Here is a 109,725-nt window from a genome sequence, read left to right as displayed (position 1 = left end):
CAGGACCACAGTACAATAGTCGAAGGAATATGCGGCTACTTGAGTGTTGGACAAGTTATACCAGAAGGTAACCATATTCTTCCGACTAAGGATTCTAGTTGCCACCCTCCTCTCTCACTAGCCCTAACCAGAGTAATGTCCTCGGCATGACTAAAACTGGTCTCCCGGATCTGAGGCTTTCTTACAGTATGAAGCGTGGATCCATGTAGGTCTTTCGGCTAGTTTCACAGCTGTGGCAGTAGTCAGAAGCACCTGGTAGGGACCATCAAATCAGGGCTCAAAAGGGTGCTTCCTGAGGAACTTCTTGACACACACCCAATTCCCAGGCTGCAAGACATGTGCAAGACATGTGTCCCAGTGTCTACCTCTGGGTCTGGAAGAGAATACCTGTGCATAGGCTTTGGTTAGTGCTTTAACAATGGAAATCACATACTTAATCAATACATCAGATTGTAATTGTAACTACTGAGGATAGTAGCAACCTAGCATTGGGGCTAGCCCAAACAATCTCGTAGGGAGGTAATGCATGATCCCCCCTGGGTTCATATCTAACACTGAATAGGGCTATTGGATGACAGTCTTTCCAAAGTAGCCCCATTTTCTATGTCATTTTAAGTATCTTGCTTTTTAGCGTGCCACTAAGTCTCTCCACCTTTCCACTACTCTAAGGGTGGTAGAGTGTGCAAAAAGCTTGGGATACACCCAGAGCAGACATGACATGTTGCATTCACTTGCGAAGTCTGTACCTCTGTCTGACTCTGAATCACTTCTGGTACCCCATATTCACAGTTTACCTCGTTCATGAGCTTCTTTGCGGTTACCTACTCGTTTGCCTTGGTAACAGGGTAGGCCTCCAACCTGCAAAGACATCAACAACAACAACAAGCAAATATTCATACTTCCCAACAAGTGAGACCTGAATGTAGTCAATTTGCAATCCCTGAAATGGGTAGAGTGGTCTAGGCAAGTGTGATAGGGCAGAAGTAAATTTGCCACGTCTCACCTATGGCATAGATCATGCTAAACTGGACAAATGATGCAGCAGGAGTCGCCCGTCCTCTTTCAAGCGTCGACGTCATTGCCGCTTTACTAGGTGGGCCTTTCCGTGCGTCAGCTGGGCCATCATGGGATACAGGAAATGTGGTAGGCAAGTGCTGTTGACTGTTCACCATACATGGTCCTGTTTCTGCTGCTCCCATTTTAGTCCATTTATCCTTTCCTTCCTTGCTGGCTTGTAACTGTAAAGTCTTTAGCATATCAAAGTCCAAATTTTGTCAATGTCCAAAGTTTTTGCCACTGACTAATGCTGTCAGTATCTTTTCTTCTTTCTTCCACGGCTTGAGGGCCACTGCCTTTGCTGTGCTGTCGGCGAGGGTGTCATCTCTCGCTTCTCCATTGTCGGGTAGTAGTAGGGCCTCCATGAGACTCTGCACCATTCTCAATTGGTTGTCCTGCTAAGGTAAAAAACTGCCTGGCCCTCCATGTTGGGCCGTAATCATGAGCTATGCCAAATGCATACCAGGAGTCAGTGTAAATGGTTGCCGTCTTACCTTTCGCCACTCTACACGCCTCAGTGAGGGCCTTCAGTTCCGCTTCTTGTGCTGAGACATGCAGTTCTAGTAACTGTTTGCATACCTACAGTTTCTTACTGTATCAGTACTAAATAATCATGTTGATGTTCTATTTCACATGGATCAGAATCTTGTAGCACAAAATCATTTATTTCCTTTTTATTTTTATTTATTAAAAAAAAACAAAAAAAAAAAACAATAGCTGATCTACAACACCTAGATCACCTATGCCTGCCCCCTTTTGAACCGGAATACTCAATTCAAAAAGAAGTAGTCGCGTTCAAACTAGTACAACGTTGAAAAAGGAAACCAAGAGGCACAAAAACAAGCACTTTGTAGGTCAAGGTGACATTGTATGCAGCAAAATCTGAGCGAAAATATCCTTTAGATCTTTTTTTTCAAGTCACAGTTAGCATTTCTAACACAAGGGGGCGCAACACAAGCAAAATTTACAGTCACCCAGTGAAATAGCATTCAGGGAATTTCACCATTTAACCCCTTGAGTGGCACACCCGGAAATTTTCCGGGACGAGCTTCACTGCTCATAGCAACATAGCCCGGAAGATTTCCGGGCTATGTATCACTATGGGAGCTGCAGAGCACAATGCCACAAGCTGTGGCACTGTGTTCTGCCTGCACAGACCCACATAGAGCAGTGCAGGACTTTGAAAAACCAGCAGAAGATATTGCCGATGTGCCGGCAATATCCTACTTTGTTTACAGGTTGCCATAGAGACCATCGGCTTGTCAGAAGCAAGCCGATGGTCTCTGTGGCAGGGAGAGCTTGCTGCTTGGCTGTCAGAGGACAGCTAGGTACTAGCTCTTACAGCAGAGATCGGAGAAAACCTCCGATCTCTGCTGTGTTAACCCTTTACATGCTGCAGTCTATGTGACTGCAGCATGTAAAGGGCTGTCACTGCAGCATGTAAAGGGCTGTCACCATCGGACCCCCGGAATGTGATCAGGGGGTCCTGATGGGTCCCTGTGGAAGTCCCCTAAAGGGACAAAAAAATTAAAATTAAAAAAAAAAAAAGTTAAAAAATTATAAAAAAAATAATAAAAACACTTGTCTCCCTTTACTTTGTAAAAGATCAAAAATACAATCACACATGTGGTATCCATGCGTCGTAATGACCCAGAGAAGGAAGTTAATACATTATTTAACCCCTTAATGACATGGCCCCTTTTTTTCTTTTTTTCCTCCCCCGTTTAAAAAAATCACAACTTGTCCGCAAAAAACAAGCCCTTATATGGCCATGTCAATGGAAAAATGAAAAAGTTATGGCTCTTGAGACGCAACTGCAAAATTAGTTGAAATTCAATGATTAGACCATTTTAAAAAACCTGCCCTGGTGGGCACGACAGGGTGGTAGGAAACCCGCCACTCAAGGGGTTAACTTTCACTATCCTATCTGAATAAAATTATAGCTTCAGTGTAGACTGACACTAGAATATACAAAGACATAAGGAAAAAAAACTAAAGAATGCGGATGAATTGACATCCTACTCTGAGCAATTAAGTCCCTCTTTCTCACATAAAAACCAAGACTACTTCAGCAAATTGCGTGAAAAAGTTTGCTGGGTGAATGTAGGGAAATTATTCCGTCTGTAAGAGCCTTCCTTAAAGGGGTTGTCCCGCGAAACAAAGTTGGGGTATACACTTCTGTATGGCCATATTAATGCCCTTTGTAATGTACATCGTGCATTAATTATGAGTCATACAGAAGTTATTCACTTACCTGTTCCGTTGCTGGCGTCCCCGTCTCCATGGTGCCGTCTAATTTTCAGCGTCTAATCGCCCGATTAGACGCGCTTGCGCAGTCCGGTCTTCTTTCTTCTGAATGGGGCCGCTCGTGCCGGAGAGCGGCTCCTCGTAGCTCCGCCCCGTCAGGTGTGCCGATTACAGCCAATCAGGAGGCTGGAATCGGCACTGGACCGCACAGAAGACCTGCGGTCCACCGAGGGTGAAGATCCCGGCGGCCATCTTCGCAAGGTAAGTAAGAAGTCACTGGAGCGCGGGGATTCAGGTAAGCACTATCCGTTTTTTTTTTTTTAAACCCCTGCATCGGGTTTGTCTCGCGCCGAACGGAGGGGGGGGGGGGGGGGGGCTATTGAAAAAAAAACAAAAAACGTTTCGGCGCGGGACAACCCCTTTAACACCATCTGTCTGAACATCCATTGGAGAAGCAGGCAGCGGAAAACAGAGCCCCTGGGAACACACCATGAGAGAGCGTCCCCTCCTCATGGGTCCCTGGCCTCTGTCCTCCATGCATCAACTCCAATCTTCCATACACTATAAACCAGCTTAGTCATCTACTATGTCCTAAGCTGCATCTTCACGGAGAACAAAGTTTGCTTCCCTGAACTTATCACACACCCAAGGTGGCCACATTTGGAGTGTAACAAAGTCTGGTCAAACAAGACCTTACTTCAGAAAATCATGATGTTAGTACTGGATACAGTGGCATTGGGGAATGTAGGCCTCCCAAGTGCAGCAAGATGGCCGCTAGAGGCAAAAGGGGCGGGGTTATAAATCTCCCAGGTGAGGCAAGATGGATACTGGAGGAGGAAGAGGCGGGGCTTAGTCCTGTTCCGGATTGGAATGGCCGGAAGTAACGTCACACACCCTGAAAGTGAGCACATGGGGGAAGTAATTTCAGGATGGGGGCAGGGCTCACCACACTTGCTGCCGAGTCACACTATGTAGGGGTTTTAAAACATTGCAAGTGCGGTCGCCATTATAGGGATGGGCTATAGTCAACACAAAGGCATTACATTGTTCATGATACAGGCAATACATATTCCCCACCACACTCTCTCCTCCTCCCCCCACCTAATTCTGCTCATGAATCCCTTTCCTACATTATACCACTGTGAGGGATTATAAAAGCCAAAGTACCTCCATCTTGTCTTTTCATATACACAGTTAATGCCAATACTAACCTGACTTTAACTAACATTCACATGATGATTCAGCGTAGAAGCTAAGACTGTTTAGACTGTGATTATCAGCAGTGTACATCTGGTATCTTGTGCTAGACACTGTTCCCATCAGACTCAAGGACAGACAGTTTCACCTACTGTATTGTAAGAATATGTGGGAAAGTCCAGATTATCAGGAGCTCACGTACACTGTTTTGCTTAGACGCCTTCATTTCTTTGAAATGCTATATAAGATTGAAGCCTTTGCAATAAATCAGAAAAAACTTCCAGCAGACAGGCTGTATGCTGTGGGTGATTTTTTTTTTTTTCCAGGCCGGCTTGATACTCTAATTTGGCAATCGGTAATATATTGGAAGAAAACTCTTAGCTTTTCGCCCACACCACCTCCTAGCAATCTAAAGCACCTTTCTGTCTGCTGGGGCCTCCTGCTTATCTTCTTAGTGAGCACTTCCAACAGTTTTTAATGGTAAAAATCGCACTCATGCAAATTGCATGACATGCCAGTGCAATGCATTTTTTTTAAAAACATCCCATTGGAAACAATGGGTGATTCCTTTCCTTTCCTGAAGTGATGCTAGGCGGTTGGCGAGCGTGAAATCGAGTTTCGCAGCCTGATATTGCATTTGCCCGTGTAAAAATTGGCCTAAGGGTTTGTTCACATGAATGATTTTTCTGTCGAATTTAGGCCACTTTCCCACAGCCTAGAACAGTGGTGGCGATCCTATGGCACGCGTGCCAGAGGCGGCACGCAGAGCCCTCCCTGCTGGCAAGCGTCGCCGTCAGCCACCCATCACGATAGTGAATACCGGCAGGGGCAGCGGCTATCTGCGCTGATCCTGGTGCACACTGTGACGTCAGTGTGTAGCCGGGATCCTCCTCCCACCTCTCCCAACATCTCCTACTTGGTTCTGCAAAAGAAGGGGGAGGAGGTCAGCACTGCTGGAGGGCGCGTCGGGCAGAGGACGAGCGGCGCTTCCACGAGGAGGAGGAGGTAGGTAAGTATGTGCGTCTTGGATGTGAATGGGGGGCTGCTGTGGGCTGTCACTATTACTACTGGGGGCAGCTGTGGGGTGTCACTATTATTACTGGGGGCCGCTGTGGGGTGTCACTATTATTACTGGGGGCCGCTGTGGGGTGTCACTATTATTACTGGGGGCTGCTGTGGGGTGTCACTGTGATACCGGAGGCCGCCGTGGGGTGTCACTGTGATACTGGGGGCCGCTGTGGGGGGTCACTGTGATACTGAGGACTGCTGTGGGGGTCACTGTGATACTGGGGGCCTCTGTGGGGGGGGCACTGTGATACTGCGGGCCACTGTGGTGAGGTCACTGTGATACTAGGGGCCACTGTGGGGGGGTCACTGTCATACTGGGGGCCGCTGTGGGGGGTCACTGTGATACTGGGGGCTGCTGTGGGGGGGGTCACAATTATCGCTGGGGGGGGGTCACTATTATCGCTGGGGCCTCTGGGGGGGGGGTCACTATTATCGCTGGGGCCGCTGGAGGGGGTCACTATTATCGCTGGGGCCGCTGGAGGGGGGGCCCTATTATCGCTGGGGTATGTTTACATGTGGCAGAAATGGGCAGGGCTGTTTCAAAATAGACAGCGTGCAGATTTTGACTGCTTTTTCGATGCGGAAATGCTGCAGAATTTTCCACAGAAATTCCAGCTTCAGACATTCTGCAGTATTTCTGCGTCCAAAAAGCAGTCAAAATCTGCACACTGTATTTTGAAGCGGCCCGGTCCTTTTTAGAACGACGGGGGTAAAATAGTATGTCGTGATAAGCCCCGCCCCCTGATGTGTTGGCACTTTGCAGTAAATAAGTGGGTTTTAAGTTGCAGTTTGGGCACTCGGTCTCTAAAAGGTTTGCCATTACTGGCCTAGAATGTCTGGGGCACAACTTGCATCGCACAGCAGATGGACACTCCATCCGTGTGCTGTGTGAGACACCACACATCACATGTCCCATTCTGGTCCAAGTGAAAAATTTGCTCACATGAACAAACCCATTTAAATGAAGGGGTTCATTTTCCGTATGCGTTCTGTCTATCAGATGTGGACAGAACTCAAGCGAGATTATCAGTCATGCGAATACAGCCTTACGGTCACACGCATCTTCATGTATTGGGTGCATCCTCGGCCTACACAGAAATATACACCATGTCCAACCTGCCATACTTTTCTGGTATAATTTACGACGGCTCCTGGTGTTTATACTGTACATAAATCTGTCAGTCCGGGGCGGCCATGGGCTCTCCGACAACCACGCGCAGCTGTTGGGGCAGGCGCAGAAAGAAGAAAAGGTGTAAATTTTTGTGCAAATACACACTAGTGCGGAAATAGGCTACCTTTAGGGCTAATGCCCATGGACGGATTATCGCTGCGGAATTTACGGCCAGACGCCCGCTGCGAATTCCGCAGCAATGTCTGTCCATAGAGATGCTATGATAAAAGACTCTCCCCTGCCCATGAGTGGTAACCGGCTGCGATTTTCCGCTCGCGGGGGTAAAATTGCAGCATGTTCTAATTTGTGCGGAAAATTGCATGGTCGGCTTCCATTGCAGTCAATGGAAGCCGTCTGTCCCGTGATACTTCCGCTGTCAGCACTGCAGAAGTATCGGACGAAATCGCGTCACCAAGCGCGTCATGCACTGAGCATACGCGCAAGCCGAGATGCTCGCGGTGGATCCGGAGGGGTGAATATGGGGTCTCTGGGTCTGATTCCGCTGCGAGATTTTGCAGTCGGAATCCGACCCGGCCGTGGGCATGAGGCCTTAATTACTCCACAAACTGGCTAAAGAGTTTCTTAATGGTGATATATACCTGCGATTCATTTTTAAAAAAAAATCAGACTGTCTGATTTTCGGACAAAAATGGTGCATGTAAATCTGACAGCATAGGAATGGGGTGTCCGTGTGAGGTCTGATGCGAATTGCACCCGAGAATCTCAGGCCAACTTTTAAATCGACTGTGTGTATATAGCCCAGGGGTGTCAAATGCATTGTCACCGAGGGGCAAATCAGCCACCAAAGGACTGACTGTAATTGCAGGACAGCATAGTAATAGGGACCCCCATAGTAGCCCCAGGAGTAACGAAGACCCCCATAGTAGCCCCAGTAGTAATGGAGACCCCCATAGTACGCTGCCTGCATATTAACTTTTTCCACCACACTTCTATCCTGTTCAGCAATTCCATCAACCTGATTGGTTGTTTTCTTTGGTTGGCTGATTCACCGCCCCTTTACTGCCCCCTTTTGAGATGTGCACGAGAAGCACGTGCTGAGTCGTCAGTGGCAGTCACGGAGCGCGATCATTGCATAAACATGACTGCATGCTAGCACACCACCACGCACACTCTACCTCTGCTCTGCTCCTCTCCAGCTTACCGAGCTTTCGATCGCGCTTCAGTGACTCCCCGAGTGAAGGGGCGGTGAATCGGCCAACCCAAACAACCAATCAGGTTGCTGGAATTGCTGAATAGGGCAGAAGTGTGGTGTAAAAAGTTAAAATGCTTGCAACCGGCCTGCGAGCCACATAACATGAGGTGGCCTGTCATATTCTGTCCGCGTGCCTTGTATATGACATTGCTGGTCAAGGGTCCGTGTGCGACACGTTTCAAACATGGGCAAAATCTAGGTGTGTGAAGTACTTATGGCCGTGCTCCCCAACTCCAGGGCGCATATTTGTACTTTACGCTTAGGTTAAGCAGCGCTGCTGATTAGAGCCACCTGATTGGCTCTGCGGCACCACGTGACTACACAGCGTGCACGCGGATTGCCTTCAGCAGCCGTGCACCATGAGAGCTGTGCCCGCGCCTCACGTGACCTGTGACGTCACCGACACTTGAATTTGCCTGCGGATTCCGATCTACAGAGGAAGCTGATGGTTGGAGCCTTTTATACAACTTACAACGTGGGAGAGGAAGATTTGAGCGCTACGTGTGGTGAGTACCCACCTGAGATTTGTGCGCTGTGCGCTACGCTGTGGAGACGCGGTTACCTGAGATTTGTGCTCTATGCGCTACGTGTAGAGACGCGGCCACCTGAGATCTGTGCGCTACGTGTGGAGACGCGGTTACCTGAGATTTGTGCGCTGTGCGCTGCTACGTGTGGAGACGTGGTCACCTGAGATTTGTGCGCTGTGCCTGCTACGTGTGGAGACGCGGTCACCTGAGATTTGTGCTCTATGCGCTGCTACGTGTGGAGACGTGGTCACCTGAGATTTGTGCTCTATGCGCTACGTGTGGAGACGCGGCTACCTGAGATCTGTGCGCTGTGCGCTGCTACGTGTGGAGACGCGGCCACCTGAGATTTGTGCGCTGTGCGCTACGTGTGGAGACGTGGCCACTTGAGATTTGTGCGCTGTGCGCTACGTGTGGAGACGTGGCCACCTGAGATTTGTGCGCTGTGCGCTGCTACGTGTGGAGACGGGGTCACCTGAGATTTGTGCGCTGTGCGTTACGCTGTGCGCTACGTGTGGAGACGCAGTTACCTGAGATTTGTGCGCTACGTGTGGAGACGCGGTCACCTGAGATTTGTGCACTGTGCGCTGCTACGTGTGGAGACGGGGTCACCTGAGATTTGTGCGCTGTGCGCTGCTACGTGTGGAGACGCGGTTACCTGAGATTTGTGCGCTGTGCGCTGCTATGTGTGGAGACGGGGGTCACCTGAGATTTGTGCGCTGTGCGCTACGCTGTGCGCTACGTGTGGTGACGCGGTCACCTGAGATTTGTGCGCTGTGCGCTACGTGTGGAGACGCGGTCACCTGAGATTTGTGCGCTGTGCGCTACGTGTGGGGACGGGGTCACCTGAGATTTGTGCGCTGTGCGCTACGTGTGGAGACGGGGTCACCTGAGATTTGTGCGCTGTGCGCTACGTGTGGAGACGGGGTCACCTGAGATTTGTGCGCTGTGCGCTACGCTGTGGAGACGGGGTCACCTAAGATTTGTGCGCTGTGTGCTACGTGTGGAGACGCGGTCACCTGAGATTTGTGCGCTGTGCGCTACGTGTGGAGACGCGGTCACCTGAGATTTGTGCGCTGTGCGCTACGTGTGGAGACGGGGTTACCTGAGATTTGTGCGCTGTGCGCTACGTGTGGAGACGGGGTTACCTGAGATTTGTGCGCTGTGCGCTACGCTGTGGAGACGGGGTCACCTGAGATTTGTGCGCTGTGCGCTACGTGTGGAGACGCGGTCACCTGAGATTTGTGCGCTGTGCGCTACGTGTGGAGACGCGGTCACCTGAGATTTGTGCGCTGTGCGCTGCTACGTGTGGAGACGCGGTCACCTGAGATTTGTGTGCTGTGCGCTGCTACGTGTGGAGACGCGGTCACCTGAGATTTGTGCGCTGTGCGCTGCTACGTGTGGAGACGCGGTCACCTGAGATTTGTGCGCTGTGCGCTACGTGTGGAGACGGGGTTACCTGAGATTTGTGCGCTGTGCGCTACGTGTGGAGACGGGGTTACCTGAGATTTGTGCGCTGTGCGCTACGCTGTGGAGACGGGGTCACCTGAGATTTGTGCGCTGTGCGCTACGTGTGGAGACGCGGTCACCTGAGATTTGTGCGCTGTGCGCTACGTGTGGAGACGCGGTCACCTGAGATTTGTGCGCTGTGCGCTGCTACGTGTGGAGACGCGGTCACCTGAGATTTGTGTGCTGTGCGCTGCTACGTGTGGAGACGCGGTCACCTGAGATTTGTGCGCTGTGCGCTGCTACGTGTGGAGACGCGGTCACCTGAGATTTGTGCGCTGTGCGCTGCTACGTGTGGAGACGCGGTCACCTGAGATTTGTGCGCTGTGCGCTGCTACGTGTGGAGACGCGGTCACCTGAGATTTGTGCGCTGTGCGCTACGCTGTGCGCTACGTGTGGAGACGCGGTTACCTGAGATTTGTGCGCTGTGCGCTGCTACGTGTGGAGACGCGGTTACCTGAGATTTGTGCGCTGTGCGCTACGTGTGGAGACGCGGCCACCTGAGATTTGTGCGCTGTGCGCTACGTGTGGAGACGCGGTTACCTGAGATTTGTGCGCTGTGCGCTGCTACGTGTGGAGACGCGGTTACCTGAGATTTGTGCGCTGTGCGCTACGTGTGGAGACGGGGTCACCTGAGATTTGTGCGCTACGTGTGGAGACGCGGTCACCTGAGATTTGTGCGCTGTGTGCTACGTGTGGAGACGGGGTCACCTGAGATTTGTGCGCTGTGCGCTACGTGTGGAGACGCGGTCACCTGAGATTTGTGCGCTGTGCGCTACGTGTGGAGACGCGGTCACCTGAGATTTGTGCGCTGTGCGCTGCTACGTGTGGAGACGCGGTCACCTGAGATTTGTGCACTGTGCGCTGCTATGTGTGGAGACGCGGTCACCTGAGATTTGTGCGCTGTGCGCTGCTACGTGTGGAGACACGGTCACCTGAGATTTGTGCGGTGCTACGTGTGGAGGCGCGGTCACCTGAGATTTGTGCGCTGTGCGCTACGCTGTGCGCTACGTGTGGAGACGCGGTTACCTGAGATTTGTGCGCTGCTACGTGTGGAGACGCGGTTACCTGAGATTTGTGCGCTGTGCGCTACGTGTGGAGACGTGGCCACCTGAGATTTGTGCGCTGTGCGCTGCTACGTGTGGAGACGCGGTTACCTGAGATTTGTGCGCTGTGCGCTACGTGTGGAGACGGGGTCACCTGAGATTTGTGCGCTACGTGTGGAGAAGCGGTCACCTGAGATTTGTGCGCTGTGCGCTACGTTTGGAGACGCGGTTACCTGAGATTTGTGCGCTGTGCGCTGCTACGTGTGGAGACGCGGTTACCTGAGATTTGTGCGCTGTGCGCTGCTACGTGTGGAGACGCGGTCACCTGAGATTTGTGCGCTGTGCGCTGCTACGTGTGGAGACGCGGTCACCTGAGATTTGTGCGCTGTGCGCTGCTATGTGTGGAGACGCGGTCACCTGAGATTTGTGTGCTGTGCGCTACGCTGTGGAGACGGGGTCACCTGAGATTTGTGCACTGTGCGCTACGCTGTGCGCTACGTGTGGAGACGCGGTTACCTGAGATTTGTGCGCTGTGCGCTATGTGTGGAGACGCGGCCACCTGAGATTTGTGCGCTGTGCGCTACGCTGTGCGCTACGTGTGGAGACGCGGTTACCTGAGATTTGTGCGCTGTGCGCTGCTACGTGTGGAGACGCGGTTACCTGAGATTTGTGCGCTGTGCGCTGCTACGTGTGGAGACGCGGTTACCTGAGATTTGTGCGCTACGTGTGGAGACGGGGTCACCTGAGATTTGTGCGCTGTGCGCTACATGTGGAGACGCGGTTACCTGAGATTTGTGCGCTGTGCGCTACGTGTGGAGACGCGGTCACCTGAGATTTGTGCGCTGTGCGCTACGTGTGGAGACGCGGTCACCTGAGATTTGTGCGCTGTGCGCTACGTGTGGAGACGCGGCCACCTGAGATTTGTGCAATGTGCGCTACGTGTGGAGACGCGGTTACCTGAGATTTGTGCGCTGTGCGCTACGTGTGGAGACGCGGTTACCTGAGATTTGTGCGCTGTGTGCTACGTGTGGAGATGCGGTTACCTGAGATTTGTGCGCTGTGCGCTACGTGTGGAGACGCGGTTACCTGAGATTTGTGCGCTGTGCGCTACGTGTGGAGACGGGGTCACCTGAGATTTGTGCGCTGTGCGCTACGTGTGGAGACGTGGCCTCCCGAGATTCGTGCGCTACGTGTGGTGAGTACGTCACTTGAGATTTGCGCGACGCCACCTGACGCAACCTGACTTTTTTTTGCAGATTTGTGCGCTACGTGTGGAGACGCGGCCACCCGAGATATGTGCGCTTTTTTGCAAACTTATGTGTGGAGAGGATCCTGACGTTTGGACGCGTTTTGAGAAGAATTTCGCTTCGCTCGGACACAAGCTGACATAACTCGTCGAGGTAAGCTTCGTCTCCACATGTAGCGCACAGCGCACAAATCTCAGGTAACCGCGTCTCCACACGTAGCGCACAAATCTCAGGTGACCGCGTCTCCGCACGTAGCGCACAAATCTCAGGTGACCCCGTCTCCACACGTAGCGCACAAATCTCAGGTGACCCCGTCTCCACACGTAGCGCACAGCGCACAAATCTTAGGTGACCACGTCTCCACACGTAGCGCACAGCGCACAAATCTCAGGTAACCGCGTCTCCACACGTAGCGCACAGCGCACAAATCTCAGGTGGGTACTCACCACACGTAGCGCTCAAATCTTCCTCTCCCACGTTGTAAGTTGTATAAAAGGCTACAACCATCAGCTTCCTCTGTAGATCGGAGTCCGCGGGCAAATTTAAGTGTTGGTGACGTCACAGGTCACGTGAGGCGCGGGCACAACTCTCATGGTGCACGGCTGCTGAAGGCAATCCGCGTGCACGCTGTGTAGTCACGTGGTGCCGAAGAGCCAATCAGGTGGCTCTAATCAGCAGCGCTGCCTAACCTAAGCGTAAAGTACAAATATGCCTCCAGGGCGCCCTCACAGGTCAGGATTTCCTCAGAATTTCACAGGTGATGTAATTACTGACAGTCCTCAGGTGTTCTTACTATGGGATATCCTGCAGAACGGCCTGCTGCGGGTCCCGGGGGCATATTAACACTTTCTGCCGCAGTTATCCGGCGCGGCCGATTCAGCCAATCAGCTGGCTGGAAGCGGCACCACGTGACACAGCGGCGTGCCCGCGCATTGCCGTGCACGATGAGCTGTGCCCGCGCGTCACCGAGCCTTGCATTTGCGCGCGGATTTTGACCACTATTGATCTACGGAGGAAGCAAGCTGATGGTTGGACGCCTTTTCCCCAATTTACAAGATGGGAGAGTAAGATTTGTGCGCTACGTGTGGTGAGTACCCACCTGAGATTTGTGCGCTGTGTGCTACATGTGGAGACGCGGTCACCTTAGATTAATGCGCCGTGCGCTACGTGTGGAGACGCGGTCACCTGAGATTATTGCGCCGTGCGCTACGTGTGGAGACGCGATCACCTGAGATTAATGCGCTGTGCGCTGCTACATGTGGAGACGCGCTCACCTGAGATTAATGCGCCGTGCGCTACGCCGTGGAGACGCGGTCACCTGAGATTATTGCGCCGTGCGCTACGTGTGGAGACGCGGTCACCTGAGATTATTGCGCCGTGCGCTACGTGTGGAGACGCGGTCACCTGAGATTAATGCGCCGTGCGCTACATGTGGAGACGCAGGCACCTGAGATTAATGCGCCGTGCGCTACGTGTGGAGACGCGGTCACCTGAGATTAATGCGCCGTGCGCTACATGTGGAGACGCAGGCACCTGAGATTAATGCGCCGTGCGCTACGTGTGGAGACGCGGTCATCTGAGATTAATGCGCCGTGCGCTACGTGTGGAGACGCGATCACCTGAGATTAATGCGCCGTGCGCTACGTGTGGAGACGCGATCACCTGAGATTAATGCGCCGTGCGCTACGTGTGGAGACGCGATCACCTGAGATTAATGCACCGTGCGCTACGTGTGGAGACGCGGTTACCTGAGATTTGTGCGCCGTGCGCTACGTGTAGAGACGCGATCACCTGAGATTAATGCGCCGTGCGCTACGTGTGGAGACGCGATCACCTGAGATTAATGCGCTGTGCGCTGCTACATGTGGAGACGCGCTCACCTGAGATTAATGCGCCGTGCGCTACGCCGTGGAGACGCGGTCACCTGAGATTATTGCGCCGTGCGCTACGTGTGGAGACGCGGTCACCTGAGATTATTGCGCCGTGCGCTACGTGTGGAGACGCGGTCACCTGAGATTAATGCGCCGTGCGCTACGTGTGGAGACGCGGTCACCTGAGATTAATGCGCCGTGCGCTACGTGTGGAGACGCGGTCACCTGAGATTAATGCGCCGTGCGCTACGTGTGGAGACGTGGTCACCTGAGAATTGTGCGCCGTGCGCTACGTGTGGAGACGCGATCACCTGAGATTAATGCGCCGTGCGCTACGTGTGGAGACGCGATCACCAGAGATTTGTGCGCCGTGCGCTACATGTGGAGACGCGGTCACCTGAGATTAATGCGCCGTGCGCTACATGTGGAGACGCGGTCACCTGAGATTAATGCGCCGTGCGCTACGTGTTGAGACGCGATCACCTGAGATTAATGTGCCGTGCGCTACGTGTGGAGACGCGATCACCTGACATTAATGCGCCGTGCGCTACGTGTGGTGAGTACCCACCTGAGATTTGCGCGTCGCCACCTGACGCAACCTGTCTTTTTTTGCAGATTTGTGTGCTCGGGTGGAGACGCGCCACCCGAGATTTGTGCGCCTTATTGCAAAATTACGTGTGGAGAGGATCCTGACGTTTGGATGCGTTTCGAGAAGAATTTCGCTTCGCTCGGACACCATCTGACATCACTCAGCGAGGTAAGCTGCTACATCTGCCCAAATTTTCATCGCGTGCATCTGCTCATATGCGCATATTTGCTGGTTTTCGCTTGCCTCTGCTGATATGCACATACTTGGCGCATATTTGCAGGTTTTCGCTTGCATCTGCTGATATGTGCATACTTGGCGCATATTTGCAGGTGTTCGCTTGCATCTGCTGATATGCACATAATTGCAGGTTTTCGCTTGCATCTGCTGATATGCGCATACTTGCCGCATATTTGCAGGTTTTCGCTTGCATTTGCTGATATGCGAATATTTGGCGCATATTTGCAGGTTTTCGCTTGCATCTGCTGATATGCGCATACTTGGCGCATATTTGCAGGTTTTCGCTTGCATCTGCTGATATGCGCATACTTGGCGGTTTTCTCCTGCATCACCTGATATGTGCATATTTGCTGGTTTTTGCTTGCATGTGGTGATATGCTCTCCGTTTTCCACAGGACGACTCGTGTGGAGAGGAACCTGACATTTGGCTGCGTTTTGTACAACGTACGGAACTGGAGATTGGCGTTTTAGGTGCTGATCTCACATTTGCCCCCCACCTTTTGGAGAGGACGACTCTTCTGGAGAGGAATTTCGCTTCGCTAGGACATCACCTGACGTCACTCGGCGAGGTAAGCTGCTGCATCTGCCAAATTTTTCATTGCTTGCATCTGCTTATATGTACATGCATGCCTATATGCGTACATGCATGCATGCGTGCCTGTACGCGTACGTGCGTGCCTGTACGCGTACATGCATGCGTGCCTACGTGCGTGCATGCCCTATGCTTGCATGCCTTATGCGTACATGCATGTATGCTCACCCACTTACTCAGCCACCCCCTCTCTCTCACACACACACACACTTGCTGTGTTAAGTTCGTCTTATTGGCCGAAAAAGACATTACATTAGATTAGATTTGAGTATTTAATTCCTTTTTTTTAGCAAACGTACAGGTTCCATCACAATACTGCACCTAATTTGCACTAACTGAACAAACCTTCGGAGAAACATACCAATTGTCCAAATAAGATATCTTTATCTATTAAAGTAGGAGTGAAGAAAAGCAGGGACAGTGCAATAACTATGAAAACCCACGGAATTAAGCCAATTGCAGGCAGGGTTAATTTTTTTTTTCTTCCTCGTTATAGGTCAGCTGATACGTTTTGGTCAGAATACTGCACTGTGGTAACCGTTTCCGGTGCTCGCAACCACAGAGTTGAATCACCAGAGAGCCAGAAGTTCCCAGATGTTGGCTCCGGAGGATGCTTAAAAGCTGGAAATGGCCCATCACCTGCTATGGAAATACATCATCAGGATCTGATGGAGCAGTACGATGAAGATTGTCAGGTTGCATGTGATGCTGCTCACTGTCCCTCGTTAGTCGGTTCAAAGTTTATACACTAAGCTATTTATCAGGTCAGGATTTCCTCAGAATTTCACAGGTGATGTAATTACTGACAGTCCTCAGGTGTTCTTACTATGGGATATCCTGCAGAACGGCCTGCTGCGGGTCCCGGGGGCATATTAACACTTTCTGCCGCAGTTATCCGGCGCGGCCGATTCAGCCAATCAGCTGGCTGGAAGCGGCACCACGTGACACAGCGGCGTGCCCGCGCATTGCCGTGCACGATGAGCTGTGCCCGCGCGTCACCGAGCCTTGCATTTGCGCGCGGATTTTGACCACTATTGATCTACGGAGGAAGCAAGCTGATGGTTGGACGCCTTTTCCCCAATTTACAAGATGGGAGAGTAAGATTTGTGCGCTACGTGTGGTGAGTACCCACCTGAGATTTGTGCGCTGTGTGCTACATGTGGAGACGCGGTCACCTTAGATTAATGCGCCGTGCGCTACGTGTGGAGACGCGGTCACCTGAGATTATTGCGCCGTGCGCTACGTGTGGAGACGCGATCACCTGAGATTAATGCGCTGTGCGCTGCTACATGTGGAGACGCGCTCACCTGAGATTAATGCGCCGTGCGCTACGCCGTGGAGACGCGGTCACCTGAGATTATTGCGCCGTGCGCTACGTGTGGAGACGCGGTCACCTGAGATTATTGCGCCGTGCGCTACGTGTGGAGACGCGGTCACCTGAGATTAATGCGCCGTGCGCTACATGTGGAGACGCAGGCACCTGAGATTAATGCGCCGTGCGCTACGTGTGGAGACGCGGTCACCTGAGATTAATGCGCCGTGCGCTACATGTGGAGACGCAGGCACCTGAGATTAATGCGCCGTGCGCTACGTGTGGAGACGCGGTCATCTGAGATTAATGCGCCGTGCGCTACGTGTGGAGACGCGATCACCTGAGATTAATGCGCCGTGCGCTACGTGTGGAGACGCGATCACCTGAGATTAATGCGCCGTGCGCTACGTGTGGAGACGCGATCACCTGAGATTAATGCACCGTGCGCTACGTGTGGAGACGCGGTTACCTGAGATTTGTGCGCCGTGCGCTACGTGTAGAGACGCGATCACCTGAGATTAATGCGCCGTGCGCTACGTGTGGAGACGCGATCACCTGAGATTAATGCGCTGTGCGCTGCTACATGTGGAGACGCGCTCACCTGAGATTAATGCGCCGTGCGCTACGCCGTGGAGACGCGGTCACCTGAGATTATTGCGCCGTGCGCTACGTGTGGAGACGCGGTCACCTGAGATTATTGCGCCGTGCGCTACGTGTGGAGACGCGGTCACCTGAGATTAATGCGCCGTGCGCTACGTGTGGAGACGCGGTCACCTGAGATTAATGCGCCGTGCGCTACGTGTGGAGACGCGGTCACCTGAGATTAATGCGCCGTGCGCTACGTGTGGAGACGTGGTCACCTGAGAATTGTGCGCCGTGCGCTACGTGTGGAGACGCGATCACCTGAGATTAATGCGCCGTGCGCTACGTGTGGAGACGCGATCACCAGAGATTTGTGCGCCGTGCGCTACATGTGGAGACGCGGTCACCTGAGATTAATGCGCCGTGCGCTACATGTGGAGACGCGGTCACCTGAGATTAATGCGCCGTGCGCTACGTGTTGAGACGCGATCACCTGAGATTAATGTGCCGTGCGCTACGTGTGGAGACGCGATCACCTGACATTAATGCGCCGTGCGCTACGTGTGGTGAGTACCCACCTGAGATTTGCGCGTCGCCACCTGACGCAACCTGTCTTTTTTTGCAGATTTGTGTGCTCGGGTGGAGACGCGCCACCCGAGATTTGTGCGCCTTATTGCAAAATTACGTGTGGAGAGGATCCTGACGTTTGGATGCGTTTCGAGAAGAATTTCGCTTCGCTCGGACACCATCTGACATCACTCAGCGAGGTAAGCTGCTACATCTGCCCAAATTTTCATCGCGTGCATCTGCTCATATGCGCATATTTGCTGGTTTTCGCTTGCCTCTGCTGATATGCACATACTTGGCGCATATTTGCAGGTTTTCGCTTGCATCTGCTGATATGTGCATACTTGGCGCATATTTGCAGGTGTTCGCTTGCATCTGCTGATATGCACATAATTGCAGGTTTTCGCTTGCATCTGCTGATATGCGCATACTTGCCGCATATTTGCAGGTTTTCGCTTGCATTTGCTGATATGCGAATATTTGGCGCATATTTGCAGGTTTTCGCTTGCATCTGCTGATATGCGCATACTTGGCGCATATTTGCAGGTTTTCGCTTGCATCTGCTGATATGCGCATACTTGGCGGTTTTCTCCTGCATCACCTGATATGTGCATATTTGCTGGTTTTTGCTTGCATGTGGTGATATGCTCTCCGTTTTCCACAGGACGACTCGTGTGGAGAGGAACCTGACATTTGGCTGCGTTTTGTACAACGTACGGAACTGGAGATTGGCGTTTTAGGTGCTGATCTCACATTTGCCCCCCACCTTTTGGAGAGGACGACTCTTCTGGAGAGGAATTTCGCTTCGCTAGGACATCACCTGACGTCACTCGGCGAGGTAAGCTGCTGCATCTGCCAAATTTTTCATTGCTTGCATCTGCTTATATGTACATGCATGCCTATATGCGTACATGCATGCATGCGTGCCTGTACGCGTACGTGCGTGCCTGTACGCGTACATGCATGCGTGCCTACGTGCGTGCATGCCCTATGCTTGCATGCCTTATGCGTACATGCATGTATGCTCACCCACTTACTCAGCCACCCCCTCTCTCTCACACACACACACTTGCTGTGTTAAGTTCGTCTTATTGGCCGAAAAAGACATTACATTAGATTAGATTTGAGTATTTAATTCCTTTTTTTTAGCAAACGTACAGGTTCCATCACAATACTGCACCTAATTTGCACTAACTGAACAAACCTTCGGAGAAACATACCAATTGTCCAAATAAGATATCTTTATCTATTAAAGTAGGAGTGAAGAAAAGCAGGGACAGTGCAATAACTATGAAAACCCACGGAATTAAGCCAATTGCAGGCAGGGTTAATTTTTTTTTTCTTCCTCGTTATAGGTCAGCTGATACGTTTTGGTCAGAATACTGCACTGTGGTAACCGTTTCCGGTGCTCGCAACCACAGAGTTGAATCACCAGAGAGCCAGAAGTTCCCAGATGTTGGCTCCGGAGGATGCTTAAAAGCTGGAAATGGCCCATCACCTGCTATGGAAATACATCATCAGGATCTGATGGAGCAGTACGATGAAGATTGTCAGGTTGCATGTGATGCTGCTCACTGTCCCTCGTTAGTCGGTTCAAAGTTTATACACTAAGCTATTTATCCCCTTAGAGAACAAGCCTGTTTGCGCCTTATGACAGACCGAACATTTGGAACTTTACATGTGTCACTTGACATATCATAAGTCCGTAAAGGTTTTGCATATCCAAGTGACTGACATTTTTTTCTTCCCCTTGTTGTACTTCTGTTAGGTAGTAAAAAAGGACTGTTAAAAGTTGTGTATATTTATTAAAATTGCTACTTTGCACAATTTTGAATTTTCATTTTTTCACATTGTCAAATGTCATATATAAAATAAGTGCAAACATACTGTACAAATCTTTGCTAACATATATATTTCCATCTGTATACTTTATTCTGGATGCACGGTTTAAAACTTTTGTAAATTTATTTTTTCCATTTAGGAGACGTACAAATTTAACTTTACTTTTCAGAATTTTAAGGAACACTTAGTTTTCCTACACCAATCCAAGTTTGCAAAGGCTGCTAGGTGTCATAATTAAGGATGAGCGAGTATACTCGCTAAGGCACTACTCGTTCGAGTAATGTGCTTTAGACGAGTATCTCCCTGCTCGTCCATAAAGATTCGGGGACCGCTGCGGCTGACAGGCGAGTCGCGGGGGAGATAGAGAGAGATCTCCCCTCCGTTCCTCCCCGCTCTCCCCCGCGGCAGCCCCCGAATCTTTAAGGACGAGCAGGGAGATACTCGTTTAAGGCACATTACTCGAACGAGTAGTGCCTTACCGAGTATACTCGCTCATCCTTAGTCATGATGATAGATACCCTTACAAATTACCACATTTTAAAAACTGCACCCCTTAATGTATTCTCTGAGAGGGTCAGGAGTATTTTGACCCCACATTTATTTTTAGGAATTAATGCAATTTAGGAGACCAAATAATATTTAATTTTTAGAAAACATGTCCTTTTAAGACCTTTTCTTTTCTATATTGCACATCAAAAGGAGGATTGAACCTCAGAAATGGATACCCCTGTTTTGTCTCGTGTTCAGAAGTATACACATTGTGGCCCTAATGTTATGTCTGTATGCACAACTGGGCCCAAAAAGAAAGTAGTCAGTGGCTTTCTGAACAGACTGTTACAATCGTGTGAGCAGATAAAGCAGAGGGCCCACACGATCGTGACCAAAGGAGTGGTAGTCTAGTAGTATACACGCACACAGGGAACACAGGAGAGTCACACAGAATCCAGGCAACCAAGCCTGTGCTACAGGGAGGATGACAGTGGCCCTACCTAAGCGGGGACATCAGCCCAGTAAGAGGACGGCCCAGCGATCTTAAGAACTGGGCCGTAGCAGATCCGAGGAGCCACACCACAGAACAGGAGTCATACACATGCCACATAACAGACACCGCCAACTGCATCAGGAGCAGGACAGGGCACACCGCCAACTGCATCAGGAGCAGGACAGGGCACACCGCCAACTGCAACATATAGTGAAAACTAGACAGACTCCACCCAATTCAGATTTTCTAATTTATTGCTAGTGTGGATGTTACACCAAGGTTCATTCCGTGATATAGACAAAAGGCCGCTGTGTTTATGGGTCTTTTCCGTTTACTGCATTGCAGTAAAATATTGCGCAGTTTTTCAGGAACCTCAGTCATAATTATTTTTTAAAAAAAGCGTATTAAAAAAAAGAGAGTCACTGGGAAAAAACAGTTCATAAAAAGAAGGGTTTAAAGATTGCTGAACGACGAGGGTCTCTTCACTGTCTGCCAGCCTTCCCTTTCTCAAGGACGTCAGATCTGCAGGAAATGATGAGAAATCAGCAGGTTAACAGTCACATCCCACCAGTATTACTGATTCCTAGATCCGCTCAACCCACTTACAATGACCACTACTCCCCCAACCAGGTCAGAAAAATTATACATGCATGCATACATGCATGTATACATACATGCATACATGCATGCATACATACATACATGTATGCATGCATTTATACATGCATACATACATGTATACAAGCGAAAACCTGCAAATATGCGCATATCAGCAGATGCAAGCGAAAACTTGCAAATATGCGCCAAGTATGCGCATATCAGCAGATGCAAGCGAAAACCTGCAAATATGCGCCAAATATGCGCATGTCAGCAGATGCAAGCGAAAACCTGCAAATATGCGCCAAATATGCGCATATCAGCAGATGCACGCGATGAAAATTTGGGCAGATGCAGCAGCTTACCTCGCTGAGTGATGTCAGATGGTGTCCGAGCGAAGCGAAATTCTTCTCGAAACGCGTCCAAACGTCAGGATCCTCTCCACACGTAATTTTGCAATAAGGCGCACAAATCTCGGGTGGCGCGTCTCCACCCGAGCGCACAAATCTGCAAAAAAAGACAGGTTGCGTCAGGTGGCGTCGCGCAAATCTCAGGTGGGTACTCACCACACGTAGCGCACGGCGCATTAATGTCAGGTGATCGCGTCTCCACACGTAGCGCACGGCACATTAATCTCAGGTGATCGCGTCTCAACACGTAGCGCACGGCGCATTAATCTCAGGTGACCGCGTCTCCACATGTAGCGCACGGCGCATTAATCTCAGGTGACCGCGTCTCCACATGTAGCGCACGGCGCACAAATCTCTGGTGATCGCGTCTCCACACGTAGCGCACGGCGCATTAATCTCAGGTGATCGCGTCTCCACACGTAGCGCACGGCGCACAATTCTCAGGTGACCACGTCTCCACACGTAGCGCACGGCGCATTAATCTCAGGTGACCGCGTCTCCACACGTAGCGCACGGCGCATTAATCTCAGGTGACCGCGTCTCCACACGTAGCGCACGGCGCATTAATCTCAGGTGACCGCGTTTCCACACGTAGCGCACGGCGCATTAATCTCAGGTGACCGCGTTTCCACACGTAGCGCACGGCGCACTAATCTCAGGTGACCGCATCTCCACACGTAGCGCACGGCGCATTAATCTCAGGTGATCGCGTCTCCACACGTAGCGCACGGCGCATTAATCTCAGGTGACCGCGTCTCCACACGCAGCAGCGCACGGCGCATTAATCTCAGGTGACCGCGTCCCCAGACGTAGCAGCGCACGGCGCATTAATCTCAGGTGACCGCGTCTCCACACGTAGCGCACGGCGCATTAATCTCAGTTGACCGCGTCTCCACACGTAGCATTAATATCAGGTGACCGCGTCTCCACACGTAGCGCACGGCGCATTAATCTCAGGTGACCGCGTCTCCACATGTAGCGCACGGCGTATTAATCTCAGGTGACCGCGTCTCCACATGTAGCGCACGGCGCATTAATCTCAGGTGATCGCGTCTCCACACGTAGCGCACGGCGCACAATTCTCAGGTGACCGCGTCTCCACATGTAGCGCACTAATCTCAGGTGACCGCGTCTCCACACGTAGCGCACGGCGCATTAATCTCAGGTGACCGCGTCTCCACACGTAGCGCACGGCGCATTAATCTCAGGTGACCGCGTCTCCACACGTAGCGCACGGCGCATTAATCTCAGGTGACCGCGTCTCCACACGTAGCGCACGGCGCACTAATCTCAGGTGACCGCGTCTCCACGTAGCGCACGGCGCACTAATCTCACGTGACCGCGTCTCCACACGTAGCGCACGGTGCATTAATCTCAGGTGATCGCGTCTCCACACGTAGCGCACGGCGCATTAATCTCAGGTGATCGCGTCTCCACACGTAGCAGCGCACGGCGCATTAATCTCGGGTGACCGCGTCTCCACACGTAGCAGCGCACGGCGCATTAATCTCAGGTGACCGCGTCTCCACACGTAGCAGCGCACGGCGCATTAATCTCAGGTGACCGCGTCTCCACACGTAGCGCACGGCGCATTAATCTAAGGTGACCGCGTCTCCACATGTAGCACACAGCGCACAAATCTCAGGTGGGTACTCACCACACGTAGCGCACAAATCTTACTCTCCCATCTTGTAAATTGGGGAAAAGGCGTCCAACCATCAGCTTGCTTCCTCCGTAGATCAATAGTGGTCAAAATCCGCGCGCAAATGCAAGGCTCGGTGACGTCACAGCCCACGTGACGCGCAGGCACAGCTCATCGTGCACGGCAATGCGCGGGCACGCCGCTGTGTCACGTGGTGCCGATTCCCGCCAGCTGATTGGCTGAATCGGCCGCGCCGGAGAACTGCGGCAGAAAGTGTTAATATGCGTCCCGGGGGCTGCAGATGGGGGCTCTAGCTACACGTGCTCATATAGGGGGGCCGCAGTGTCCGGGCTCCCGGTACTGTGCCTCCCGCCGGCTCTCCCTGAAGCTTTCCTCACACTAGACTTGTATGTACATGTCTGTATACTGTAAACCCGCACCGCTCTCATCACATCGGCTCCACTGTCATTGCCCAAATGTACTGGCTCAGCGCGCGTGAACCGGTACCTAGTAATCTGCGCTCGCTGATTGGTCAAATCCAGAGGTTTGAAAGGTATCCGCCCACTGATGCCACGACTCAGCCCACTGAGCGTCCGACTCCGCTCAGCCCTCCCGCCAGCGCCAAAACTCAAAAGCTGAAGGAGCGGGAGACCCAGTCATCCGCCGCCATGGCCTCCTCGCCCAAAAGAAGCTGCCCCGACCTGCCGCCGTCACCCGCTACGTCATCCCTGGGCAAGAGCAGCAAGGTGAAGCGGATCTCCATAGAGGGGAATATCGGTAAGAAGAGTGACGGGCGCACCTGCTGTGTGGGCGGGGCGACCCTACTGTCCGGGCTGTGGGGAGACCTCAAGTCCGGTGGGAAGGGGGGTCATTCACACCGAGGGCCGACTGTATAGTGACCCCAGGAGTAGTGGGACCCCCGGATTGGTGGGCTGTAGGCTGCATGTAGTGTAACCTGAGGAAGCCCTTAATTGGCAAACATTATGAACCCGCTCATGCAGCACGTGGGCCCCAATGCTCTTTACTATGTGCAGTGAATGGCGCACATCGGTTTCAGTGCGTTTACATGAGTGTATTTCATTCGCGGAAGAAAAACAAAACAAAAAGATGCTCAGCATGTTTTATCGAATGCCGCACATATTAAACTTAACTGCTCATATTTATAATTTTTTTTGTGCGTGCTAATCTGCACGACGTGTATTTAAAAAAAAAAATGCTATGGCAGTGAAATTGTACTGCGCATGACAATGTATCTCGTGCATGCCGACTTGCAGTGTTTTTTTTTTTCTCCCCCAAATATCTCATGTTGCAATGGCGTGTATTAATGTGCCTGTATGTAATGTAAATGCGTATAGACTGTGGTGATTACGTGTCCATAGAGAACATTCTCTCACGCATATTGCGCGGCAAAATAGAACATGCAGTGCAAATATGAGCAAAACAACGTAAGTCAATGTATTTGCCTGCGTATCACATATGCGGTAAGCTCGTGTGAGCCCGGTCCAAGGCTGTATTCATACGGCTTGTAAGCCTGCGATTCTAGATTGCAAGCTCGATACGTTTTCCCTTAACCACATTGTCTTACGTTTTTCTATGCACTCTTCACGCGTGCAAAAAAATTCCGAGTGCCTCCAGTGGTAAAAATCGCAGCCCACTTGTTTGCGAGTGCGATGCTTTTTTTTTTCTATTGGATATCCCCTAAAAAATTGATTCCTTACAAGGAACCGCCCCAAAGTCACGCAGCGACTTTATTTTTATCTCTCAGCATCAGCGCTGAGCAAATAATAAACGCACTGAAATCAATGTGTTGTAAATACGAAAGAATTCTATCTGTATCACCATCACACGAAACTCGTGTGAAAATTGCCCGTATGAATGCAGCTCTGGGGCTTATTCACACGGGCGAGGATCTTTGCATCGTGGGATGCTGAAAATTTACACTTATGACCTCCATTCCTTTGAATAAACTTGCTCACAGCGCTGCTGCGAGGATAAAAATCACAGCACGTTCTATCTTTTGGCGTTCCCTCAGAACACCTCGCTCATTCTATTTAATGGGAACCTCATGTGGCCCCTGCATGCAATGTAACGATCATCTGGCGTGCGTGAAATGCGTACCTGAGCATCACGATTTCGCAGAAGTGATGTGTTATTGAATGAATTACGCCTCACTTTGGCGTAAAACACTCCTCTCCACAATATTGCACCTGCTCGTGGGACTACAGCCTCAGGGGTGTCACTCGTTTTGTAATTTTTTTTTTGAACTGAAGCTAGGAGTGGATTCAAAAGGAATGCGAAATACAAAGGAAGATCTTCTCCTTCCTGCTGGATCCATTTCTGTCTCGGGCACAAAAAAAACTGCGACGCGACAATTGGATGTGGCACGGCCCCCCTTGGGGTATGTTCGCAAGCAACGCGCACCCCTCCCCCCCCCCCCTCTTCCTTGGACTATGTTCGCATGCAGCGCACCCTGCTCCCTTGGGGTGGGTTCGCATGTTGCTGAAATGCGACGGAATTCCCTGCAGAATATCAGTGCATCGTAGAAGCAGCGTGGATGGGATATCAGAAGACGTCATCCGTCCGCTGCGTAGACTTACCTGCATTGTGGATTGTAAACCCACGGCCTGTCCGTTTTATGCTTCACGTTCTTACGGTGGGTTTTGCCCCTTTTTAAAATGAGGGGGTAAAATGTAGTGCAAAATTTACACCACTTGTTGCATATTTTTCCCTACGCCAAATCTATAGCAACTCTGAAACATCTGAGCAGACCTTAAAGAGGTACCAGAGAGAGGCGGAGCTAGCCAAGCAGGAAGAAAGACGCACATTACTTGCTCTCCGCATCAAGCGACAAAAAAACGGAGCGTCCTGCCCTACCGGCACCCCCGGTAAGCTGCTTACCTGTCCCGTCGTGCGGCCCAGCACAAGAGGAGTAGGAAGACACCTCTCCCGACACGCTCCGTGAGGTCCGTAGACTGAGGCCTACTGCCGCGGCTGCATCCCCGACCTAGATTTCGGGACGCCGCGGGTCAGCGCGAGCCGGAGGAGCGAACGGCGGCAGCCCAAGCACAGGGGGAGCATCCGATCCACCGCCGGAGAGCCCAAAACCACCCCCGACCCCCCCCCTACCAGCCTCAGAAACCGGAGGAGCGGGAGAATACAGCGCGGGCGCTGCGCCCATCCCCCCGGTAAATACTGAATACAACACAGCAGGGGGCCAGGTTTGGAAGGTGAGAAGTAGGAATTGGGGACTGACAGAGACACCCCTGACTGTTCCTGCCCCAGAGACCCCACAAATCTAAAGCCCTGCAGGGCAGAGAGGCCGAGCACCGGGAAGAGAGCCTGCAGCTCAGCTACAATCAGCAGCAACCTCCCAGGAGGAAGGAAACTGCATGAGAGCAAAGACAGACAGAGGCAAGGCAGGGTCTATACAGCACATAAGCAGGTGCAGCCCACCACAGCTCCCCACTGTGACCCACAACAATCCAGCAGAGGGGTCTCAGGATAAAAGGAGAGTCCTGCCAACTATAAAGTGAGGGGAATTCCCCTCTACAAGGAATTCCTCTATAAACCTCTACCGCCATCTACTGGCCACCTACCATATTACAAGCTCCTAACTTTTCTTTACTACAAAAAAAAAACATAGAATATTTAAAGCTAGTAAAGAAGGACCTTAACACCTCTCCATGCCAAATGGAGTAATCAAGACAACACCTACCCATAGGACGCATACTCGGAGACTCTTATGTTACTACACTAGCCTCCGACTGGATGGTGGAAAGTGATACTATCAAGCTGCAACAAATATAACCACAAGAAAAACTAGCTCGCTCTGCCCTGAAAACCCTCTACTATGCCAAAGTACGGGAAATATCCAAAATCAACTCCGCTCCGTCCCATAGCCAAACCAATACCAAAAATGTTCCGCCCATCACAAACCACAGAAATGGAGACCCAAGAGCAAGACCACCCAACCACGTCACAAAGTCTAGACCAGGCCCCAAAAAGCCTACCGCAAAGCAACCCCAAATTTTCAAGTGAAGAAATCAAAGATCTATACGAAAATATACAACAATTATTCAAAAAAGAATTGCTGGAAGCTGTGGTCGAATTCTCCAAACAAACTCAAGAACTCGGACAAAGAGTCGAGGAGATAGAAAATAAAACCGACGAAGTCATAGAAGCATTAGATCAAGATAGAAACCTCATCAAAGAAAACCAAGAGAAAGTAGAACCACTAGAACTTAAATTAGAAGATCAAGAGAACAGATCTAGAAGAGCGAATCTTCGCATAAGAGGCCTGTCGGAACGCTTCACAGCACTAAAAGAAACGGCAATGAATATATTCCAAGCCTTAATACCGCAGGCAAGCCCAGATCTCTTTAGAATGGATCGCATACACAGAGCACTCAACAAACCCCGTAACCCAAACCAACCCCGAGACGTGATCCTAAAATTCCATTACCCAGAAGCGCGTGACATGATCCTCACAGCAGCTAGAAACATATCTCCAATCCCGGGAGCCGAACAAGGAGTGCAATTATATGCAGACCTAGCACCATCTACCCTTGAGCGTCGACGACGATTAAGACCAATCACCTTGGCACTACAAAAGGCTCAAGTAAGATACCGATGGGGCTTCCCATTTATGCTATCCTTCCAAATTGAAGACCAAACTCATATCATTCGCACATTAGAAGAAGGACAAGAAATTCTCCAAGCCGCAAATATATCAATAGAGGACCCCACAACAACCAGACAACAACCTGGCTTCACCCAACGTCCAGAAAGACTTTGGGAAAACAGACGCCGAAGACCCAGCACCAGACCCTCACAAGATCCCGAGGTATAAACACCAGGATCCCACCGCTCTTCAGGAACTGTAATGTATATTTTCCTTCAATTCACACTGAAGAAACTAGATTACTTAGAGACATTGCAAAGTTCCTTTAAAGCGAAGTAAAATTTGCTCAGGTTACTAATGTTTTTCTTTAAGAATAGTAGAGTTTAACAAGTTATTTAGTTGCAATACAAGTGGCCTATAGGCCACAAATAATTCTCTAAAGTATCACTGTTACCACCACGGACACTATGCTGTCCAATTGGAATATGCGATCCAGGATGGTCCACCACAAGGACCCCCATCGCATTCTTACTATTTTGTTGATGTTTAGAACATGTCTAAAAGTTATTAGTCAAGTTGTTTTACCACTTAAAATCTCTCAGGGCTACACTACCGTCACCCAATTTAAATATCTCAAATCTCACAAAGATACTAAAGTCTTCCTTACCAATCCTACCCCCCCCCCCCCAAAAAAAAAAAACAGAACTGAAAAACCATCCAAATACATCAGCAGCCTCACCCAGATAAGCCACCATGTGTAGAGTTCTAAGCCACAATGTACGGGGACTTGACTCCCCAAACAAACGAAGAAAAGCGTTCCTTGATTACGAAAGACACAAACCAGATATCCTATGCATACAAGAGTCTCACTTTTCAACTACATCTAGCCCTAACTTTTTCAACCCAAGATACCAAACCCATCTCCACGCCAGATACACCACTAAAAGCAGAGGAGTTTCTACCTTTATTCGTAACTCCCTCCCCTTTAAAATAAACAACACTACGGCCGATGAACAGGGACGATACCTGATCCTCATGGGTGAACTCTACAATGATAAACTCTGTGTCGTAAATACATACGCACCGAATGAAAACCCAATAGAGTTCTTCCTAACGGTCTGTGATATTCTTCTACCACTGGAGTACACCAGATTAATTTGGTGCGGGGACTTCAATTTTACTAATCATCCCAAAATTGACTCAACGTCACAAACACCCCCTCCAAGAGAGAAAAGACTAAGGCACAAACTTAAAGAAGCCTTTAATCTACTAACTTTAGCCGACACATGGAGAGAATTCAACCAACATAAGAGAGGCTACACCTATTACTCCCCGGCCCACAAACAACACTATAGACTAGACTGGATCCTCACCAACTCTATGACCCTGCCACTACTGTCCTTTACTCGCCACCTAATAATGGCATGGTCTGATCATGACGCTGTTCTGTCCGAATCCCTATTTTCACCCCAGACACAAATCCCTTACACATGGAGACTTAACGAGGCTCTCCTCACCAACCCCACAATAAGAGACACCATACAACAAAAACTAGATTACTCACCTTACCACAATCTGCAACCTCTCCCTAACCTCTGGCACTTTTCCCTCCTCATTCAAACACTCCATTATATCCCCTCTGCTTAAAAAAACATCCCTGGACCCGACTAATGCTGCTAACTACCGACCCGTCTCAAACCTCCCCTTTATCTCCAAATTACTGGAACGCCTGGTCTACTCCCGGCTTACTCGCTTTCTCTCTGACAACTCACTCCTCGACCCCCTCCAGTCTGGCTTCTGCTCTCTACACTCGACCGAAACTGCCCTTACAAAAGTAACAAATGACCTGATGACTGCAAAGTCGAGAGGTGATTACTCCCTACTAATCCTCCTTGACCTGTCTGCTGCATTTGACACTGTCGACCATAATCTCCTTCTCACTATGCTCCACTCTATTGGTCTAAAGGATACTGCTCTCTCCTGGTTCTCCTCCTACCTCTCTGACCGCTCTTTCAGTGTTTCCTTTGCTGGTTCTATCTCTGCTCCACTTCCTCTTGCTGTCGGGGTACCCCAGGGCTCGGTCCTTGGTCCCCTTCTTTTCTCTATCTATACTGCCCCAATTGGACAAACCATCCACAGATTCGGCCTCCAATACCATCTCTATGCTGACGACACCCAACTATACACCTCCTCTCGTGAGATCTCTGGACCATTCCTCCAAAATATCACCGACTGTCTGTCCGCTGTCTCTAACACTATGTCCTCCCTTTTTCTCAAACTAAACCTCTCTAAAACTGACCTCCTTGTCTTTCCACCTTCTAACCGACCTCCCCTCAACATCTCCATTCCAGTGTCTGGCACCATCATAACCCCCCGACGGCATGCCCGATGCCTTGGGGTCACACTGGACTCTGACCTCTCCTTTGCCCCCCATATCCAATCTCTGGCCCAAACATGCCACATGCACCTCAGAAATATTGCTAAAATACGTCCGTTCCTAACCACGGACACGCTAAAGACGCTCGTGGTTGCGCTCATCCACTCCCGGCTTGACTACTGCAACTCGCTACTCATTGGCCTCCCCCGCACTAGACTCTCTCCACTCCAATCCATACTAAATGCAGCAGCTAGACTAATTTTTCTATCCAATAGTTATTCAGACGCCTCTGCATTATGCCAGTCGCTGCATTGGCTGCCCATCCACTGCAGAACTAAATTTAAACTCCTCTACCTCACTCACAAAGCTCTGCATGGCGCTGCACCACGATACATCGCCTCCCTACTGTCAGTACACCACCCAGCGCGCTCACTCCGATCGGCTAACACCCTCAGACTAAACGCCCCAGTAATACGAACCTCTCATGCTCGCCTACAGGACTTCACTAGAGCAGCACCCATCCTCTGGAATGCTCTTCCCCAAGGCATCCGGACAATTCCCGATGCACGATATTTCAGACGTGCCTTAAAAACGCACCTCTTCAGGGAAGCATACCAAATCTCCTGACCTAGTCCCTCGCCCCTCCCTATGGTGCTCCACCCTGTTTGCCTTCTGATAAATGATCTGTACATAAAATTTCCTATTGCCTGTGTTCCCCACCCCCTGCACCTCCTGGACCACCCTCAACCCATTTGTGTCTAACCCAATGTACCTCATATTGTAATTGTTGTATTGTTTTGCATTTATCCATGCCTGAAAGCGCTGCGGAATAAGTTGGCGCTATACAAATAAAGATTATTATTTATTATTAACTAGATGAGTACTTCCAACATAATGGACCAGACGACACAGAAACTGATATAAGGTGGCTAGCTCATAAACCAGTGATAAGAGGAACACTAATTTCTATAGCTTCACAAAGAAAAAAAGCAAAGCACAAGCTACATTAGAATACAAGATACGCAAACTTGAGATGGCAAACACGCAGAACCCCTCAAATTATCGTAGAAAAGCCATCTATAGGCCAATCTCACTTCTTAATATAGACTTAAAATTACTAACATCCATAATAGCAAACAGAGTAAACAGACTACTCCCCACACTAATACATCGAGATCAGGTGGGCTTTATCCCAGGCAGACAGGCACCAGACAACGTAAGAAAAATTCTCAACCTCATTAACCATGCAAACACAAATAAAACCCCCATGTCAATATTGGCACTAGATATAGAAAACGCTTTTGATTCCCTTTCCTGGCCCTACCTTCAACTATCCCTCCAGAAGATGGGTTTTAAAGGTCCTGTCGTGAAACTAATATCCGCACTCTACTCTAAACCGACAGCATACCTTAAAATTCCCTCAGCCCACCCATCCCCAGTCCATATTCTGAGAGGAACACGTCAGGGATGCCCCTTATCACCAGCCCTATTCGCCCTCGCAATAGAACCTCTAGCAATTGCCATTTGAAGTAACATTAATATCAAAGGAATACTGATTGGTGATACTAACAACAAACTCAGTCTCTTTGCTAACGACCTGCTCCTTACTATAACCAACCCATTAACCTCACTCCCAAATTTAATGATACTAGAAAAATTTAGCAGCGTTTCGGGACTCAACATAAACCAGTCTAAGTCAGAAATCCTCTACTGCAACACACCGTCAAATATACAAAAACTAATCGAAATAAATTTTCAAGTTAAAACCTCAAAAACACTACATATCATACCAAGGGATAAAACTCACTAACTCACTTGATACATTACACAAATGGAACTACGTTCCACTCTTTAGACAACTAACTCTTGACTTGGTGAGATGGGAAAACCCACTCTTATCGTGGATCGGTCGCATTCACAGCATTAAAATGACTCTACTTCCAAAGTTGCTATATCTCTTTAGAACCCTCCCCATACCAGTCCCAACCCCAGAACTACGCTCCTTCCAAAAGAAAATATCCTCATTCATCTGGGCACACAAACGCCCCAGAATATCCAAACCCATAATGCATCTCCATAAGAAACACGGGGGATTGTCAGTACCCTGTATTACAAAATACTATAAGGCCGCGAGACTGGCCCAAATACCACCCGTGTATGCAGGCTCCCAATCGCCATTATGGACCACCATAGAGGAAACCAAATTTAAACCATACACCTGGCTATCACTCCTGTGGACAAAAGTCCCCCTCCCACCCAATCTAAAAACCAACTCTCCATATACTTTCTTCTCCATACTATTATGGAGACAAACTAGATTTAAAATAAACTTACCCGCTACCCCATCACCATTGACACCTTTGTGCCATAACCCAGACTTCCCACCCGGGCTAGAAGAGACTCAATTCATATGGTGGAAAACAAACAATCTGAATACTTTGTATGACTTTCTGATCCATGGCAAACTGATATCGATGTCCACTTTTAACAGCCACTACAACCCACCACCTGGCGAGTGGTGGAGAAAAATGCAGGTCTTCCACTTTTGGACCTCAAAACTAAAGCTATCAACAAAGATAGAATTGAATCGGATGGAAGCCATATATAAATTTTGCCCCACTCACCCGGGAACCTTATCCCACTTTTATGCCATGCTAAACAACACACTATCAGATCACAAGCTACTTTGCATGCTACAGTGGGAAACTGATTTTAACACAACCTTATTAGAGATGAGCGAACGTACTCGTTTCGAGTACTTACGCACCCGAGTACCGCCATTTTCGAGTACTTCAGTACTCGGGTGAAAAGATTCGGGGGGCGGGGAGAGGCGTGGCGGTGCGGGGGGGTAGCAGCGGAGAACAGGGGGGAGCCCTCTCTCTCTCTCTCCCTCCCCCCCCCCCACTCCCCACGGCGCCCCCCGAATCTTTTCACCCGAGTACTGAAGTACTCGAAAATGGCGGTACTCGGGTGCGTAAGTACTCGAAACGAGTACGTTCGCTCATCTCTAAACCTTATCATTAGCCCGCTGGCACCATTGTTGTGAAACCCTCAGCAAGAATAGCTGGCAAATATCATTAACCGAGACCTCCCTAAAGGTACTACACAGAGCATACCTAGTACCTGAAAGACTACACAACATATACCCAGATATTTCACAATTATGCTTTAGAGGATGCAATGACACGGGCTCTCATAGACACATATGGTGGTCATGCCCAAAAGCCCAGGACTTCTGGAAAAGAGTCTCTCATCTCATAGCTTCGGTAACAGGGACAGATATTGGACTAGACCCATTCATCCTATTACTGGGAACCCACAGGAATGCGCAACCCTCCATTCAAGTTACTCCAACATATAACTATGGCAGCTCGCATACTAATAGCACAACAATGGAGAAAACCTACACTACCCTTCGAAGCCTGCATAACACGAATAAATAAGATTTTTGTAAACGAAAAGCCATCCGGAACCCCCCCCCCCCCCCAATTCGAGAAGATATGGAATCCCTGAATAACGCACATCAACATCCCCAATCTATACAACCACATGAGAACATAAGTGGAAGATCCTGCTAGTTCCATCTATTTATACTCACTAATCTAAAAACATCCACAATGAAGGTGGGAAAGACATCTAATAAAAAATATGAATCTCTCAGTCATGACCAGAGCTGGAGGACATCGAGATCTGTTTTACCCCCTCACCCCCCCCTATCATTCTAATAAAAACATGTGAGACTCATAACACCATGATGTAACCCTATCTTAGCAAACTGAATAAATATTTTAGTTCTGTTAATTGTTATCTATAGTATATAAGTTAAAAACAGGCCAATGACTCTGTACTGCATTGTCAAGACTTTACCCCCCTGCGTGGGGAAATTGCAGCAGAGTGTTGCCACCCTTAAGATTTTATTTCAATAAAAACCGTTGAAACATAAAGAGGTACCAGAATCACAAGCTATCTCCTATCCACAGGATAGGGAATACCTTGCTGATCGGTGAGGCTCTTACCATTGATCTCAAGAATGTGGGACCCCCCTCACTGGCAGCAGGAAGGATGGGATTGGTGGCGAAGTCAAAGATATCTGTGGATGGGGGATTCTGTTACAATAGTGATTGTTACAACCCCTTAAGTTGTCTGTAAACAAATTGCACCACAAAGTCGCCTGCCTTCTGAAGCGTGAGTGATGTGCAGCCAGGCAGTCCGACTGCCAGTCACCCCGGACACAGATGTCTGCCATGATTAGATTTAGCAGCTTTAACGGTTTAGTGAGGGGAGCCTGTCAGCAGGTTGATGCCCCTAACCATGGGTGCTGTACTCTGTCGTACTCTATAGCACTGCATATCTTTTTAGAGAGAACACAATTTTAGGGTGGTTTCACACGTGTCGGGGATTCTGCTTTCCTGCTCAGGAAAGGGGAATCTCCGCGGCCGAACGGTTCCATCTCTGGACGGGCTCCCTATGATTAAAATTGTGTCCACCCACTTTCCACCCGGCTTCTGGACAGCAGAAAAAATGCTGCATGCGTCCCTTCTTCCGGTATTTTTAGCCGGAACTGTGAGGGATCCAACCGGAGGTTCTGATGCTGATGTGAGACTGGCCTTAAAAGGGTTGTCCTGCGGCAAAATTGTAAATTTTTTTTATTTTTTTTTCTCTGCCCAGTTCCCCTTCCTAAAGCAAACATGATAATCTACCCATGGAAAGCGTGTGTTTTTTTTTTTTTTTAAAGAGTTTCTACTCACCGTTAGATCGTTTCATGAAGTTATAAAAATTCTTCTTCCAAGATGGCCGTCGTCATTTCCCAAGGTGCACCGCTGGTCTTCTCACATGGTGCACTGCGGGTCTTCTCCCATGGTGCACCATGGATGTTCTTCTTCATTGGCTGATCGGCACCATGTGACGGGGGCGGAGCTATGCGATGCCGCTGAGAAGGGGGAGGAACCAGGACGCAGCTCGTGAGCAAGGACCTTCCAGAAGGAGATTACTGTCTGCGCAAGCGCGACTGTTCCGGCGACCAGAGAAGCAGTTTGCTCGTCGCCATGGAGACGGGGACGCCAGCACCAGGAGGGGGTAAGTGTATAACTTCCAATATTTAATGCACGATGTATATTACAAAGTGTATTAATATGGCCATACAGAAGTGCTTAACCCCACTTGCTGTCGCGGGACAACCCCTTTAAGTGCTCTGCTCTGCTAGAAGTCTTCACTGGGCAGCTCCTGCTTGTATAGGTAGAAAACTAGCAAACGAGTACATCTATAGTCTATAGCGGTATTAGTGTATCTTGACGCCACCAGCCTGAGGGATGGAGGTGGGCTGAGGAGAAGGGAACGCCCAAAGATTCTCATTGGCAGATGCATACACACCCTCAGCAATATGCCCTAGGTTGAGGGAAGCTTCTATTATTACACAATTTGTATTGTCAATGGCAAAGGACACCTATTCCTGGCGTCCTGTTGCCATGACAACCAGCCGCATGTCGCCGATTTGCCCCTCCTGATATCCACACGCCGGCTCCCAGTGGCACCGCTAGCCACAGACCATGCTTTTATGCTTGTCTTTCTCTCCCCCCCCCCCCCCCCCGCCCCCCCCGCCGCTGATCAAGGCAGCCGGGCTCCAGCTGATAGCCGCACGCCGCCTCCCAGTGTGTCACCCCTGCTCCCACTGTAACCCCCTACTGGCACAGATAGCCGCCGGCTCCTGGTGTAACCCCCCCCCTCCCTTCCTGCAGCCTGTAACTGTGGCTGGCCGGCGGCTCCCCTGCTTCTGCCGTGCCAAGACCTCTGAAGTGTGAGAGCGGCCGGGCTTCCCTGCCCCTGCCACGTTGGGACCTCTGAAGTCTGAGGGCGGCCGGGCTCCTCTGCTCCCGCCGTGTCGGGACCTCTGAACTGTGAAGGCATGTGTATCTGTCTGTGACGCCTGAAGCTGTGTCTATGCAACCAATTAGAAGCTTCCCTCACCCTAGGGGCATATCACTGAGGGTGTGTATGCATCTGGCGACGAGAATTTTGGGGCGTTCCTTCTCCTCAGCCCATCTCCACCCCTCAGGCTGGTGGCGTCAAGATACACTAATACCGTCTATAGCATCATGTATGAGAACATCTGTGCTTCAGAAATAATGGCACCTTTCTTTTTTTTTTTATAGCGCTCATCGAGAGCAGCACAAAGCAGTCCTGTCACACTGATTACAGTGATATGTCTGCTACATGTATCTGTGCAGTAGTTTGGGAGAAACTTGTATCCTATTAATAGTCAGACAGAGAACTTGGCCTTGATATTCATGAGCTGCAACCCAATCGCACCAACCCTTCCGTCAGGCCATGATTGATGGCTGTCTCTGTGCACGGTCATAGGCAGAGAACAGTCAACCAGTGAGGGATGGGTGGGTCTAGCTGCAGCTCATGAGCGTAGAGGACTACTTCCTGTAGTACTGCTCTGTGTGACTGCTGTATGTATTTGCGCAGTAGTTTGGGAGAAACGTGTGTGTGTGTGTGTGTGAAAAATCTGTTAATGTTTTATGTCTTTATTGCCTTCTGACAGCTGCGGGCAAATCCACGTTTGTCAATATACTCAAGAAATGCAATGAGGACTGGGACGTTGTTCCTGAACCGATAGCAAGATGGTGCAATGTTCAAAGCAATCAAGATGAATTTCAGGTATTGTAAATGTAGCACTTTTAGTGTGTCTTAGGCCCAGTGTCCACGTATGGATTTTATTCATAAAATCCGTGCGTGGCCCCCCGCACGGGAGATCTGTGTGGCTTGCTGCCCATAGGGATGCATTAGCATCCGTAGGGCAGCTAAAAGCATGCAAATGGGATTTCTTCCCGGCGTGTGGGTCGCATGCACGGGAGGAAATCGCAGCACGCTTCCTTTTTTTGCGGATCTGCTGCACGGACGGCTCCCGTGGCTTCCATGGAAGCCATCTGTACCCGCGGCACAGTCACAGCTGTTTTTGTGCTGTCGTGGATACGTAGGAGATTTAAAAATTTTTAAAAAGCTGTGCGCGCGGTATGCTGCTAGAGTGCCAAGCACATCCGCCGGCCAGAAGAAAGAAAACCCAGCCTGCACAGAGGAGACTCCCGCAGTGTCCAGAGAGGTAAGAAAAACGGCTTTTCCCTCTCCATGGCCGCGGGCACGCACGGATTCCACTGCAGGATTCAGCAGTGGAATCCGTGCATGCAAGTGGACATGAGGCCATAAAGGGATTGTTCTGTTGTGAACTATTGATGGCCAGCAATGATGGATAAGCAAGGGCCGGGGGCCTCAATCTGCTGTTGCACTTATACACTGATCTGATTTCTGCAAGAATCAGACAGCTCCATTCCCACTGCAGTGGTCAGGCTTGGTATTACAGGCATTGAAGTAAATTGAAACTTGGCCTGCAATTCCAAGCCTAGCCACTTCAGGGAGAATGAAGCTGTTTGCTGCAAAAATCTGCTCATTGCGGGGGTTCAAATACCTAACTTACAGCTGATCGGTGTGGGTTCCCAGGTGGCAGACCCTTGCCAATGTACAATTACAGGCCTACCATCAATAGTTTACAACTAGACAAGCCCTATAATGTTGAAAAATTCCTCACCTATATTGCTCAGACAATACAACTCTTGTTTAGCTCCAAAAGTTTTTATTGAGGTGTCGGATAACATTTGCATTAAGCTTATTTGAGTCCCTTCGCAGGGGGTGCCACAATGTTGAAAAGCATATAACAATAACATAAATTTTTTTTTTTTCCTGTTCGGATTCCACCATGTTCTTAATGTAGGCAATGGACTGGTTTAAGTGTTCAAGTTTGTCTCCTCCTCTGTGTCCTTTAATTCCAACATTGTGTGTTGCCTTTGATATCCCTCACCCCCGCTCCCTCCTCCTTTCCACATCCTCCCCCCGCCCCTCCCTCCAGTAATCAATCTTTATTTGTTCTTCTATCGGTTTAGTACCTTATGATCTAAGGGGTCTGGTTAAGCCTGGTATATCTAATGAGACGGCCCAGGGCGTCCAGGTCTTGAGAAATAGGTCCATTTTTGTCATCCCTCATGGCCGACAGTTTTTCATAAAGCGTCATTCTTGATGTTCTAGTTATGATTGGTTCTATATGAAGGGTGGGTTTCAGCCATTGGAATGTGATGTAGATTTTGGTTGCCATACAGATCTGCTGTGCTAGTTTGTGTTGTTGGTTATTGTATCCCATGGGTTTATCAGCCAGGAGGCATACAGATGGAGTGAGGGGGAATGTCTTACCCAATACTCTAGATATGAGGTTGGTTACTCTTCTCCAGAGGGCGGCCACTATGGGGCAGGTCCACCATGTATGTAGGATTGTACCTAGGTTATTGCATATCCTGAAGCAGTTCGGGAAGGTGGTAGGGGAGTACTTATTGATCGTTGTGGGGACTAAATATGATCTATGAAGTATTTTTACTGCGGTTTCTGCTAAGGTTACTTGATGACTGCCTTTTGCTGCGAATGTGCAGCAATGATGCCATCGTGGTAGAGAGAGGGTAACACCCAGATCTGACTCCCAGCGTGTCATAAAGGGGAGTTTTGTGCCGTCTGGGGGTTTATTCATGGAAGCGTAGAGTGTAGATATTACGCCCGATTTGAAGTGGTGACCTAAGCAGGTTCTCTCAAAAAGTGTAGGGACGGTTGGCGGATTAGTAATGTTCAGTAGGGAGCTTAGGAAGCTGTATATTTGCCTTAGTTCAAACCATAGGTTTTCTGGGACTGTGTATTTATCTATCAGTTGATGCATAGATAGTAGTTTCCCACAGGGCATGAACTGGTGTAGGGTCGTGATGTGTTTGGCTCGCTACCATTGGTAATTTTGTTCTTGTAGGCTAAGGGGAAACGCCTGATTGGGGATCATCGGTAGTAGTTGTGGGATGGGTGACATCATGGCATATTTAAATCTGTTCTTTCTCCAAATCAAAAATTGGTGGTGGGTTAGGGGGGCTAGGTGTTGTATGTTTGTGGGTTTCCAGTTTTTATCCCAGAATATGATACCTAGGTCCAAAGGTGCCAGAAGGGCAGTTTCCCCCTCTGCCCACAGGGGTCTTTTCCTGCCGGCGAACATTAGGGGGATTTGTGATAGTTGCGCTGCTATGTAGTATTTTTTCAGGTTGGGTACTGATAGGCCTCCGTTTCTCTTGTGCATTACCTTCCGTTTGGTTCTGGGTCGTTTGTTCCTCCAGATAAATTGAAATATGGCCTTTTGCATTTCTTGTAAGTCTTTAGGGGGGATTCCAATGGGGAGGCATCTGAATAAGTATAGTAGACGGGGCAGAACGTTCATTTTAATAGTTGATGCGCCCTATCCATGAAATGGAGGGGTGGTTCCATTTCTTTAAGTCTGCTTTCAACTCTGCGAACAGGGGGGGGGGGGGTAGTTCTTTTTGTATAAGGTGTCTAGTTTGGGGGTGAGTTTGATACCGAGATATGTGATATGATGTTGGCATGCATTAAATCCAAAATTTAGTTCAATGAGCTTTTGTGAGTGTGAGGGGATATTGTGGAATAAGGCTTCCGTTTTGCCCATATTCACTATCAGTCCTTAGACTTCAGCAAAGGTGTGTAAGACTTTCATTAAGTTAGGTAGTGAGGTGAGGGGTTTAGTTAAAGTGAGCAGGATATCATCCATGAATAGGCTAGCTTTATATTCTTTGCTTCCTGCGGTCACCCCCGTTATGTTTGGGTTCTTTCTAATAATTTGTGCAAGGGGTTCCATCGCCAGAGCGAAGAGGGCTGGTGATAAGGGGCATCCCTGTCTGGTTCCCCTCTGAACTAATATTTTATTTACTGTTGAGGTGGGACGTTTTAATTCCGCAGAGGGGGATGAGTATAGGGCATGTAGTGCCGTAATGAAGTTCCCTTGGATACCTGCTTTTTTTTTTTTTTAAGGACAGCGAATAGGTAATCCCAGGATAGGCTTTCAAAAGCTTTTTCGATGTCTAGGGATAGGGTTAGTTGTGGTGTTTTATTAGTGTTTGATATGTGTATGAGGTTAAGGACTTTTCTAATGTTGTCTGATGCCTGACGGGAAGGAATAAAGCCTACTTGATATTTGTGGATCAGTGAGGGGAGAAATGTGTTTAGTTGTTTCGCTAATATGCTGGTCAGGATCTTATAGTCTATATTTAATAGTGAAATTGGTCTGTAGTTTTTTGGGGAGGTATGGTCTTTATTAGGTTTGGGGATGACCGTTATATGGGCTTTAAGGAATTCGTCCGGAACAGTTTTTCCTAATAGAATGTCATTATAGAAGCGCGTTAGGGGCTGTGAGAGGACGGTGCTAAATTTTTTTATAGTACAAGGCGGTAAGGCCGTCTGGGCCTGGGGCCTTACCTGGTTTCAGTAGTTTGATAGTCTCTCCCACATCTTCTACCGAGATGTGTTGGTTGAGGCGGTCATTTTGGTGATCTGAGAGCTGTGGGAGCGTTAGATTATTAAGAAACTTTTGGGGGCAGAAGGCGCTTTTTGGGGTTTATATGTATATAATTTGTTGTAAAATTCAAGGAATGTGTTAGCTTTTTTTTTTTTTTTTTATCGGGGTCCGCTGAGCATGATCCATTTTGTGTTCTAATGGAGTGGACTATGTTAATTTTTTCTTTCGCTCTAAGGCGTGATGCCAGTAATTTGTCAGGTTTATTGGCCAGTTTGAAGTAAACTGATTGAGTCCATTGGAGGGCCTTTTCTGCCTGGTTTGTATATAGAAGGTCGATTTGTAATTTGGTATCTCGGATGTTTTTCGTCAGGGCTATACTAGGGCGTTGCTGGTTTGCTATTTCTAGCAGGGCAAGGCGTCTTTCTCGTGCTTGTAGAGCTTGTGTTTTTTCCTTCTTTTTGGTAGCAGAAATTCTGGAAATTTGGCCTCTCATGAAGGCTTTATGAGCCAGCCATACCCAGACAGGTTCGGACGTATTATTGTCGTTTGTTGCTAGGAATTCCGTCAGTTGTTCTGTTTGTGCCAACGTTATGGGGTCTTTCAGTATGGACTCATTGAGTCTCCATTTCCTTGGTAGAGGCTGCTGGGTAGTATTTTTATAAATTGGGTGAGGACTATGTCATGATCTGACCAGGCGCATGGGATGTGTCTAGCCTGGGCAAGTATGGGGAGTATATGGGTCGATACCAGGGCCCAATCGATGCGCGAGTATGTTTTGTGCGGGGCTGAGAAAAAGGTGTAGCCTCTGCTCGTGCCGTGCATCTCCCTCCAACAGTCTGCTGTTGCTAGATCTTTCAGTGTGTTGTTTATCGAAATTCTTTGTGAAGGGCTTAATTTGTCTGGACTTTGGGAGGAACGGTCTGGGGCCGGGGAGAGGGCCATGTTGAAGTCTCCCATCCAATATCTAGAAGCTTTCGGTATCTCTCTTAGTTTTCTGGCGATTTGAGTAAATGGTTTGCAAGGGTTGTTCACGGGGGCGTATGAATTTACTAGGACTAATTTATGTTCCCTGAGCTTACCGTGTAGTATGACATATCTCCCTTGTGAGTCTATTTCTGTTTTGTCTATTACGAGGGGGAAGGAATTATGTAGGAGAGTTGTAACTCCTTGATGTTTTTTGGATGCAACCGATGAGAAGACTCTGGTGTATTGTGGGTGTAGGTAGCTAGGGGCAGAGGTGGTGGAAAAATGGGTTTCTTGAAGGCAAATGATGTCGGGTTTGACATTAAGGTATTGTGTAAATGCCTTCCTTCTCTTGAGTGGGGAGTTGAATCCCTTAAAGGGGTTGTCCCGCGAAAGAAAGTGGGGTTATACACTTCTATATGGCCATATTAATGCACTTTGTAATGTACATCGTGCATTAATTATGAGCCATACAGAAGTTATTCACTTACCTGTTCCGTTGCTAGCGTCCTCGTCTCCATGATGCTGTCTAATTTCAGCGTCTAATCGCCCGATTAGACGCGCTTGCGCAGTCCGGTCTTCTCCCTGGTGAATGGGGCCACTCGTGCCGGAGAGCTGGTCCTCGTAGCTCCGCCCCGTCACGTGTGCCGATTCCAGCCAATCAGGAGGCTGGCATCGGCAATGGACCGCACAGAGCCCACGGTGCACCATGGGAGAAGACCCGCGGTGCATCGTGGGTGAAGATCCCGGCGGCCATCTTGCTAAGGTAAGGAAGAAGTCGCCGCAGCGCGAGGATTCGGGTAAGTACTAAACGTTTTTTTTTTTTTTTTAACACATGCATTGGGTTTGTCTCGCGCCGAACGGGGGGCCTATTGAAAAAAAAAAAAAACCTGTTTCGGCGCGGGACAACCCCTTTAACGTTGTGTGAAATTATGGTAGCCATGTTGGGGCGGTAGGAGAAGGCTGAGTATTTCTGGAGTGTGGCCCTGTTGGGGGGGGGGGGGGGGTAGGAGGAGGCTGAGTGTTTCTGGAGTGCATCTGGAGTTTTTGGGTAGTAATGTGATGGTAGTCGTTAGGCAGGTGGTGTGTGGAATTACCTTTCGGTACATACAATAGCATTGTAGAAATAACAGTTAAAACAAATATCAAGGTTTCAAATGGGTTTGGGTTTCTTTCAGAACCCAAGAAATCCCAAACTGAGTGTTCCCTTAAGGACATCAAACATTAAACAATTCAATCTGGTTTACTAGGTCGTTTTGACTTGGGAGGAAACAGTTTTTAAGTTTCTTTGTGCCTATCCACGTGGGGCCCGCACACCACCTGTGTTGGTGTTAAGCTTGCATCTCCCCAACCTGTTACGTAGGGGGGAGGTCAATTATGTATATTTTATAGAATGCGGGGCCCCAGGCGGACAAGCCACTCATGGGTTGTAGGTGGGTTGCAAGGTCTCGCGGTGGGGGTAGTGCCTTTGTCTATTGGCATCGCTCAAGTCCACCTTGGTCTGTCCATGTGTATCACAAGGAAGGTCCCTTTTCAGTAGGTAGTGTCTAGTGGATGTTGGGGAGTAGTCATGTGGTAGCTGAGCCACCCCATGCCCCCCGTGGAGGGCCTGGGGGGGGCCAGCCCCGTCGGGGCCAACAAGCTCTACTAGTTAAATGATACATATCTGAATCAGGCGCTCTGGGTTCGGTTTTCAGTGATGTTCATTCTGCGGCGTGGGTTTCCCGCTGTTGTCCAGGAACGCGTTGGTCGTTGTTGTCTAGGGGATCTGCTCGGTTCGCTCACATAGGGGATGTGTTCCTCCTCTAAGATGCGTTTTCCTTCTTCCAAGTTTCCTATTGAGTACGACCTTTGGTTGATGCGGACCAACAAGGCAAATGGAAAGTTCCAGCGGTATCTTATTTTCGGTTGCTGCAGGGCTAGGGTTATGGGTCTCAAAGCTCTTCTTTTTGCAAGAGTGGACGGGGCAATGTCTGCAAACATTTGGACTGAGGTGGGGACCCCCGGCAGCGAATCTAGATTGCGTGCAGCTGTTAAGAGTTGATCTCTCATCTTTGAGTAATGGAGCTTCAGGATAGTATCTCTTGGTAGGTCAGTATTGGTCGGTCTTGAGAGGGCACGATGTATTCTGCGATTCTTGGGGGAAGAGAGCGGAGAACAGATTCGTAGCGGCCTCTTTCAGGTTGATGATAGATTCTGGGAGGCCTCGGATGCGTATGTTAGCTCTCCTACTCCGCTTTTCGAGGTCTTCATATTTTAGTTCAAGCGCTTCTACTCTTTCAGCGCAGTCATCCCCTCTCGCTCTTTCATGGTCCAGTGCGTCTATGATGTCGTCCGTTTTGTGTTCAAGATCGTTGGTTCGCTGGCCTAGATCGTTAATTTGTCTGGATATGTCGTGCACCGCTGCCTGTAGCTCCTCTCGGAACAGTTTCTTGATGTGTGTAAGGAGCTTTGAGTCTGAGGAGGAGAGATCAGACAGAAGTTTGGTGCGTACTTGGTGGGTCGATGTTCTGGCTGGTGCTTGGGATGTCTCCGTTTTCGGAGTTGTGGGGTGATTGCTCCATCTGCATTAATGGGGTATATTGGTTGCCCGAGAACAATTCTGGTAATGTGCTCTGGGATGTTGTAGGCTGGCCCTTGCTTTGTCTGTTGGTCCTCCTGGACATATTAGGTGTTTCAGATTGTGAGGTCTTCTAGTTTGGTGTTAAAAGTTGCTTCTGTTCTGAAGAGAGGGACGGGGTCAGAGCGCAGCTCATGGATAGGCCGTAGTCATTCCACTAACTGCGTATGACCCTTTTCCTGTGGGGGGGTTCCCCGTCAGCGGAAGTCTTTTGTGAATATTCTTAAATATATGCTTGCGTTTGTGGCTGTTTGTAGGATGCCTTTATAGCAGTTGTTGTGTGGTTAGCTTCTGCAGGTTCAGGGTGCAGATTTTGAGTGGCTGGTGCTGCAGGTCTGAGGTTGCAGGGGAGGTGTGCAGGCAGGCTTTATACTGTGCTGGCTCTGGGCCTCTTGCAGGCTGCTTCACTTCAGAGAGGGGGGTTTTTCTGGGGGTAAACTCCTGGGGTATCCCCTCTGTTTGCTTGAGCTACAGGGCTCACTTTATCTCCCTGCTCCCCAGCACAGGATTGATGCAGGCTTCCAGGGGTCTGCACTGGGCAGCACTTACTTTTATGAGTCTGCCGCCTTCTCTCCTGCCTCTTCTGCCCGTTCCCCGGCGTGTTCTGGGTCTCAGCAGCTGTTCCTCCGTTCCTGCTGCTCCCCAGCAGGGGTTTGGTACTGTCTTCCGCGGCCGGCCTTCACTTCCGGTCGGCCGCGTCTGGAAATCTAGTCCGGGGATGCGCCCGGTCCCGTAGGCCGCAAAATCGCAGTTCCGGCTAGAGACCCGCTGAAGGTCTTTTTGTTGGTCTGGGTCCGGAGGTGCCAGCGGTGGTGTTTTCAGCTCCGTGGGGGCCCTTAGATGAGCGAAAAAGCCGCCGGCATGATGATACTACCAGGAGCTCTGGATTCAGTGTGTGCTCCCGCTGCTGGCTAGCCGCGCCCCCCGGACAACTCTTGTTTAAAGAGAACCTCATCCTCTTTCCTGAAATTTATTTTATTAAATGCTTGTATTTCCAATGAAGTGACAACTCAGCATATTTTCTTAGAACTGTATTGCCTTTCCTCTGTTGTTCCTCCTGTAAACTTAGCCCATATTGGCTCATGTGTACGCACTCCTGGGATTAATTTTTCTTTTTTACAAGCATAGAATCATAGAATGGTAGAATTGGAAGGGACCTCCAAGGTCATCGGGTCCAACCCCCTGCTCAGTGCAGGATTTACTAAATCATCCCAGACAGATATTTGTCCAGCCTTTGTTTGAACACTTCCATTGAAGGAGAACTCGCCACCTCCCGTGGTAAGCAAATAAGGAAGATGGAACAATACCTCTGCAGTGCCACCTATTGGATGGCAGCATTCCTGCAAATCAATGTCAGACCCTTTTATATAAGTCTTTATAACAATAATTGGGAATTGAAAACCCCATGTCATAGACTTCTCACTTTGTACCCTTCCTGACGCATGTCATAGGCTTCTCTCTAGCCAAGCCAGAAACTTACTGCGCACTGAGAGGCAAATACCCTGAAACAGCTGTCTGTGTATGGATTCTGGCTTGATTTTTAATTCTCAATCATTGCTCTACAAACCTATATAAAGGGCCGGACATTGATTTGCAGGAATGCTGCCATCCAATAGGTGGTGCTGCAGAGGTATTCAATCTTCCTTATTTGCATATATTTCCTAGAGGAGCATGCATATATAGGTCGCCTCACTCACCTCCTAGGTGCTCTCCTTAAGGAGTGATGATACCCTTCCTGATCTTTTTCACAAGAGCACAGCTCAGATACATTTGAATAAAAATAATCTTCTGAAATTAAAATCAGTCTGGGCATTTCATTAGAAGTGGCAGACACAAATGTGTGCAGTTGGGACAATCCTCTGAGTTAGAGAGAGTCTAGGCTGTTCATCTGAACTATCTGCTGAGAACTTTTTTTTTTCTTTAGAGATTCTTATAGATTTCTTTTCTTTTTCACTGCACTTCATGTGCAAAAACAGGAGCTGACCACATCACAGAAGAGTGGCGGCAATCTTCTTCAGATGATGTACGAAAAACCTGAGCGCTGGTCCTTCACATTTCAATCCTATGCTTGCCTCAGCCGTATTCGGGCCCAGTTGAAAGCCTTTAAGGGGAAGCTGAGAGAAGCGGAGAAGCCTGTGCTGTTTTTTGAGCGTTCGGTCTACAGTGATAGGTAATGATTTGCATGTTAACCGTTTTCTACAAAGTTGTTCATATTCAACGAATACATGTTTACTAGGCTTATAAGAGGATGCTCATATGTTGCTTTTTGCACCAAAAATGCATGAGAATCTACAATGTATAAATATAAAGGAGTTCGGGAACACGGGCTTTGTGACAATACCTTTCTGCTTTATTTGAACTGTAGTGCTCTTTACATCAGGATGTCAGGAGAAAGCGGTTCGATTACATTGGACCTTGTTCACCTCAGTTTCCCTTTCTGTAGAGTTTTGTCTGTCATTTAACTCCTATGTTCCCGTGAGGTAACTTCCGATACCACTTACTCTCATCAAGTATTGGATTCTGCATTATATTCGCTACATCTCGTTAATTCTATATCTTTCTTTAATTTTCTTTGTTCACTTATCCCCTGGTAATTTCCCATAACAATATATCATATTAGTTGCAATGGCATTTGTTACAACTTATAACTTCAGAGTGATTCTCTATTACTATTCCCTATTGACAGTTCTCTACCATCATAAAAATAACAAAAAAGCATTTTCTTCTACTATAATTTAGTCATTATATGAATTTAACTTTAATACCTTGTGTAATTATTTGTGTTTATATATTTAGGCATACTTAGAATGAAATAGAAATATAAATTCATCTCCAAATATCTGTAATAAATACTAGTGAATTAAATAGCAAAAAAAAGCATGTTTGACATCAAACTGAGGTGAACAAGGTTCAATGTAATCGAAACGCTTTCTCCTGATGTAAAGAGCGCTATTGTTCAAATAAAGCAGGAAGGTATTTTCACGAAGCCCGTGTTCCAGAACTCCTTTATATTTATACATTGATAAAGCCACTGGGACTGAGCAATGAAGGGTGTGAATGCACTCCTGCGGATAACAGAAAAGTAAAAGCACGGACCATTTGCAGTAAGGTAAGGTTTCTCTATTTTATTTTCATGTACACCTGAGAATCTACAGTATAGTGTGTGGGTTTGTTTTGTATTTTGTTCCCCCACCCCCTTTATTTGCAAATATAAGAAGGAAAAAAACCTTGTGGAATTCTGCTCATGTTGCTAATTTTCAAACTTGTAGCATTTTGTTATGTTGCAGGGATTGTCACGACTGAGTTTTCACCTTTTGTAATGTGCATTGATGGCAGAAATACTTGCCTATATGTGATTGTATCCTAAGTGGAGTATATTTTATTCTGTACTTGCATTAACCACTATTTTTGCTTTTCTTTCAGATACATTTTTGCCTCCAATTTGTTTGAGGCAGAGTGTATGAATGAAACGGAATGGACAGTTTATCAAGATTGGCATGAATGGATGAACTCTCAATTTGGGCCTGATCTTGAACTGGATGGTATTGTCTATCTCCGTGCGGCTCCTGAGGTAATGATTCATTTTCAGTAGCTTTGATGCTTTGGGATATGTTCACATGGTGGAATGCGATGTAGATCTTGCTGGCCCTAAAACAACATTGCAACAAAAATTCACAGCTGAGCTGCAGATTTTTACAATAGCTATACAGTTGTGTAGCTGCGGATCAGTACATGGATTTAGTGCAACGGGCAAATTGGCATGTAAATTTCCCAACACAGATTGTGTGGAATTGACATGGTATTCGGGTCAAGAAGTAACTTTTATGTCATGTGAGCAGTCTAAACATGGAAGTTTTTAAACTAACTTGGACAAGTTAGTCGTTTTCCCCCACCCTTCCTGTACCCTTTTACTGATGATCTGACACGTTCTTGGTGTCTATGTAGATGGCACTCCCATGCTGTGCAGCCTTCTCCCTGCTTTCTCTTTGACTACCCTGTGGTAGGAATCCCATGATGCATCACATGTCCAGCTAGAGCCAATACCATGTGTGGCTTTTTTTATTTTTAATTTTTTTCCATCTTGTCCTATGTTTGGGGGAGGATGCGTCTATTGAGATTGACTTCTATTCTATTAAAAGTAAACAAAGGATGCAAAAAACTGCTGTGAACCCTCCGCAGCCTTATCTCCACCGGTGATCTCATTGCTCTGTGTGTTATGAAGGACATGATCTGGGGACTTCAAATCAAAGCCGTTTTATATTAAGCTGGGTTCACACGGGACGGAAATCTTGCGGAATGACTGCACGGAAATACCGCAAGATTTCTGTAAGAGAAATGCAGCTTCAAAACCAATGGCCTTTTCGCTGCGGATTTTGGAGCAGCTTCGCTGCCTGCATTCCGCTGCGGCCATCTCTCCACATAGAGAGGAGAGCGGCCACCACGGAAACAGGAAAAGAATTGACATGCCGCGTCTTTGAATTTCTGCGTGGCATGTCAATATCGGTGTGGCTTGGTCGCAGCGTGCGGATGGGATTTTTGTAAATCTCGTCCACTCTGCTGGCTAATCCCGGGATAAAAAGCCGCATGCGGAATGTCTGTGCAGAAAGTCTGCATGGACATTATGCGGCAATTACGGCGCCTGCAGAGACGAGCGCGTACTCACCCGCGCCCGGTGGCCCCGGCTCTTTCATGTGCGGGCAGCCGGCGCATTCGCAGACCGGAGCCGGCGGCCGGGTGAGTGACGTTTCTGTGCGAGGCTTAACGAGCCCCGCACAAAAATAGGACATGCCGCGGTTTGTTTGCCGCGCGAGATTTCACGCGGCCAAACCGCGGCCGTCTGCATAGGAGTGCATATTGTAATGCACTCCTATGCAGGCTTTTAGTGGCGGAAATCCCGCGGGAAATCCCGCCGCGGGATTTCTGCCCGTGGCGGCCTTAGAGTAAAATTTAAAGATTAGTAACTTGTATAATCTTGTGAGGTGCATTTGTGCTTTGGAATTGATAACTTCTTACCTTTTTGCATTAATGGTATTTCTTTGTTATCCAGAATTGCCTAAAAAGAATTTATTCTCGTGGAAGAGAAGAGGAGCAGGGAATTCCCATGGAATATCTGGAGAAGCTTCATTATAAGCATGAGAGCTGGCTCCATCACAGAAGCATGAGGTGTGCTGCCTTCCCCCCCCCCCCCCACCTCCCCGTCAACTTGGCTGTATGTATATTATTTTATTTATTTTTTTTTTTTCACTACTAGTTGTACTTTTAATGGTCCTATTTTAAAAGGGTTGTCCAACCCCTTCAATAACATCCCTTCAGTAGAACTAGCTGACACTCGCAGGTAATGGCTGCAATCAGCTGCGTGGCTGATTGCGGCTATTAACCCTTTAATTGCTGCTGTCAATTCTGAGATCGCAGGTAACAGTGCGGGTGTCATGAGAGCCGGGGTCCTTCTGAAAGGCCCCAGGGCCGTCTCGGCAGACTGCCTATCAAGCCATCTCCATAGGGTAGCTTGATAGGATAGGCTGCTTGTCCGATTGCAGTAGGATGTAATGCAATAGCATTACATCATACTGCAGGAGCGATCAAAGCATCGCTAGTTGTGGTCCTCTAGGGGGACAAAAAACGACTAAAAATCAGATCAATAAAGCTTGTTGTGTAGGTTTTTTTTGTTTGTTTGTTTTCTACTAATTGTTAAAAAAAAAGTTTAAATCGCCCCCTCTGCCATATCTATAATAAAAAAATCTAAAACAAAAATACATATTTGGTATTGCCGTATCTGTAAAAGTCTGATCTACCAAAGTAGTGCATCATTTACCTCGCACGGTGAACATCGTCCGAAAATAAAGAACGCCAGAAATGCACATTTTCAGTCACCGTGTTTCCCAGAAAAAATGCAATAGGAAGCGATCAAAAAGTCGTATGTATTCCGAAATGGTGCCAACGTAAACTACAGGATGTCTCGCAAAGAATGAGCCCTGACACAACTACGTCAACAGAAAAATAACAAGTTATTGCGTGCAGAAGGTTGCGGCAGAAAATTAATTTTTAAAATTAAAGGGCTTGTCTTCTGCGGAGCGACCTGGTTTTATTTGTTTGTTTCAAAAGAGTTTTATTGAGTTTTTAACAGTTTTTGAAGTGTTACGCAAAATAGTTCCCCGCGCAGGGGGTATACATATACATTGCTTATTTAATGTACAGTTAACATATTAGACATACGATGTTGAAAACAGTGAAAGTAATGTTCCACACGCATTTTAGTTTCTACTTGTGAGCCTGTGTTTATGAGGTCTTTTCTGTCTAAGTCTCCTCCTCATCTTGTGGTTGTTTGTAATTTTATTTTCTTAGCTATTGTTTGTTTTGTACTTATTCTTACGTTGCTGTTTATGTCCTATTTTTTTCTTGACTAGTGTGTTTTACTAGAATTTCTTCTCCGTTTGGGGTTCAAGCATGGAGTGACCTGCTTAGGCCCGAAATAGCTAGGTGCTCTGCCCATGGCTCCCACGTCTTGAGGAAAAGGTCCATGTTGTCTTCCCTCATGGCCGACAATTTTTCATAGAGCATCATTCTAGATATTCTGGCCTTAATTGGTTCTAAAGAAAGGTTGGGTGAGAGCCACTGTGAAGCTATGTGTATTTTGGTTGCCATACAGATCTGTTGTGACAATTTGTGCTGCTGGTTGTTGTACCCTTTAGGTTTGTCAGCCAGGAGACATACAGTTGGTGAGACGGGAAAGGCCTTTTTCAGGACCCCTGTTATCAGTTTTGCTACTTCTTTCCATAATCTGGTGACCAAGGGGCAGGTCCACCATGTGTGTGCTATTGTTCCCAGACTGTCGCACCCTCTGAAGCAGTTCGGGGAGGTAGCAGGGGAGGATTTGTGGACTGTGGTGGGAACTAGGTATGCTCTATGTAGGATTTTTATTGCCGACTCTGCAAGGGTCACTTGATGGCTTCCTTTTGCTGTGAAAGTGCAGCAGTGATGCCAGCGGGGCAAGGACATGGAGATACCCAGGTCTGTTTCCCAGCGCTGCATAAATGGTAATTTTGTTTCTGTGAGGGGTTTGTTCATGCTTGAGTACAGCGCAGAGATTATGCCTGGTTGGAGTGGGGACCGGAGGCAGACTCTTTCGAGAGGTGTGGGGGTTGTCTGGGGCCTAGTCTTGTTTTGTAAGGTGTGTATGAAGCTGTGTATTTTGGTGTAGCTCGAGCCATAAATCTTTTGGTATCGAGTATTTTTCAGTCAATTGTGGGGAAAGGATTTTATTTTGATCTGTAAAGTGGTGGAGGAGTGTAATGCGGTTGGCTCGCCACCACTTAAAGTTTTCTTCCTGGAGACTCAGTGGGAATGCATGGTTGGGGATCACTGGTGTCAGCGGTGAAATAGGAGACATTAATTTGAATTTGAATCTGTTTTTTCTTCATATCAGGAATTGGTGGTGCGTTAGTGGAGCTTTATGTGCTATATTTATGGATTTCCAACTTCTGTCCCAGAAGATGGTTCTCAGGTCCAGTGGTCTGATAAGAGAGGCTTCTATGTCGACCCATAGAGGTTTTTTTGAGCCTGCCATCATTGAGGGGATTTGTGTTAATTGGGCTGCTAGGTAGTACTTCTTTAGATTAGGTACCGATAGTCCTCCTATTCTTTTATGGTAGTGCATTATTTTCTGTTTGATTCTCGGTTTTTTTTTTCCCCAGATGAAATGAAATATAGCTCTTTGCATATCTTTTAATTCTTTTGGGGGGATGTTTATAGGTAAGCACCTGAATGGGTATAGGAGTCGCGGTAGTATGTTCATTTTGACCGAGTTGATGCGGCCTATCCATGAGATTGTAGGTTGGCTCCATTTCTTCAGGTCAGCCTTTAGAGAGGTAAATAAGGGGGGATAATTCCATTTGTATAGTGCGTCTATATTTGAGGCTAATTTAACACCTAAGTAGGTGATGTAGTGCGGACTAGCTTTGAATCCAAAGTTTAATTCTAGGAGTTTCTGGAGGTGTGTAGGGGTGTTGCGGAGCAGTGCTTCTGTTTTGTCCATATTGACTACCAATCCTGAGACTTCTGCAAAGGAGTCCAGGATTTTTATCAAGTTTGGTAGTGAAGCGAGTGGTTTGGTTAGTGTGAGTAGGATATCATCCGCAAAGAGGGTGACTTTATACTCTTTATCTCCCGCCCTAACCCCAGAAATATTTGGGTTGTCTCTTATCTGGGCCAGGGGTTCCATCGCCATTGCGAAGAGGGCTGGAGACAATGGACAATCCTGTCTCGTTCCCCTCTGGACCTGTATTTTGTTTGGTGTGGAAGAGGGTAGTTTTAGTTCAGCAGAGGGGGTTGAGTAGAGGGCATGGAGTGCTGTAATGAAGTCCCCCTTTATTCCTGCTTTATCTAACACTGCAAATAGGTAGTCCCATGAGAGGCTGTCAAAGGCCTTTTCAATGTCTAGGGCCAGTGTTACTTGCGGGTTTTTATGTGACTTTGCGATATGTATTAAATTAAGGACCTTTCTGATATTGTCCGGTGCTTGCCGGGACGGTATAAAACCTACCTGGTCTTTTTTAATTAAAGCGGGGAGGAAGGCGTTTAAACGTTTGGCTAATATGCTGGTTAAGATTTTAAAGTCTAAGTTTAATAAAGATATGGGCCTGTAATTCTTAGTGGAGGTATGGTCCTTATTGGGCTTGGGGATGACTGTTATATGTGCTTTTAAGAATTCTTCAGGGATTGATTCTCCTAGTATGATATTATTATAGAAGCATGTTAATGGGAGGGTGAGAGTGTGTATGAACTTTTTATAGTATAAGGCCGTTAGACCGTCCGGGCCTGGTGCTTTTCCTGGTTTTAGGTTTTTGATAGTGTCTTCTACTTCTTCCACCGTTATATGTTGGTTAAGGTGTTCATTTTGGTGCTCTGCAATCTGTGGAAGCTGTATGTTTTCTAGGTATTTCTGGGGAGCGGAAGGGGATTTCTGGGGTTTGTATTTGTATAGTTTATTATAGAAGTCGGAGAATGTGCAATTTTATCGGGGTTTGACGTGCAGGTCCCACTTTCTGTTCTGATGGAGTGTACTATATTGATTCTTTCCTTTGCTCTGAGGCGGGCTGCCAGTAATTTATCTGGTTTGTTAGCTAACTTGAAATAGGTCGCTTGCGTCCATTGGAGTGCTTTTTCTGCCTGGGTTGTGTATAATAGGTTTATTTGAAGTTTTGCATCTCTTATTTTTTTAGTTAAGGCTATACTGGGGCGCTGCTGGTTAGCTATTTCAAGTAGTGCAAGTTGTCTTTCCAGGGCTTGTAGGGCTTGCGATTTTTCTTTCTTTTTGATGGAGGCTATTTTGGATATTTGACCTCGCATGAAGGCCTTGTGTGCTAGCCAGATCCAGACTGGCGTGGAGGCTTCGTTGTCATTTGTAGCTATGTACTCATTTAATTTGTCATTTATCTGAGCCCGTGTTGTGGGATCCTTTAACAGCGATTCATTGAGTCTCCATCTTCTAGAAATGGGTTTGGGGGACGAGCTTATGAGGTGTGTGAGGACAATATCATGGTCTGACCATGCGCAGGGGATATGCCTTGATTGGGCAAGTACGGGGAGTAGATGGGTTGAGATTAGTGCCCAGTCGATTCGGGAATATGATTTATGTGGGGCTGAATAAAAGGTGTATCCCTTGTTCATTCCGTTGACCTCTCTCCAGCAGTCCGCCAATGCTAGATCTTAGTGTGGCTGAGATTGATGCTCTTTGTGATGGGCTTATTTTATCTATAGTGTGGGACGAGCGATCCATGGCAGGTGAGATGATCATGTTGAAGTCTCCCATCCAGTAGATGGAAGCCTTGGGTAGCGCTTTGAGTTTTCTTGCTATCAGTGTAAATAGTTTGTAGGGGTTGTTGACCGTTGCATAAGAGTTTATGATCACCATTTTTTTGTTCCTGCATTGAACCTTGTAGTATAATAAATCTGCCTTCAGGATCTATTTCTGTTTTTTCCACAACGAGGGGGAAAGAATTGTGAATGAGGGTTGTGACCCCTTGGTGTTTTTTAGCGGCTACCGAGGAGTAGAACCTTGAGTATTGTGAATGCAAGTAGTTGGGTGTGGAGGAGGAGGAGGAGGAGAAGTGTGTTTCCTGAAGGCATATGACATCAGGTTTCAATTTGAGGTATTGGGCAAATGCTTTCTTTCTTTTTAGAGGGGAGTTAAACCCTCTAACATTGTGCGAAATTATGGTGGCCATTGTGAGTGTGAGGGAAGGTGCCAGTTAATTCTAGATTTTTTGTGTGTTTGTTGTGGGCTCGTTTGGTGGCGGTGATTCCGCTTGTGGTGTGTGGAGATAGAATTCCATAGGTAGTGTAACATCGTATGTAAATGGTACTATAACAAACAATTAGAGAAATGAACCAATTTGGGTTCTAAAACCCAAAAAATTCCCAAACTGAGTGTGTCCCTCTACTTTTGTAGTGGGGTGACACTCGAAGTCTGGTAGGGAGTGGGCATCAAGTTACTCCGCCCCGTCCCAGTGCAACAAAATCATTAAATATTAACAGAAGCAGCATAACTTAGCCTTATTTTCCGATAAACCTATACAACATTAACATTTCAGATAACCTTATCAGTATTCTTGTGTCTGTCCGGATGCGACCCGAACCCCGCCCGCAGGTACGACACTATGGTGTCTTTTGTTATGTTATCAAGGAATCATTTTAATGCGGGTTATTTGGAGCAGGATCACACCCGGACCGACATTTGTGAGTGTAGGCCAACACCCGGCCTTTCGCCGTTGTTGAGGTGTTCTCGTGTAATGTCGGGCGCTGACCTTATGATAAGCTGTCCATATAGCCCTTAAAGGACTAAATTTGGTGATGTAAAGTCCAAGTAGACCTAGCTGTTGGGTGAGAAATCCGTGGGCTATCCCCGACCCCCCCGAAGGGAGCCCAGGACACCCCCGGCTCCTCAACAAAGTTAAGCTAGAAAATGTAGATGATACATATCTGTCTCTGGTGTCCCAAAATCAGTTTTCTGTGATGGTCGCTCTGCGGCGTGGATTCCCCACCGTCGTCCACGATCGGGTTGGTCGTTGTGGCCTGGGGGACCTGGCCATTTCATTTGCGAAGGAGATGCGCTCCTCTTCCAGCATACGCTTGCCTTCTTCCAACGATCTGACCGAGTATGATCTTTGGTTGATGCGGACCAGCAATGCAAACGGAAAGTTCCAACGGTATCTTATATTTGCCTGCTGTAGAGCTAGGGTGATTGGTCTTAGGGTCCGCCGTTTGGCCAGGGTGGATGGTGCGATGTCGGCAAAGATCTGAACTGAGGAGGGGACCCCCGGCAGAGCGTCTAGGTTGCGGGCCACCAACAGTAATTGATCTCGCATCTCAGAGTAGTGCATTTTTAAGATTGTGTCTCTTGCGAGATCGGTATTGGCCAGTCTTGATAGGGCTCGATGTATTCTATCTATATGGAGAGATTCTTGCGTCACTTGTGGGAGTAGAGCGGTGAATAAGTTTGTGGCCGCTTCTTTCAGGTGGGTAACAGATTCTGGCAGACCTCGGATACGGATGTTTGCTCTTCTGCTCCAGTTTTCGAGATCTTCGCATTTTAGTTCTAAAGCTTCTACTCTTTCCGCGTAATCTTCCCATCTTGTCCTCTCTTGATCAAGTGCGTCTATTATATCGTCGGTTTTGTGTTTGAGATCATTAGTGCGTTGTCCGAGCTCGTTGATCTGTTTAGATATGTCTTGCATCGCTGTTTGGAGTTCTTCTCTGAACATTTTTTTTATGAGTAAGGAGCGTAGAGTCCGAGGCGGAGAGGTTGGCTATTTGGGGTGAAGCAGGGGGTTCAATGTTCATGTCATTGCCTCGCTCCTCTCCGTTTTCTGAGTTATGGGGTGACTGCTCCATTTCCGCTAGCTGGGAGAATTGGTTGCTTGAGTACAGCTCTGGTAGTGTGCACTGGGATGCTGCTGTTTGTCCCTTATTCTGTCTACTGATTCTCCTGGACATGTTAAGTTTTCGGTGTTGCAAGGTTATTTAGTTCTGTGCTATATCCAGCTTCTGTTCTTTTGGCTGGGACCGGGGCGGAGCGCAGCTCACGGTTAGACCTTGGTCATTCCGTTAACTGCGTATGAGCCTTGCCCTGGGTAGTGGGGGGTGGTCGGGTGAGGGTGGCCCTGTTAGGTAATGCTTGTATTCTTAATTACGGGTGTCCGTCTGCTGCTGCTTCTGTGTCTGCTGCTGCTTATAGAGTGACTCTGCAGTTGCGCAGTTGCAGTAGTTTTCTTTTTCGTCTGTGTAGGTGATCTTGCTTTGCAGTACTGCGCTTCTGTGTAACTTTTCTTGCCGCCTTATGTGTGTTAGCAGGGGTCTGCTGTTTCAGCCCCTGTCACTACTTCTATAGTCCTCCAGGCGTGCGCAGGGAGGCGTAAATGTTCTGGTGGGGTTGTGTTATAGGCCTGTTGGCTGCACGTTATTGCTGTGGGCTCTGGGTACTGCTGGGTGCCCCCTGGTTGTTAGGCAGCCATGCTGTTTTCAGGGTGAGGGGAGAGCGTGGTGTGCAGGCCCTGTGATCTGGCTCAGAGGGCTCTTTGTGGGGCTGTGCTGTGGTGTTCTCACTATTTCCCGACTCTCAGCTTCCTTCCTTCTGTTCCCACTCCCGTGGGTCTACCCCTTGCTAACCCCTATTTATGGGGTTGTAGTCCCCTCACCTCTTTCTTCCCGGTCTTCTCTGGGTGCTCTGTGGGCTGCTGCAGCTGTGCCCTTGCCTCCGCTGGCCTTCTGCAGGCTCTTGCTCGTCCGCTCCGTGGCCGGCCTTCACTTCCGGCCGGACGCGTCTGTAACTCTAGGCCGGGGCTTCACCCGGCTGAGTAGGCCCCGAAATCTCGCTTTCGGCCAGTGGGCCGCGAGAGGTCTCTTTTTGTAGCGGGGACCCTGGTGGTGTTGCCGCCGCTGTTTTCGGCCTCCGGAACCGGGTCAGTGAGGCGCTTTGAGCGTTTTTCACTGCCCTCGTTCAGCAGCTCTCTCTGGTGCTTCTTTTCCCGCCGCTGGCTAGCCACGCCCCCCTGATCACTTTTTTTTTTAAGGGATGTTCACAATGCAAATAAGTAATACAATATCTTAATAGTTTGAATGTGGCAAAACAAGTTGTCTTGTAATATTGGGGGGTGGTTTTCTGAACGTCTGCAACATTTTTATTTCTTAATATTTTCATACATTTTAAACTTGTGTCCTGTATTTATTAAAGTACAAGTCATATAATGGGCAGAATACGGTTTTCAGTGTGAAAGTAAAGCACAGTGTCTACTTGTTTTACAGAATGGATTTTGACTATTTGCAAAACCTCCCCATTTTGACGCTTGATGTGAATGAAGACTTTAAAGATGATAAACAGAAGCAAGAATGCCTTATAGAAAAGGTATATTAAATCTGCATATGTCTTATGCTATTTTCCTCTAGTTCTTGGACAATTCTGTCGCTGGACTGGTGGAGGGTTTATTATCTGCTGTCATTCTATGTCAGTATCCCTCAATCTGCTAGTTCGCCATCCTGTTTTTGGCAGTCCAAGATGGCCCATGCAATTTTTTTATTTATTTATTTTTTTTTTAGCTACCCAATACACACAGTGCTCTGTTCTCTTATTGATCAGTACTGATCATGCCAGCAGTGCTGGCCAATCAGAGCGAAGGCTTAATGCGTTGGTAGTCCAACACTGCAAATGCACTATGGAGATTAGGTAGTCTGAAGATTACGTTGGCCATCTTGGTAACCTGTGAAAATTGGACCTGCAGGTGGCGAATCGGAGGAGCGTCAGCACAAAAGACCAACAGCAGGTAATATAACTGCTATCTCTGGTAGTAGGAGAAAACCTTTTTTATTATTCCTGAAACCAGAGGGTCGCTTTAATCTAATATATATACTGATTATCTGAATTTTAATGTGGCGTTTCTGATTATCAGTACTTGACAAAGGAATCGCGCACACAGCAATTCCTTAGGTTAAAGAATGTGGAATGAACTTTAGCTATAAACACATTAAGGATGAGTTTCCATTAATTTCCTGTCATCCCAGCATTCCATATACTGTCTACTTCCCTGTCACAGCTCCACTCCCCGACATCTGCACACACCACTTTACCACTTCCTGCACTAGCCACACCCACAAGAGACAGGGCTAATTGTTAGACAATTCTGGCGAGTTGTCATTTTGCTGTGGCAAAATTGTAATCAAGTTAATGCCGTTAATTGCCCGACCCTACTTGGCAGCTTTGTGAATACAGTTTTTTATAGAGTTCAGTGTATAAACTGTCTTAGACTCCCTTTAGTGGTGGTTGTCAGACATTTATCCCTTAACCCCTTCAGTGGCAGGTTTATTATTACAATGTCATGCCTCACAGGGCAGGTTTTTTTAAATGAGTCAACAATGCAAGTAAAAACCCTGGAAGATTTCAAATGACAGCTCAGTGCTCTGCACATTTCAGCACTAGAGTTGTCCACTGAAATCTTCCGGGGTTTAACTGCAGGGTCAGTGCAGCAAGCCCTGGAGATTTTCTGGGCGTGCCACTAAAGGGGTTAACTCTGTGTAAGGGATTTCAAGGCTCTTTAACTAAAAAACAAAACTTCAGCCCCTTAATGGCCTATGACTGATATATCTGTGATAAGTCACAATGGATTGTATGAAGTGGGTTTAGGGCAGCGGAGCCAGCTTCATCTGTTGGTTATCTGCTTTCTGACAGCTGCTGGCAATGGTGGGGGAGGCTGTTTTTATGTTTGTGGTTTTTTTTTTCTCCACCTGTTTCACCACACTTAGAAATTTTGTAACATTTTTTTTACTGCATGACTTTAAATGACATGTTAAATAAATAAATGCAAGTCCTCCCATGGACAACAAAGACCTTATGAGGCTCTGTCAATGGGAAAAATAAGTTATAATGAAAAACCCATAGTCTGCTTTTTAAAGGGTTAAGAAACTTAATCTGCACAGAATTTTGGACCAAAAGTGGTTGTCCGAGTTTTAACATCTGTGGACAGCCCCTTCCCCATGTGGTGATATACTCTCCTCTCCCCGTTCCCGTTGTCTCCCATGCCTGAGCTCAGTCCTTCGCTATGGTTTCTCTTGGCTGCTGCAATCCCTGTGACTTTCTGTAAACCCGGGGGGACTGCATCTGCCAACAGAAACTGAAGCGGAGGACCAAGCCCAGGTACAGGAGACAGTGGGAACGGGGAGAGGCAAGTATTTCATCACTTGTTTTACTGCATGCGGAAGAGGCTGTCAACAGATGTTACAACTTGGACAAGCCCTTTTTATCCACTTCTGTCTGGCTAAAAAATAAAATGCATTAGTTAGACATTTCTGATGTGTTTTTTTTTTTTTTTTTTTTTTTTTAATAAGTGACAGACCACATCATAGCTTTCTAAGCATTTATTGGTTGCTGCTTTGTGTACATTATGCTCAAAACCATGCTGCTTTTTTCCTGTTGGCAGAGAAAAGTGGTGCCCTGGGAATCTGACTTCTCCCTGCTGCTGTTCTCCTCTACTACATAAATAGTTTCTAATAAGATCAATAGCTATTTCAGTGGTAGTAGGTAATTGTTAATGCCTATCCCTAATATTTTCCTGAAGATTAGTGCCCATGCTTTAGAGATGGATAGATATAGAGCCTTAAACAGTCTTGGAAGATCAGAAAAGCCTTTCTTGATTTAAGCAGGATGTTATCCACTTCAGTTCTTGGCAAAATGCGCTGGTTGCTTTTGGTTAATGCGTGTATAGCGCTGTGGGAAACTGATACATTTTGCAGTTCTCATTTGAATTCCTTTTCTTCACAGGTCCAAGAATTTTTAAGTACATTATAAAATTCAGAAGACTGGCATGCACTTATATTGAAGAAGCCGATTCTTTTTCATGGAATTGCAAAAAAATGCATGATTGTACAATTAAGTGTGTGTTGTGTGTGTTGTGTTTAAACTCCCCACTCTAATACTGCAGCTCCTGTTCTCTAGTTAGTCCTTTACATTGGCTGCAGCGGTGCTGTTTAGCAACATGACTGCTGCAGCCAATGTGAGGCCCTTAAACAGGACGTCATCCATGACATTCCAGAAACGGGCGTAGATCTCTCCTTTACTAAGCAATGTGCCAATATACAGGAGGTCACTGGGACAAGAACTCCAAGTGACGTTACTTGCTGTGGAGCCAAACTGACAATCTGGTGCCACACTGAGTAGATTACTACATTTATTTTTTTGGAGCAGAGTGGGTGAGGTGTTAACCAAAAAGAAAGAAAATCCCTTTAGTACTTTGTGTGTGTGTGTGGGGGGGGGGGGGGGGGGGGGAACGCTTTTTATTGTATTTCTCAAAGGCATAATTTTGTAACTGTACAGCTTGGATATTTCAATTGAGCTTTGATTGTATCTGCCTTTCCGTCATTTTGATATCTTTAACGCTGCAGCACATTGAACAGTATTTATTTTAAAAAATTCCCCTCAAATGAAATTGGTGGCAGCAGTGCCTGCAGTTACAGGTGCCGGCCAATACACTGGTCAGTAGCGACTACCGCTCCGACCCCTGTGCAATTGTGGTGCTGTCAGCGGGTGCACAATTAGCTGACTGATCAGGGTCCCGAGCAACAGACACCTGGCTTGTCAACTATTGATGACCTAACCTGAGGATAGTGCAACTATAGTATTTTTTCAGAAAAGCCCTTTTTAAGCCTATAATGAACAGATCTTGTTTTTAATGATGTATATGTACAGATTTTAATTTTAAAAAATGCTGTCCTGCTCTTATTTTATTTTCTTAAAGGTGTTTTACCAGAATGAGAAGCTTATCCCCCTATGCCGCTCAGGTATTTCTCTTACTCCTATTGAAAGGACTGGAGCGCTGACCAAATGCTCGGCCAGCGTTCTGTTCTGAGTTATGCTACTGCTGGGGAAGAAGCAACCTCCACAGTGAAGGGACACAGGCTTCCTGTTCTTGAGATTGTTGGGGGGTCGATCAGCAAGTTCGATCAGCAAGTTATCCCCTATCCTGTGGATAAGGGATGACTTTTTGTTCTGGTAAAACCCTTTTTTAATGTTAAATCCGACATATAATATTTGGCTTGGTGTAATGAATTGGACACCACCTATTCAAAAAGCCGACTATAGACCTTGTCTATGACGGTGATAGAAGTATCAGATGTGTTCTTTGCTGCTGTCAGAACGCTGTAGTTGGGAAAAGTAGCCGTCAGATGACGAAGCATTAAAAGGCCTCAGTCGTCACCTTTTGAGCCCCATAAACTGCTATGGAGCTCAAAGGTGAGGGGATGGGGTTTCTGGGAAGCTGTGGTGCGCTTTTTTTTTTTTTTTATTTTATTTTTTAAAATCTATACTTGCCAGCTCCCGCACTCCAGTACGGTCTCCCTGAGAAATTGGCGTTTGCTCACAGTACAACTCTTCTCACAAGGCCGTGTGCATGTTCTCTCATTCATCTCTATGGAAGAGCACACCACTGAGAAAAGAATCACTGTGGGCATGCGTTGTGCCCCTGAGAATCCCGCACTGGAATGGGGGACCCAGTGACTATACAAAGCAGCTCCCTGGACCCCTCAACTTTAAGCCCCATAACATAGTTTATGGGGTTCAAAAGTGATGTCAGAGGTCCTTTTAACCCTCTGCTGTTCTAAGTTTGTGGCGCCAGCTCAAGGCCACTCTTAACTTGTCCAAAATCTGCTTCCCATTCAAGTGCTGTAAATTATCTTCAGTTCCCCAGGTGCTCAGCTCACCGTCAGCAAACGGACGCAGTCGGCATAGAGAACAATTGGGACATTCAGGTATCCTAAAATCCATCTTTATTTAGTATCCCTTAAAATCCATAAAAATTGATCCCATTTAAAGCCGCACTGCTCTCTATCATTATACCCAGATCTCTGGGTTCATAACTACCAAAGTTAGAGCACTGTTGCATTGTTTTAAGAGCCTAAGGTGCTTTAACTCCGGTTATGAGTAGCCAGAGGTACTGATGGTGCATTGTAATATGGGGGTTTAACACTTAGTACTATGATCTTCTAAGCAGGTATTTTGAAATTGTTAACTCTGTTCCTGAATGTTTGTGTGACTTTGTTAATGTATCTGAAAGGATCCTACCATATTGTCCGGACAACCGAGTTATGCTGCTATATGCCGTTGTGGGCTTGTGTACTGCCATAATAATCCCACATGGATTTTTACAACAGTCAACTTGCATTTAACTCACTTTTTACCACCATGTTTTTAAACTTTTGTAAAATATTTGTCTTTATAAAAGACAATTAAAAACTCTAACTTTGCATTGATCTTTACTGAAAAAAAAGAGAAAGCATGTTGGAGCATTCCGTAACTGGCCATTGTATTGGCTTGCAGTTTCCTTTTTCTACATATGTTGCACATCATAGCATCAAGTGGTTGATATCTCCCATGTCATGAATTTTTCCAGGATAGTAATTTGATTTAGTTGTATGTGAAAAGAACTCGCTACAGAAATGCCAGCAGGCAGGTTGTAGACAACTAAACTAGCAGGCTGGAACCATATGTAAAATTGAAAGTTGGGGTGGAATCAGACATTGCAGTCAGATCGCAGTTTTTACCCTGATTAGAAGTGATCAACATCAAATTTGTGTTTGTTTGTTTTTCCTGCTAAATGTAAGCATTTTGAGGTGATTTTTGTCCAGTAATTGTGACTATAAACTGAAACTTGTTTCTTTGAGTGTGTTCAGGTCAGAGGTGGGGAGAATCTAGACGGGGCGGATCTACCTTTTGGTAATTCCCTGTGGACCCTCCGCACAGAAATTTGGCGGCATTTACAGTAGCAGCAAAGTGGATAGCTGTGTAAATAATCCACCTGTGTGGAAATTGACATGCGCTGTGGAATTCAGTTCTGCAGCATGTTGATTTTATTGCCCTTTCCACAGTGAAGTTCACCTCTTATTGAGGGGAATGATTTCTGCACAGGAATACGCGTGAAGACCTTCCTCCAATGGTGCAGCTTTGGAAGCAAGTTTTTCCACTGCAAATCAGACCCCATGTTTACAAAGTCTAACAGGCCTAATATAATGGCTTTCTGCAGTGGAAAAAAATGCAGCAAATACACAGCAAATTTACAGTCGCCAAATTCACATCTTGAAGGTTAAAATCTGCAGCGTGAGTAGACATGCCATGGATTTAGAATCTGCAGCATACTTCAAATATGTTGCAGATTATGTGTAGAAGCTTTCTGCACCGTGTGGATGAGATTTTTTTTATTTTATTTTTTCTTTATTTTACCCTCTTATACACTGTGCTTGCAAACACCATGAATTTCACTTATGCCTATGGCGGCATCCAGAAGAAACCACTTCCCATCAAGATGGGTAATGGAAACCTCCCAGATCACTTTAAAGGCAGGACCATCTATTCAGTTCCTGTGTGGGATAGGTGATCCCTCTACAGGATTCCCTCCTAGATTACTCCTACGTGCACCAATGCCTGCTTCCCTCATTCTCTGTCTCAACATCAATCTCCACCAAGAGATCCTTCCTGCTCTCTGAGGTGTATACTGGGTCACCCTGCCTCCTGAAGGGTGCTGCTGGGAAGTCTTTCAAGGTGGAGACGGTTCCTGGTGGGGCTGTGAAAGAGCAGGGTGCTCCGGCACAGCCGGTCTGTCTGCTCATTTCCCTTATTTGTGAATGGTGTCTTCCTGGCGTGGGTTGCGACCGTAAGTGACATGGTGTGTTGGATCTCAACACTGGAAATGATGTATTCAGCGTCACCAGGAGTAGTGATCTGGAGGGGGAATGGCTAGGAAGGCCTTGCCGTGGAAGCTGCAGGCCACAGGAAGGAGATGAGGGATTTATCTAGAGACAGAAAAGGCATTCCTTAAGAGATCCAATGGATCGTCCAGCGAAGGTCTATTATATTAGATTATTTTTTTTATTTATTTACTTATTTTTTTAAAGTGGATCAGCTTCTTCCTTCAAACCCAGTACTGCAGTTATAAAGCCTGTGTCTGGATCCCTAAAAGTCTCGTTAAACTAGCTGTAATTACAGCTACTTTATAGGATATCTAGAAAGGAGATTCTGGATTCCCTCCCCACAATGTCTAAGGCGATTGAATTTTATTGCAGATGCTGTTAGGCTTGGTGCTAGAATGCTGCAAGGACGGCTTTATGTTTAAAATGATGGAATGGGGATCTAGGTTGCAAAACTAAATTATATTGTATACCAGTTCAGGGTGAGTTTCTATTTAGCTCAGCATTAGGTGAAATACTAGAAAGGGGCTTGGATTTAAAAAAAAAAAATCCCAGTCCCTATCTTTTCTAAGCAGCAAAGACCCTTTTGTTGGTGAAAGAATAGAGATTTTAAAAATCAAATTGAAGGCACTGTACTAACAAAGACTTTATGTGCAACATCAGGTGCTGCAGAAGGCATCTCCCCTTCATTCAAGTTTGCGGGGGGAAAAAATATCCACAAATGCTTGGATTTCAGAAAGCTAAACAAAGTTATTCCAGAATCTGAAAGAGAATTTTACACCTATTCTTTTTCTGGTCAAAAAGCCAATCCAAACCTTTTACACAGTTAGGATAGCACATCCAGTTCGATTTCTAGTACAAAATGTGTATATGTGACCGTATGCACAGAGGGAGGGACTCCCCTGTTAGAGGACTGACCCGCCAGCATCCGCAATCCTAGTCAGATTTGGGATCAAAGGCCTTACACCCCAGGGGACAGCCACAAATTGCTGTGCAGCAAGACAAACCAACACCTATACTCAGAGTATGGGGAGATGCAGAGATAAAAAGGGAGAAAAATAAAATTTTCCTTGGAATGGAAATGGTAGGAGTAAAAAACCCAATAGGATTCTACAAAGAATTAGTGCTTTGATTTTAATCCTTCAAAATAAGCATTAAACTTTACGATTTCAACGTAGACAAGCAACTTTTTTTCAAGCACAATAAAATAGACCTGCTTTTTACCTCTTTCAATTCCAAGGAAAATTTAACCCTTAGAGGCGCAGAAACTTTTCTTTTTTTTTTTTTTTTACCTTTTTTAGACTTTTTATATCAGAAATTTTGGATGGAGACATTGCAATCTTCTGCTATCTATTCAGAGTTTGTAATTTTAACATTAACAAGTCCCATAGACACCTGGAGAGAAAAAAAGCTGTGAAAACGAACTGTAGTGGGTAGGCACCCTTAACCCCTTGAGTGGCACGCCCGGAAATTTTCCGGGACGAGCTCCACTGCCGATAGTGATATAGCCCGGAAGATTTCTGGGCTATGTATCACTATGGGAGCTGCAGAGCACAATGCCACAAGCTGTGGCATTGTGCTCTGCCTGCACAGTCCCACAGAGAACAAAGCAAGGAGTTTGAAAAACCAGCAGAAGATATTGCCGATCTGCCGGCAATCTCCTGCTTCTAAGTCTCCTGCTTTGTTTACAGGTTGCCATAGAGACCATCGGCTTGTCAGAAGCAAGCCGATGGTCTCTGTGGCAGGGAGAGCTGGTGCTTGGCTGTCAGAGGACAGCTAGGTACCAGCTCTTACAGCAGAGATCAGAGAAAACCTCCGATCTCTGCTGTGTTGACCCTTTTCATGCTGCAGTCTGTGACTGTAGCATGTAAATGGCTGTTACTGCAGCATGTAAAGGGCTGTCTGTCACCATCGGACCCCCGGAATGTGATCAGGGGGTCCTGATGGGTCCCTGTGGAACTCCCCTAAAGGGACAAAAAAAAAAGTTAAAAAAAATTATTTAAAAAAATAACACTTGCCTCCCTTTTACTTTTGTAAAAAATCAAAAATACAATCACACGGGGTATCCATGCGTCGTAATGACCCAGAGAAGGAAGTTAATACATTATTTAACCCCCTTAATGACATGGCCCCTTTTTTTCTTTTTTCCCCTATTTCTTTTTTTCCTCCCCCCTGTTTAAAAAATCACAACTTGTCCCGCTAAAAACAAGCCCTTATATGGCCATGTCAATGGAAAAATGAAAAAGTTATGGCTCTTGAGACGCAACTGCAAAATTAGTTGAAATTCAATGATTAGACTATTTTTAAAAAAACTACCCTAGTGGGTCTGACAGGGTGGTAGGAAACCTGCCACTCATGGGGTTAAGTCAGACCAAGCAGAACTACATTTTCAGTTTTAGGCCTTGCCTTTTGGGGTTTCTTAAGCAACAAGGGAATTCTCAAACTTAGTAGCAGAAATGATTACATATTCAGGAAAAGGTTGTGATTATTATCCCGTACTTAGATGATTTTCTCTTGGTGGGCGACTCAGAAGACTTTTTTCTTTCCACGTGACAAATTAAGGCCAGCCTAAGATGGGACATACATTGGAGTACATCTTCACTGATTCCAAGTCGTCAGTGCAGTTTTCTCAGGATATTAATACTCTGGTCCCCAGACATGTCTCCTCCTACCTCCAAAAATTTATGTCAGTGAATAGAGGTGTGAAAAGCTGAAAAATTCCAAAATGCTATCTTTTAGGTAAGCCATATCTGTCCTGGCTCTGATGACTTCAGCCACCCCAGCAGTAAGATGGGCACAATTTCACTCCAAGTCACTTCAGTGGCAAATTCTAGACTGCTGGGATGGGACCCCTTCCTCCTTGGCCCCCAAGTTTTTGTCGTCCTCCAAAATGAAAACTTCTCTACAATGGTGGACAAACCCAATTCTAAGGGGAGTTCAGTGGTCAAAAGGAAATCAATGCACTCTCAGGACAAATGCAAGCCCTTGGGAAGGGGGAGTCAATAAAAGACAAGATCATCCTTCAGGCTCAAAGGGAAAGCTTCCTGGTGGTCTCCTGGCCCATTTACACATAATTGTCACTCAAAATTTGTTCAAGCGAACGAAAATGCGCGATAACCATTATGTCAACACGAAGCCATAGTCAACTTTTCATTTGCTTTTCGTTTGTCGCTCAATTTCAGCCTGTATAAAAATCATCACTGCTTCACTCACTTCTGTTTGCGTCTAAACACTCCCCACTCAGTATTTCACATAGGAATGTGAAGCACTGAGCGATTCTCAGCAGTGATCTGCCTGTCTAAACATTCTGCATGAGTGCAAACAACTAGCAGTAATGTGTGCTTGTTTAAACGAATATCATCCCATGTAAAAGGGGCATTAGAATGCAAGGAAATAAGGAGCCATAATAAATGCCCTTGCTCAATTAGCCCCTCATATAAATCAAAGACATGCAGATTCTTTCAGATGATCATAGAACTACAGCTTTCATCAACAAACAAGGGGGGTTGGGGGGGACGACACAAAGTCTCAGAATCTGAGGAATATAGCTCACCTGATTCTAAATATAGCAGAACTCCACACAAGGTCTTTGACAGCAGTTCATTTTAAAGGGGTTGGACAATTTTCAGACAGACTCTTCAAGTCGACATCAACTGAACCAGAGAATGGGGAATCAAATCGAGAGGTATTCAGACAAAGAGGTATTCAGGAAATCCCATCAATGGAAAATTCTTCCTGAATCCTTGACAGGCCTTGGGGATTAGATGCTCTCTTAATCTTGGAGGTAGGATCATCTTTACTATGCTGTCCCTCCTTTGTTTCTGCTCTTGAGAGTTGTGGAAAGGATCAGTGAGAAAAAAAACAAGATAATTCTTATGACTCCATTTCGGGCCAAAACTATGCTTCTTGAGCCTGAGACTGGTGTCACTTTCAAATCATCCAGAAATAGGGCCTCTTTACCTTGCAGCCTTGCAATTGATAAGCTTTAAGGGGGAAAGGCCGCTAGGATAGAGTAATATCCAGACTTCTATATAGTTGTAAGAAAAATTAATTCAAACATTTACTTGAGCATTTGGAAGGCATTTTCTACCTTTTTTCAGAAATGAAGTAGACCTTTCACAGGGTCCAATATATACTGATATTCTAGAGTGTCTCCAGGAAGGTCTTAAAGGGGTTGTCTCGCGAAAGCAAGTGGGGTTAAGCACTTCTGTATGGCCATATTAATGCACTTTGTAATATACATCGTGCATTAAATATGAGCCATACAGAAGTTATATACTTACCTTCCCTGCGCTGGCGTCCCCGTCTCCATGGCTCCGTCTAACTTTAGCGTCTAATCGCCCGATTAGACGCGCTTGCGCAGAAGGGTCTTCTGCCTTCGGCTCGTTCTGGCACGAGCGGCGTTCTGGCTCCACCCCCTTCTACGCGTCATCGCGTAGCTCCGCCCCTGCAGTGTGCCGATTCCAGCCGATCAGGAGGCTGAAATCGGCACACGTGACGGGGCGGAGCTACGCGATGATGCGAAGGGGGCGGGGCCAGAACGCAGCTGCTGCCGGACAGACCCGAAGGCAGAAGACCCTTCTGCGCAAGCGCGTCTAATCGGGCGATTAGACGCTGAAGTTAGACGGAGCCATGGAGACGGGGACGCCAGCGCAGGGAAGGTAAGTATATAACTTCTGTATGGCTCATATTTAATGCACGATGTATATTACAAAGTGCATTAATATGGCCATACAGAAGTGCTTAACCCCACTTGCTTTCGCGAGACAACCCCTTTAACAAAGGACTTAAGCCTACTACCCTTAAGATGCAGGTATTAGCCCTTAGTGCACGTTTTGGTATCAGTCTATGTGAGCATCCTTGAGTTAAGAGGTTTATTGAGGCAGCAGGAGGATTAAACCTGACATGCAATCTGGCATTGGTATTAGCAGGCCTTTCAGATTATCCGTTTGAACCATAAGAAGAAATCTCTTTGAAAATGCTTTCTTATGAAGTGGCATTTTGATTGCTATCACTTCGGCCTGAAGGGTGAGAGAGCTTACATCTCTCTCAGCCATATCCCCACCCCCCCATATACGAATATGTTGAAGGACAGAGTGGTAATTAAGCCCGACCATGCTTTTTCTCCAAAAGTATTTTCTGGGTTTCATCACTCTCAAAAGATCATCTTGCCTTTCCTCTGCCAGGACCCTGAAAATGAAGATAAAGTCCATCTACATAAATTGGATGTTGAAAGATCTCATTTAAATATCTAAAAGTTACTAGTCCATGGAGAAAGTCATCTCAACTATTTGTGCAATTTAGGGGCAGAAATAAATGGCAAAAAGCTACCATCAGAACTGTAGCAAGAAGAATAAAGGGGACTATTCAGTTGTCTGGCACATCAGCAGATCCCCCATTAGGTTATGGGGCCCATTCTACCAGGGTGATAGGCACAACTTGGGCGGAGAGACCTAATGTCTCCATAGATCAGATTTCTAGGAGAAGAAAGAATTGAAGTTGAAGTCAGCTTCCCGTGACAAAAGAGCATGCTTTATTTAGTACTTAGTGCGAAGAAAACATTAGCGCAAGGGACGCATTTCAACCCAACATGGGTCTTGATCACCTTTGAAGAACGTAACATAAACATAAACATTTGGTTACAATTAAGTTAATTAAAATCATCTGATGGTCAAAGTTTCTAGGAAACTCCCCCTGAGTGTAGCATATGTTGACAGGACAATCCCAGAGCTTTGCTGGAGTGTCCATAGATTTGTTACTAAGAACGTTAATGTTCATATCCAAAATATATTGGTTTGACAGTCGAGCCAAATATGTTAACCCGTTATAAACTGAATGTGAAAGATTGAATATTGGCTGGTAGCTTGGTCTGATTATGCAGTGGAGGATCAATCAATGCTTCAAAAATAATGTTGCTATTCAGGACTGTAGGAAAGCTGGGTCTCTTGGTTATCACTGCATAACCAGATAGTCTAGAGTAGACCTTGTGAACTGTGGGAAAGCTGGGTGCTATAGATAAGAAATTTAGTTTTTTTTTTCATGGTATGGAATCCATTTTTACATACATATCTAATTCCTCCAAAAGGCTAAGTCTTGTGAATAGTAATTACACCTATTTCTGCAGCAGAGTACTGTCACCGTAGCCGATATATCCTTTTTTAAGTTTATTGAATTTGTCACCGAAAGGATCACAAATTATAAAACGTAACTTTTATTAATTCTAAATATAAAAGTAGGCGTGCTTACTTTTTCTATAATGTGACTATTGTCACACACGAATATAAAAACAAAAAAAATACAATAGGGCTTCGATTAGTATAGTAGCATTCGATAGTATAGTAGCAGGTGTGTATCACTTATAGAATGGTGTTTATATATGATGGCAATGGTCACCCTAATATGTCACCATTCCCTACTAAATCCTATGCAATAATTATCTGTATGCAATAGGATTTCATGCACTTTTTATTCCAAAGTGTCACCTTGATATTTCACCATTCACTAGTATATCCTATGCAATGATTTTCTAGATGCATTAGGATTTATGCACTTCGTATTAATGATCTATTGCTGTTCTTGATAGGAGGTAAAGGTTGCTCCCTCAGCCAGTTCATCCCTTGTGGATATTAAGTGATGAACAGGGGATCAGAGCAAATAGATAGAATAGGTGATTTATACGAGGGATCCCACACTCACACATAAATAGAATAGGTGATTTATACGAGGGATCCCACACTCACACCAATAGATAATTGCTGACTATTAACGAGTCAGAGTAACTTCTATAAGCCTTTCAACCCCTATCTATGCTTTGATTTTTAAAGCAGGGGATGAGGGCAAATAGATTGAATGATTATGAGCCTAGAGATCATGAATTGTATCCTAGGCTACCAACTACACTGATGCCCATTAGGTAGTGATCTCTGTCTACTCTATGCAGTCTATGTTATGATGAGAAACTAGGACTGCATTACAAATAATTTACTAGGAGAGAGCCAGCCCATGGAACCTATCCCTCCATCTCCATCAACGCGTTTCTACAACGCGGTAGAACGGTTGTTTCCTCAGGATGGAGCAAAACTAGCCTGACCAGCCACCCGGGCTGTCAGAATAACAAGTGAGCAGAGATGGTAAGTATCTCAAATCCATAGGTTTTTATACCGGTAGCTCCGCCTCCCTCCGTCTGGGGGCTCGTCCTGCATCCACTAGTCATATTGTAGCCTGTCATATTTTCCTTAATCACGCGAGAATTGCGTAATTGCGCATGCGCGGGATTAGGTCCAGGGCCGTCCCGTCACATGACCTCATGATGTGCCGTAGAACATCTCGCGCACGAAACGGCAGCATTGCGCATGCGCGGGATCCGATCCCGGGTGTCCGATCATATTGAAACCTATCAAAGTCTACATATTCCCGTGGGAATCATTGCGCATGTGCGGGATTCATCCCCGGGCCTTCCCATCACATGACCTATGATGTGTCAAAGGACATCTCGCGCAGGAGCTGCACAATTGCACATGCGCGAGATTCAGCCGCGGCCGTCCGATCATGTGACCTGATGACGTGCCTTCACGATACTGTCACCCGGCAGTCCGGTCACATGACCCAATGATACACCGAGCATCATGTTGTCATAGCAACTGATACTCTATTCTTCAATGTCTCAGTAGTTCTCAAAGAGACAGCGGCTTATCATACTGAATCTTGCAGGACCTAATTGATCCACAGAACGGTTAGATGCTGTAAGGCAAAACATTTTCTCTTCATATATATCACTCTATCCCAATGTGTTTGCATTTATCCCTATACATATAAGGAGATCTTCTACAGAAATTTTATGGTGGTATTTCTAATATAAGGATAGTATCTCTTTTATCTTGAGAGTATTCTTGATATGCTCAGATATCACCAATAATATGTATTTTGGAATAGGTATAGCTCTTAAAGTACTGTAATATCGATCGTTGTGGTAACTTTAATCAGTTCCTACTCTCCCAACGGAGGGAGGATAAAGGATACATGGCGATAGAGAGGAATGTAACAGATGTTCAAAGAATGGTAAGTAGTTCAGGCTATACATAGATTGACACATAAATTGATATTGTATAGCATTCTTTTCGTGGAGTTATTCTTTAAACTGACCAAATGCGAATTATTTTATGTAATTCTTTTATCCATTAGGATCAATTACACATTATTGTAACTTATACTGAATGGCTCTTATCCGAGCAGGCATGAGCTGGATCATCTGTTATTTACATATTCACTTAAGGTGGATCAATAAGGTCCATTCCTAATGCCCTTAAACACTACTTGGGTCATTAATGCATATGTCCATATGTTTCCTAAGAATAACTTTACTTTCTTAACCACCTATCCTCACATTGATCAGAAGACTTCTCCACTTATTATACTTCCATTAGACTTGATATTCATATAGGAATCACTGAAGAACATGGGATCATAAACTAGTGATGATATCCAGGGGTTATCTATCCCCATATGGATGGAAATGAGATAAAGGATGCAAAAGAGAGGCATTCATTCAAACCTTTTGGGTGGATAGATTCCAATCTATATATCCATCCACATTCTTTTTGGAGAAGCTTACGATCTAGGTTCCCTCTCCTCCCATTAGGTTTAATCACTTCAATCCCACGAAAGGTCAGGACATCTGGGTTGTTACCATGTTTGTCCCTGATGTGATTAGCTACACTTGTCTGCTCCCCCCGATTAATGTTCCCTATGTGCGCCAAAACTCTCCTGCGCAACTGTTGGGCTGTTTTCCCTACATAATCAAGGGGGCAAGGGCACGATGCCACATAGATCACACCGCTCGTTTTACAATTGATGTAGTCTCTTATAGTATACATCTTCCTTGTCGCCGAACTTGTGAATGATGATCCTCTCTGCATGTATTTACACGCCTTGCATCCTGAGCACCTGAAAGAGCCCTTTGGGGGATTAGATTGTAACCATGTCTTCAGGGGGCTTGAAAAAGACTTAGATTAAGTCGAAACGTCGCCATTTTATGGAGCAATAAAACCCTTTTTTTACTATCTTTACACCGTTGATGCTGCCGCCTCCTTGGATACCATTTCAGGGGGCTTGGTGTCGTAAAATGGCTCCTGACCAATCGATCCCGTAGATTTCTCCCCCTTTTAAAAGTTATCAAGGGTTTATCTGGTAAATATTCTGCCAGATCTTTGTCTTTAAGGAGAATCCCCCAATATTTATGGAGGATCCGTCTGACTTCGGTCGACCGGCCGTCATAGGTGCCAATTACTCTGATCTTGCCATCCCCTACCCAATCATTTCTATTACGTAAAAGATCTTCCCTATCCAAACTCATAGCATGTTCGCTGGCAGTTGATATCACCTCTTTAGGATAGCCCCTTGCTTCAAATCGGTGCGCCATCTGTTGTATTTTTTGTTAAGTCATTTTCTTGTGAACAGTTCCTTCGGGTCCTGATCATTTGCCCTTTCGGGATTCCCTTATTAAGGGACACTGGATGGTGACTATTATAATGCAATAGGGCATTTGTCGCAGTTGTTTTGCGAAAGATTGTAGTTTCTAATGTTCCTCTTTCAGACTTCTCAATACGGAGGTCCAGGAAGTTGATAAAAACTGAATTGATCTACGCAGTGAGGAACAAGCCCAAATTGTTTTTATTGAGTTGTTGAACAAATCCAAGGAACTTTTCATTCGACCCAGTCCACAATATTAGGACGTCGTCTATGAACCTGATCCACAGGTCCACAGACGACGTCCACTCCTCATTCTCTTCGTTAAAGACAGATGTTTCTTCCCACCAGCCCAGGTACAAGTTTGCATAGCTGGGGGCACAAGGGCTCCCCATAGCTATGCCCCTGAGCTGGTGGAAGTGGTTCCCCTCAAAGAGGAAGTAATTTCTTTGGAGGACGAAGGAAAGGAGCTGTATCAACAGATGGTTGTGGGGTCTGCACTGAATCCCTCTCTGATCAAGATAGTATTTTGTGGCATTGAGGCCCCCCTCATGGGGGATCGAACTATAAAGTGCCTCTACGTCCAAGCTTGCCAGTTTAGTCTCAGGTGAAATAGATAGCCCTTGAAGTTTTCTTAGGACATCCGTAGTGTCCTGGATGTACGTGGGTAACGCCTCCACAAAAGGTCTTAACATTTTATCTAGGTATCTACTCACCCCTTGTGTCAGGCTGTCAATGCCTGACACAATCGGTCTGCCTTTTAAAGGTGTAAGGCCTTTATGCACCTTAGGTAGACTATAAAAGGTAGCCATCTGGGGGTTTTGAGGGTAGAGTATCTGAAATTCTTTTTCATCCAGTAAGCGTTCTATACTATCAAAGCCCTATTGTGGTTTTTTGTTTTTATATTCGTGTGTGACAATAGTCACATTATAGAAAAAGTAAGCACGCCTACTTTTATATTTATAATTAATAAACGTTACGTTTTATAATTTGTGGTCCTTTCGGTGACTATTTCTGCAGCAGAGGATTCATCTCTGTAGTGTTCAATTTGACATTTGGGGTTCCAGAAAAGCTGGATATCCCGACTGTAAACACCCTCTATTATTCTGTACAGCGAGATGTCACTACAGAAACAAAAAGAAAAGTAGATCTTTGAGAACGCTTGATGATATAAGACTGTACAACTGGACCATTTACCATTCAGTTCTATGAGAAAGCTGGGTGTTTTGATTTATAAATTAGCCTGTTTTCATGGTATGGAATCCATTTTTACATACATATGCATTAAAATATTAATTCTTCCAAAAGGCTAAGTCTTGTAAATAGTAATTGCACCCATTTTTGCAGAACAGAATTCACTCTCGTGTTAACTTTGACAATCGGGGTTCCAGGAAAGCTGGATATCCCGACTGGAACACCTTCTATTATTCCATACAGCAAAAGAAATGTCACTACAGAAACAAACAAAAAAGTAGATCTTTGAGAAAGCTCAATGATATAAGACTGTATAACTGGACCATTTACCATTCAGTTCTCTGACAAAGCTGGGTGTTTTGATTACAAAGCAAATAAGCCTGTTTTCATGGTATGGAATCCATTTTTACATACATATACATATACATTAAAAGAAAGAGGGGGAAGTAGAAAAAATATATGCTAAATGTGTTTATCTATTAAAAATATTGACCCTGCCAAAATTATGTACAGGCAAATTATGTCAGATGGAAATCTAATTCAAATTATTATATAAATAATTACCTACAGTGAAGATGGATTCAAAATTTGTAATAAAATTTCATGGCCTTCAGTATCTGCTATCTATCTATCTATGACGAAAGCCCTCACTGACTGACTGACTCACTAAATGACTCACTCACTCACTGACTCGCCACTGATTCTGCAACTTTTCAATGTCGTAGAAACATGAAATTTGGCACAAGCATAGATTATGTCCAAAATAGGAAAAGTAATGGGGTCCCAACTCGATTATTCAATTCTAAGCGCAAAAGAATTAGCATCCAAATTTTACGTACGTAATCTAATTCTCTTACTTCCCAATGTCATAAAAACTGGAAATTTGGCACGAGCATTGATTTATGTCATAAATAGAAAAAGCTTATGGGTCCCAGCTCGATTATTCGATTCTAAGCGCAAAAGAATTAGTGTCCAAATTTTACGTACTGTACGTAATCTAGTTCTCTCACTTTCCAATGTCATAAAAACTTGAAATTTGGCACGAGCATTGATTATGTAATAAATATTAAAAGCTAATGGGTCCCAACTCGATTATTCAATTCTAGTGCAAAAGAACTAGCCTCCAAATTTTACATACGGAATCCAATTCTCTCACTTCCCGATGTCATAAAAATGTGAAACTTGGCACGAGCATTGATTATGTCATATATAAGAGACGTTAATGGGTCCCAACTCGATCATACAATTCTAAGTGCAAAAGAATTAGCGTGCAAATTTTACGTGCGTAATCTAATTCTCTCACTTCCCAATGTCATAACTTGAAATTTGGCACGAGCATTCAATGTCCTAAATAGGAAAAGTTAATGGGTCTCAAGTCGATTATTGAATTCTAAGCGCAAAAGAATTAGCGTCCAAATTGTACATACGTAATCTAATTCTCTCACTTCCCAATGTCATAAAAACTTGAAATTTGGCATGAGCATTTGATAATGTCATGAATAGGAAAAGCTAATGGGTCCCAACTCGATTATTCAATTCTAAGCGCAAAAGAATTAGCGTCCAAATTTTACGTACGTAATCCTCTCACTTCCCGATGTCATAAAAACTTGAAATTTGGCACGAGCATTCATTATGTCATATATAGGAGACGTTGTTGGGTCCCAACTGGATTATTCAATTCTAGCGCAACAGAATTAGCGTCCAAATTTACTTAATCTAATTCTTTCACTTCCCAATGTCATAAAAACTTGAAATTTGGCACGAGCATTGATTGTCATAAATAGGAAAAGTTAATGGTTCTCAACTCGATTATGGAATTCTAAGCGCAAAATAATTAGCGTCCAAATTTTACGCACAATGTAATTCTCTCAGTTCCCAATGTCATAAAAATTTGAAATTTTGGCACTAGCATTGATTATGTCATATATAGGAGACGTTGTTGGGTTCCAACTTGATTATTCAAGTCTAAGCGCAAAAGAATTAGCTCCCAAATTTAACATACGTAAGCTAATTCTCTCACTTTCCGATACAACAAATAATTACACAAATTTTTACCGCACAATTGTGAAATTAGCCATGACCATTCTTTGCGTACTAAATATTGGAAATTTAAAGGGTTGCAACTTGATTATTCAATCCTATGCATAAAAGTAAGTGACCCCCCCCCTATGTAATGTAACTAATAACATATCTGTACACAGTAATATATAAGACAGTTATCTTCTCAGAAAAACAAAACACATTTATCTAAAGTAACCACGACTTCGTAAGATTTTCCGTGTGAACACCAGATAAACACCAGTACCAAATTAACTCGGGCGAAGCCGGGTATATCAGCTAGTATATAATAAATCCGTTTTTAAATTCAAACCATTAGGTATGCTCGTTTCTAAATTGAGAATTCATGATGTTTCCCGTTTCAATACTAGTTCCTGGCTGACTCTTGTTTTTCTAATATGTTCTACCTTTTCTATTCCGAAAAAGGAAAAACTCACTGTATTGCCCTGATGTATCTCAATGAAATGTCCAGCAGCGCCAGATCTAGTCATATTTGCATTTTTTATGTTTCTCAGATGTTCCATAATGCAAGTGTTTAATTTAAGTGTTGTACACCGCACATACATCCCGTAGGGAATTAGCGGCGGGGAGGTGAGTATATAGATCAGCCATGGTTTGTGTTAAAAAAATATATTTTTTTAATATATATATAATACTAGCTGATATACCCGGCTTCGCCCGAGTTAATTTGGTACTGGTGTTTATCTGGTGTTCACACGGAAAATCTTATGAAGTCGTGGTTACTTTAGAGATACTGAGGAAAAACATATGTTCACCATTTTGCATAGTTCTCTGCGTTACCCAGGAAACACCACGTGGAGGCAGCCATGCGACGTTTCCTTTATATAAAATGACATCAGGAAGTGAGAGAATTAGATTACGTACATAAAATTTGGACACTAATTCTTTTGCGCTTAAAATTGAATAATGGAGTTGGGACCCATTAACTTTCCCTATTTATGACATAATCAATGCTCGTGCCAATTTTTCCCGTTTCTATGACACCGAAAAGTGAGAAAATTAGATTCCGCACGTAAAATTTGGACACTAATTCTTTTGCACATAGAATTGTATAATCGAGTTGGGACCCATTAGCTTTTCCTATGTATGACATAATCAATGCTCGTGCCAAATTTAACGTTTCTATGACATTGGGAAGTGAGAGATTTAGATTATGTACGTAAAATTTCAACGCCAATTCTTTTGCGCATAGAATTGAATAATTGAGTTGGGACCTATTAACTTTTCCTATTTATGACAATCAATGCTCGTGCCAAATTTCATGTTTCTATGACACCGGAAAGTGAAAAAATTATATAATAAATATATATATATATATATATATATATATATATATATATATATATATATATATATATGTGTATATATATATATATATATATATATATATATATATATATATATATGTATATACACACAGCTGATATTTCAAGCCCTTCCCTGAAAATCACTGCAGGGGTGTCGGCATCCTATTTCTTTCAATGCAGCCACCTGCCGCAGCAACGGCCACATTGAAAGTAATGCTGCATGGACCTGCATTCACGCGTGTTTGTGCACGTACATGGGTGCGCGGTTTTGTGCGCACCAATGTACGCACACGCTTGTGCAAATGTACCCTTAATCCTGGAACTATGCGTTCCATTCCTGTTTACAAAATCGTTTTTCTTTGGAGCAACATTGCATATTCCACACCTGCTTCTTCCAAACTTAAAAAACCCTTGTAATCTAGCCAATGTTGATTGTTTTTTTTTTTTTTTAAAGGAGCTTGGTGATCATTTGTCTCACAAATTCCTGTTTTTCCTAGGAACCCACAGGACTCCGCCTTCTAAAATCATTTTTAGAGTCTCGTCTTGTTGTAGTATGGGCAAATAATTAAGAAATAGATTTTTGATGGTATAAAAATTATTACTGAATAACGCTGAAAAAATTAACTTCTTGTATTGGTATTTAATAGATCCTCATGTTCCCCTTTGCCCACTTTATTTTACGCTCTCTCTAAAATGGCACTTTTAGCCTCTGACAAATCTGATTTTCTGCCTCTTTGAAAGTTTCTATATCTGAGCAAAATAGACAGACAACGCGTTTCGGTACCTATGCAGTGGTACCTTTCTCAAGTCGCATAGTGTAAAACACAGCAATACACTTACATATATACAGACTGAATGTGGATGACCAGCTTCCGTCCGCATATTTGGTATTTCAGCCGCACTTAAGCAGCGCTGCTGATTAGAGCCACCTGATTGGCTCTTCGGCACCACGTGACTACACAGCGTGCGCGCGGATTGCCTTCAGCAGCATCCGCGCGCACGCTGTGTAGTCACGTGGTGCCGAAGAGCCAATCAGGTGGCTCTAATCAGCAGCGCTGCTTAAGTGCGGCTGAAATACCAAATATGCCTCCCGTCCTGTTCCCTGGACAGCGCCATCTTTAGGGGCCGGGGTTAGTGACGCTCGTGTTTGGATCATCAGGGGGCGTGGTTACTGACGCTTTTGTTTGCGACATCCGATGGGGCTGACCTGTATACTGATGGGGGTCATGTGACCCCCCGTCCATACGTTGCTGCAGGGATCCTTTCTTCCTCCCGCAGCTCCAGTCACGTGTTGCTGCGTCGTCATGTGCTTGGGCTGCGGTCACATGCCGCTCTCTTCCTCTGGTAATGTGGAGGTTATTTCCCCTGTATTTCCTGACGGGGGTCACATGACCACCCATCCATACGTCACTGCGGGGGTAGTCGGCCCTTTCTTTATCCCGCAGTGACGGTCACGTGTTGCCGCGTCATCGCGGTCATGTGCTGCTCTCTTGTTGCGGTCATGTGCTGGATAATGTGGCCTCTATTGTATTTTGCCTCCGTACTTCCCACCCACTATTCGTAAGCTAATATGATTATGACCATATTCTCATATCATGATTCTTTAGCCATACTATCGTTTAAGATGTTCATAGGTGCCTGTAGGGTTTGGTAGGGAACATGTCATCCATATTCAGTTTCCCCCACCCCCTTTCCCCTGATGGAAGTTATGTATATATGTAAATAACACAGGTCTGCGGTGAAAAAAATTGTGGGATATTTCATTAGTGGGTTTAACAGTGTTTTTTTGTGCTGATTACGGTAAAAATAGTGAAAAATTCCATTACCCCTAGATAAGTCACAAATTTCACCTGAAATGTTCTTATTTTCAGGGTTTTTCAGGTTTGGTACGCGTACGACAATGAAGCTAAACTGTCTGCTAGGCATGACCTTGACTGCAGTCAGTGACTCAGTGTGGAGCCAGCCACTGTGGTGTACGCATCAAACAGTTTTGTGATACGGTATTTAGAAGAAATGGCTACTAGAAGATGTGTCAACTCTCCTGTTTCTGTTATATTTGTGGGTCTTATACCGTCAAGAAGCAACAAATGAACCTTTCTAATTTTGTTCAGAAGGTGTATTTTGCATACTTTGGTATGAAATTAGGGGACCAAGATAAATCTTGGGCTCCCTATTTAGTGTGTTCTGTGTGTGTTGAAGAACTGAGACAATGGTTTCAAGGTAAGAAGAAATCATTTCGTTTTGGAGTACCCATGGTTTGGAGAGAGCCTAAAAATCACAGTGATGACTTATTTTTGTTCTTGTTCAGTGCAAGGTTTCAATTTAAAAAAACAGGAAGGACATTTCATACCCAACCAACATACGTTCGGCTATTCGCCCTGTTCCTCATGGACCTGACTTGCCTATTCCTTCACCTCCGGATACCCTGGACAATATTTTAGACGATTTAGACAAAATGTCACATAGTAGTAGCGATAATGATGACAGCTATGATCCAGGTACCAATGACCCTGAACTTTTCTCTCAATCAGACTTGAACGATTTAGTACAAGATCTGGGCCTACCAAAGGATTCAGCGGAAGTGTTAGGGTTTAGACTTAAAGAAAGACATATGTTAGCCTCCGGTGTTTCATTTTCATGGTACCGACTTAGAGAAAAGGAATTTGTCCCTTTTTTCACACAAGAGGGTGAACTAGTTTTCTGCAACAATGTACCTGGAATCATGGAAATGTTCAACATAACGTATGACCCAGAGGAATGGAGACTTTTCATAGATTCATCAAAAAGGAGTTTGAAAGCCGTACTTCACAATGGTAACCAATATGCTTCTGTGCCTGTTGGACACTCAGTCCATTTGAAAGAATGCTACGAAAATCTTGGGTTTGTTCTTAATAAGCTCAGCTACTCTGATCATAAATGGACCATTTGTGGGGATTTGAAAGTTATTTCCATGTTACTAGGTCAACAAAGTGGTTACACAAAGTTTCCATGTTTCCTCTGTGAATAGGACAGCCGTGACAGGAAACAACACTATGTCAAGCAGACCTGGCCAATCAGAAAGGCTCTTAATTCCTGGAGTTAAAAATGTTGAAAGACAAAGTTTAGTGGATCCTAAAAAGATCTTACTTCCACCACTTCATATCAAATTGGGACTAATGAAACAGTTTGTGAAAGCATTACACAAAGGAGAGTGTTTCAAGTATCTTTTGTGAACAGTTTCCTGGTCTATCAGATGCTAAGCTGAAGGAGGGAGTCTTTGTTGGGCCTGACATAAGAAAACTTTTAAAAGATGAAATCTTTGTCACTAAAATGGAAATGGAAGAAAAAAATGCCTGGAATTCATTTAAACTTGTTGTAACAGGCTTTCTTGGAAATAAAAAAGACCCAAACTACAAAACTTTGGTTGCTGAATTGTTACAAAACTACAAAATCTTGGGCTGCAACATGAGTGTCAAAGTCCATTTCCTTCACTCACATCTGGACTACTTTCCAGAAAATCTTGGGGCTGTAAGTGAGGAACAAGGAGAAGGTTTCCATCAAGATCTAAAAGAAATGGAGCGCAGATACCAAGGTCGATTGAATGTCAACATGATGGCAGACTACTGTTGGATGTTAAAAAGGGAAAATTCACAAGAACACAGCTGAAAAAGTACCAAAAGACGCTTTGATGGAAAAAGAAAACTTTTTTACAAAGACTTATAATAACTTTGCAACACATGTGTATCACTATTATGCTTATTTTAGCTAGGTATTGTTTTTTTTTTTGCTTTTACTTCATGTTAAAATAATAAAAACAAATAAAAAAATTTCAGTTTTTTTTCCAAATACTTCAACTTTATTTTGTAGGCAAGCCTTACGTGATAGAAAAAACCCATGTCATTTTTGAAATCTGTGCAAAAAACTACATAAAGATGATTTAACTAAATCAAAACAATTTTTTTAAAAGTTTTTAATAAAATATATATAAAATTAGTCCTTTTAAAACAATTCATTTCACAAATTACCTTATGTGGGGACTATTATGGAGGGCATAAATACTCATAAAATACACCCCCTCATAAATAATACAACCCCCCCCCCCAAGAACTGAATATATACATGAATAAATAAATGAATAATCAGAACATGAACATGATTATAATCTGTAGATTAAAGTGTGTGTGTGTATATATATGTGTATATATATATATATTATACCATCTGAATAAATATATCTGATTATTAAAAGTTTTTTTTTCTTCTAAAACCTCTGATACCATTCGGAATCAGAGTCTTCATTTTCAAAATCCAAAACATCTCCCTCTTTTTCAGTAGAGAGAAGGAGCCAGTTTCTATTTTTTTCAATGGTGTAATTTTAAGACATGAAAAATCTTTATTATGGTGTTGGAGAAGTTGGTGTGAAACACTGTTTCAAGAAGCCTTTTATTATATTATTCCTATGTTTGTTAATACGGATTCTCAGTGGGTTGATTGTCCGACCAATGTATCCAAGCCCACGTGGGCATTCTAGCAGATATATTATGTATTAAATAAATTTTTTATATAGTGTGCTGAGTTATCTAGCGGTACTGGGACTTCTTTCCTACCATGTGTTATGAGGGTGCAGCATTTGCACCTCTGTTTGACACACCTGTATGATCCTTTAATTCAGGAACGTATTCTTAGGTGTCTTTTTTTATTTATAACTTTCTGTGTGGGCATGAGGAAGCCACTATCTCCTTAATTGTTTTTTTTCCTAAATGTAATTGTTGGTCCGTCAGGAAGGGAGTTTTGTAGGAACAGGTCTTCCCCTGATGATGCAAACACGAGCGTCACTAACCCTGCCCCCCTAAAGATGGCGCTGTCCAGGGAACAGGACGGGAGCTGGTCATCCACCTTCAGTATGTATTGCTGTGTTTTACACTATGCGACTTGAGAAAGGTACCACTGCATAGGTACCGAAACGCGTTGTCTGTCTTCTGCATGCTACATAATAAATCACCTAAAACCTACGACCGGTATACTGGTGTGGAGAAAACCATTTGGAGTCATCACTTCAAGGAGGGGGATTCTGGACACCATACTGCCCTCCTACTAAGTAAGTGTCTGCTTGAGAGTGAATAACTATTCATGGAATGAAATTGAAACTCATTACCAATTCCGGTAGCGCAGGGACTTTTTTTTGTTAACAGTTCATTGTATATCTGAGCAAGCTCTTTTAACTTGGACTAACTCTCCTACTGGAATCGCTTTAATAGTGTGTTTAGGGTGACAGCTTGAAGCTTGAAGAATGGTGTTGCCTGCTGTGGGCTTCCTAATGAGGAAAGTACTTACTCTATGTGTCCCCATTACCACTCAAGATCAAATTTAAAAATGGTACTACTTTGGGGTGTCGTGTACTGGTAAATCTCAAATTTAGTATATTATCATTAATGTATTTCACAAATTCCATAATCTGGTCCACTGCAAAATCATTACACCACACAACCTTGATGTCATCAATGTAACAAGCATACCATGTCGCCACAAAAAGGATTATTACATGAAAAGCTCCTCCCACCATGCCATGACAAGATTGGCTATGGTGGGACAAAATTTTGAACCCATTGGAGCACCAGATATTTTAAAAAATTTGCATTATCAAACATCAAAAAATTATGTGCAAGCAAAAATTCCATGCTCCATATGATGAATTATTTTAAAGAAGCAGAGTAATTGCCATATTTGTTAAAATGAAAAGTCACTGCCTGTATGGCCACATGATGTGGTATGCTCGAATAGAGACTCTTCACGTCGCATAGGAGCCATTTATAATCAATTTTCCGCTCGAAATTGTGCATTTGTTGTACTACACTCTTACTATCAAGCAAAGAGCCAGGAATTCTACAAACCAATGGTTGTAGGGACCGATCCAACCAGTCTCTCACAAGGGAAATCGATATCAGCAATGATTGGACACGAGGGGTTGGGAGGGGGAGATATTTTTATGCACCTTCGGCAGGCCATAGAATACAGCCATGGAAGGACAGGTGGGACATAAGTACATAGCCTCCTTGTCTTGCAGGGCTCCCATCTCTACACCCCTTTCTACTAGTCTTTTTAATTTGGCGAGACATTCCTCCGTAGGGTTTATTCTTAGTCTTGTATATATGTATATTATCCAAAATTTCATATACCAGTTTGGAGTAGAGGATAGCGTCCAACACAACTATGTTGCCCGCCTTGTCCGATTCCTTGATTTATAAGATTTTTATTGGCCATCGGATTTTTCAATTCTTTTTTCAGATTTTTAGAGAGGTTACCCTGTAATTTTTTATTTTTTCTTTTTTTTCTTTTTAACATTTTTCTGTAACTCCATTAATTAATTATTTATCCATCACAAATTGGAAGTCATCCGGGCACTTGACCCTGGATGACATTGGGTAAAATGAAGGATTACGTGGTCTTGTGCTTAATCTATTAATCTTGGTTTCTTCCTCCTCCTGTGCATTATTTTCTCTTTCCAACTCCTGTAAGTCCAGTAATGTCAATCCTTCCGAAAAATGTTTATTCTGATATTCATTATACACTGAGACCCCCGTGGCTTCATTTGCATGAGGGGTTGCATCACGTGTTTCTTTTTCTTGTTTCGGAAAAAGTTTTTTGACAGTTAGAGTTCTTATAAACCTGTTCACATCCAGGATGGTCTAAAAAGAGGTTAAAATTCCCGCTGGGTGCAAAATTAAGACCCTTGTTTAGAATAGATTGTTGGTTGGCAGACATAATGTATGGTGTTACCGTAGTAGAATGACATTATTGACTTCTGTCTCCCCGATCTGCTGGGATATCATTATTTGTTTTCTGCTCCTTCTTGTCCAGTTTTTGATGTTCTCTTGAAGTTAGTATTTCTGCTTGTTGAAATATCTGGACTTGCAAGGTTGCAGCTGGACGTATCATACTCAGTTGTCGTGTCATTTGTGTCTGATTTGTAGGACAGCCACTTTGAGCTTCCCAAATACTTTCTTTAACCCCTTAAAGATCAGGGTGTTTTGTTCCTAAAGGACAAGACACTTTTTAGGGATTTTATCCATGTGGTAGTTTTACTGCCCCATTTTTTTTTCTTCATCTACCAGAATTATTTTTGCTGCTTGTTTTTCCCTTATGACATATAGGTCTGTTTTTTTTTATTTCCATCTTTTTTTTTTGTTTTAGTAGAGGGTATGAAGACGTTCTTTTTTTTCTTTTTATAGTTGGTTTCTCAATTCCTTATTGATTTGCAGCAAATATCTGACTGAAGTATTTTTTTTTAAATAAAATAAAAAAATGGCAATTTTGCAGAAAACTTTATGCACAGGCAGTCTTTGGGTATATGCAGACTCTGCTGGTTGGATTGCGAGTTTTTAATGTGAAACTGTCAGGATTGGTTTAATCATTACAAAGTAATATAGTATGTTAGGCTGAAGAGAAAGTGTCCATCTAGTTCAGCCTGTTCCTGCCCCCCCTTGTTGATCCAGAGGAAGGCAAAAAAATAACCCAATGAGGCAGAAGCAAATTGGCGCATTGGGGAAAAAAATTCCTTCCCGACTCCGTTATGGCAGTGAGAATAATCCCTTGATCAACGTTTTGAAAGTTCCTGCCGGTCTCCAAATCCCGGATCAACAACCTGCTGGTTATTTAATGTCTATATCCTGTAATGTCATAGCGCTCTAAAAAGATGTCTAATCCCCTCTTACATTCCTCTATCGAGTTCACCATCAGCACATCCTCAGGCAGAGAGTCCCACAGTCTCACTGCTCTTACAGTAAACAACCCCCTTGTATGTTGGTGATGAAACCTGCTTTCTTCTAGACGTGGATGATGCCCTGTTGTTACCATCGCAGGCCTGGGTATAAACAGATCGTGGGAGAGATCCTTGTATTGTCCCTTAATGTATTTATATATAGTAATTTGGGTTCCCCCTTAATCGTCTTTTTTCCAGGGTGAATAATCCTAATTTTGCTAGCCTCTCTGGGTCTCCCAGCCCTTCTATTCCGTTTATTAATTTAGTTGCCCTTCTTTGGACCCCCTCAAGCACTGCAACATCTTTCCTGTCCGGAACTGTACATGTGTATTCAAGTTTTGTATTTGAGTGTTACTATTGTGAATTGCTAATTAGATTGCAAGGTGTAATGTGGTGAGAACTCATTGCCAACTGCTGTTAAGATTGAGATTGCTGCACCTGTTTGGGAACCGTATTGTCTTTTTTTCAACTGAAGAACCACAACTCTTTTAAGTAGAAACAACATACTGTTATCGGTACTGTTGTATCTTGTCTCCACCGGAACTAGGGGTGGAGACAAGGGTTGTCCTGGCTCACTGACAGGTGACGCCCCCAGAAGTGGATTGGCTGATGCAGAGAAGGGGCATTACAGAGCCACAGGAGTGAATTGACAGATGCAGGTGTGCTCTCTGTGTGCTTCACCCTCTTGCTTCCTGTAAGTGTTCCGCTGACGGCTTTTGTAACTTTCCCTGCTGTAGTAACACAAGTTTCCCTCCCTCCCCACAGCGCTGCTCACATATCTCCAGGCCGGAATTATGTCTGCTCACCTCCCCATCACAAGCTGGCATGTCCACTGACGTGCACCCCTATCACCTGGCCCCACTGAGTGTACTTGCTGTGCGTGCTCCCCCTGTGATTAGGCAGTGACGCTACGCTCTGCTGACATCCATGCGAGGCTCTGCTCGTGGGGCCGCTTTGACAGTTGCGGCCCTGTAATCTTCAGTACTCCCCGGTGTTATGAGATGTGCGCTTCCGGACGAGCTGTCACAGTCCCCGGCGTTGCCCTACCGAGTGTCTGCTGCTGAAGTAATGCCGCCTCACACCTCCCTCCATTGGCGGGTGCATGTCGCAGTGTTGAGGAGAACAGCGGCTGACGGGGGAGCTGCTGTCATAGCTATTTCTTCTGTGTCGTGAACAGCGGCTATACACAGTGCTGAAGGGCCTATGCATGGCAGCCAATCCACATGTGGGGGTGTGAGCAAGGCTTTCCCTGTGACTGATGGATGTCTCCACCCCTAATTCCGGTGGAGACAAGAAACAACAGTACCACTGTTATCAACCGCAACCCAACCGGAACATCGGAAGAATGGCTTCACAGTGTTTTTTGTAAAAATGGCACTGCAGTTTGTGATGCTGTTTCTGCCTTTTTCTTATCTATGTTCGAGCCAAAGTCAGAAGTGGATCCAGCTAGACGCAGTAGATGTCTGTCCCTTTTATATTCCCATTCCTTCTGAATCCACTCTGGGCTTTATCTCAGAAACACTTAAAAATGTGTCCCTGTTTCTACAGTGCGCATGTCCGTACACTTACCATGCAGTGTACAGGGCGTGTGCATTTCACTGTATGGCTGGGTCCACATGAAAGCTGATTTGCAGTGTAATATCTGCAGTGGGTACCATTTGGTGCAGATTTTGATAACGGTTTTATTGCATATTCCTATGTGGAACTTTGCTAAACTCTCTCCCCCTCCCCGCCCCTTGCTGACTGTCTGCAATGGGAGGGGGCAGCTAGTGTGCTAATTTCCTGACTCGTCCCATCCCGCCCCCTCCCTTGGCCAACAGCCGGCAGTGGGAGGGAGTTTAGCAGAGATGTTGCTAAACTCCCCCCCCCCCCCTCCCTTTTTCGGCAGCTCCCATAAGAGTCTATGGGACTAGCCGCTGTATTCTGGCCGGAAGATATGTCCAGAACTATCTTTTTAGGCCGGCGTAAAAACGACCAACCGGAATGCACTAGACGTATGCGATATCATTTTCGGCTGGCTGTTTTTATGCACCGCAAAAACGTCCATCTGAACTGAGGCATTGGTAACCAATGCATCAGATGGGTAGCGTATATCTTCCGGCTGTGAAAATGGGGCTTACAAACGCTCGTGTGAATGAAGCCTAAGGCAGCTTGAAGTAGATGAGTCTTAATACAATAGCTCACTACTTGTTAGATATTAGATATCATTTGTCAGAGATTTACTAATTAATGTACCAGAACAAACTGAATTGAAAATGGATTACATGGCCTGTGCCAAACAAACAAAGAGGGGAATTTATCAAAACTAATGCAAAGGAAAAGTGGAGTAGTTGTACATAGCAACTAATTAAAATAAAGCTTTCATTTTCAAAAGAGCTTCTAGGAACATGAGCGATGGAAGCTACCCTGTTTCGCCCGAAAATAAGACGTGTCTTATAATAATTTTTGCTCCCAAATATGCGCTACGTCTTATTTTCACTGGGTGTCTTATTTCGCCGCGGCAAATCCGTCTGTGGCCGCTAATCCCTAAATTGGCCAGCTTTGTGGACAAAATTTCTCAGAAATCTCATCCACATGGGACAGCAAATCTGTCACGGCAAAGCTGGGAGCCGGTGTTGTGCGGATTCACCAGCCACAGAAACGGAAAAGTGTGCAGCCAGGTCGCTTCAAAACAAGCAGCTAAGTGCCGTTGGTTTTGAAGCAGCGCTTTCCCGGCGGAAATCTCGCTATTTATCGCTGTGGCCAAACCACGAGATTTCCGCTGAAAATACGCTCTGTGAGAACCCAGGCTTAAGAATCACACACAGGTTGCCTGACTCACACACAGAGCCATAAAAAAAAAGGGCTGTAAAGTAACGTACCTGTCTGCAGACGGAAGTTCCTGTACCACTTGTAAGCAGGGATGGTATTGCAGCTTCCGGCCACCAGGGGGAGCTAATCACAGCAGACTTGTACAGCAGGAACAGAACAGACAGTATGGACTTTTCCAGCCAGCAAGGGGAGCTCACAAGAGCACACTCGTACAGCACAGCAGGGACAGGGCAACAGCAGACTGTCTGCAGATCTACCTATACATATGGAGGTAGGAGACATTGGGGATGGCAGCAGGGGACAGGCCTCTTGACTTGCCTGCAAACTTTACTATGCCTTACTATTGGGGGGGGGGGGGGTGTCTTATATTTGGGACTTCTGTAAATCTTACTCTTTATTACTTTCAGGAGGTGCCCTATTTTCGGGGAAACACGGTAGTTGTTTGCTATGGGCACCTACTCCACTTTTCCTTTGCTCTAGTTTTGATGAATCTCCCCATAAGTGTTTCACTTTTTACTACTACCTTGACAATTTTAGAAGGAAACTTTCAGCTACAATTGTATCAAAATTATTCAGCCCCCATTGCAAAGTAGGTTTATTTGCTAAATGTACAGACTTTCAGCTCAGTGAAGTGAATGGGACCAGGTCTAATTAACGTTAACCCAATAAAGACCAAGTGCCACGAATATACAACGCTTGGTCCTGAATTTTAATCCTGGCCGATGGCAAATATACGGAGCGGGATTAAAGCTCCTGCAATCTGGCAGGGGCAGGTCAGGTTCTCGCCTGTCAGATACAGCAGAGGACTCAAAAGCGAAGACAGAATCGTTTTTGTAGAGAATGCAGGAAGCAGCACTGTTGATTTCTGCAGGGACCTGGCGATCACGTGATTGCCGGCAACCCGTGGCATGTCAGAGCTGCAAGGTCTTAGCAAACCCCTAACCAGCTCTAATAGTGACTACTGCCACACTAGGGGGATGTTTTCCCTTGAAACTGGGGCTCCTATGGCTGCTCCAGTTACAGTGAAAAAGTGTGAAATAAAAAAAAATTGTGTGCATGACCCCCAAAGGTCTTATTTAATTTCATGGAGGGTATAGATGTTAAAAATAAAAGTTACATAAATTTATTTTTTTTTTAAAAACTATTACAGAATAAAACAAAATATGTAAATAAAAAAGAAAACGGACCACCACGACACCAACCTAAACCAGAGATTATACACATTATATATCAAAACGTCCAAAATGAAATGTTCAACTTATTCCTTTATTTTACTTTACTTTAAGTATAGTAATAAAAAAATAACGAACTGTAAATTTAACACTGTTTAAAAACTTTTTGTACACATTACCTTTAATAAAATAAAGTGGAAAAACGTATAAGTGAAAAAAGATATTAAAAAATAGCCTTATGTGTGCCAGAAAAAAATCACAGCAAAAATAATTTTGACAGGTCTGGGAAAAAAACTAAAATTGGGCCATAACACCACCACATGGGTGAAATAGCATAAAAGTGTTTGATCCTTTTTAGGTCTGCAACACTGGTCTTTAAGGGGTTAATAGAGTGATGGCGTGCCTGCGTGTCCACCTTTGTTAAAGAGTTCAGGATGTATCAGGGTGATGTTTAGGGATCGGTGTGGGTCTCGATGATCAGACATACACCGATCAGCAAGTTATCCCCTGTGGATAGCTAATAACTTGCTAAGATGGGAATATCCCGTTAAGTGTGTTTTTTTGGGGGGTGGGGTGGTATGGAAATCTGTCCGACTTTTGTAGCGTGTATGGCAGTCCGTGGGGGTGAATGTCGGCGCAGGAGCTGGGAGGGGAGAAGGGAGAGCGGCTGCGACAGTGACAGTAGCTGTGAGAGGAAAAGGATGAAGGTACAGCGGCAAACATACTTGCCATAGGTTAGCACAGCGGGAGCAAGAAAAGTGCCTTCTGAATCTCCGCAGCTAAGCTCGGTGCAGGTATGTATCTGGAGCTGTGGGCGCTCCCTCTAGCTCCCGCAGGCCAGTCCATGTCTCCACCCATAACTCTGGTGGAGACGATACGCCAGTACCGTGCAGAGCTCAGGCGGTCTGAAGGGGCTCACAAACGTTAGCTTTGTGCGCCCGTTCACGCATTTTTATGGTGCCGGCAGGCACACGTGAAAACGCCAACGGCCGTGTGAATAAGCCTTGAGGCAGAAAAACATTAGGAAAATTATCAATAAATGCTGTGTGTAAAAAACACTATCATAAGATTTTAAATCCATTTTTATACTTAACACTATTTTTTAGGTCTGTCTTTTTATGAAAAAAATTATATATCTCAGTTTTCTTATTTTGCCCAGTAGATGTCAGTAAGTATCCTGTCCTTGGCCTTTTTTGCATTTTTTTTCTTGCCTCACTAGAGTGGTGTTTTCTTCTGCACACAGTAGATACAACTACTCTCGTTTCCCTTTAAACTTTAAACATGTGTTCCAGTCATTTTGTCAATTGATAATGCACGCTTCTATTCCAGTGTCTGTAATGCTACAGACGAGGTTATACTTCGATGATTTTGTTTTTCCAAGCTTGTTAGTTTTAACTCCTTCACTTCTGAGCCATGTATTGTTCTATTGTCCCTTCATTCAAAGAGCTATAACTTTTTTCATTGTTCAGTTGACATGGTCATATGAGGGCTTAGTTTTTGCAGTTATAGTTGTATAACGTTACCATTTAATACACCATATAATGTACTGAAAAAGTTTCAAACGTTTTAAGAGGAGAAAAAATGTAGTTGTACCATAGTTCTTTGGATTTAGCTTTTATGGTGTTTATGGTGTGATAAAAGGACTTGATTTTGTGGTTCAGTACATTTATGACAATAGCAAACTTCTATATTCTCTTTGTAAAAAAAAATAAAAAATCAAGCCCCTAGAAGAAGTTGGTTTTTCCTGCAAAACTTAGCATACAGTTCCATCTCAGGCAGATAATTATAATTAGAGTTGTGGTGTGATTAGATGAACGGTCTTTCCACCTGACGCCCTTAAAGTAGTTCCATCCTTGGCTTATAAAAAGGCTCTCAGTTGCTACTTATGTGTAGTAGATTTATTCTCCGCTTGTGTAGAGCCTGTTGACTTCTTTTGTGTCTTTGCTGTGTAGCAGCACACTGCCCCCTTGTGGTCTGATGGTTTGGGGAGTCATCACATACAATAATTGGTCACCCTAGTAGTTGTACAAGGGACAAGGACATCTCAGCGGTATGTTCAGGACATCCTGCAGCCACATGTGTTGCCTCTCATGGCAGCTTTCAAGAGGCATTTTTCGGCAAGCTAATGCTCAGCCGCACACACAAGGGTGACACAGGAGCATCTACAACATTTGTCACATTTCCGTGGCTGCCTGGATGCCATATTTATCCCCAATAGAACATGCATAGGGCCATCTGAGATGTCAACTTTGACAGCCTACTAGTTTGCACGATACAAAGGCTCAGTTATAGCAAATGTGTACTGATATGCCGTAGGATACAACACAGGACCTGTATGCCCCCATGCCTGCCCATATCACATCTTGTATCCAAGCTAGAGGCAGTACAACAGGGTACTAGAGCCTCCATGCCCCCCCATGTCACATCTTGTATCCAAGCTAGAGGCAGTACAACAGTGTACTAGAGCCTCCATGCCCCACATATCACATCTTGTATCCAAACTAGTGGCAGCCCAACAGGGTGTTAGAGCCTCCATGCCTATCAAAGCAGAAAGAAAAAAACTTGTGGTCTATCTGCAGCAGAGGCCAGAAGTGATGTCAGCGGGAGTCCGTAGAGCAGGGAATAGGGGAGTATCAGAGCGGCACCAGGGTTGCAAGAAAACCAGTAGAGCCTCTGTCGAAAAGCCGCTGGAAGAACCATCTGGCAGGGAGAAGAGGAGCAGGTCCCGGAGTGGCAGGAGGCTGAAGAGTGCGACCGCCAGGTGAAAGGGTGCCGACGCTGAGCCTGCAGGTGGCGTCACCAGGGTGAAGAGGAGCTGTCAAGAGGAGCTGTGAAGAAGACTGCTGCTGACAAGAGCGGATAAGTATATTTTGTGTGTGTAAGTGAAGGGTTGTAAGAATAAGTAAGTGAGAGTGTGAGATGGTGAAAGTGAGTAAGTGAGGGGGTGTAAGTGAGTGCGTAAGTGAGACGGTGTAAGAGTAAGTGAAGGGGTGTAAAAGAGTAAGTGAGTGTGTAAGTGAAGCAAATCAGTTGTGACCGAGAGTGAGCAGTGAGAGCATGTGAGCGATTTAAAAAGAAAAACAAAAAAACAAAAAACCAAAAATTTAAGATGCGAACAGGCAGAGGCACGTGAGTGGTTGCAGACAGGCGGAGGCATGTGAGGAGTGAAATCTAGTTGATTTTCGTTACTTCTGTAGGTAAATTTGTAGATCAATGGCAGTATCAAGTCTTTTATATTTTTATAAGTCTGGTAGTCTAAACCTGTTGTCCAAATTAAAGGGGTTTTCCGGTTGTAAACCATTGATGGCCTATCAGCAGGATAAGTCATCAGTGGTAGATTGATGGGGTTCTGTTGCCAGGGACGCCACCAATTAGCTGTTTTCTGGGCCTGTCTGCTTGTGCACTGAGCTGATTTCTGCAGGAAGCAGACAGCTCCATTCTCACTGCACTGGCCAGACCTGGTATTGCAGGTAATGTCCAAATTCACTACAATTTGAGCTAAGCCTACAATACCAATCCTGGCCACTGCAGTGAGAATACAACAGGGTACAGTTTCTCTCACAAACTTCTAAAACCTTCCAATGGGTTTTCTAATTCTGTAAAATGTGTTCCTGACTTTTGAAGATTTTATTTGGAGAAAAGCTTATCTCAAAGAGTCCTATATAAAGAGGATTTAATTTGTCTTACATCGATCAGTGCTAGAAATTTATCACAGAAATGTAATATTGCCTCAGTCATAGGGTACTTTAAACTGGCACTACAAAAGTAGTTCATCTGGGACGTCAATATTGGTTGAGACTTAAAGGGGTTGTCCCGCGGCAGCAAGTGAGTCTATACACTTCTGTATGGCCATAATAATGCACTTTGTAATGTACATTGTGCATTAATTATGAGCCATACAGAAGTTATAAAAAGTTTTATACTTACCTGCTCCGTTGCTGGCGTCCTCGTTCCCATGGAGCCGACTAATTTTCGCCCTCCGATGGCCAAATTAGCCGCGCTTGCGCAGTCCGGGTCTTCTGCAGTCTTCTATGGGGCCGCTCGTGTAGAATGCCGGCTCCGTGTAGCTCCGCCCCGTCACGTGCCGATTCCAGCCAATCAGGAGGCTGGAATCGGCAATGGACCGCACAGAAGCCCTGCAGTCCACGGAGACAGAGGATCCCGGCGGCCATCTTCAGCAGGTAAGTATGAAGACGCCGGACCGCCGGGATTCAGGTAAGCGCTGTGCGGGTTGTTTTTTTAACCCCTGCATCGGGGTTGTCTCGCGCCGAACGGGGGGGGGGGGGGGGGGGGGTTAAAAAAACCCCGTTTCGGCGCGGGACAACCCCTTTAATGGAATGAACACCAGTGATGTCTTCCACGTTTAACAGTTGCCTTTGTAAATTTATGTCCCTTGAATTCTAATAAATTATTTTTTCCTGTTAGGAACTCTGGGTGGCCCCAGAAGAGCTTTAAACTAGAACAATATGGGAAGGGAAGTAAAAGGTCAGGTAAAAATATAAAACTAATGAACAAACACTTGAATATGGTGTGCTGTGCTTATCAGCTTGCTCACTTATATCTCACGATCCACTGCTTGCTTGTTCACATGCCCCTGGTCCTGGGCTTTGAACAGCAAAAAATTCTATGCAGGAAAAAGTGTAATCCACGCTTGCTTGCAGAGTAAAATTTGTAATCTTCCTTTATTTAGTCATATTTAAAATTGCCAGGTCTACACATCTCTAACTAGATGCGTATCGGCTGCACAGAGCCTTCGTCAGTGGTATGATCTGAATAGAGTGTGGGACCAGCTTAAATAGGTGTAACAGAACAAATAATTACAATGGCTGTCAGCTGTACAGGCTGTAGGGCAAAGAGAAAATACACAGAAACGTCAAACTATTACTGGTGAGATAATGCTTGTGATGAAACTTGTGATAAAACACATGACATGAAAATGGATACCATCGGGCGCTCTGCCAAAACTTCATATATTCAATTTATTGCAACATTAACCTCAAGTTGCACTTTGTTGATATCTATTGTGATTGAGCTTCACAATTGTGTTAGTAAAAATATACAAAAGACCATATAAAATTCCCATTGTTATACAATAGCATAATACTTAGCTCCCCTTTATAGAGCAGTAAGCCTGCATATTCAATTATATCGAAGAAGGGAAAAAAATCAAAACCTTCCCTATTTTTCTCCATGAAAAGATATCCTATGTTTTATTCTTGCATATAAGATGTTTCTATATACATGATATTAGTCTGACTTGCAGTGTGGCGCCCCTAAAGGGGTCTAGTCCCAGAAAAAAAAAAAACTTCCTTATTTCTCTCTATGAAAAGATATGCTTACGTTTTATTTTTTTGTAGAAGATGTTTCTATATACATTATATTATTCTGACTTGCAATATGGCCCCCCTAAAGGGGTCTAGTCCTAGGAAAAAAAAAATATTCCTTTTACTTATATGTAGTTCCTACATATATAATGTTTCTATATGTATGTATGTATGTATGTATGTATGTATGTGTGTGTGTGTATGTATATATATATATATATATATATATATATATATAGTGCAGGTCTAACTTACAGTATGCCCCCCCCCCCCCCCAAACGGGTCTAGTCCAAATGAACTTTCTTCTCTTTTGATCATGTTTGATCCCTGTATATGCAATGCGGGTCTGACTTGTAATTTAACCCCTGAGGGGATCTAGTCCCCAGTTTGTGAATCTAAAAGGACTCTCTAATCAGTATCTCATTGAACGTTACCTTGCCGCGCCTGTTATGGGTTACTTTCTCTATACCAAAACATGTCTAGCAAGTGAGGATATTTCTATTATTCTATTAGACGCTATGCTAAGAAATAGGTTCCTGATGACGCCGCTTTAATGGCGGCAGAAACGCGTTGAACCACGTAATTTATTGAAAAAAGCTACGTCTTCATCCTCTATTTACAGCCTTTGGCCGTTTTTTTGCTAGTATTGGTCCGCCGATACCAACCTTTTTTGAAAGGAATCCACCCTATTTCTTTGTTACTATTGGCTAGATTGTGCGCAATACGGGGATTTATCTACATCCCAGGCACTTTCTTCGGCTAGGGTGTGATTCCTTTCATGAGAAATTCCCATTTGGTCTCTAAAAACTGAACTAGCGAGGTGAAACTGGTCACTTCCCAAGGACAATTGTGATCACAATTTTCACTAGTAGACCAAAGAAACCTCATACTAAACTTTAAGTATATTAGTGGGGTTGACCCTTTCAGTAAACGGCTGTGGTTACACCTTTCCATTATAGGGTAGCCTTTGACTATCGTCCTTAGCTGCTTTTACGCGTTATGAGCCCTCTTTTTTTGCTCTTCAGGTGATACGGTATCCCTCATTACACTAAGCTCTGTGGGGATTACCTACTGAAGAAGCAATTAGTTTGTTTTTTTTGTGTGTCCCTCGGAAACTTGAGATTCAAGTTCCTTTTTAATATATTTATTAAAAGTTATATTTTAGTTTTGTTTTTTTTTTCTCAAACCCTCCAGTGAATAGTATATAGGTCATTGAGATCTCTTTCCATACTGTTTTGAAAATCATCCACCCATCTGGTTCTGAGATTTTTAGGGTAAAAAGAAGGATTAGGAATCCTCGTGTCTGAAGGCATTGGAATCAAATCTGATACCATATTAGTGTCCATCTGTTGTTCTTTTTCTAGTTGTTCCAAATCCCAGAGAAAGGCAATATCCCTTGTTGTTAGGTCCGCATATTTATTGTCTTGTTTCGTAAGTTCATGAGAGGCTGTTCTATTTGACTCATTAATTTTGGTTTGTTCACAGAAATACTTTTTTACAATAAATTTGTTTAGGTCCAGCATAGTATTGAAAGGGTCAAATGTGCAGTCAGGTACAAAATTCATACCCTTATTTATAATTTCCAATTGCTGGTTAGATAGAATACGGGGTGTGAAAAAAATTAGATTGTCCACTAATTCCGAATGGTTGTTCTGCGGCTGGGGTATCTCCTTCTTGGCATATGGTCCCCTCTCGGCACCTCGTTTTTTGACATTCTCCCCATAGTCTGCATTCTTTGTGTTGGTTCTTCAAATACCTGAGGGTCACCACTGGAGACATCTGATGATACATAAGATGTGTCCCCTTCCCACTCTGAGGAGGAGAATGTGACACTGTTCAAATTGCCTGTATGACTTCTCATTGATTGTTTCTTGAGAATTGATTTGGGTTTTTTAATCCTTTTGGAACTCCAGTTGTAAACTTTGTCATCTTGGTAATCATGTCTGTCTCTTTCCAGTTTGAGGACCTTTCAGAACAAATCAAATTCAGAACAAATCACAAAGCCACCAATCTCAAACTAAAATGCTTCTACACAAATGCACAGAGCATGGGCAATTAACAAGGAGAATTGGAGCTCCTAACACAGGAAGAGAAATATGATGTCAAAGGCATCACGGAAACTTGTTGGAATGATACACGATTAGAAAAAACAAGGCATGAAGGATACAATGTATTATTATATCTACATCAGATGGTATAGTTCTCAAAAAAGTACGACATGGTGATCAAAGGAGATTTTAGCTATCCAGACATTTGTTGAGAATCTCAGGCAAAAGTAATGGGTCCAATAAATTTTTATCCACTCTTGCTGACAAGTTTTATCTTCCAAAGGGTATAAGAGAAAACAAGGGGATCCTCTATCTTGTACCTAATTCTTAGCAACGGGGAGAAATTGGTTGAGAAAGTACCGGTATCTGGGACCTCAGGAGGCAGGGGCCATACTATCATTGAATTTTGAATAACAAATTAGGTCTGTTGCGGCATGACATGGCCTCCGCCAGAAGGATGTCTGCTCCAGTAAGAAGCGGAATAGGAGTGCAGGGCAGGCTAGAGAGGTCCTGGGAGTAGGAGACTCAATTATTAGGGGGACAAACAGGGCAATTTGCCACAAACACCATAATCGTTGAATGGTGTGTTGCCTTCCTGACATATTATTGGGAGGGGCTGGTGAGGATCCAGTGGTCATGGTATACATTGGCACCAATGATAAAGTTAGAAGTAGGTAGAAGGTCTGTAAAAACGATTTCAGGAAACTAAGATGTAAGCATAGGGCAAGGACCTCCAAAGTGGTATTTTCTGAAATACTGCCTGTACTATGTGCTACACCAGAAAGGCAGAGGTAGATTAGGTGGTAGAGTTGAGCGAACGTACTCTTCAGAGCTTGATGCTCCTTTGAGTATTAGCATACTTGGTTGTACTCGCTACTCAAGCGAGCATCATGCCGTGTTGGACCCTGCCCCAGTTTTTGGCCCCTCCCCACTGTGACATGTCCATTTTTGCCCCTCCCCTCTGCGACACAGCGCACGTAAACAGCAAATTTTTTGGCTGGCTGGCAGAAGGAGAGAGAGAGAGAAAACACACAAACCAAAAAAGAAAAGCTTGGGACCCGGCGGCCCACATACAAAAATGCTCGAGTCTCCCATTGTAGTCAATGGGGTTCGTTACTTGAGCAGAGCTCTCGAATTTTACGAAAAGCTAGACTCGAATAACCAAGACCCGAGCATTTGGGTGCTTGCTCATCTCTATTAGGGAGGTAAACAAGTGGCTCCAGAGTTGGTGTAGGAAGGAGGGATTTGGGTTCCTGGAGAATCGGGCCAACTTTGCTGTCAGTTACAGAAGTTTTAGAAAAATATTATTGAAGCAAATAGATGAAGCTGTAAATCGCAATGAGGTAATTATTGTGGGAAGTTTAACTTTCCAGTTATAAACTGGGAAGATGAAACCTGCGGATCTCATAAAGGTAACAACTTTCTGTCGATTTACTAAAGATAATTACCTTACCCAATTTGTATATGACCCAACTAGAGGGATGGCTATTTTAGATTTAATATTAACTGACAGACCTGACAGAATACCAGGGGTGCAGGTTGGGGGGCACGTGGAAAATGGTGACCATAATATAATAAATGTCAACGTGTACTTCAAAAGAAAGTTTTGTAGGGGACCTACGAAAGTACTGAAGGAAGGTAAAATACAATCAGCCCAGAGATGTCGTCCTAACCTTCAGCAGGGTCAGCAACTATAAGGTCCATGCCCAAAAATCAGAAATTTTAAATATCACTCTCCCGCAGGCTGAGGTGTCACACCTGGAAGGGTGCCGTTTTGCTGGCGCACCACAAGTATGAAGTATCTAGAGATACAGCTCCCAGCAGATGTCTCTCAGACATTCAGACTCAATTTTCTCCCATTTGCAGCGGGACTAGAGGGTGACCTGAGAAAGTGGGGTCAATTATTTCTATCTTGTAGTGGAAGGGTCAGTGTGGTCAAAATGGACTCATTACCTAAATTCCTCTACCTATGCCGAACTATCCTGATCAGGCTCCCAAGACCCTATTTGAAAAGACTGAGATCCCGAATTTCGGCGTTCACATGGAAAGGGCGCTGACCACGTATGCGTTTTTCGCTTCTCACGAGGGGAAAGGACAGGGGCGGGTTGGGTCTCCCCGACTTTGCTCTTTATTACAGGGCTGGAATCTCCAATTGTGTGCTGGCCCTACTAAAACATAAATCATCAAAACTTTGGGTGGAGGTGGAGCCCGAGGGGGTGGCAGGATATGTTCTGGCTGCCTTCTGGATCCCCCCTAAACAGATTAAAGTCCTACCTATTGAGTCCCCATTTTGTGTCCACCTTATCAAACATTGGGTAGGTTTTGCGGCTCCCAGGGACCTGGTGAGGGTACCGGGCCCACTCACACCGCTAGTCTCCAACCCTCAGTTCGAGGCCACCTTCGGAGGCTCTTCTATACTGGCACTTCCGGGTACCCCAATCCCAAGACTAGGAGATGTTGTGACACAAGCGGGTCTTAAGTCGATGCAGGAGATTCTGAGTGACAAGGAGGTTAAACCGGGAATGTGGTTACAATATTTCCAGTTGTGAGTTGTGTTTTTTTTTGTTTTTTTTTTTTTTTTAAACAATAGTTTTTTTTATTGAATTTTGACAGTATATTAATAAAATCAATGAATATATATGAGAATATGATTTTCAGTTTACAATGTTTAGATTTGAGCAATTTCCAAACAGTTATAATATGAAGATAGTAAAGTTAGTCTTAACTTGAACTGGTCAATTCGCAAATACAAATGGTAAATATATAATGATCTCAATAGGTCGAAAGTAAACTCACTGTTGTTAGAGAATCAATTCAGGGAAGCAGCAGTGGGAACTCTTGAAGCTTGGCTGCCCAGTCACGCCTGAACCTTTCTTTCTTACTAAAAGCACTGGAATGCATGCCCTCAAACCAACAGTTGTTGTTAACCAATTTAATTATATCAGCAATGGGGAATATGGAGTTACCGTTCCAGTGTTGGGCGATACTGGGTCTGCAGGCGATCAGAATATGCATTATTGGAGTGCATAAAGTGCTTGGGAGTAAATCTGTGTCTATGTTTAGGAGAGCTAGGGCAGGGTTAGGTAACATTTGGATATTCGTAAGGCTTGTGACAAGCTGGAAGGCCTGGCTCCAAAGATTAGACACATTAGACGCATAGGGACAGCCCCACCACGGATGCAGCAAAGTACCATCTGGCGCCCTGCTCCTCCAATGCCAGGTTTTGTTTACTCACTGATGAAATCAGCTCTTCTCTATGTTCCCTGGCTCAATGAGAGTAACGAAAAGGAGTCTCCTCAGATTCTTTATCATAGCCTTCAGGAGGATTATTCCAAGGCTTTCCCGACCCGAATAATGTGGGTGGCGGAACTCCTCATGCTCATGCATTTTGAGGAGTTAAGGGTGGAGGAGCCGGAGGCCTGGGAATAACACTACAGTATCTGGCAGGCCTGGACTGCTTTCAGGTCCTTTGATGAGATCGAAAGATGGCTGAAGTTGGGCACCCCCTGAGTTGAGGGAGCGGAGAGGCGAGGGAAGATGTGATAGGCGAGTAAGCTTGGATCCGGAACTTTGCTTCCGCCTCTGCCTGCCTGATCCCCTGTGTTCTTCCCTTGATGTGGTCCTCCCCTGTCTGAGTCTGTGTCTGGTAAGGTGTCTTTTTGTTTACTTGCGCCTTGTGATGTCCTTTGGGAAGTTTGTCTTGTCTCGTCATTCTCTGATTACTGTAGAAATTATGATGATGAATAATGCTCCCAATTACCCAGTCCTATCCCCTTTTACCCCAATTTTTTAATGGATGTTTTATTATTTTTGTATGTTGGAAAATTTAATAAAAACATTTTTGAACCAAAAAAAAAAAATCTCACCTCTTCCCTGTATTCCATCTTCAGAGTGTTTGTTTTTTTTCATTTAGGTAATGCACAGAGCTGCCTATTACAGAGGAGTTCCGGCAGTATTATACAAAATACAAAAATGCAAATGGGCTCAATGCTGAGATAAGGTGCTGTGACTTGCCAGTTGCTCGCTGTGTGAGCTGGTAGTAAGTGGCTCCCATTGACACCGTGGTCTTCGCTGTGACGTGAACAGAGGACTGCTCCGTATACTGCGGCTTCACCACCAGCTAAGTGTGGTGTTTCATTTGATTTTCCTTTTGGGGTTTTGCTTTGTCCTTCATTTTGTTGGCCAAATAGGGTTACATAGGTCCCAGGAATGAGTGCAGGCCCGCATCTATTGAAGCGATCAGTCTGTCGTGTTAAGCAGGGCCCTCTCCCTCGTCGGTACATATTTAGGGAAAGACTTCCCCATTTATTTATTTTGTGTTGCTTGGGGCTGCCGCCCCATGGGCTATTTTTGTGCATAACTGCAGGTGCAGGTCAAAATTATATATTTGCTTAAAGGGGTTTTTCAACTTTTAAGATTGATGATTCTTCCTCAGAATAGCTTATTAACCCCTCAGAGACAGGCTATTTTGTGCCATAAGGACCAAGTGATATTCATCATCACATTGCAATAGACATAACTTGCTGACATAACTGTAAGAGGGCTTGTTTTTTTTTTCGGTACAAGTTGTATTTTTTAATGGCAGCACTCTGGGATACATATAATGTGCTGTATGACTTTTATTACATTTTGCGAAGGGGAGATGGGAAAAAATGTGCAGAAATTCCCCCATTGTTTCATTGTTTTTGGGTTTTGTTTTCAGTGTTCACCATTCGGTAAAAATAACATAGTAACATAGTACATAATGCCGAATGAAGACAATGTCCATCTAGTTCAGCCTATTTATCCTCCTATGTTGTTGATCCAGAGGAAGGCAAAAAACCCTAAGAGGCAGGAGCCAATTTGCCCTTTTGGGGGAAAATTCCTTCCCGACTCCCTAATGGCAATCAGACTAATCCCTGGATCAACCCCTAATAGTTCCTACCTGCCTGTATACCCGGATTAACAATTAACCTAAGATTTATATCCTGTCACATCCTTCCGCTCTAGAGAGACATCAAGTTTTCTTTTAAACTCCTCTATGGATTTTGCCATCACCACATCCTCAGGCAGGGAGATTTCCACAGTCTCACTGCTCTTACAGTAAAGAACCCTTTTCTATGTTGGCGATGAAACCTGCTTTCTTCTAGACGTAGCAGATGCCCTCTTGTTACAGTCGCAGCCCTGGGTATAAACAGATCATGGGAGAGATCCTTGTATTTATCCTCCTGTATTTATACATAGTTAATTGATCGCCCCTTAGCCGTCTTTTTTCCATGGTTAATAATCCCAATTTTGATAGCCTCTCTGGGTATTCCAGTCCGTTCATTCTATGTATTAATTTAGTTGCCCTCCTTTGAACCCCCCTCAAGCACTGTAACATCTTTCCTGAGCAACGGTGACCAGAACTGTACGCAGTACCTTATATAGCAGTAGAATAATGTTCTCGTCCCTCGCCCCTATACCTCTTTTAATGCACCCCAAGACTTTATTAGCTTTAGCAGCAGCTGACTGGAATTGGGTACTCCAGTTTAATCTACAATCCACTAGTACCCCCAGGTGTTTTTCCATATCACTCTTCCCTTAAAAAAAAAAATCAAATTAAAAGAAAATGCATGTCACCAATATACACTTAATGCATTTTCTTTTAATTTCATTTTTTTAAAATTAAACATTATTGAATTTTTGTGATGCTACTTTAATGTCTCTGAAACAGATTTGAAGATATGATTGTTAATCACTAGAATAGTACACTGCATTATTTAAGTACTGAATTTTACTATGCTTATGACATCAGCCTATTAAACTCTGCAAGAGGAAGGGCCTAATAGGCTGAGTTACTTGGCTTTTGTTAGGCTTCGAGTTGCCATTGGAATCCATTGGTACTTTGTGATTGCATTGCAGGGTTCCGATGGATGACAGAAGTAGCCCCCTCACCCGTCATCTGCTTACATGTTGCAGGTGCTATTGACAGTGGCATAAAAGGGGTTAAACTGCCAGGATCTGAGGTTTCTCCTCTCTTGGCTGTTAGAGCAGGAGCCTGGCTGTCAGTAGTCAACCAAGCCACTACCTAAAAAAGATGTAATATGCAGGGTCTAAAGCCTATTAGTGAGGTCAGTAAAAAGTAGTATTGTGGTATCTAATGGGTTAATAGCTGATCGGACATAAACAGAGTGATGAATTTTCTTGGAACAAACAAATCTACAGAATAGAGTGGCTGGATTCAGATTTGTTTGATCAGTTTGATTTACACTCCCACATATATTATGTGGAACATCATTGTTTTGTTGGTATGTGCACAACAAAAATATCACAATTATATTAAAAAGTATTTCTTAGGGGGCGTGGTCTGGCCAGCGGCGGGAAGACAGCACACCTCGGGAGCTCCAGACCGGCGTGACCTTTGTGGCGAAATCCCGGGGCTCCACAGATCCCTGCCTACCGCAGAACACCACCGCTGGCATCGCGGCACTGGGAGGAACAGTTTGAGACCCTCCGCGGGTCTCTAGGCGGAGAGCAAGCAGTGTGGCCTACCTGGAGAGGCGCATCCCCGGACTGAAGTTCCGGCCGCCGGAGGCACCGGACGGGCGGCGAAGTCCCCGCTCCACAGAGCACAAGTGCGGCTGCTGCAGCTGGAGGCTGCACGGCTCCCAAGACCCCCCGCGAGAACCACCGGGGCTTCGGGTACAGCTGGGAGAGCAGGAACGGGAGGCGGAACGCTCCGGCCCGACTGGAGGCTGCGGGACCCTGGATCCGGTGAGTCCCACATACACACACCTCGCTGTAAAGGTGAGGAGGGCCACCACAAAGTCAGGGGACCCCATAACCCCCCCCCCCCTCCCAGCAGCGAGATACCAACGGCACACGGAGGAGAGAAGTCTGCAGAGGGAGCAAAAGCAGACGTGCAATTAACGAAAGCCTGCTGCCACCTAGTGGCTATTCAATAGAACAGCACCCCACAAAGGAAGAAACATAAACTCTCCCCTCTGAAAGCAAATTAACCCCTTAGAAGAATATAAAATTGCAACCTTCAGACAGGAAAACAAGAGCTGGTGCCTCCATAGTGCCCTGCTACTTAGGAGAAGGGAAGCAAATCGAAGACCCTCAACGGCCAGTTGGCCCAGTGTTAAATTCACATTAACACTTTACCACATCTGTGCACACTGAGAGCCCTGGAGGAGAAAGTCCCCCCCACACCAAACATGGCACAACACGACTGAGAGATGTAGTTCCTCCCGACACACGCGGCTCTAAAACAGCGCAAAGCAAGGCCACCTAGCACCAATGCCCATTTGAAACTACTCTAACCGGAACACGTCTCCCACGGCTCTACAGAGATGCCATCCCCTCTGGTGAAACGGTCGGAACACCAAAAGAGACTTTCTTACCGCATACTTTGCAGATTCTATTTACTCGCAATGGTGAAACGCCGCACCAAGGCGATTGCCCCAAGAAGACTCTCGGAGTTCTTTCCTCCGGGTCCACGGAGCGGCAGGAACACACCGGCGACTCCACACCCGAAGAACCCTGAAGCAGCAGCAACTACCATCTCTCAAAGCCCCATTACAAAACCCCCCAAAAGCGAGGACAAGAGGAATGTTCAAGATTCCACTCCATCCACGCCTTTACCCAAGGGCCCCGCAGCAAAGAAGACCCAAAGCAATAAACCGCAAGAAGCCTCTCAGCAAACAGCTACTATCAACAACCTACAAGCCTACCCAGACTCCGAGAGCCCTTTAACTATAAACGCCCTGAAAACCATGCTAATATCGCTGCAAAAAGACATCTCCAACGATATACAAAACCTATCCGGGCGACTCCAATCTAACACAGAGCACCTAGCTACCCGAACAGATCATATTGAACAAAAATTCGGGGAATTCACAAAAGCTCACAACGAGATGGTGGACGCTCACGGCAATTTAGAAGATGAAGTAGCCCGGATGCGAGAGAAGGTTGTCGACCTAGAAGACCGTTCCAGAAGGAATAATCTTAAATTCAGGGGAATCCCGGAGGCCGTGCCTCCTTCTGATATACCACAGTACCTACTTAAAATGCTACAAACACTCCTCCCGGACCTCCCCGAAATAGAATATGCAATCGATAGAGCCCACAGGATCCCGAAAGCGCGCTCCGTCCCTGAGTCAGCGCCTAGAGACGTCCTGGCAAGGATCCATTTTTACAAAATAAAAGAGGAAATCCTATCAGTGGGAAGACGTAGGGGTACGCTGCCGGCCCCATATGAGAATATTCAAATATTCCCAGATCTTTCAGCGGCCACCCTGCAGTCACGTAGACTATTCGCAGCAATTACATCAGCCCTTAGAGAGGCTCACATCAAGTATAGATGGGGATTCCCAACCAAGCTTTTGATTTCCAGAAACGGAACTCTCCATATTGCGACCTCAGTAGAGGAAGGCATCTCCCTTCTACAACAATGGGAAATCCCCACAACCCAGCAATCCCCGAGGACGGCGGGGAGCCCACCTTCCAGAGTCGAAAAAGACTGGTCGATCGCCGACAGGCGAGGCAAACATGCGTAACTGGTGCTTAAAAAAGGCCAAGACCCACTTTCATTCTTCATTATAGTAGAGCCCGAAGTGGATGGTTTGAAGATTCTATCCCCCCCTAAAGTCCATTCATCCAGTGCACATCGGCGCTGGGTGAACAATGTTTTGATTATGTTTAAAATTGATGTTTATTTTCATGTTTTATTTAGTTATAAAATTGTGTTTAGGAGGTTTTTCCCCCCCTTACACTCCGCCAACCCTGATAGACTAAGACGCCACGACAGTCCAGCCCACAAACTCCCCAGTAGACATGCCAGTTAACATTTCTTCCCTAAACGTAAAAGGATTAAACAGCCCTTTCAAACGGAGTATGCTCTGGAGGCAGGCCATCAAATCCCACTCTGATGTTTTCTTTGCCCAAGAGACCCATTTTCTAAGGGACAAGCATCCCCCCTGTAAACACCCTAAATTTCCGTACATCTTCCTGGCCTCTAATGGGGAAAAAAAGAAAAGATGAGTAATGATAGCAGTTAGCCAAAATGTATCATTCTCCCAAAGAAACCTATTTGCAGACCCAGCAGGTCGTTTCCTAATATTGGTATGCGAGATAAACAACACCACGTACACCCTGGTAAATGTCTACTTCCCTCCCAATAGACAAGTTAAATTCTTCAAACACGTCATGACAGAAATGGCCAAAATTCGGGAAGGAAACCTAGTTATCGGAGGAGACTTGAACTCAGTGCTGGACCCTGAGCTGGACTCCATGGCGAGCAACAGGGGCATATCCCCTGTTGCCCCAATTATCCATGCAGAGGGGCTTTTCGACGTGTGGAGATGCCTTCACGGGTCGGAGAAGGATTATACCTTCCTCTCGGCGCCTCACGCATCCTATTCCAGGATTGATGTATTCCTGCTGCCGCAGAGGGGCCTAGAAAATACCCTCCAGGCTGAAATCGGAACAATCTCATGGTCCGATCACGCCCCCATATCCCTGTCCCTTAGAGAGTCAGTCAACTTCACCCCATCATCTCCATGGAGATTGAATGAATACACCCTAAACCTCCCTGAACACGAATCATCCCTTAAAGAAGAGCTAGAGAGCTTCTTCGCAAACAATGTAGGTTCGGTCCCGAACATGGCTACCGTATGGAACACTCATAAAGCTTACATGCGGGGCATGTTTATTAAAATTGGAGCCAGAGCAAAACGGAAAAGAGACGAAGAATTCAACCGGCTGATCAGGCAAATCAAGTCCCTAGACTCCTCAAACAAAAAAGAACCATCCTTACAAAAAACAGCGGACCTGTTCAACCTTAGAGCAAAGCTCCAAAACCTATTAGTCTCCAAGCACGACATCTCATTTCTAAAACTAAAAATGCAATTCTATGCTCATGACAACAGGACTGGGGCCTTGCTAGCAAAACAACTAAAAGAAGTAAGAGCAAAAGACAGAATTAGACACCTATTTGACTCCCAAGGCAGAAAAATTTTCCACCCCCAAGAGATTACCAACGCGTTCGCTGCATATTACTCCTCCCTATACAATCTAAAAGACAACCCAAATATTCACCATCCCCATAGGGTGAACATACAGAATTTCCTACATAGCATAAATCTCCCCTGTCTTTCACCAGAGCAATTAGACTCCCTCTCTGCGCCAATCTCCACACAGGAAGTATTGGATACAATTAAGTTATTAAAGCCACATAAGACCCCTGGCCCTGACGGCTTCGCTAACGGCTACTACAAAAAATTCGCCCCAACTCTTGCCCCCCATCTGGCGTCTGTGTTCAATGGAGCAATGAGGAGTGGTTCCTTCCCGCCTGAGATGCTGGAAGCCTTGATTGTCACCATCCCTAAGCCTGGGAAGGACAACACATCCCCGGCTAATTTCCGCCCCATCTCTCTCCTGAACACAGACGTTAAGATATACGCAAAACTTCTTAGCACAAGACTACTCTCGATCCTCCCCCTATTAGTGGCAACAGACCAGGTTGGATTTGTCCCCCAAAGGCAGGCCCCCGACGGAACCCGAAGATTCTTGAATCTTGTCAGGGTGGCAGAAAGGAATAAAACCCCGGCCCTGCTTTTGGCGTTAGACGCCGAAAAAGCGTTTGATCGCATACACTGGGGATTCCTGGAAGCCACCCTGGAAAAATTCGGTTTCTTGGGACCCATCAAATCTGCTATCTTGTCCCTGTACTCGGCACCGACTGCAAGGGTCCTATCCTCAGGATGCCTCTCCTCCCCGTTTGCTATATCCAACGGTACGAGGCAAGGGTGCCCCCTGTCACCCCTAATATTTGCCCTTATCATGGAACCACTGGCGGAAATGGTCAGAGGTAACCAAAACATCCAGGGAATAAAAATAGCCTCGCAGGAACATAAAATTGGATTATATGCAGATGACATTATTCTTGCCATTACAAACCCGTTGCCCTCCCTGAGACAGGCCCAAACTGCTCTAGCCAAATTTGGTGAGGTCTCATATTACAAGATCAATGATACCAAATCCCAAATGTTAAAATCTGGGCATAGACGCTAAGACCACTCAGTCTATCTCGGAATCCTTCCCCTTTTCCTGGTGCAAGGGTTCCCTGCCGTACTTGGGTATCAATATAACATATCCTAGCTCCCTAACCTTTTCCCAAAACTATACACCACTCCTACATCGCATCCCGAACATTCTAAGTAAATTCCGCAAACCCTTTATCTCTTGGGCTGGCAGAATAGCAGCGGCCAAAATGATGATTCTCCCACGTATATTATACGTTTTTAGAACGGTCACTATCCCAATCCCCACCTACTTTATATCAAAACTCCAAGCTCTTATCAACAAATTTATCTGGGGAGGAGCACATGCCAGAATTAAATTCTCAACTCTGGCAAAACCATATGAGCTAGGGGGTATGCAAGCCCCTGACATTAAGAGATACTTCGCCGCAGCTACACTGGACCAAATTAAACATTGGTGGACCCCGGTATCCCAAAAGAAATGGGTGAGCATAGAGGCAGCAACCCTGGGAACTTGACTTCAAACAAACTTTCAGTCTGGAGGAGTGGGGCCGGGCGCTCTCATGGACGAAAAAGATTTCACATGGTATCTCCCACTGGGAATCTTCCCAGAAGATATTCCTCCGCTGGTATCTTACCCCAGCTAGGATAGCGAGAATGAACCCCTCAATCTCAGAAAATTGCTGGAGAGAGTGCGGTGCAAAGGGTACCTACTTCCACATGTGGTGGCTATGCCCCTCCATACGGTCCTTTTGGAACCTAGTATTTAATCTAATACACTCTGTCACAAACCAACACGTCCCGGACCCTAAACTCACTCTTTGTTTCCTGAAAACAGACAAATTATCCCCTTTCTATGCAGCCATCACCTCCCATTTTATCTTAGCGGCACGTCTAGCAATAGCTAAGCACTGGAAATCAAAAGAAGCTCCATCCATAACAGAGGTTAGAAACTCGGTGGAACTTACCTTCCACCTGGAGGAAGCCTACTCACGTAGATTTGTTTCTCAACACCCTCGTACATCTTTTTGGGCAACTTGGCTGGACTACACAACCAAGAACCCCCTCTAGAGCAACAACCATTCCCGAAAATAAGGAAATGTACCTCCGCTAATTTTGTTTATGTTCGTATATCTGTATATGTTTGTTTATGTTGATGTTTGAATTCCAATTTTGCTATGAATACCGTTCACCTATTTAAGGTGTCTTTCCAAAACGGTAAAATGTTGTTTATGTTTATTATAAAAAATTCTAATAAAAACTCAATTATTAAAAAAAAAAAAAAAGTATTTCTTAAAATGTGCTGCATAAAAATGAATAACCTTACATTTTAGAATATTGCTCTTTTATTAAAGAACAGCTTTTCATTGCAAAGTAAATGTATACTGTATGTAAAAAATAT

General features: G+C 45.4%; 1 protein-coding gene and 1 long non-coding RNA gene across 6 annotated transcripts; both read left to right on the top strand.

The window, feature by feature from the left end:
- The first annotated feature begins 8,300 nt into the window (after positions 1-8,300).
- Positions 8,301-19,852, top strand: LOC136573016 (uncharacterized). 5 transcript variants are annotated; one of them, XR_010785846.1, is made up of 7 exons: positions 8,303-8,458; positions 14,762-14,903; positions 15,368-15,541; positions 16,061-16,684; positions 18,118-18,225; positions 18,690-18,863; positions 19,381-19,852. It is a non-coding gene; the product is annotated as an uncharacterized lncRNA (long non-coding RNA). The 5 variants fall into 5 exon arrangements; XR_010785844.1 differs by having other exon boundaries at positions 18,084-18,225; XR_010785843.1 differs by adding an exon at positions 12,285-12,428 and having other exon boundaries at positions 8,310-8,458; positions 16,061-18,225.
- A 4,279-nt stretch (positions 19,853-24,131) lies between these two features.
- DCK (deoxycytidine kinase) lies at positions 24,132-60,737 on the top strand. Its single transcript, XM_066574110.1, has 7 exons — positions 24,132-24,275; positions 37,041-37,156; positions 46,437-46,630; positions 47,884-48,031; positions 49,508-49,623; positions 57,760-57,859; positions 60,266-60,737. The coding sequence occupies exons 1-7, from the start codon at positions 24,167-24,169 to the stop codon at positions 60,290-60,292; spliced, it is 810 nt and encodes a 269-aa protein (XP_066430207.1). The 5' UTR covers positions 24,132-24,166; the 3' UTR covers positions 60,293-60,737.
- The last annotated feature ends 48,988 nt before the right edge of the window (positions 60,738-109,725 follow it).

Source organism: Eleutherodactylus coqui, chromosome 7 (assembly GCF_035609145.1).
Source record: "Eleutherodactylus coqui strain aEleCoq1 chromosome 7, aEleCoq1.hap1, whole genome shotgun sequence".
Taxonomy (NCBI): Eukaryota; Metazoa; Chordata; class Amphibia; order Anura; family Eleutherodactylidae; genus Eleutherodactylus; species Eleutherodactylus coqui.
The sequence above is the reverse complement of the archived record's forward strand: the minus strand, read 5'-3'. Positions and strand labels throughout refer to the sequence as shown.

What these genes read in the sequence shown, in the direction of transcription:
- DCK (XM_066574110.1), top strand. Translation starts at nt 24,167, where the DNA reads ATGGCCTCCTCGCCCAAAAGAAGCTGCCCCGACCTGCCGCCGTCACCC. An exon ending in CTCCATAGAGGGGAATATCG is followed by an intron (nt 24,276 to 37,040) that starts GTAAGAAGAGTG and finishes GCCTTCTGACAG; the next exon opens with CTGCGGGCAAATCCACGTTT. An exon ending in GCAATCAAGATGAATTTCAG is followed by an intron (nt 37,157 to 46,436) that starts GTATTGTAAATG and finishes GTGCAAAAACAG; the next exon opens with GAGCTGACCACATCACAGAA.